This window comes from Oreochromis aureus, linkage group 5 (assembly GCF_013358895.1).
Source record: "Oreochromis aureus strain Israel breed Guangdong linkage group 5, ZZ_aureus, whole genome shotgun sequence".
NCBI lineage: Eukaryota > Metazoa > Chordata > Actinopteri > Cichliformes > Cichlidae > Oreochromis > Oreochromis aureus.
In genome coordinates this window covers 15,991,488-16,135,666 of record NC_052946.1, presented here as the reverse complement: position 1 = coordinate 16,135,666, position 144,179 = coordinate 15,991,488, and the positions used below count along the sequence as shown (strand labels likewise).

The 144,179-nt window shown below is 42.4% G+C and overlaps 1 protein-coding gene and 1 non-coding gene across 3 annotated transcripts; both read left to right on the top strand.

Moving 5' to 3' along the window:
* Nucleotides 1-15,201: 15,201 nt before the first annotated feature.
* trnai-uau lies at nucleotides 15,202-15,295 on the top strand. Its single transcript has 2 exons — nucleotides 15,202-15,239; nucleotides 15,260-15,295. It is a non-coding gene; the product is annotated as a tRNA-Ile (tRNA).
* Nucleotides 15,296-51,994: 36,699 nt separating this feature from the next.
* Nucleotides 51,995-143,966, top strand: foxp4 (forkhead box P4). Of its 2 annotated transcripts, none has more exons than XM_039612174.1 (18): nucleotides 51,995-52,816; nucleotides 85,560-85,739; nucleotides 101,380-101,469; nucleotides 111,957-112,079; nucleotides 116,229-116,354; nucleotides 119,907-120,042; nucleotides 122,636-122,837; nucleotides 123,332-123,430; nucleotides 124,816-124,914; nucleotides 128,377-128,464; nucleotides 129,635-129,718; nucleotides 131,743-131,968; nucleotides 132,267-132,343; nucleotides 132,428-132,529; nucleotides 135,565-135,686; nucleotides 136,263-136,329; nucleotides 137,370-137,542; nucleotides 138,173-143,966. In XM_039612174.1, exons 2-18 carry the CDS (start codon nucleotides 85,569-85,571, stop codon nucleotides 138,321-138,323), a joined length of 2,136 nt encoding a protein of 711 aa, XP_039468108.1. In that variant the 5' UTR covers nucleotides 51,995-52,816; nucleotides 85,560-85,568; the 3' UTR covers nucleotides 138,324-143,966. The 2 variants fall into 2 exon arrangements, with proteins under 2 accessions (XP_039468108.1, XP_039468107.1); XM_039612173.1 differs by having other exon boundaries at nucleotides 51,997-52,816; nucleotides 119,904-120,042.
* The last annotated feature ends 213 nt before the right edge of the window (nucleotides 143,967-144,179 follow it).

The window sequence follows — 144,179 nt, the reverse complement described above, 5'->3', positions numbered from 1 at the left end:
TACACAATACCACACAAAACTGTTGCAGAATAGGACCACAAAAAAAAAAAAAAAATGCGGGGAATAAATCACTTCATTACTTTCTGAACCAACAGTGGCGGAAAGTTTGATTCCTACATTTCAAATCAGGAAAATAAAAGGACACAAAAACAGACTGAAAATCAATCCTGACGAGGGTCACTGAGAGACTGTCAGTTGAAAAGTATTTTCAATTTACTTCGGACTTTTCACTCTTTATGAGTACGGCATCCTACCGACATATTCCAACTATAATTTAAAACACACTCGGCTGTTGGTGCTTTAATGTTTAGCTTGTTATCCAAGGATATCGAGCTAAATGTCTAGCTGTCTGCAGATCACAGTAAGAAAGTGTAGGGTTAACTCTGATAATCACCTGTATTGATGTGTGTGTGTTCGAGGGAAAACTGCTGGTTCCAGAGCAGCCGACCATGAATGGTTATTGATTCCATCATAAAGACCTGCTGTCTCCTGTGTGTATGGCTCTTTAGGCAATCACCGATGCCTGCTTTCTTTCCTTCTGACAGCTTTGCATCTTACACCTGTCCTCCTCATCAGTCTTTTACAGTACCCCGCTTTAAACTCATTGCACCTAAATTAGTATGCATTTATCTCCCATTTGCCGGCACTGAATCTAAGCCCTTTGTCCGCTGGTATCTCACATCTCATCCTTTCCCTTGCTTTATCCCTTCTCTTTTCTTGATCGGTTTCCCACCAGTGCAACCATACATCCGTTTGGAAACTTTATTCAAAGCTTCACTGCGCTAGTATAGACAGGGAAGCAAACAGACAGACAGGCGACAAACGAGAAAGCACACACTAATCAGGCTTATGATGCTGGTGGGCTAATAGAGCCTTGTGCCCTGCTTAGACTGCTGCTGTAAATGATTAGCCTGGCTCAGGCTGAGCTGTATTAGCTGGCCTGCCATTACTGATAGCTCCTGGCTCCCAACTTTATCGCAGTGATAAAGCCCCCGCTAGAGCTCACATTAGAAACAATCAACCAATCTCCTCTGGTCTCGTGTCTAGGTGGGAATGGTGGTGCAGATATGTCATTACACTGAGAACTGAAGGAGGACGCTCTCCCACGATGCTTGCCTCCGATAACCAGGACCAGATGTATGAAGAACTTAAGGAAGGTGAGAGATGCTTTCTGAAAGTCGTAGAAAACATTTACCAGTTAAAATGTAAGGAATAGGAAGTAATTTGGTTTTTTATGCACATACATTTCATCTCTTGGTTTGACTCGTGTGTCTCAAATCAAACCCTGATTTTCATCAATCATCATAACTTAATTTAATGGTCTTAAAAATGTGATAATACACAATAACAACTGAGTTGCCAGTGAGGCCACTTGGCTACCCAACAGCGCCCCTAATGGCTATTTGCTTAAGTAGTTTTTAATTATTTTGAGCGTTTGTCCACCTCAACACCAAAAGCTCCCTGCTTACACTTGGAAGCAAAGAACACAAACCAACACTTCACTTTTGGACTGCCGTGCAAACGGGAAGTGAGGCTGTATTTTTTTTCTGCTCAACATAAAGATGTGGGTGTGATGCTCTCTGTGTGCTAACATCGAAGCAAAAATGCAGGGAACACCCAATGGCTTAGACAAATAACACACATGCACACGCATACGCACTCCGAGCCTTCATACACAAGGTGCAGACACACACAAAGACACAGACAAATGAGACCTTAGTGAAATAGCTCGTGGGTTTTCTGCTGTGGTCATGATTTCCTTCAGGGCTGTGAAAACACTGTGCATATGGAGTCCATCTCCTCTATGGCTTAGCAATGAGGCAAACTTGCACAGAGCATCAACATGTGCACACTGCCACAAGGTATAAGATTTCTTTACTGGGCGTGCTAGTGTAAAGGTATGGTTTCTGGCTTGGTGCAGAAAACAGTGTTTTTGAAATAACGTTTTTTTTTAAATAGCCATGCAATTGTGCAAAAATGTATCCACCTAAAGGTGTAAATGTAAGGAAATACTGTAGGTAGTATTACAAGAAATCATATCATAAGCAGGAAATGCGTTAGATGATTAAAGTGAGTTGGCGCTGAAAAGTATTGTGGTGTGGCAGAAAAATCAATAAGCACAGCTGAGTTTTCTTCATCATAGTGCCTGTCTATTGAGTTACCGTAGCTCTGCTAACAGGTTATCAATTCAGGGCATTGTGTGTGCGGCTGCGTATGTATTCATTAACATCCTTATCTCAAAACAGGCACATGGAAACTCCACCCAGCTCTGTGTCTCTGTCTCACTCTCTTCTTTGACTTGGCCGGCGTGTTGAGGTATTGACCAGTTGTCAGGGGATAGGAGCTATTGATTGTGACTTATCCGGCTGTTTATATTTGAACCCTGGGTTTAACCTCCATCGATCAACATGCACCTTGAAGTCTGCAAGGTGTTCAACTCTGCCTTCTACTAATGGGGCTAAATGGTTGTGTGACTGTGTGTGCCTCTTTCTGTGTGTGTGTGTCACTTGTCCTTCAGGGAGCATGCCAAGTAAAAGGAAATAGGAAAGTGAATTTAAGTTGTTGTTCTGATTGCTTTTATTAGGTGATGTTCTGCATGCTTGTGTGTTGCACAAACAGCCACTCGTGCACTAAACAAACCACAAGTAAAACTCAGAGGTCTCTGAGGCCAGTGGCTTAATATGAATATTCAACTTGTATATGTAAAAATGCATCATAATTACATCTTTGTTATTCCATGCCCAATATTTAATAACTTCACCTTGATTTTCAAGATGGCACTCCGCCGTACGTAGCTGTACACATACAAGCTTACACACCGTACAATGAAGTCAGAGAACGTTTTGCACACTCCTTCTCCGCTATTTGTTAAACTGTCAAAAGATTCCTCTAAATGTCTTTCTTTTACAATCGGTTTTCCATTTCTTCCCATTTCGCTGTGCCAAAGCTCTCATTCCGGTGCCCCAGCCTTAGCTGGTTCAAATAAGCAATTATTATGTGTGAATATATGTGTGTTCATTTTTGTCAGGGACTCAATGTCATATTTTTAGAAGAGGACTAAAAAGAAAAAGTTTAATTTAGATGATGCCTTAGATGCCTTCTATGTGGGTGCGTGTTTGTGTGTGCGCGCATGCCTGCGTGTGTGCGTATGTGTGCACACATTCATATTGTATTGTCATCTATGTATGACTGTCTCCCTCCCTCTCCATTTGAAGAGTTGTAATGAGTCATCAGGGAGAGCTGATGTGAATTATTAATATTCAATCATGATGCTGCTCATGAATTAACTGGAGCTGGAGAAGGAGGGGTGGACAGGAGAGAGTGTGAAGGAGAGAGAGAAGGAAAGATGGTGAAGATTCCACTTGAAACAAACATGCAGGAAAAGAAAAAGTCAATCAGGAAGGTGTGCAGCAAAAATACAAGGAGAATTATAGAAAACAAAGAACAAAAACACAGAATCTTATTACTGTCCGATATATATTATATTTGTGGGTGATGAGAAATACAGCCGCAGTAAAAACCACCAAGACGACACATGACAGAGTCGTCATCATCTAAGCAAAGACGACGGCTTGTACCCATATGTGGTGCCGTGTGTTCATTAAGTGTTCATTTTTGTAATTATCTTGATAAAGACACATCCTGGAGTGACATAAAGCTCCATTGATTTTCTGCTCTAAAAACCTCAAATTTTATGAACTGCCGAGTGCTTTGAGATACCAATTTGAAATTTCTGGGATTGTTACCTGCTAAAGCGAATTGTGCTTATCCCTCTAAGATGCACAAACAAAGGGTTATATATTCTCATTGGCTGCCTCGACATAATGACACTGCCAATGTCTAAAATTAAAAAATAAATAAATAAATAAAATTGATTTGATCACCATGACTACTGCAAACGAATCACGTTTAAGCACACAAGCTCCACCCAGGTTTGCTTATATTGTGTGATTTCCTGCAGACACAAAAATTTAAACCTAAATTAATTCATACTGGCAAAGCTAATACTAATTCTGGGGAAAAAATGAATGGGGAAAAGCCTTATGTTTGTTAAGTGATACAAAAGCAGCACAGAACTGTTTGCAACTCAAACTCAGCATATAAATCAGTGAGTCTATTAGCTGGATTGCAGATGACCATTTTCCGGTATGTTTTATAAATTCCCAGATAACAGGACATTCACTCTATTCTCTTTTTTTTGTACTAGTCTCCAAAACTGCGAAAGGCGAGATTTACAAGATAAATATATGTAGTGAGACCTGCTGTGGTGTATGGTTTGAAGACAGTGGCACTAACAAAAAGAAAAGTGAGTTGAAGATATTAAGATTTTCATTGGGGTTGACCAGGATGCAAAAATTACAGATGTGTGTGTTAGAGGGACAGCTCAGGTTGAGCAGTTTGGAGACAGAGAGGCAAGGCTGGTTTGGACATGTGCAGAGGAGGGATAGTGGATATGCTGGACAAATGATGCTGAAGATGGAGCTGCCAGGCAGGAGGAAAAGAGGAAGACCACAGAGAAGATTTATGATTGCAGTGAAGGAGCACATTCAGAGGGTTGGTGTGACAGAGGAGGATATAGGAGAGGGTGAGATAAAGGCAAATGATCCACGACCCTTAAAGGGAGCAGCTGCAAGTAGAAGAAGAAGAGGACTTGTCTCCATAATTTTCCATATAACTGCCTGCTCATACTGAGGCTGCTCAGCTGTGGCTGGCTCTGAGGTAACTTTAGCTTTAGTCACGCCTATGTTAACTTCTTTAAAATGTCCATGTTTAGTGAGGTGATTGTTGTCACGAATGCTTTTGTGGTTGTTTACTTGTGTTTCACTTACAGTGAGGAGGTTCCACTCTAATGATAGGTTAACATTTGGCTGTGCATGTGTTGTGCATGCATGAAACGGAGCGGTCAGGGAAAACGCTACACCTGTCCTGACTGATCAGTGCATCTCTACTTCTTATATCAGTCTTGTGCTCCACAAAAAGCCTGCAGCAAGACATTGTGTGTAATGTCTGTGTATGAGAGATGAGGTCACGAGTGATTAGTCCATAGCTTCATTTTGTTCTTTTGCACTTCATTGGTAACAATGAAGTCAAAACTTTTGATAGAAGATCTTTAGGAGTCGTCTTGAAGTCTGAAGACAACGCTCTGTGAATTTATGTATTCCTGGTGCTGCTTTGGGTTATGGTAATAGTAAGCCTTGAAACCCATCTGTAATACATATAGCTATGTTTGGTTTTGTATGAAACTGTGCTGTCACTGCAGAGCTGGACTGAGTTTGCAGGTTACAGGTTATCAGATGCTCAGAGACAAAACACACACATACACACATTTATATGAACATACACACACACTTTGTGCTTTTAAACCTGACCTGACAGTTCTATCTGCACGAGCAGACTCTGGCTTTCGTTCTTTCTTCTCTCTTGTTCTCCCCTTTGTACTTCAGAATTTGTGCGTGCATTTGCGCAGTTTGATATAAACGGTTGCACCACTGCCATCCTGTCGATCTTCATTCGATTGTAAGCCGTTTTCACACACGGACCTTGGACAGTTTCAGGAAAATCAGGTCAGGAGATTTTAAACACTTCTCCTTTTGCAGATGTAGCAGGGAGCAGGAAATAGTCCTTCTACACTGTCAATGTTACCTGGTTTTGACTCACTGACTCAGTATGAAATGCCACATTCTCACAGGCACCTCTGAATGGTGATGTCTAAAAAGGTTCAGGGCTGCAGCGTCTGTGTGAAGACAGCTTTATTGAGCACAACATAGGCTTTACAAGTTTCGTTCATCCTCTCCTTTCCCCTCCACAGGAATAAATAACAGTTTGATGAGTTTAAATGAAACTTTTTCATGATTTGAAGACAAACTGATGAAGATTGTTATTATATGCTTAAATTTCATGTCTCTATTATGCAAAGCGAAAAGAAAAAATAATGTAGTCTCAGTTCTAATGGATGCAATATCTATTCATTTCATACAAACTTCCTGAAATGCAAATGATTTTTGTCATCAAAGCTCCACTGTGAGATGACGACCTCAGGAAAAATTGGAGGGAATTTCTCTTTACAGCTGCGACTAGGATTCTCTGGGACTTAAGAATGATATGATTGGAGTTATGTGGTCAAAGGTAAATGTCTCTGTGGCCTTTTACTACATATGAGTCTGGACCGATGCTGGATTTACACTACAATTTCAATGTTTGGCAGAAGCACACAACTGTGGGGGCGGTAATTCCAGTTTCTTATAGTTGCATGGAAAAGTTCAAGCTCCCTGTTGCATCATTTTATAACCTGACTGTGTTTGACATATTTGGTATCTTTGGAAAGTCGTACTGTTGGCTAGAATTTAAATTAAACTTCTTTGACTTTAAACAAAGCTCAGCTGCACAACATGCATCTGTAATGATGGACCCAGGGAAATGCCTGTAAAGTGCAGAGGTTAATAATTTTTTATGAGAGATCTATGATTCTGGAACATATGCAGTGTCTCTGGTTTGCTGGTCTCGACAGGACTGAAACACAAACTTCAGCCTTTTATTTAGGCCTTATAGCCTGCCTAATGTTAGCAACTCTGGAGAGAGGCTGACCCAAAGACTGATCTGTGTATAAACAAAAGTCTGGTACATCTGGATTTGCATTTATATAAAATTATGTTTGTGTCAAAAGTAGCACGCAAGATAAAAGATAATCAACTAATTCAGTTTTACCGGGGTCTCGAGGCTTGTGATGTCATGCACACATTGCTGAAGAGTTGTCCACCAAATCAGACATGACAACAACCGTTTGCTAGGAGAAAAATATGTATTCTCTGACTGCTTGGCAGTGACTCCTGGAGGCTGCTAGCTGTCTCTGGGAAGGTGCTACACCTAAAAACTCTCTGTGATTGCTTTGGTTGCTAGCAGATTTCCACAGTTGGCTGTAGTTTTCCACATTTGTCTGCAAATAATCACTAACTACTAGCCCAAAGGTAGTAAAGCATGTGCTCAAAACCAGAAATATAGAAGGTTACTCTGCTTTCAGAATAAAAGTTGTGCCTCACTGCTGCAGTCCACATGTTTCAAAAGGTGCTACTTTTACTTTGAAGGTAAACTGTCTCCATTTAGCTGGACAAGATTTGTTGACAAATCTTCTACTTCCTAAAACTGCAGCAATATGCTAGCAACCATAGCAATCACAACAAAGCTTCTGTCAACAAGTCAGGGAATTCACATTTTTGCCTCATGACCGTGATTTCCAGGAGGCTGCAGACCAGTCTCTAAGCCTGTGTAACATGGGGCCTTATTCACTTCCAGATCCCAGATTGTCACCATAATTGTCACATGTCCAAAACCATGGACAAGTTAACATCCCTTAGCTTGTGGTCATGTGTCTGCAAAACCTCAGTTCATTGCCACTCATGCAGTTAAACTCCTCACGTGTCAATTCAACAACCTGCAGGAGCACACAAAGAAGCCGTCACTCACGTGAGAGTCTGTACTTGGCGTGTCCCGCAGCAGATTCACACTCTCGCAGGGAGCTCTGCTCTCAAAACTGAATTCTGCTAACGTAAATCAGTCTAACTTTTGACAGTTTAGCGGGCAGAGCTCAAAGAAAGAACAACATTAATGTGACTGGTCACTTTCAAAGCAGTGATGCCACAACTTCTCTGACTGATGTGTAGTTTATGGTCCTGCAAATGTATCCATCCACGTACGCGGTAGTGTTTGAACAGCAAACAGAGAAGTGTTGTCATCCGTCGCAAACATGCTCCTGTGCAGTCCCCCCAAATCTCAACTGCAGGTCACTGGACATAAATTACCCAGGCATTGGTTTACTGTTGATTGGTTGATGAAGGGCTGGATTAAGAAAAGGAGCGACAGAAGAAGAACGGGAGAAGAGCAAAAAAATCCTGAAACATTACAGACAGTGGCTCCAGTGGGCCCTTATTGTTTTTAACACTCTGTTTCACTTCAGCTCTTTATGTGTTGTAACGTCGCTCTTCTCTGCAGCTGGCTGATGGACCAACAGCACAAACAAGAGTGGCCCACAAACAGGTTGTATCACATGTTTTTGACACTGCCCCTATTGACAACAAACACTCTGCAGTCCTGCCAGAGGGCTGCCTTCGCCTACGCACAAAAGAGGCATGACAGGTTCAGTTTACCACGTTAAACAGAGTTGCACCATGGCAGTGACATAAGTGACATTTTTCTCTGTAATAGTTTACAATTTGTAAAATGAAGTTTGGTGAATTAACAATCAACTGTGTGTGTGGTTTTTTTGTTATTTTTTTGTTTTTTGTCGCGTAGCAGTAGAAGCATTTTAAACTATCTTTGAAAAAATGGAGAAGTCAAAGGCAAGTTTTGAAGCCTTCGCACTCCTGTCACATTACTCTGTTGTACAGTATCACATACCTTATTATGATTAAAAAAAGAAAAAACATAACGAGGATTGGGAAAGAAAGTGAGAACCAGGATCTTGCAATTATAACTTTAAAGGTCGGTGTCCTTCATAGGAATTTAATTCCGCAAGTGGCAATGAATACCTGCACCTGTGAAATGAAATTATTTGCTCATGAATACGTTTCATCTTGTATGCTCTTCGGCACCTCTGATGCATCGGGGCATTTCATTGCTACTTTACTCCTAATATGGCATTCGCGTTCTTTTTGTGAATAAAGTTCTGCTAATTTATTTATTCTTTATTTTTATTTGCTTTCTGGAGAAGCCGGAGAGTCTAACGCTGGGTGTCAGTTTTACACCGACTCCACTCCTGAGAGTGTAATGTCGGTGTATATGTTTAAAATCTTTCATCAGTCTTTATTGTATCCCCACCCCCCCACCCCCCACGCTATATTTTAAAACATTTTTCAGCATATGTTGACAAGTTCTTTCTCTAAATAAATGCATGTATTCGGCAAAACAAAATCAAAAGGCTTGTGCTTTGTAATATTATGTGTAATTAACTATTAGGATAGTTCAGGTGCTAGAGCAGGGTACCTACCATGTGGAAGGTCGATGGACTACACCAGTCCACATACCAAAGTGTCCTTGGGCAGGTCCTGAACTCTGAGTTGCCCCAATTTATCCATGTAGCATGAGTGTGTGTGTGTGTGTGTGTGTGTGTGTGTGTGTGTGTGTGTGTGTGTGTGTGTGTGTGTGTGTGTGAATGTTCCAAAGTGCTGATGTGTAGTTAAAAGTACTGTATGAATGTGTGTATTATTGAGTGAATGAGACTTGTAGTAAGAAAGCGCACTGAGTGCTCCACTGAGTAGAAAGGTGCTAAATAAGCACCAGTCCAAAGTAACACAGCACACTCTGGATTGAACCGTGTGCTCATGGAGTCTGCAGACCTGTATATGTACAGTATGTGCTGGGTTTGCATTTGTGACAAAGTATGTGTGTATATGCATGAATATAAGTAAGTGTGTGTGTCAAGAAGTGAGACAGGCCAGTGGTAGAATGGTAGAATACAGTATTCAGCACAGATTAAATGAGGGTTTTGTTCAGTTTGCTCCAGATGTTGAGTCTGTGTGTTTTATTTTTACATTCTTGGCCTGCAGCCCATATATATTTTGGAATGGGCAAGGAGTAATAATATCAGTGGAAAATGCTGCGGTCTGGTACCTTTTAAATAACATTTCCTCCTTTTTCTGCTGCTGTCCTGTTTTTCTTTCCATGTTGTCTTTTATTTGGGAATGAGCTTTGAGAGGTGATGTTTAGAAAAGCGCTGAAATGAAACTGGCTGCGGGGTTCAGGGAATCACTGGAGATCTCTCCATGAACGCACACACACATGCACAGAACATGCGGAAACCACACACACACACACACACCCACACATACTGTTGGTGCTGCTAAATTCAAGGAGCGGGGAAGGAGGAAGAAGTTTAGTTCCTAAATGAGAAAGGTCAGACGGGCGGTCTTTCGTCTTGTGGTGGGCCCTCTTTAGGCTGTGTGTAGTGGGAGATGCAGTTGTACTAATATTTAGCTCCGTCCCCTTGGTCGGCAGAAGAAATTATACCAAAATGTGCTCGGGGATCATTTTGGACTTACCTTTCCTCTATTTCTGATTTATTTCTGAACAAATCTGGGCCGAAGCCGCCTAAAATCTGCACTGGAGCAGTTAATGGAGTTGTAAAGTTGGGGTAGGCTCCAGGGAAATATAACCACAAGGTTTAAAAAGTTCTCTCCGTCTGTCAGTCTGTATGCATGTATCTCTTTCTGTCCTGCGGTGGGGCCACCCCTGTTTGAAAATCCTCAGCTCATAGTCAAAGAAGAAAGTTTGTCCTGCATTTGTGTGCAAAGTACAGTATGTTTGTGTTGAACCAAAAAGATCAGCTGAGGTTATCATAGCACAAGTCTGTTTCTCAGTATTTGACATTCAAAGAATTGCTCTTTACATTATTTTCTACAGTGACTTGCTTGTTATGTAATGTTTGTTTATTTTTTGGCCTTGAAATTTGCTTTGTGCATCTGTGTCGTATCAAGTGCAAAGAGCACCGAGCACAAACTGTTTCCTGTACAATATCATTCTGCAGCACGAAGGATTAAATGAGTCACCTCCAAGTCGGTAGATGTGTTTAAAGTGAAATTAAAGAAAAAAAAAAAGCAGAACTATCAGGAAATCAGTGTGTCAAGTGATTTTTGTCTGTTGTCTATGGCAACTTTGCATGAAAAATCATTTGAAGACAGCAGGAGACATACGTTGATTTGGAAACGTGTTCACCATGACTTCATAGTCCACCATGTTAACTGTACTGACAACAGCCTCTTATGATGTAACTCTAATCAGTGGTACTACATACACAAACAACTGTAGCAGTAATTCTAGCCAGAAAATCCCAGGCCACTTTGTACACACAAATCACCAGATTGCTAGTTTTATGAGTTAACCCTGTGTTTTACCTTAATCTGTCCCAGACTAGTTTTTTACAGTGAAATATATCCAGATTATCAAACATTTTGGAGTGACCAAAAAGCCTAATTTCCGAGACTGACCATAGGTTCACCTGCAAAACGGATTAGCTCAAATCTTTAAATGGTTTGTTTATATTTAGGCATCAAACTAGTGTTTTCATGCTTTCACTAAAACTCAGCTAAAACAATGTAAAAAGACTAATGCCACAGTCACACACACTAGTGGTTGGAGACCACTGCACCTTCTTTAGTCTGTCTTACAGTGATTGCAATCACTCCAAGTGTGACCGACATTGTTTGGAGACAGGTTGCCTCCCACCTGTGCAGTGCCTAGCAATCAAAAGTGGTCAACCAGAGGTTGAGGGTGGTGCATGCTCAACCTCTGGCCGACCAGTTGGTTGCTGTAGCTCCTTGCAATCAGTTGCAGAATGCAAACGAATTCAATTCCAATAATTCCTAGTCACAAAGAGGGTGTTGTTCTACTTTTATTCCAACATGATTGAACCATAAATATGTGTGTCCCTTGTGTTCAATAACTTATGTTTAAGCAATTTGTTGTGTTTCTCTTTTATATCTGTCTCCACCTGCTCCACTGGTGTTTTCTTCTGACACTACATCTTACTGGATGACGAGTCTGAATGTTGTCTTTAGTTAAGCAGGTAGATGTTGCGAGCGCAGACCTTTGTGCACCTTCTGTGCCCAAGCACTCTAGACATGGCAGCAAGAGATGTCCCAGTGCTCTGCCCAGCCTACACACATTGGAAACAAGTACTGTTACTCTGTACTCTGTTCTTTATGTGTGAGATACAGTGGAAAACATGGTGAAATTATTATTCACTACACCTGCTTATTTATAGTCAAATACAGCAAATGAGCCAAAATAGCTAAAATAGCAGGGTCCCTTGTGACCTGTAATGATTTGCACTACCATATGCAATTTTTAAAATACTGACCAAAATACTTAATAGTGTTTGATGGAAGACAGGAGGACAAAACGGTTGTGACAGACTGATTACTCTTAGCTGGGAATATTCTCACGTTCAATGTCCTGCTTTCTTTTCCAGTGGTTTCATAAGGACAACTAAGTTATCAAAATTGTGCAGCGGTTAAGCAACGACCAGCCCCTAAAAGAGAAGAGTGTATTGAAGGGAGAAGAAGAGCATCTCTCAACTTTCATGGTGTGGAGGGAATTGAATGAGTGTTATTGAATGAGAAAGGGGAGAGGTGTTGCTGCACTCATAGTCTCCCTGTGACAGAGAGGGTGGGAGGGTTGGTGGGGCAAAGGTCAGCAAAGAGGAGTAGGGGTGGGGGTGGGGGTGGGGATGGTGGTGGGTAGTGAAGGATGAGGGAGTGAGAAAGAGACAGCATCTGGAACCAGAGCCTTTCCCAGCCAAGTTACGTTTGTTTAGTCTAAAAGATGAGTGTAGGGGAGCAGCAGAAAAAAGTAAGGCCAAGAGAATTAAAGCATTCAGTAACAGAGAGAGGAAGGGGAGAGCAGGTATGAAAGTCTGCATGTGTTTGTGTCTTTTATGCCGCACATACTTTTGCGAGCATGGAGAGTTTCATTTCAACAGCTCGAGCTTTGCCTTTTGTTGTGATTTGTGTTCCCGATTTTAATGCCAACTGAAAAGTAGTGACCACTCTGCGAAACACTTTAAAGATGAAGTTAGCAGCTGCAAGCAAAATGTTTCATCAGACAGATGTAAAATTCCCCAATTATGATGCCATTATCCAAAAACTAATTGGGACGCTACGAGTGAAGATGATGACGCCCAGATGGACAGAATGGCTAATTACTTTATGAAGTGAATTTCCAGAACAGAGGTTTTGGATAAAGCGTGGGAAACACTTACTGCTGTACTCGCAGTCACCTTGTACTGACGCTGGCATAAACCACAGAAATAAGATCCAAAGTTTAAAAAAAATGGAGATATTGTTTTAAGGTGTATGCGTATGCTTGTTTAGTGTGTCCAGTGCTCTCACCTCTCCCCTCCCCCTTTGCACCATATTAAGGCTTCAAGGGAGGTCAGCTCCTCTTGACCTCTGCGTTCCACAGCAAGGCACCGTAGCCGGGCCACACACACATATGCACCCAAACACTTCACACACAAAGACACTATACACACATGCACACATATGCAGCGTCTCACCTCATAAACGCCTGACTAAAAACACTAAAAGCGTTGCCATAAGCAGACACCTAAAAGAAGAAGAAAAAAAAAGAAAAAGAAGGGAAAAAAGAGACAAGAGCTGGTTTAATTTTGAAACAAAAGTGTGCCAAGACATATGTCATAAGTAAAAAGCGCAGTAGAGAAAAAGAGAAGATCATCCATCTGAAGTCATCCAGGCAGAGGTCAGCGTTTTCACCTATCAGGGTGTCCCGAAGCCTTCATTTTGTAGAATGTACAAACACAGCTTTGTTTGGCTGGAATTTGGTTGTGTGCTCCACGAGCATTCCCCGGCCCCTCACTCAATGACCTTTGGCCTCTAGATACACACAAACACATGCGCACACAGTGATATATGGGGATTTCTAGGTTATAGAGTGCACAACAACAACAGGCACAGCCAGACAAGACATGAGTTGAAACTGAGCTGGAAATGATCTCAATGCCAGCTTTTATTCCCTAATAACCTACTTATGGGTTTGTCCATGCATACAGTGGCACTGTGTCTGAGCTCTGATACTTCTATTAGTACAGTACACTCTAATGTGGTACACTATGTGCTGTGCTTACTTGTGTAGAGTGGAATTTTAACAGGGATTGTCTCAACTCAAACATGGCTAACTCTCTCCTTGCCACATAATATAATGGTAACCTTGTACTGTGATCATCTTGTGAGACAATCACAAAAGATACCTCAACCTATTTTAAGTCAGTACCTGGAAAAAAAACCCAACATTTGAACAAACTGCTGCTAGCAGAAGTATAACAGACAAAAGCTCTGACAGAGTGACTTCCACAGTCAACTTTCTAAAAGTTACGAGTGCAGAATCCAGGTGGTTGTCGTGCCTTTCATGCAGTCATACAAGCAAAAGCATTCATATCAAAGCATACAATCAGAGGCATGGCTTGTGTGTGCTTTCCTTTCTCTACAGTATATATACATGTGCATATGTTTTAGAGAAGTTTTGTGTAGATTACAGTTTCTTTGAAGGCTGATATGGTAAGTGACAACAATTTATAGAAAATTTCAGCTGGGGACCTATTGAGCAGAGTAAAGTGAGTTTTTTGTATGTTTTTTGATGTCAATCTATGTGGCTCCATGACCTGTGGCCCAGAGTCTTGTCTGTGACCTCATCAAAGAGAGACGAGAAAACAAGCATCCCTCTTGAGGACAACGGTCATTCATCTTTCCATCTTTGTTCCTTTTTAGAGCCTCCTGCCCGTCATGAGGCGAAATCAATGTCTTAAAAGGATAGAGAGAGACACAAAGATGCAGACACAAAGACCACACTCTCTCTCACACATACACATGAAGCACAAAGAGGGAGAATCTGCGCGCGCCGCTACTTTATGAGTTTTCTGTGAGGCCGAAGCCATTGTTTGTACTCAAAGCACTTGACCTTGTAAAGAAAGGAATGAAACAATTTTGCAGCACTGCATTTAGAACCTCAAAAATGGACTGGTCTCATTGTCCCCTCTGAAAGTTGTTTGTGACATGAGAATGTTCTTTGAATTTTTTGTGTACATATTAGGTAAAATGACTGCAATTTTAGACCTTGGTTATAATACACAGGTTTATCTCCTGCATTGGGTTTTGCACAGCCCGATTGTTACTGTATCTAGTAATAGGTAAGGAAGCTATAACTGGACTAAGCTGTTTTTTCACACAATTAAGCCAAAAATTCTTATTTATGGTAATTATTTGACTTACTAAGTTTACATATACAGTAACTTGGTTTTTCTTTGCACTAAGGAAGATATCTTATATGTTCATCCACCAAATATTTGGTATTGGATATAGAGGTATATTTTGAAATTTGTGAAGTCTTCAACATGCTAAGCAATGTTTTCTCTGAGTGTTTGATCACAGAACCGGTTTCTGCTGATGTCATCTTGATTGCAAAAAAAAGAAAAGAAAAGTAACAATAACGTGACAAAGACTGGCACTTCTGCATTGGCTTTTCTGCATTGGTTGTGAGTTCAAGCCTCACCTGGAGTGTTCTTGATGTTCTCTATGCTTTGGGGTCTAAAAACTGAAGCCAATGGTGAAATCTCTTTAACAGCCAGCACGGAGCGACTCCTTTTGTTGCAAAAAGAAGTCACTATGTCTTGACTGGACTGACCCTTCACCAACGCAAGCTCCAGTGGCGCAATCGGTAAGCGCGCGGTACTTATAAGACAGTGCGTTTGAGAGCAATGCCGAGGTTGTGAGTTCAAGCCTCACCTGGAGCATCCGTGTTCTCTTTATGGTTTACCTGAACTTAAATCACTATGGTCCAGCTCTATGTAACCGAGCATTTAGCCATGAACTGCTGCTCTTGACATTGTGGTTGCAAAAAAGCACTGATGTGATAAGCATGAGCACTTCTGCGTTAGCTTTTCCAACCTGGAAGCTAGGTTCATTACTCTCAATGTTTTGGGGTTTAAAAACTGTTACAAACAGTGTAATCTCTGTAACAGCCAGCACAGCGCAACTCTTTGGTTGCAAAAAAGTAGTGATATCATGACTTGACCTAAACACCTTGAGCACAAGCTCCAGTGGTGCAATAGAGTACCACGCTATACTTATAAGACGGTACACTGCAGAGCAACGCTGAGGTTGTAAGTTCAAGCCTCACCTGGAGCACCTGTGTTCTCTTGACAGTGCTGTTTTAAATGAACATAAATAAAGTTCCACTTGGTGCAGCCAGGTTATCCTTTACCCCTTTTTTTTGCAAATTCTGCCCCTCTTTTTCTCTTTTTCTTACTGTTTACCTACATTTAAAAAAGGAAAGAAGAAAAAGAAAAACTGAAATGGGATTGGTTGATAGAACTTGGACAAACAAGTGGAAAACCTGAAATGAAAAATCACACACTTACTTTAGATTCTGCAAATTCATGTGTAGATTTCTGCTAATAGTGATTAATGAGGAAATTACCCTGCTTTGCACTTGATTTATTACCTCAATAAACATTTTTCTATTGAGTTTGTTGTTTTCGTCATTGTTAAATGTGTTCATTTTAAAAGTCATGATTCCATTCAGAGTAAAATAAATGATAAAGCAGGCTATATTTACCTGTAATGGACACGTTATAACTGTTTCAGTGTGCTGTGTCATTCGGCGTTCTGTCAGAGTCAGCTCCTGACAGAACACCAAAGTACTATTGATTTGACTTGGAGGGATTACCTGTTAGGGATTAAAACGCTAACATGAGATGTTAGCACAAAAAGCAAAAGTGTATGTAGTAGATACTTTCATCTACTACATACGAAAAAGTCTTTCTTTTTTTTTTATATTTGTCACACTTAAGTACGTTCCAGATCATCAAAACGATTTTTCATTTTAGACTAAGAAAATCTGGGAAAAAGATGAGCCTCCTAGTAGATGTATGAGCATTGACAGCTCATACAGGAGGTCACAAAAGAACCAAGAACAACATCTAAAGAACTGCAGGTTTGTCTTAGTTAAAGTCAGTGTTCATTATAGAATAGAATAGAATAGAATGCAACTTTATTGTCATTGCACATGTCACAGGGCAACGAAATGCAGTTTGCATCCATCCAGAAGTGCTTTAGCCATGATATAGATATATTACAATATATATTAGCAATAATATAGATATGTAAGTATATTACAGAAATGGGTCTATTATGGTATGTTATAATGTACACGGTATGAAGTATGTTATGAATATTCTATAACTATAAGTATGTACAGGCTGTATTGAGCTATAAGAAGGAGAGTGGGTAAAAATAGCATCCCTGGAAGAGTTCCAACACAAACACCACTGCTGACCTAAGGCTCACATTTGCCAAAATAAAAAATCTTTTTCAGTGATAGTGTGATTTTCTGTGGTTGCTTTCCCGCTTCAGGACCTGAATGAACAATCGATGAAAGCATGAATTCTGCTCTCTACCAAAAATCCTGAAGGGGAAGTTCAGGCCATCACTTTATGCCCTAAAGTTCAAGCACACTTGCAGGTTATCAAGGACAGTAATCCAAAATACACAATCAAGTCCACCTCTGAATGGGTAAAAAAAATAAAAAATAAAAAAAATAAAAAGAACGTTTTGGAGTGGCCTAGTCAAACACTTCATTCATGCTCAAAACCCTTGAAAATATGTCTGAATTTAAATATTTTGCAAAGCTGAGTGGGCCCAAATTCCTCCACAGGAATGTGAAAGACTCATTGCTAGTTATTGTTATAGTCATACTGCTTGATTATACAGTAGTTCTTGCTGCAAAGGGTGGCACAAGCAGGTATTGGGTCTAGAGGGCAATTGCTTTTTCACATAGAGCCAGGTAGGTTGGGACAACTTTTTTCCCTTAATAAATGAAATCATCATTTAAAAACTGAATTTTAAATTTTAATTTTTTTTGTGAAAACGGAAAGAAAGAAATCAGGAAGGCAAATTTTCCCTGACACTACTCAATCCTCTACTGATTGCCAACAGCCTTCTGAAACCACACTGAATACCTAAAAACAGTTATTTACATTAAAGAATCCTTTAGCCTGGTCAAACAGAAGGATCCAGTGAATGAATGGCTTTCCAGTTAATGATAAATTTAATAAATAAAATTCTTGATACAGTAAATTTATAAAAACATTTTAGACACTTTGAAGCTTTCTCTCTTATGTTCTGACACATTTTTAAATTAATTTATTTTTTCATGAATTTGGACATAGTAATGCACAGTGAGAATGCCAAAAACCAGCTCTTTGGATGTGTTAATTTCCACCCAAGCCCTGGTACCCTCTTTATATCAGCTGTTTCTGAGATCTGGAGTCCACCTGTCCCTTATTCATCGCACATTATTAAAAATAATCACACCAGTCTTCTTTCACTCTTACATTAGACATTTAACTGGTCTTTACGTCATCTTTAAATTTTATCTTATCAGCCAATCATATGTATGCCCTGCTGAGCATTAGCATAGGAAAGAAAGGCAATTTTAATAACTTTAAGTGTTGCATGGTTGTTGGTGCTTTACAGAAATCAGCCGGGATTTTCTCGCACAACCATCTCTAGGGTTTATAGAAAATGCTCCACATAAGAGAGAATATTCAGGGGGCGGCAGTTCTCTGTGGGAAAATACCTTGTTGATCCCAGAAGTCTGAGGAAAATAGCCAGACTGCTTCCAGCTGATAGAAAGATAACAAATAACCACTTATTATAACCAAGGAATGCAGAAGAGCGTCTCTGAACACGCAACATGTCAAACTTTGGAGCAAATCGTCTACAGAAGCAGACAACCACAATGGCTGCCACTTTCATCTGCCACAAACACAAAATTGGGGCTACAGTTGACATGGGCTCACCAAAATGGGACAATGGAAGATCAGAAAAATGTTGCCTGTTCTGACAGTGTACCCATCTTCTGATTTCTCCTTCCATCAGGATGATGTGCCGTGTCACAAAGCTCAAACGGTCTCATCTCTGATTTCTTTAACATACTGAAATGACCTCCACAGTCATGAGACCTCAACTGAACCGAGCACCTTTGAGATGTGGTGGAATGAGAAATTCACATCAGGGATGTGCAGCTAACAAATCTGCAACAACTGTGTGATGCTATCATGCCAATATGGACCAAAATCTCAAAAGAATGTGAGCAGCACCTTGTTGAATCTGTGCCATGAAGAATTAAGGCAATTCTGAAGAGAAAAATGCCAGACAAAAGCCAATCCTTACTCAAAGGCACATTCCAGAGTTTGCCAAAAGGCACCTAAATAAGTCTCACACCATGAGAGGTAAAATTCAGTTCATCAGTAACATGCAGGGGCTCGGTAGCTGTATCACAGTTTGAGAGAAATGACACAAAAAGCAAAATATGCAGCAAAACCATGTAAAATGACTTGGCATGTCATTCATATTCCATTTCTTGTTACCAAGCTGTTTGTCTTTTCATTTTGGTATATTGTTCTTGAAATCCAAACTGTCAGTTGAAAATTACTCATCATTTCGGGATAAGAATAGCATCCCAAGATCGCAGTGGTCCTTGTGTCCCAACAATATCTAAGACAAGTACAAAAAATGTAATGCTTGTTTGCAAGATGAAGAAAACCACTGCCACAGGTACACAAATTCAGGCATTAATTGTGTTGTAGGGACATGAATCTGCTTTGTCGCATCTCAGAGTGTGTTTACCTTATAGAAACAATAAATCCCTCTAACATAAAACACTTTTAAGGGTAAGTGTTAGTGTGAAAGTAAAGGGTAAAGCAAATAGGTGTTATGAATTAGGTAAGTCTCCAAGAAATGAATGGAAGTCAATGTAATGTCCCAGATACATGACTGTGCGTGTGAGTGTGTGTGTGTGTGTGTGTGTGTGTGTGTGTGTGTGTGTGTGTGTGTGTGTGTGTGTGTGTGTGTGGCACTCTGTAATGGATCAGTATGAATGCCTCGTTAGCAAGCGCCACTAAAACCCTGTCGGCCCTTCAGAATATGAGTACCATTTTAGAGAGCAGCTTTTGCTGTAGCATTCTAACTACCACTTACACATTATGTTCTGCTCTCTCTCTCTCTTTCTATGACACACACACACACACACACACACACACACACACACACACACACACACACACACACACACACACACACACATTAGCCCACGCACATACACTCAACAAGCACTTGCATGTGTGGGCAGCTGACTGAATTGATGAAACAGTATTCTGCATCCTCCGGGGAGCAGAAACACACCACTCTATTTAGCATCAGAAAGGCTACATTCACTCTTTTCATCTGAGAGGTGAACTGAGGAATGCCCTCAAGGTGTGGACAGAGGAATAAAGATGGTTACAGGGGTCTGGTGTAGGGTTTAGGTGGCCAGCTGACTCCACCATTGGTTTCTTGATCATTCCATTCATTTTTCTCTTTTACAGTAAATCTTGCCTTCCACTCTCAACACCTCACATCAGGCAGAGAACAGAGGTTATAACTGTAAACAGTAGCAGATCTTTTCATATCAGCAGCTTCATACCTCGCTGTGTTTGCTGTGTACTTGTTTTATCCTCATTTTTGGTCATGTTTCTCTTCTCTAGTCTGTACAGGCCATTTCCTTATGAAAAATAATCCACTACAGGGAGCACACACACACACACACACAGGTAGCAAAGTTTCTACTGGAGTTTTCATAGCAAAACATGAAACGAAGCAAACGCAAAAGAGTGACGGTAGTGAGGAGGAGGAGGAGGAGAGACGAGAAGGGAAGCGATTTTCTCTGGTTTTTGAGGCCGTACCGCATGTACTTCTGACAGGTGGGAGGGGAGATGAAGCGTGCATTGTGTTCGCTTGCTAATTAGCATCGTTAGCGGGGCCCATCCACTGTGAATGGAAGAGATAGTATTAGTGAGGTTTATGCACAGTGAGTGGTAGAGATAGGAAGAAAAGAGTGTGGTACAGCCAAAAGCTGTATATGCTAACGCTACATTAAGTTTGATAAACTTGCAGGTCCTTTAATGGACTCAGAACAGGAGGGAGGGAAAGACGAGCGGGGAGAGCGAGGAAGTGTAAAGAAGTGTACACCAGGCTGCTTCAGGCTTTCCTTTCAATACCCTGAATGCAACTACTATGGTGCTCATAAAACCATGGTGACACATGCATAGAATAATGAGCTATTGTGCGTGTACGCATGTGACTGTGTGTGTGTGTCTTTATAGAGGTTTAGGTGTAGTGACTTTTTAGATCAGACTTCTCTCCTTTATCTTAGCTTTTGTTAGGTTACACATTGGGTGTAGGTTACAAGCCATTGGCTCTATGAGTAGCCCTGTTTGCATAGGATTCATATTACAAACACACTTATAACTCTTTTGAGCGAAGGGATATTTCCTCCTAGTAAGTGTTTCGGTTTATATGTAATGCTTTTATGTGTATTAGAGCAATAATAAGAGTGTATGAGTGTGCATTCATTTTTGTGTTTGCCAAGCTGACCCAAGAGGTAACATAAAACTGTCAGCATCATCCAGTCGCTCAGTTTTTTTTCATGCTGCCCTTTACCCCTCCCTTTACTTGGTTCAGCTCTCTTTCTTTCAGTCTCTTCATTTTATCCCCTCCAGTGTCAAGAAAAGGCCCTTGAAGCTGTTTTGCTCTCCCTTTCTAGGTACAGACAAGCACGCGCGCGCGGCACGCACACACTCTCGCTAAAGAGCCGAATGTAGAGGACCATCGCAGAAGTTTGAAGAGAATGCGAGGAGGCTGTTGTTTGTGGTGGAGTTTTCAAAGATGAACATCTAGCTAAACAAAGCTGTCTACCAGAAATTATTATGCTTATATACAAGGAAAATGTATTAGCAAACTGGTTATTTAAGAATAGTGATCGTGGCTGTTATTGGGAACAGGTAGTATTATTATTTGAGCGCATGCATTTGTCAAAACAATTAGGGTTTCAGAAGGTGGCAAAAGATTTTTTTCTGGTTGAATATAGAAAATGTTCACTGCGAATCCAGATGCAACATTTTTCTATTTAGATCTGATATTTCCAAAGACTTCTCTTATATAAACTGAACTAGATTCACTACATCATAGTATAATTCATGGATAAGACTGTTTATAAGAGTCACACACATAAACAGTTTGCATTTTTTATATAATATGGTCTTATATTGTACACATGAATTTTGGATTTATGAAATTTAAAATGTAACTATACAGTCATGGTAATAAAAAAAACATACACCCGCAGTTTGCAAGTCTGGGGCAAAGAAAAAAGATCAGCAATGGTCTTAAAGAAGCAACTGTTGGTATCAGTCAACTTTGGAACAGACAGTTTGAAGTCCACCAAAAGTGCAACAATCAAAACAGGTACCAGTTTTCCCATGAGTGGACATCCCAGAAAATTAACCCCAAGATCAGACCATGCAATACTCTGAGAAACTGGGAAAAATGAAGAACTGCATCTGAGATTTTACAGGCATCAGTTAGTACATTAAATGTTAAAGTTTATGGCAGTATAATTAGAACAAGACTGAACAAGTACAGCTTGTTTGGGAAAGTCTTCTCTTTATAAAGAACACGACAGCACAGCTTAGGTTTGAATTTGGACAAAAAAACTTCTGGAACAATATTATTGGGACAGAAGAGACAAAAGTGGAGATGCTTAGCTACAATGCACAGCACCATATTTGCTGAAAACTAGCATAAACACCTCAAACCAAGTGTGAGCACAGTGGTGGAGGAGTGATGATTTGGGCTTTATCAACAAATAACTTAAAGAATCAAATATAAAGATTAGTTTCATGTTAATTTTGCCAGTTTATGGCTACCTTTAAAATGCAGTCCTTTTGTGATTTGGGATGTGGAAGTGCATAATATATGATAAACAACGTACAGCTTCACAAGATTCTACTCTCCCCCCTGATCATCAACATAATTCTGGCCACATGCATGATAAAGAAAAGAGAACAAAAGCTTGTAACGTCTGTGTTTAAAAGTTTTTAACTTTTTTAAATTTAAAATTAAAACTGTTACTGTAGCAATATGCTAGCAACCACGGCAATTCTATGGAGGTTTTTGACAACAAGTTGTGGAAGACCCCTTTTTTCTTTAGTGATCGGTGGTTGCCATAGGAGGCTGTGCAGACCAATTTGGGGTTATGTATAAGTGGGCCTTTAGCATGCAATTCCCAGTGACTACCATCAGCTTCCCGCAAGTACAACTGGTGGGTGAATACCTACATCACAATCAGTGGTTGGTTGTAGACCAGTCCCAGGACTTTATTCACTTGATCCTACTTGTCACCGTGATTGTCACAGGTCCACAATGGCAGGTTAACGTCACATAAATATGGTCATGCATCTTCAAAACCTCAATAGAAATCAATATAATGTGCTGCACTTACTATGTACACCCGCCTAGTTGCATAGCAACATGTATTGTTTACATGCTATAAGATGAGCTAAAGCTACCCAGATGTCATTGACAGATAAACATATAGGGGACTGTAGTTCGATAACAGTTGCATAATAGCTGCAGCTCTGAATAGGTTGTAGATGTGATGTTGGCAGAGCAGGGCAACATATATCGCTGGTTGGAGGCTAAAGAGAGTCCAGAGTCCACGTTGCAGAGGACTAGTCCAAGTCAATAAAGAGTCAGCAGATGAAACTTAACAACTTAACTTCTTCAAGAAATGACTTTTTTGCCATTGTTGCTGTTGTTGCAGGACAGAATCAAAATGACCTTCCCTCACAGTTCTGGTGTTAAATTGTCATTTAGCTGCATTAACAAATGAAAATGTACAATAAACATCAATGAGACAACCAATAACCCTCCAAACCATCTATATAAACTAAACTTTCCATTCAGCTGTTTAACCCTCAGTGACAATTTAACGATTATTTCTTATTTAAAAGAAGACTGTTTATACCCACACATGCAATTAAAGATGACAAAGATACGCTGTGGTTTATGTCCGGGTAAACAGCAAAATGAGCAGCACATTTTGATTGAGAAATCAAAGGAAGTACATAAAGAAACCGCTTTATAGTAATGCTGCATGTATGGGATTACAGTTTACAATTGCTTTTTAGCTCTGATGAACACTTCCCTCATTATCCCCAACTTCAGTGCATTACAAATCCCTTCTGATAACAGCATCTTGCAGGCCTCTATCCTCCTTATACAGTACAGCACAAGAGCTTTTCATTACACTGTCACCCGTCATAATCCGCCGACCAGCGTGGCCCTCACGGAGCATCAAACAGATGACTCTGGAACAGAGGAGAGGAGGAGGGCGCGAGAGCTGGAGGCGAGGACGGGGGTGGTGTAATGCGGTGTGTTTGTAAATAATCTCTCTGTCACGGTGGTAAATAGCAGTTTATTTAACAAGCATCACATCACAGGAGCGCTTTCACCCTCCGCCACCCCGTCCCTTCTTCTTCCTGCCTTCATCCCTTTCTCCTTTCCTCCTCTCCTCCGCTCTCATCTTTGGCTCTGCGGTTACAGCAGAACATTAATAATAATAACAATGATAAACAGAGAGGAGAGATAACCACAGTAGTGTGTGTATAAGAGGCCCTCACGCTCAGCCAGCTTACAGCGCTTAGCCCCCATTAAAGATGGGATGCGGAGGGGTGGGGGTGGGGGTGGGGGGGTGCAGCAGGAAAATAAGAAGCTGTTATTTTGCATGATATTAACCACATGAAAGCATACGGCTGCCGAGGACAGTAAAAGTCGCTGAAGAAGACAGAGGGAGGGTGCAAGAGAGGGAGGCTTGGTGAGGGAATAATGTAAATAGTGACTGGCTGTGTTATTGGGCATAGCACTGTCAGACGTGTGTGCATGTGTGTGTGTACGTGTGTGTGCGTTATCATACGCAGCGCTGTCAGACGGTCCATTGTTTGGGAAACGATAAAAGGCAATTTCCCAGAGTCCCTTGTAGAACCACACGCTCGGCTTAATTTGAGGGCCATTTTCCGTGACAGTGTTGACAGTTTATACATCTCTCTCCCTCCTTCCCTCTCTTTTCCTATGTCTCTCTCTCTCTCTCTCTCTCTCTCTCTCTCTGTCCCTTTCCTGCATTTCCTTGCTTCCTCTGCTCATCCTGTGTGCATGCTCACTTTGTAGGAAAGAAGCTTGTATTCATGTCTGTGTTTATTAGTATCTCACCCCCATGTTTGGCATGTTCCCTTTGAAAAGCCAACAATACCCGATACTCTAATACCTGTCAGCACACACGCACAAATAACCACACACACACGTGCGCGCACACAGAGCCCTCCACGTCTGATGGGAATGTTTTTCCCTCTGCCCTGTCTTAATCTTGCCCTGACACAGAGCATTGTGAGCTTTGCTGCGCAGCCATCAGAGGAGAGCATGTCCTCTCATCATCCTGAGAGAGGGCCTATTAGGAAGCTGAGGATGATGGGAGGCAGAAAGGAGAGAGAGAGAAAAGAGAGGAGATCGCAGGTTCAGGGCAGGATAATTGACACGGAGGCTCCTGTTGCCTGCGGAGGAGGTTTATCTGTACAATGCCTTTAGTGAGAGAGCAAACAAGACACTGTGAACAAACACGCACACAGGCAAACACATGTATAGTACATTCTCACACACACACACACACACACACACACACACACACACACACACACACACACACACGATATCTGAGCAGCTTATTCCTGCTCTTGAGGTTGGTATGATCTGCACTGGTTGTTTAAGTTTAGGGCTTGGCACCTTAAGAAAAGCAGGTCAATGAGTTCAGTGAAGTGATTTTTTTTAAACGTTAAACCTTTTATTTGCTTTATAATGATTTATTTTTCTCCTTACAGGAAACAAGATTACCTGGCACAAAGTACTGTTAAAAAACTCAAAGTAATCATTCTATGATCAAGGTTTAGCTTCACTGATGCAAAATAAATTAGTCTTTGAGTTTTAAAGGAAGGATTTGTTGTTACTGTCCAACATAAATAGAAAGACTTTGAAAATACTTATGAAAGACTAAAGTTTTACACCCTTTCACATTTGAAGATTAGGTGTTATAATGCTGAGTTTTTAAGACATAAAATATAAGATTTTGTAAAAACTGGGGATCATGGAAAGTTGCTATGTACAAGAAGAAAAACTGTTGAACAATGGAAGGAAGAAGCTACCCATCTGAAAAGTCCCAAAACTAAGAAACAGATAGACGAGAAGAGAAGATTTATTTCAATTCAGAACTCACTATTGTGAGGTAAAGACAATATTACAGAGAAAATCCCCAGATGTTCCCCTCTAAGCATTTGCAACGGTGGGGAGGAAGAACCCATTTTAACAAGAGAAGACCTCGGGCAGAACCACTACTTAGGGAGGGACAGGGATCTACCGTGAGACAAGAGCAAAGGATTATAGAGAGACAAGGACAGAACTATGAGACAGAGAACACACAGTTAATGATTTGCAGTAATGGTACGCAAACACATCAGGAGTCCTGTTCAGCACACCGTAGTCTTTAGCAGCTGAACTCAGTGATAGCCTAGCGTCACCTGATCCAGTCCTAACTACAAGCTTTATCCCCCAAAAAGACATTTTTAAACTTAATCTTAAATTTTGACATGGCTCCTGAGCCCAGACTGGGAGCTGCCTCCTGTGGAATCAGGAAAAGAACTATGAGGTCTTTAAATTATTGTATAAAGTTATGACATTGGTTGAGAGAATGGAGGGAGCTTCTGTGACTATGTTGACACAAAAAGTTTAATATCTGCATGAGCCAAAATCTTAAAGGTGTTTCATTTTGTCAAAAGGGACGATAATATGACCACCTTACATGAAGATGGCTGTAAAATATGCCACAACGTTAGCTAAACTGACACGATTTCGTTTGTCGGTGGCGCTGAAATAACTTCTAAAAGGCTACAGTAAAAATTAAGTATGGATTTAATGAGAATATAGATAGAAAGAAGAAGAAATAAAGATGGTGGTAGTGGATGGAGATAATGGTGACAGATTGGTATTAAGCTGCAGTCTCACATGTTTAAGTCTGATGTTTTACTTACCTGTCCATTCTCCCCAGCATCCTCCCTAGCTAATATCACTGTCGCCACACTTGCTGCTCTAGTCACATTATACATATGTTTTGGGGGGAAATAACTGTTGCTGTGGTACTTCTTGAGAGGACAGTCTCTCCTAATCATTTCACTCTTATACATTATAATGTGCATCCAAGCTTTAATAGAGAATTTGCGACATATATCACCTCAGCAGCATAGGTGTAACACTATTTGCTGCACCTATATTAAAAGTGCAGTATCTCTGCATAGCATCCAAATCTGGACAGAGGTAGGCTGAGACTCTGCAGGAGTTGTTGCATTTCTTCTTCTAAGCCTCTAAGTCAAGTAGCAACGGAGTAGCTCAGACAAAGATAAAGCTGTGCGGGTATCTGCTTACCATAATCTATAACCTACAAAAAAAAGATGAAAAGGTTCCTGGCCATTCTATTCTTCAGCTGTGTTATCATTTTTCAAAGCTGAGCTCTCTTGCTTTCTTTCTTACTGTGAGGCTGTTTTATTGTATTGTCATGAAAAAGTATTCTTATTGTATGTATTTTTTTATTATTATACTTCATTGTCTGTGGAGAATTCCCCATACCGGCAGTCTGGTGAGCAAAGCCAATGGCAGGTGTTTGATAAAGGCACATTTTGAGTTTGATGGGGCACTATCTGCCCTTTCTGAGTGATAAGTCACTCCTCAATGAAAAGTGGATTTAAAAAACTGTATATGCCACAATCTATTCAGTCTCACAAAGTTGCAGACAGCAGAATAAAGGCCAAATACCATAAAGACTTTATAAAAGTAACACAAAAGGTTTTGCTTATTATCTGGAGCCCACAAGCTTTAATGTAACAGACTTTGGTAGAAAGACTCAATACATTCTCTGTTGTTTGGAGGGACCGTCCTGTGTATAGACTCCTCTCCTCGCTACATCACGCTTCCTCTCTGTTACAAATTGCTCCACATAGGAAATAAGAGTATTGTTTCAGATTTAATAATGTTATAGGACTCCATCAAGACAACACTGCTCTATCAAACTCCTGCTATCTCCAGAGATAATTTAATCACTAAATGCCAAACTGCCACACCACATTTAGGTGTAATTTTCATCCATGCAAAGGTAATTTGTTTCAGTATTATGAATTAATTAAAGCCTAACGAAGATGGAGAAGGCTGTAGAATGTCTAATCAACAGGCCCTTGAAGACTGATTGATTGCCTCTCCTGCACACTGTGGCCTATCCTGCTTTCTCGTTCTTGTTGTCCCATCTTGTGCGCCTTCTTTTCTGTCATCCCTCACTTTTTGCCTTTTCATGGCTGCATATGTCTTTATGTGACTTTGTCTCTGTGAGTATGGTGATGTAGACATCACCAAAGAGCTGAAGTCTAGCCTTATCAAGTCGTAATATGGTTCTGGTTTATTAGACTGATTGTTTTCACAAGAAGAATGGCACCATTAGTCCTTTCAGCAAACACCCAGCAAATCATGTGACAAAAAAATTACATTTTCTTTCAGTTCTAAAGGTTTTTTATATCAGGAAATATTAAAAAATGTCATCTGATCCTCTTAAATCAAGTCAAAATAAAGACGTAGTATGGAATAAAATAAGTACGAGGGCAAGGCGCCCAAATCCTGTAGCTGCAAAATAAGCCCAAATCATCACGCCTCCACCATCGTCCTGGACAGCTAGTGGTGTTTTCTCTGATGTGCTCTATTTGTACTATAGTACTATGCATTATAACCAATCATCTCCTCTTTGTTCCTGTCTCTACAAAGACATTGTTCTAGAAGACTGTGGTTGATTCGGAGGCGACTTTACAAACCATGCTCCCATATTCTTTATTATATGCAACCTTTCCAAACAAGCCATATTTGTTCAGTCTTGTTCTAATTGTGCTGTAATGAATTTTAACATTTAATATTCTACTGATAATATCCTGTAGAGTCTGAGATGTTTTTAACATCCTGAGCAATCCAAGCAGTCCATTTACCATATTGGAAAGTAAAGACTCTACAATAGTAAAAAGAGACCCCAACAATTACACAACCCCCTATGAGTAAGCACTTGGCGACAACAGGAAGGAAAAACTTCCTTTTAACAGGATAAAGCCTCCGGCAGAACCAGGAACAGGCAGGGGCAGCCATCTGCCGTGATAGGTTGGTGGTGAGAGGAAAGAAGAAAGCAGAAAGAGAGGACTTATTTACCCTATAGCAGCTCTGCATTAGTCGCACATAAAACTAAATAAAATAGTGTCTAATGCAACTTATGGTAACTGTCTGTTACCATGTGGGGGCAAAGTCAAACGCTTGCTCATATTTGTGCTATTTTTGGTCCTTTGACTTAGCTAAGCCACAGGGAAGACAGAATTAATAGTAACAAAAACCTTCTTGGTGGTGAAGTGAAAGCAGTTAAACCAGTTAAACACTCCGTAAAAGCCCTTTCAGCTCTGCCTTAGAGTAGAAAAGAACTTCATAAGGACCGGTCCATTTACCAAAACAAAACTGCTCGCTGCAGTCATAACTTGTGCTTCTTGTCTGCCCTTCTTTGATCTTTGTAGCCTCTGTTTTGGTTGAATTCCTGTACGTCCTCGCTCTGTGTAGCCTGAGATTTATTCAAATGGAGACCTGGCAGAACTGTAAATCAAGCTTTCGCTCACTGTTACCACCGATAACTTTCCCAAATATCAAACAGGTTTCGAGAACAGACAGAATAACAAAGAATAAATAAATAAATAGCTTAGCCGGATTGTTTATGCTCAGTATCCTCACTGAAACAGCACTAACAAGCCATTTGGTCTGATAATCAATACAATGCAGACATTTTATTATTATTATGCTATTTGCGACTTCCGACTCTTCAACATTACTCTTTATAAGCAGAACAGCCTTGTCTTTTAGTATTATCGTGATCAGTAATCTCATCTCAGGCTGAAATTTGTTAACTAAAAAAATCCTTTTGGAAGTGCTTGTTTTTGGCCAGTGTAGCATAATGTTAAGTAGAGCAGTGGAAATATTTCAGTCAGATTGAGCACGAGTTGATTGGCGGAGGTGCTCTACTTAGATAAAAACGCTGCAAAGCAAAAGTTCAGTGCAGTCCATATCTGAGGGATTGGCTCCCAGGTCCACTTTAACTATACGTTCTCTTTTCACTACATCATAATTCCCTGCGTCTTTTCTTGATCAAATGCTATTTGATATTTGCTGATGTTTAATGGATGCATTCCTTTTTCCCATATCTTTCCTGTATATGCCAGAGTGAAATGCACCAGGGTGGAGCCGTGTGTCACTCAATCATTCTTGCAGCTGCTCGTCCCAGGGGCCCGGGACTTTGTTTTCACATACATGTACAAGCCGCAGGGTACCTGAAAGCGTCCTTTTCACCCCTAAACGCTCGCTCACAGCATAAAGCAGCGCAAAAAACCACACTACACCATAAATCACGATTTTCAGACAAGCCTCTCTCACGCACACGCCACACATCAGGTGTTATCTGTACTTCTGATCTTCAGGCATGTGCACTTTGTATAGTCGCTCTGAACTACACACAACACACAGACATTCACATAAAAATGCGCACGCCCAGAAACATGCAGTAAATACAACAAATGTTTTCTCATCTACCAATAACAGCATTCCTCACATCCAGACCTTAATAAAGTAAATATTTACACTGCAAGCTTGAGATATTCAATACAAGCTACGTGGTTGAGACAAAAGTTTCCAAGACCGACACAGCACAGTCAGTCCAGGTTAACAATGGATGAATGAAACCTGCAAAAACTCTGCTGTTGCAAACACAACAAACATGATCTGAGATTACAGAAAATGCTGAGGAGAGACTTTGTTAACTTTCAGCCGCTGAGTTATCCTGTAAAAATAGTTTTGACATTCTTGTCTCTTGGTGAAAGCAAACTGTCAGACTTCTACAACAGCTGGCAGCTGAAATTATGTTCAAGGACCAGATGCAGCCAGAGTGGCAGGGTGACAGTACAGGCTGAAACACTCACAAAATTGTAGGCTTTTGAGTGCACCCCTGAATCACAGCGCACTGTGTATTTCCTGAATTTTGAAACAGGATGAAATCGCTGTTGAAATGTTGCAAACTGATCACTGTTCAGGTTTGTGATATGAAAGGTGTGTGTGTGTGTTTGTGAGTCTGCATTGCTTATTTACTTTAGAAAAGATTGATGATATCTGGTTTTAGAAAAGAAAAACAGCCAAATTCAAGCGTTGAAGCTTCAAAACTGTTGTCCGCGGCAGACGTAATAGTGATGTCACAGTGGCTTTTGTCATCTTTTATATACAGTCTGTGGTGGTTCACACATGCCTTTATTGGTTTCACTTTCAAATTGTTTCCTAATTAACTCTGTGTTTTATAGTCTGGCCTCTCTTTCTTTGAATTTGTAGCTCTTCTACTCTTTGTTTGTGGCTCAGTGGACAAGCCTAAATCTTGGGTCAGAACTCTTAAGGTAAAGAGGAAGAAGGACCTAACAGTTTTGCACGCTACCGCATGCTTTAAATCCAATGTCTGCATAGAAGTTTGTCAGTGTGAGGTGCTGCTCACTTTTGTCACAGAAGCAAAAAAAAATTCCTGCGAATTTTTTTTTTCTAAACACAGTGGGAATCGTGTTGATGTGGACATACAGCTGTAGGTGTAGTCCTTTAAAAAGAAAGGCAGAAGTGGAAAAATCGAGTGGGAGACCAAGGTAATCAGCAACTCAGGTCAGAGTGAAACTGGTTGAGCTCACTCTGTAAAACAAACAAAACAAGCATTGTTTAGTGACAGGCACCAGGGTGTGTTTATTTGTGGGTGTTTATTTAGACTCTATGCACCACCATGGGAAATGCAATAGGGAGTGTCACCAGACAAACAAAATAGCGTAACCTAGCTCTCAGGCAGCTATTTAAAGGCTTAGTTCACCAAATTCCAACTGAATAGTTTCCTAATTGTGTTAAGCCATGTGGGCTATTTTGCGACACTACGCCAAGCTTTTGAGATCATTTCTGCTGTGCGGCAATCCGAGGGAAATTAAAAAAATTTTAGGCCGTTACTCTGAATAGTCCAAAGACCTTCATGTCACAAGCTTTCAAAGTGTTCAAAACAGTTTGCGGTGAGGTGTGTTTATAGTGTCGTTTTTTCCTCCTGCTGCCTGAAACTCCATCTGACAGCTCACCAACAGCGTTGTTGTTTTGTAGACATTCATGTTTTACCAGTCTTTGCTCTAACATTATCCTTTTTAATTGCTTTTTAATTGGATTTTTTTAAATTGTTCACTTGTGAGACGCTGCGCGGGAGCTTTATTTAAAAAAGGGAAATAGGAATATTCCTCTATTTTTAAGCTTGGTTCGACTACAGCCATGGCAGGCATGGATGTTGATGATACTCAATTGATATCAATGCATTTTCTGATTTTTTTTATATGTTATTGCTTAGAATTATTAGTATCTGGTCAATTTTTTTTTTAGTTGGAAAAAGATGGACCTTTCCATTCAAAGTATACACACTAAATGTCCACTAGTATTTGGACAATGACACATTTTGTAATTTGACCTTTGTGCAGCAGAATCAAACATTCAAGATGTGATGGAAGTGTTCATTTCCATTGATACCTCTGTGGATATCATATTGAGAAGTCCAATGTTAAGATGCAAGTTTCAAGCGCCGCATATATCAAAGTTTATCATTAGGCATGAACTCCAGATCTTTTATATGTTTTGTTTTTTCATGCAATCATGAGGGAAACAACCTCTCCTCCTGCTTGTCAGCCAAGTGTCCAATTAGTTTTGAGCTGCTGAAAATTGGGGACTGTGTATATAAATGGCTGTAATTCCTAAACAGTTAATGTCAGAAAATGTCAGCTATAAATGGCAATAAAGTGGGCGGGACTTCACAAAGTCCTTAAAGATTATAGCCTCATTGACCTAAAAAAAAGCCTTTTCTTTTAACATTTCGGAACCTTTCACTTCCATTTATCCCAGCTTGCTCTGTGCATGTGTGTTTATATTGTCATGCACATATAGTTAAATTGAGCTCCTGCAGTTCATCTTGCTATGGTGACAGGAAGCAGATGACCAATTTAAAATTCTTGGGCAAACATCCAATCACAATTGAGCTCTTTGAGTCTTCCACTCTGAAGTCTGCCGCTGCTTTTTCACAGCTCTTCCCTTATTCTGTTCTTTCCATCACACTGAGCGACAGGGGTCTTTTCACCGCTCGTGGACACACATTCGAGGAACACGTGCACACACGCACACATAGATGCAATACACCTTATTACTCTTTATTAATCTGCTGGGCGTTAATTGAAACCCCCCTGAGTTTGAGCCATACCTGCAATTCCTCTCTCATTATCAGTGAAGGTGCCTTTGGGGGGGGGGGAGAAGGGGGAGGGGTGGTGGAAGGAGAGGACTCCCGAGTCTCCTGTGACAGGCCACTTGTGCATCCACAGTTCAGACTGAATTAAACTGCCAACTGCCACTCGGTGTCTGCTTCCCCTTTCCACCGTAGTGCTGGACATTTTACTGGTGCCCTCCCACTCAGGAGTCACTCATAACAAACTTACCCAACATATGTGCATGCAGGCAGATCAGGATCACAAGGATTCATTGAACTATGTGATTAGATCTATTATATATATTCATCAGCAGCAGTTTTTTTAATTAGCTGCTCCCTTATTAAGAGATTTTTTTCCTTCTCCTCACTCCATGAGTCTGGTTCCACCACAGGTTTCTTCCTGTTAAAACGAAGTTTTTCCTTCCCACCATCGCCAAGTGCTTGCTCATAGGGAGCCATGTGATTGTTGGGGTTTCTTTCTATAATGCAGTTCCCTTACAATATAAATCACCATGAGGCAACTGCTGTTGTGATTTGGTGCTATAGAAATAAAATGCAATTAAATTAAATTACTTTTCCATCAAATCTTCTCTATCACTCACAGCACATGGGTGATTGCTGCTAATTCAGTTTTTTTTTCCAAGCTGAATAACATTGTATGAATATCGTATGCTAGTTGTGCCAGCTTTAATCTTACGCACAGTGTGAAGAACTATTAATAATTACAAACTCAAGAAAGAGTTCACAGAATTTCTACTTGGCTTTTCATTTAAGCATTCAAGCAGCGGTTTAAATTTTGCAGTAGCAATGGTCCACCTCTACACAGGTAAGGATTGCGTCTATGCTGGCACTGCTGCGAGTGTATACACACTGCTGAAGAGAGGAAAGTGTGTATGAGTAAACTCTGTGTGTGTATGTGTGCATGCGTTTACGCCAGGAGAGAAGAGGATCCGATTAGTACTACTCTGAAAGTAATTACCTTAATTAAAGCAGTAATGTGTGGAGACAGAGGGGAGGGGGGGAGAGGGGAGGCAGGGGAGAACCTGCCATCTTTTATGGGACAGTTTAGAGACTGTGTGATTTAAGGGGCGCACTCGACAGAGAGAGAAGGGGTGGGGACAGAGGGATGGAGAGCCCGTTGGGGATGAAATAAAATTGTTGCAGATTGAGGATGACAGTCGGGTTCTGTTATTTTTGTTGGAGGAAAATAAAAACATGTGAGGATGAATGAAGAAGACAGGGATCGGGGAGCGAAGGAGCGATCTGGCCAAATTAATTTTCTCATGACTTTCCTGTCTCCTGTGTGTTTGTTTTCACTTAATCTCTAACTATGCTCGCCCCACTGGCAGATTTAGAAAAATGTACATGAAAATTTACAAATATCCACAAAAACACTTTAAAACTATATATTGTGTCATTATCTGTTTTAAGAAAACAGAGACAAGATAGTTTTTTTCCAAGCTTTGAAGTAGAAAAACTTTGCTCACACCCTGCAATACTCACTAGCAAAACAATAGCAATCGTGCAGAGGCGAAAAGTATTTTAAGTTATAAAAGGTGCTCCCCACACACACGTAAGCTTTGTCAAATGAAACCCAAGAACACGCATGGAAAACAATAGAGAAAAGCTTTGATTAGACACTGTTTAACCTCATGTTGCAAATACCAACACTGTGCTGGCCCTTATCTGGCCGGGCATATTTCTCAACCCTCCTAAAGCAGACAAACTTCCTCTGCAATCTTTATATACAATACCACACACAAAATCATACACAGTATATCAGCAAGTGTCAGCAAAGTGATCTGTTCAGATATTGTACACTGTGTTACACAACCATGCATTTGCTGTTTTGTGCGAGCAGTAGGCAAACCTCTACAGGCCTTTATTCAGGTGAAGCCTTTGGCACATCACTGTAGGAAGGTCACAGTGGAGGCTAAACACACACAGACATCATTACATTTAACTGTGAGTGTGTGATGTTGGGGCGGTGCCACTGTCCCACTACTCAGTCACCTCATATCTGCATGTTTTTATACTTTCCAAGGTCCCGCTCTGTGTGAAGTCTGTGGTTTGACTTGGCCTTGCATGTCTGTACATACCTGTATTAGAAAGTGTTTGCGTGTGATCCCGTATCTGTGCGTTTGTGTGTACATCTTTGGTTTTGCATAACCAGACAAAGGGATGGAGAGCAGCTCACACATTTGCATGAGCTGGAGGTCTCACTAATGGTTTCTAATGGAAATCAAATAACAACTTGCGGAAGTAGCGTGTCCTTGCACCGCACACAGCCTACAGGTGTGGGTGTGTGTGCGAGCGTGTTGTGTGTCAGCATTTGAATCGCAAGTGAAAAAGTATCTTTTTGATAGAGTGATAATGAAAATAATAACATCCCTGACAAAATATTCATAAAGGTAATGATGAACGCCATATTTCTGGGAAAGATACATCAGAGGCGTCTTGGTTAAAAGAAAACAGTGGCCGGCGTCTCCCACACCCTCAAATTATCTGCTGCTTTCACATTTCACTGATAGCATAGATGAGAGCTGAGGAAAATGGACACACAATTATGCTCACTTGTCGTATATTAATACTGCTTCTTGACATCTTCCATGGACCCTGAGCTGTCATCTCTTTGTCTGCTTTAATTGAAAATTAATGGTTAGTGCGTTGCCAAGGCAACAGCAGCAGTGGTGGTGGGTAGTGAGCCACATTCAGACAGACACCAGTGGCATTGTTTGTCCTGTCTGACCTTGGAAGTCATAGGGAAAAAAAAGAAAGAAGAAAGGCAGAGGAGGACAAAAAACACATTAAAAAGAGAATGGAGAGGTAAGGGTTGAATGTTGTCCATTGGAGCGAGGGAGAAAAATAAAATGAAGTTATTGTGGCCGTGTTTTGGCCAGGTAGAGAGAAAGAAAACTGTGGTAGGGTGACTGAAGAGAGGACTGAAGATATGATGTCAAAATGCCAAATGGGGGAGAATTATGTTTGAGTAAGAAAGCAGAAAAAGGCCTGGTGATTCTTCTCTGAAGTGACAGGATTACCTTTGTGCTGATGGAGTCAGAGGGCACCTCATGGCCCCGTAATCATCTGGACACAGGTGTGAGAGTGAGCGATTGCCAAAGAGAGAAATTGTATGTGTGTGTGTAGAGGTACGCGTGGACATGTTGGTCCTACTGTTTACAAATCCATCAGTGTGGACACAGTGCCAAATGGACACTGACTTCAAGGCCAGGCATCCGTAGATTGACAGAGAAGCTTATGGACGACATACAATTTACTTCATTGTAAAGCTCTCTAGGACAAGATGAGGAGAGAAGCAAGGGGTTACAGTAGGCATGATAAAAATCATTTATAAATGTATAGAATTCATTTATAACTCTGATTTACTCTTGACAGATGTCAACAGCTATGCTGCTTCTCATCATTAGCTGATTTAGAAAAGGTGCTGTGGTGAAAATAGACAAGAACATAAAAAGTACCATTTTTGCAGATACGTCTAAAATAATAATCGATGGCATTTCCTTTATTTTCTTTCTAGAACAGAAAACAACTTTTAAAAGTTGTAGTTTAATTTATGGGGCATGTAACATCACTTGTTCATGTTATTTATTTATTTTTTGAGATGAAGGCTCAATAATGGACCTTCATAAGCTCCAGTCACACAGCCCTAGGGAATGGTTAGCAACCATCTGGCAACCACCAGTCATAAGGTACATGTGTTTTCCCCAATCAGAGGTGAGTGGTTGCAAGGGCTTGCTGGTATCCACAGTGACATGCACTGCTAAAACCCCATTTAGTCCCATCCTCGAAACCGATCAGTAAACCCCAAGAAACGATTGCTAGGGAAGAGTGTATATTCAGCAACTGATGGGAGGGTGGTTTCTGGAGGTCGCTGCTTGGTAATGTGAAACTGATTTCAAAGAGGTGTGAGGTACTGCACTGAAAACCTCCTTGTGATTGCTTTGGCTGGTGGTAGATGAATGGCTGGAACTGGTAAACTACTTGACTTCAACGGTATGGCACAACTTTTACGCTAAAGGCAAACATTTCCTGTTTCTGGATTGGCATCACACTTTTTCAGGTTGTACTCCAGCACAGAGGGTAAATTGGCAAGTGTTTGCAGGCAAGTGAGCATCTTTAATGCAAACTACAGGTGATTCCACCAATCAGCTTGTGATCAAAGCAATCATAAGGAGGTGTTTGTGATCGATTTTATCCTGTGTCAGCCAGTAACCTTTCATAAAAGGGCAGAAACTATGCATTTTTTGACGGACTTACACAATCAAAGCAACAGCATGTAAATGGATATCCTAACCAACTGCATTTGCCATAAGAGAAACTTGCTATTGTGTTCCTCAAAAATGGCTATCATTAAAAATAAATGCTTAATACAGTTATACGCTGACTTTAACGTATTAAAATCCATGTCTTGTCTCTTCTCTCAATCCTGCTAGGTGGATGCTGTGGTAAGGTTTTCAGATTATAGTAATCAACAACCAAATCTTAGTGGACTCTTTGGTGAATGCTTATTTGTTTCCGCACGTTTTACAACCTTATAATTTAATTCCCCTCGGGGCACAGAGGCTTTAGAGAAACAACATCTGGATGTTGCGTTACATCCAGATGAACAGAATCAACTTTTTGGCATTTCCTTATCTGGATGATTGAGCATGCATCAAAAAACATCATCTAAAATTGCTCTGCACTCACTGCCGTACCTGTATGTGAACAAAGCTTGTGTATTTTTAAGCGATTGCTTGATCACAGCCCAAATACACCCACCAGCCTCACAGCAGCTGTGAAGAGATGTGTTGGAATGAATCACCGTGATGTACAATATATCTACAAAAAACATTTACCTCACAAGCATGCTCTCTATACTGCATACACAAAAATGCCTTTCTTAAGGTTACAGGCTCCCAAATGTAGACTTGTATCAAATCTAACACAATCTAACACAGTCTGCGCGTGTACGGACATAGATGTCAGCTGAGCATAGTTCAGTGTGCATATTTGTGTGTTGCCCATCACTGTGGCCAAGATTGAAAAACTCTCCAAGGGCTGGAAGGTCATGGCACATTTATTGATTGCAACTTTCTTATGCAGACGTTCTGTGAAGGTTGAGTGCCTTTTCATTCCCACTGTGCATTCTGTTACAAATGTGACAAAACAGTGCATTTGACAGGTCACATAACATTTTATTCTTTAGCAAACTCCTTCAGAAAAGGTGTTTTTTGGCCACATTCACACAGCGTTTCCTCATTGTCATCACCCAGAGCAGACCAATCAGTGAGTCACACTTTATGAAAACCAGTGTCCAAACATTCTACACGCTAAAGAAGACCGGCATGTTCTGCTAATGGGACAGTCACAGTAGGGAAAACAGAGGTCAGAGACTGCGATTCACTCCAGTTGATTGCAATGTGTTGGCAATCTGTCTTCGTTTATAAACGCGTTATTTGCAATCCTTTGCTTATTTGTCTGAGAGTGATTTCAGGGGATTGCGATTGTTTGGAGACAGGTTGCCTCCCACCAGGCAATCACCTTGTGGTAAAAGTGGTCACACGGAGGTTGAGGGTATTGATCAGCTGCTTGTAATCATTCACTAAATATTAAAAAAATGTTTTAATGCAGTCACCGACATACTGCTGACTTTTTTCCTAGTTGGACGGCAGTTCCTGTCCTATCTTTACTCTGATGCGATTGTGGCCCAAACCATACTGACACTTAGGCATCACTTTTCCAAATAAAAATAAATATATAAAATCATCATATCGCATTATACATCGAGAATATTTTTAGGTATCTATCATTTGCTTTGCTCATTTGTTCATTTTCTGTGTGTGACCCACCTCATCTGAACTGGATTTGACCTTAGAAACCTTTGACTATCGCATAATGCTGTTTTATTTAGAAGTCTATGAGATCTTATGTGTTAGACAAGTAATATTATGAAACCTGCCCCAAACTATAGTGCATTGTATTATATTTGAATATTAAAATTGTGATGATGATGAGACAAAGGTCAAATAAACACTGGTGAGGTACGAATCATCCTTAGTGGAAGAATTGGACATATTTAAGAGGGGACACTGTAACAAATCAACATCCTTAGGCTGTCAGGTTTTTCATCAGCATGGGTATTGCTTGGAAGCTGTCTGCAAATACATCCTTATATTATTATATAATCCCAAAAGATCATATTTGAGAAGTAGTTAGTCATGTAAAACTATCGACTATACAGTATTAAGACTGACAGGCATGACAGGAGAGTCTGCAACTACTTTAAATAACTTCAGATCAATTCAGCTTTTAACGCAGCGTCAACTCACAACAAGAAGACTTTTTAATGTAAGCTAAAAACCCTACGATAACTGTCAGGCAGGTGTTAAGAAAAAAAAAAACTTCAAGCATTAGAAATAAAATCACCTTGATTATTTATCTTGATTAATTGATTAAAATTAGATGTACAAAGCTCAGAGATAAATAAGTGTCCCATGGAGTGAGTGAAGATTCATTTTCTAACATCTAAGAAACATCAAATGAATCTTTTCAAACTACCAGAATAATTGATTTTATCAATAAGGTCTAATAAGGGTGAGGAAGGATTTTCAAACAGCGTTGGGACTGTTTAAAGAAGTGTGTCAAGAATTACCTGCAAAAGTAATACATTACATAATTAGCCTTTGTAGAAAGTAATTCCTTACACTACTTTCCCACTCACCAACAAAAATCCCAGCTCTAACGAGGACACATAAGGAATGTTTCTTTTAATGTTTAAGTTTAAATAGAAGGATGACAAAGCAAAGCAAAATTGAAAAACAGCAAAAACAGACTTCACAGAGATTCTGCTGTAGAAACATGTACAGATGGAAATGGAGGTTGAAGTTCTGCAAGCCTGACTGATCATCACTGCCTTTGCTACCTCTAGAAGTTTTGGCTCTGGCTGCTGGACTGGGGGTCAACATACATTCAGCTTTAATCTCACTCTGCCCTCGGCACAAAGATGGTGAATCCTGCAGATGCTTGCAAAGAGTTGATGTTTTGTTAGTACAGTTGTGTCTGTCCTGGATGCAGTTTGTGCTTTACCACTCTCGTCCTTTTGTGCAATAAAATAAAGTCCCCCATTTACCTCCTTTCTGCACACTAATTGAAATCAGCTGATTGTATTGCAACTGCACAGCAAAAAGGTTTTTCTTTTCTTTCTGTCTTCCCACTGTGCAGATAATTGAAGCACATTTGTAGCAAAGTAATAGAATTATTATAATTGTAATCTGATTACTGAATTTAGTACAGCAATGCATTTCATTATTGTGTCACTAAAAATGTAATGTGATTACAGTAACATATTACAGCCAACACTGCTGCATAAATCCCACTGAGTGATTCTTTTATTAACTGCTTGTGATTGTTTAATAATACGAGCAAATATAAAATATTACACCACATGTGCAAAGTTATTTTTTAGATGTCTGCTCCAATTTGCATTTACAACGTTGATAAAAATACAGGCCGGTATGTTTTTGATTAGGAATGAGCATTCCCGCCGATATGATAACACTGGCAGGTTACTCGAAAGGCTGTGCACACATAAATTAAATGTACATCCAAGCATGAGAAATCATGTTTACATTTTTCTTTTATAACGTGTGTGCAAGTTTGCTTTTGGTTAACTGATGGCAGTAGCAATTATAAAATAAATTAAAATGCATAGCAATTACTAGCGCACAGGCCGGCACCAGTGTGTTTATAAAGTCACCTCTATTTCAGCCAGTGCACAGAAAATTCCAGTGTACTGTAGTCTGTGCATCTCATAGCACAGATTTTTGATTTATGTGTGACTGTGAAGTGTTGTCGCAGTCTTGCAACACTAACAACCTGTTGGATTGTATTTTTGAAAATGGGGATGGATGGTCTGGCTGCTACACACTGGAAACTATGTAGATTTCTACTTTGTTATTATAGTTGCAGCAATTTTGCCTCTGCAGTTTTAAAGTACTTAAACTACAAAACAGTTCAAAGATGAGTCATCTTCACTTGAGTACTGCTATTCAACTGATTCAAGTGAAATTGCTGATTACTGATTCCAGATATATAATACTTCTGTAATACTGTATATGGTTCACATATTGTTATAGGTCAAAATAAGAACATTTATCTTTAAAAAATTGTGCTTCGTAATCAAATCTTGTACTGAATACATACTTAATTTGTGCGTAATGAATACTATTGGTGTTTTTTTTACTTTCTGCTTACTTTATGAATTTCTTTCATTACATGGTACAAAATGAGCCATCCTGTCTGTCACACCAACCCAAGATACATAGTAAACATCTGAAACAATCAGCTCAAACATTTGTTTTGGTATAGAGACCATGTAGGTTGCTTGCAATGAATCTATTTACCACAGCGAAAACGAGATGTCACAGATGTTCATGGAGGTTTGTTATTAAACTAAACTATAACTAAATGTGGACATCATGATTTTGCCATAGGAGAGTAGAAGTGTGAAGTCACAAATCAAACAAAGGGGTGCATTTACTGCAAATAGTTGCAGCACTGTGGTGAACAGGTATCATGCCACCGAAATACAGTGAAAATAACATGCAAATTAGGAAACAGAGGGAAATGAGGGTAACAAGGTAGAGAGTTAAACGCAGCTTAAATTTGAGGTGACCAACTGAAGCGACTTCCAAAGAAAGCAGGGGCTGCAGTTAGCCCCATAATGAACATATTTGGACAATGACACAATTCTTGTAATCTTTCCCTCACCACAGTGCATTTTAAATCAAACCATCAATATGTGATCAAAGTTCAGACTTTCAGATCTAATTCAAGGGATTTAGCAAAAAACATTACATTAACTGTTTAGGAATTACTGTCATTGTTATACAAAGTGACCCATTTTCACAGGCTCACAAGCTACTAGACAAACATACTCAAAATCATCTTACTGAAAATCTCTGCCCGTTTGTATGTTTGCGCACAAAGTACTCAGACAAAATCAGTTAAGCAACCAAATCTGGCACACATGTACATCGTAGGTACCAAAGGTTCTTATCTATGTCAGATATTAGGACATCTTTCATGTTGCAGTAAGCACCTAAAAATGTTATAAAGGCCTCACAAAGTACATCAGTTTGTCAACAGCACAAACAAACCAACCAATGCTGTGGCATGGGGATGTGGATGGAGGTCAAGGTGCATCCAATTATTGTTTTTAATACTTGAATAAAAATCTTTTGCAGTCAATGAAAGGTCTAGAAGGTCTAGAGGTAAACGTCATATTTCCTGCCTTGAGATGCTCTGCATCCACTTTTACCGCAGCCACTTGCTTGTTTGTGGGTCTTTCTGCCTTCAGTTTTGTGTTGTTCTATTGTGTTGAGTTCTGATCTGGCCACTGAAGAATATTGTTATCCATTTCACTGTAAAGCACTGGCTGATCAGTCATTCAGCACTTGGCTGATTCTGAGCAGAGAGTTCATGCTTCAGGATTCATCTTGGTACTTCTGTTAGCAGTCATATCATCTAAACACTAGAGACTCAGTTCCGCTGGCAGCCTTACACGCCCATGTCTCCACCATATGTAGCAGACGGTGTCAAACATGGTGGAGGCAATTGGATCATGAGCTGTTCTTTTCCTTCTCCATGCTTTTATCTCGCCATGATTCTGGTAAAAGTTAACCTTGGTTTCAAGTGTCAATTTTTTTTTTAGAACTATGCAAGCTCTCTGTGAGAACTTTTATAGTAAATTTTGAAATTCCTAAGCACTATTTAATCCTTTGAAGCCAAAAGTGACGTTGCGATTGACACATTCACTTTGCAAGTGAAAGGTTTGTTTCCAGCCAGTGACACAAATGAGCATGCATCATAAAACTTGGCCAAACATGTGGAGTCACACGCTCAAGCAAAATTACAAACACTGTTTCATCAACCAGATTTGTACCTAAAATCAGCGTCGATAAATTGTAAAAACAATATAGTCTGTTCAGATGATATTGAGCAACTAACAGTAGTAACACTACTGTAATAACACTCATGCTCAGTTGTGACAGTGATAGTCACTATATGACTATCACTGTGACATGTGAGCATGAGTTGCCACGGTGATAGTCATCTAGTGAACACAAACCGGGCATTGTGACAATGAAAACACATCCCTGTACAACTACTTCACCAGTTCTCTTTAGTGACATTTACAAATGACAAAAAAAGTTATCGTCTGATTCAGTGTGTTCACTGATAAACACACAGACCGCAGGTGCTGATGGATCCCTCTTTACGGGCAAATTTTAATACATTTGAAAAAATATATATATCATATTTTTAAAGTAAAGGTGAAAATAAGCTGCATCTATTAGGTGTTCTCTAATGAATCAGAGAAAAGCATTTAGCTGTGCAACAAAAACAAATCTGAAAAAAAAAACAGATGCATGTAAAAATGTGCAAAAGGAGATTTTCAAAGTAAAAATATAGTTGCTTGATATGTTCTCCAGCTGTTATCAAAACAAGGAGGACGTAAAATAGAACGATGTAGCGCAGGGTTTGCTATCAACTTATAAATATCAAAGCCTGTAGATGCCTAAACAGAGGGAGTCTGAGGGAGGGAGGAGGAAGCGACGTGAGTGATGGGCGACTGGAAAAAGCAGTTGCTTTTATGCGAAGGTAAGGAACCGGGATCGGCGAGAAGGGGGGAAGACAATGGAGAAGAAGAAAAAAAGCGAGATGGATCACTTTCCCATATTGCATGTGTAGCAGAATCCATCATCTCGGGGAGCCAGATGTGCGTCATTCACATCAAACTTTCCAAATTAAAAGGCCACCTCACCCTTCCACTCCCCTCCATAATCCAGGCTCCATCTCCCTCTCTCGTACCATTAAGCCTCTTTCTGCTTTTACACACACACATGCTGGCAAACTGAAACACATACTGAAACGCACACGTGCTGTACATTGAAACTCACTAACTTTTTCTTCTTATTTTTCCAAGGGAAGTTGCTGAGAGGCCTCATTTCTGATGTTTTTGCAACAGCGACATAGCCTTAGGATGCAAAACATCTCTGAGCTGCCAGACGGCGCATTGTGGGTTATCTTATCTGATGTGAAAAGGGGTGGTGAATGTTATTTGCATGCTGCATTGATGCTCAAATAGCAGTTTGAATACTTCCTCAGCAGAGGAGGACTGTGATTGTACATTTGGCAAGCAAACAAGTGTATCAGATGATATCAGCCTTGGCCTAGTTAACTGTCCTGGGTGAGACACAAGAGTCTGTACCATAAAAACTTCCTTCATCTCATATGTGCATCTTTCTCCAACTCCAACTGTCCTCAAACTTACATACATATGCGTGGTTTCTGTGTGTTCAAGTTTCCTGACCCTTTGTCTGTTGCACTTTATGACAGCGTTCTGTTAAAACCCCCACATTACAGCCATTAAAAAATACTAAGTAATAGAAAAGCTCTGTAAGTTGCTGGATGCAGTTTAAAGCTGTGGAGACAATGCTGCCCTTTAGCCTGATACACAGACGCACACTGGACTCGTTGCGCTGCCGAAGCCCTGTCTGTATTTCACGCGCACGGGAAGTGACAAAAGCAAGAGAAGACAGACGAGAGAGGATGGGAGACAAGTACTTTTGGACAGGAGAGGAACAGAAACAAGAAGGGAGATGAAAGGAAAAGGTGGGAGAAAGACAGTAATAAGGAGTTGAAAGTGAGCGAATTGTAAATGAGTAGACGACATTCTGACAGCTGAGCAGCCGGACACATGATGGAACTTTCATCCTTCACCGTACTGTGTCATTGCCCTAATAAATGGAGAGTGAGAGATATACTTTTTTCCCCATTTTCCCTGGGATAGGTGGGCACGTGATAAGTGAAAAAGCAGAGAAACACCCTCACCCGAGAGTCTTTTGCTCTCTTTCTGTCATTCTTACACACAGACACACACACAACCACGGTAAGGAGACCAACTTTTCCTTTCTTTGAGGGACTACTCTTTAGCTGCGCTGCCAGATGAGGTCTGATACCTGCGATTCCACAGTTAATCCTGGTTAGAATTCAAATAGCGGGGAAATTACGGTCTTTCTCTTACTTTCCTTCCCTGCTTCCATTTTCGCTGCGCCGTCTCCCCTCTTTCAATCTCACTCGCTCTCTTTTCTCCGGGGCTGGGCGCAGAAAAAGCCTGACCTCTGCGTTTTCTCCCGTCCTTAAGATTGGTTTTAAATACTCAGCAGATTAAAGCACAGGCATGAAAGCTCACATTAGCCATATATTTAAAAATCCCCCTGGCCGATAATCCATGTATTTGTCAGAATCAAACACAGGGGAATAGAAAAGGGACCAATGACATGATGAGTAGCCTGAGCCAGACGTATTGTGAAGGGGAATTAGAAGGAGAGAGATACATTTAGTAGAATGTGGCCCAAGAAGAAAAGTCCTTCAAGATGATTATTGAAATTCACTGAAGACTGGCTCACGTGAGCGTTTGACAGGACAAAAAGCACTGTTGCAATTTGACGACCTCTGATGGCCTTCACTGTCTTTCTATTTCTCTCTGCAGTGCACACACACACACACATACGCACACGTATTGAGTGACCTGTTATGATGAAGGTCTGATCTAATGTGTATTTCCTGCACCCTGCACGATGCTTAAAGGCAGTTCCTATTCTTGAAATATTAACATTCACTGTTTTTCTATAAAAAAGGCAATTTTTGTAAACCAGAGGAGAATGAATTTTACAGCCAAAATGTGCTCTGTATTTTTATTAATATTCCCAGAAACCTAATATTTGGACATTGTTAAACAGTGACATAAACCTACAGTAAAAATACATTAATTTTTTAAATTATTAAGTTCAATCTTCAATTTCAGACTCACCACCACCGTCTTATCTGATGCAGCCAGACCACAATTTGCAAATATTAATTTAGGCACTGTTTGGATATTACACTTTAAATACAAGCAGAAATAGGATGAATAAATTATTGTGGCATGTATTTGTTTGATGTTCTTGTTTTACAGAAATTTGCAAGAATAGTTTTACCTTATATATATATGTGTGTGTGTGTGTGTGTGTGTGTGTGTGTGTGTGTGTGTGTGTGTGTGTGTGTGTGTGTGTGTGTGTGTTTATATATGTGTGTATACATAATACAGTGAGTAATATTCATAAACAGTTGTTAGCTAAACTACTAATATTAAGCTGCCAAGAGAAGTTAAAGACGAGCAGATGAATAGTCTGGGGAACTTAGATGTGTAGGTCAAAAGAAATGTGAAAGAGCCTTTCACAACCACAGCACATATACACAAACAGACCCAGCAAATGTCAATAACCAGATACATTGAATTGGAGATCAAAACTTATATTTAAAAAGCGTGTTGCATTCAATGGCATAAAACATCCAAGGTTGCAACAAAAAAAAAAGAAAAAGAAAATACAAGACATTAATTTTTATTAATTAATTATTTTTTTATCCGATTCATCTCCAATGAGTGAACTTTATTAAAGAGAGCATTTAATGACACAAGGGGACAAAAAATGCATTCTTGAATGATTGTGACAGGAGAGTGGGCTTGTTTGCAATAAATGAAGGCTATGTATTTTCAATGTCAACAACATCATAGTGATTTAATTAAATGTGGTTTTTTTTGTGCGTTTCCGTTGTCGGTCCTTTGAAGTGTGGGTCAAAGGGCAAGGAGTTCTGCAGCCAGAGTGTGAATGTGCTTGCTTCATTGGCTAGGTGTTGCTTATAATTAGCTTTTTTCACTTAATTCTTTACATTTTTTTTATTATTTCTATCCCCCTTTGGTGATTCATGTCCTTTACATGCTGATAAATTCTGATGTTTTGCATAAAAATGTACAGCTCTCAATCACAAAATTCAGATTTGACTTTCACCTCATTTTCTTTTAATATTTGATGCATGATGAATATTCATTTCTGTTTTATTCCTGTAAAACAAGCATTTTTTTTCTGACACCTTTCAACTTATCCAGTCTAGTTTGTTGTTTTGAGGTTGCCGTATTTGTCATCTTAATAGTGACAACCACCCTAATGTGGCAGAGCTCGCTGGGCTAAATCTTCAATACAGTATAGAAAAGCCACACACCACATCTTCAGAAACACACGCGCACATCAAAAAGGTTGCCCAAGAAAGCCAGTTCTATCCTATCCTTTCTCTCCATCTCTCTATAGCCTCTTTCTCTCTCTCTCGCTCTCATTTCTTAAACCAGTCGCTGACAGCACACAATGCAGAGGTAAAAATCATAGAGGCTTCCACATCTTTCCGAGTGTGTGTGCATGTGTGTGTGTGTGTGTGCGTGCGTGCGATGCTTTCAGAGACAAAGACCCCTGCTGTAGGGAGTCCTGTGGGAAAGGCGTGCGGCCGGAAGATGTGAGCGCACTGGCGAGTGATAATGTCAGCTAGAGAGATACGGCGTGTCATTTTACACAACCACACATCAAAAAAGACAGTGGGGGGAGAGAGAGGAGAAGACAGCATGTCATTTGTTTGCTTTGATACAAGATCGCACCGAGGGAGGGAATGGAAGGCTCTGCAAATGCGTGTCTGTGTGTGTGCGCGTCTTTTTTGACAGTGTGTTTGTATGTCCAGCACGTGAGCAGATGAAGGGATAATATTTCAGGGGTATTTACTAAATGTCTTGTATTGAGTTACACTTAAATAGACACACATGAAGACTGGCACAGTCCGGTTAGGCATTTCTTCTGTACGCAGCATCGTGAAGGCCCCAGTCGAACACCCTGACACTCTGAAGATTTGTGTTTAGATTGACATTTTCCTCTACTTTTAGCCAGTATCAAGGGATTGCTTTGACCTGTGAGGATTATAAATTGATGTTATTCACTCAATCTAACATAAAGTTGTCTTAATACATTGCTCGGTACATAAAAGTGACATTTTGCTGCCACAGATCAACTGTTGTAAAACCAGCATGTATACAAAATGCATACCTGTGGTCAGTGAGGATTTGTGTGTCTGAGGGAATGACACTCCGCTAGTGTACTGGAGTAAAATACTCTATTACAGATACACACCCTGCACTTGAAATGTGTCAAAGTAAAGGCACTCATAATACAGTAAAATGGCACTGATGTACTATTAAATATAATGTTACATTATTAATTGCTGATTAATGTGCAATTCTCATTTGAATCTAGCTGCCAGGGGCAACCAGTAACTACAGCTGTAATACAGATTTATTGGAGAAAAGAAGTGGAGTTCCTTTTAAACTGAAATGGGGTAAAACTGTAAAGGGCTATAAAAATGTAAAAGCTTTGAGAAGTTTTACAACAGTATCAAGAACACTTCTGTTTAATTCAGTTCAAATGTATTTATGCAGGACCAAATCACAACAGCAGTCACCTCAAGGCGCTTTATGTTGGAAGATAAAGACCTTATAATAATACAGAGAAAACCCCAACAATCAAACAATTCCCTTTGAGCAAGCACTTGGCGACAGCGGGAAGGAAAAACTCCCCTTTAACAGGAAGAAAGCTCCAGCAGGACCAGGCTCAGGGAGGGGCGGCCATCTGACATGAGCAGGTGTGGGGTGATGTTTGACTGTGACACCTGCACCTTAACACAGCTTCATCCCCATATTGGTATTAAAGGTGAGGTAGGAATACGTGCCTATATGAGTGCTTACTCATGTGTGAAAATATCCACACAGAGATGCGGTGGCATTATAGTGCAGACGTACACTGCTGCACATTTTCAGGCTGTGGGGCCATCTGATCTTACGCTTCAAACTTGAACTTTAAATGTGTTTGAGAAAAGAAAATGTATAAACTGTTATAAAATCAAAATGAATCCTGGTGCTTAATAGTCAAAATGCCAAGATTTTAACTTTCCCTAAGAAAGTTCAAATAAATGATAATTAAAATCCTTCTCCATCTTTGATTCAGCAGCTACTTGGACGGTTAATCCTTCACCCTTGAAAGACAATTCTTTTTCTTAAAGTGTGTATTTTTTATGCTGAAAACTTTGCTTCAAAGAAAACGATGTTTTTGCTGGTTGAGGGCATGGGCTTTCTCGGACGTATTCTTTAGCTCTTTTCGCGGACAGCCTCAGTTTTTCTTGTGTTTTTTTGTCGGTGTGAGTTTGTACCTGTCGGATTTCCACACCAGCTTGGCGGGAACTCATTCCCTTGAATCGACTGCTCAGCCGCAAGTGCTTTAAAGTAAAGTGAGTCCTTGAGTTTCAGTCTCTCTGGCCATCTCTGCGTTTTGGAAGAAGTGTGCGAGTGTGTGTTAAAGCAGCTTGTTAACACGTACGCCACTGCCTTGGCCGAGCCTCCCTAATTATTCCCTTCCAACGAAGGGCCGAGACAAGGAGAGAGTGGTGATAAACACATTTTCTTAGCACGTCTTTCCCCTTTCCGTTTGCTTCACTAAGTGTGCGCCTGGGTGTGGGTGTGTGTGTGTGTCTGGTTGTGTGATGCGGAGCAGCTGTGACAGTAAACAAGTTAATGAGTGGCTAATAGAAAGCAGGTGGTGATTGGTTGTGATCCTCCCAGCAATCAGTGTATATTCAGAGATTTATACAGATGCCACTGTCTGCACCAAGGTCACATAGGCACAATCACCCTGTCTCCACAGTTTCTGTACTAGAACAGATGAAGAGATGCTCTGTAAAGATTCACCCAGTCATTTATTATTCTTGTATTCCCAGCTGTGAGATAGCATTGGTGCATTTGATCAACTGTCTGCTGTTGTCTTTGCATAACCACAGAGGCGGCGTGTGTGTTAGTGTGTGTATGTGTGTGTGTGTGCATGCTGCCTCCCTACTTTGTCTTTATTTGTAAACATGCACACTCACATGTGTAGGAAAGTGGGTGTATGCACATATGAGCGTGTTTGCGAATGTTTGGATAATTTGCTCTCTGTGCACTGCGTTCCCTCTCTGTTTATTTGTATACGCCTGTTTGTTTGAGGCGCCTCTCCGGGTTCGACTTTCAAGACATTGTGGGGGATTTTGTAGGAGTTGTTTGTAAACATCAACAGCAGTAAGTTTTATTTTATTGTAGCTTTATTTTATGACATTATTCCCAGATGGCTGACTAAAGCCTGCAGTTTAGTTTTTTTGCTAATGCGTCTACCACACATCCTGCAGTCCTTTAACTCGTCCTCGCCACCACGCAGATGTTTTCTTTTTCTTTTAGATGCAAACAACTCGGTCTTTCCTCTTTTTTTCTCTCTCCTCCTCTTACAGTATACACCCAGGACCAGAATCCCCTCCTCTTTTCTATAAATCCCAAATCCTGCGTTGAATGGATCAGGACTTATTCAAGTTGGAGGCAGGAGCTTTTTTTTCCTCATTTTTACCAGCTCTGTGACACTGTGGGTGAGCGCTCCCATATTTCTCTTTAATTAAGCCAGGGAAAACCTTGTAGTACAGCCAACCCAGCTCATGTAGCCACTTATGTTTTAATTTAATTACCTGTCCACTTTGATAATTATTCCCCCTGATTAACAGGGAGAGAAGGGTTCCTAAATGGGATGGAAGATGGGTTAGAGGTCCAAACATCGTTTTCCTCCTTTCACCAAGAACAAGAATGAGGGTACTGAATTTAGATGTCCAGGTCAGCTTGGACTGGCTCGACTTTATTCAGGCGGTGCAGAGCACCGAGTCCATCTCATTTCCCTGTTTTATATTTAATCACGCGATTTTATGCAGCTATAACCCCAAAACAGACAACAACACACAACTCATCATTCTGCAGGCAGGCGGGGGTGATTGAAATCTTTAGTCAAAATGTCAGCGGTTACACAACAACAAGCACAAGAATGATTCAGCCTCTTTGCTCTCTGCTGTGCTTCGCACATAGTTTTCAGATGCAGGATGCAGGTTGATATTAACTAAGCATGTGCACCCCTGCTGGGATTGGGTTAGAAACTTTCTTTAAGAGCGCTTGTGTGGGTTTTTCCAGATCCAACTTTAAAAAAAAAAAATGAAAAAAGGTGCACCTTCCTAATCACATCCACTTAGAAAAGCATCACTCATCACCATCCAGTCGCTCACATTAGCGCCCGTCAATTCTCGGGAGATTTATTTCAGACATATGACAAAGTGTTCCTGGCAAAATCCGTCAGGCTCAGAGGAGTAAGTAAAGGAATATATGGGTGCTCATATACACTGTCACACGCAAACACACACCCAAACATTTGCACGCCGCCACACACACATGTGGAGACACACATATTTTTAGTGCTATTGATCGTGTTAATGAATGTGTTGTGATTTACTGCAGTGGTGGCCGATTGTTAGGTGGTGCCGTGATGGACTGCCATCATTTTCCAAAGGTAAAAGCATAGATAGAGGAAAGGCAGGAGGGCAGAATCCCATTTAATGGCCAAAGCAAAATTATTCCTTGATCTTTCTTTGAGTTATAGCTTCGTTTTTTCCTCCACCTCCCTCCCCCACCTTTTTTTTTCTCCAGCGACAGGTATGATGTAATTTCCAAATTTCATCAGAGACAGTAATCTCAACACTGATTATTCTGTCAATTAGTAAATGAATGTGGTGGCAAGGGGGGGGGAAGCTGGTAATAACTCTGCAAAAAGGAGTTGTCAAGCTTCCAAAATACATAAAGGACACAGTGAGGTAGGCAGACAGTAAAATTTATCTAATCACAATATAACTGTCTATTCTGAAGGGAAGTGCATAACAAGAGTGAACCTACTAAAACGGATTTTATACCTGTTTTTATTTTAGGAATACAGCATTTTTTATTATTATTTTTTTAGGATGGCATAAATCTTTCTGACATAAATCCATATAGGATATTATTCGTCATAAAAACCTCTTTTTTAATGAAATTACATTCACAAAAGTCAAGAGGAACAAGCATCTAAGAGACAATAAAGAAGCTATATGGAGAATTTTGCCATTTTTTTAAGTTTGCAAGGTTTTTTTAATTCTTTTTACGATTTACTTTTTTTATTTACAGATACATTTGTAACTCTGCTATGCAAACACGTAGAGAAAGCGAGCATTTCATGGCAGATTTGTCCTGTTTTAAACGATCGTTCTTTGTTACTGTGGGGTTTTTTTTTTGGAGCTCAAACTTTGCGCAGGCTAACATCTGTTCCTCTCTGCCGCCACAATAGCGCAACTCAACCAGGATGCAAAAGCGAGGTCAAAAGATCAGTGCCTTCCCCTCATCCGTGCGCATGCACGCCCACACACGCGCGCACACTTCTCCGGGGAGCGACGGAGAGATGCCTCTCACTGGCTGCTGTTTTATTATGCGCCGGGGCTTTGCATGGATAGGACGAAAACGCGCACCTGCTTTAGAGGCATTACGGTAGCACAGCAAACTGTCCTCCCGCAACACACACTCCGCACTCGTACACACACTCGTACACACATACAGCTCCAGTGATTCAACCCTGATTTCCAGCGAACGAGCAAGCAACAGACGGGATGGCAAAAAAGTGAAGACCGTTGGAGAGGTTATACGCGCTGAGTGAGCCTGCTGAGGAGAGAGCTGGGGCTTGGGGGGAGAGGAGAAAAAAGCGGAGGCAACTAAACAACAAACAGAAACGAGAAGCTGCGTTGTTTCTCCGCGGCAACTTGCGCTCAGTGCCAGAGTTTTAGCGGCAGTATTGTTCTGACTTCACTCCAGAGGGGCCACTCCGAGGAGAGAGGACGCACACAAAAGGGGAAAGGAAAGGACTAACGAGCACGTTTTTTTTTTTTTTTTTTTGGTCGTTTAAAGTAATGGTCCTGCCGTCTTAGATCCTAGATTTCTCTGTCTCTCTCTGCTCTCTGTTTCTTTCCATTTTTATTTTTATTTTTTTTTTAATTTTACGTCCCGTCGGTTTGTGTCCCCCCCCTTTTGTCGCCGCGAGAGAGTGGACGCGCCGGGGTTTGAGGAGCAGAAGCGGGGCTGCCCACATGGTCCAACCACTGGCGTGAAAGTTGACTTCTTCAGAAACCAAGAGAACAGGTTGATGCATTATCTACACGTTTCCCCTTCTTCTTATCTTCCTCACTTTCCCCCTCACTCTGTGCTCCCATTGAAACTCTCCGACACACACGCTGCTAGACGCTTTTAAAGCGACGCACTTCAACTTTTCATGGCACGTTGTGAAACTCCTCCAGGTCTGCCTAATAATGTGATAGAGTATTAAAGTAGGTACGATCCAGCGGCCACACTAGGGAGGTTTTTGTTTTTCTCCTTTTCTTTCTCCCTCCTCTGGACTTTTTCTGTTTCATTCTAACTCTGACTTTTTCCTGGCATGAAACTTTTTTATTTTTATTTTCATACTTTCTGTTCTAAAAAGAAAACCTATTTAAAGCAGCTGTTTTCGTCCTTTCAGTTTTCTCAGTAGAAGGAAAAATCGAAGTTTCTTTCTACCTCATCACTAGTTTCACGCCAACTTATAGCCACAGAGTTCAAATCCAGCCTCCTTTTAATCGTCGTTTATTTAACTGGATATTACGGTGTAGTTTGTAAATTCACTAGAGCCTACTTTGGATGACTCGGACGGATACCATTTTTTGCGTAATGTGTCATTGTCCGAGGTTTTCGCTTATGAGACCAGAGAAAGGGGGAAAAAAAGTTTATTTCTCGCAGGTTTAGGACGAGCTAAGATTTCGGGAGTGGACTCAAACGTAGGGAATAAACTTGTTGATATCGCTCGTTATATTTGATCATACGCGTGGACGTGGCTTATGTGGTGGTAATTTTACACGAACGGTCACAGGCAGCCGTGTGAGAACCACTTGCTTTGCCATCGCTTCATACCTGTCTACCTCACAGCTGGGTTTAGTGTCTTTTATTATTGAACTTTAGTTTCCTACAATTAAACATTAACGTTTAAAAATAAAAAAGAAAGGCAGTGAAACTTTTTACTTAAGACAAAAAATCCCAGAACAAAAGAAGCAAAAGAACAAACAACTTTCTTGTTGACACGTTTAGAAGGTCTGATTACATTAGTGCCTTTAGGATTTAGGACTTTTCTCTGACCACTGAGGTTTGAGGTGTCCGTTGTGGTTTCCTTATTTGAGCTGAATGAAATATCCTAAATGATATCCTAAATAATAGCAGCTCTGTTAGTTAGAGAGGGACGTTTTACCAGCTGAACGTGGAGGAAAACTTCTCCCTGCGTTGTAAAACTTCCAGTTCCAGTTTCAACGTGAATTTTTGAACGCTTTATATACATAAGCAGGATTATGGACAGTGATTTTACGTACATTATAACCCTGACGCGTTTTAGGGTTTTTTTCAGAATCTGTAATTTAGAGTGATTTAATCAAAAAGAATGCACGTTATTTACTTTCTAGAATATAATATAATAAATCTACTGACATAGAAGATATTATATATTTTTTTAAAGAAATTGAGCAGAACCTCTGTGTGACACATGTTTTTCCCTTCTTCTCGCGCTCATAAACCGACTAAAAGTAGGCCTGCACCACAAAGGAAAATATTTCTTTTTTCTTCCCGCGAACTATTTACTGCGACTTGTTTTAAAAATAAGAAAAGAAGTATTCTGTAGAGATAAACACGTGAGATAAACACGTTTAATGTGGATTTTCTTGTGTGCACGGCGTGTAGCACAAAAGCAACTTTGGGGCCGTTGAAGCAAAGTTGCTGATCTTTTTGTCTTTTGAGGGTTTTTGATTTTCTTCACTTTTCGTGAAATAAAATTGCCGTTATCAAATATGGGATATCAGGCTGGACACACAGAGACTCGCGATTGAAACCTTTAGATCAAGAAAAAAAAGAGGGAGAAATGAAATGACAATTCGTTGCTGTTAGTTGTCTGTCACCGAGAGAAAAGCGTACAGGCCGTGTGGGTGCTCACCCTGACACGGGCATTATTGCCCCGTGATTGATGGGCGCCGGGGCATTTGGCATAATTAATTTTATTTACTGTGTCCTCTCTCTCTCTTTCTCTCCCTCTCTCTCCCTCTATCTCGCTCGCTCTCTCCTGTTGTGCCCCCCCACCCTCCCACCCTCCTCTGTGGTGGCATTTCCGCGACGTGATGACATACTTTTAATTGCACTTTAATAGAAGATCCAGCGGGAATGAAAAAGCTCTTAATCACGTTTTATGACCTTGTCACAGTTCTGGTGTCAGACAGGAAAGCAGGTATTTTGTGGTGGCTCACAGCCCGTGCTGTAAAGTGTATACCGATTTTCTTTCTTTCGTTTTTTTTTTTTTTTTTAAAGATTATTTCATCTTCATCTATCACGCCACAAGCTGTGGAAAACGCACCTTAAAATAGTTAATGCACAGTGGCCTTCATGCAGATACAAACCCTGTTGCTGTTCATTTTAACCATCTATCCTGGAAGGGAATTTAAACTGTGTGTGTTGATTGGTAAATGTAGTAGAAGAGGCTGACTGCATGTTTTATAAGATGTTTTATAAGCATATTTTTTAAAATCCTGAATAACTGGACCAAACCACGCTGGCAGTAACTCAGTACCATCAGATAAACCTTTTTTTACAGGCTTAACCATTTTGCCAAATATGGTAAAATGTTTCCTAAAATTATGGAAAATGTAAATCTTATATTTGTGAAGGTTATTAATATTTTTAAATTAAGTATTTCACAAGTGCCTGATCTTTCAGCTGCTTAAGTTCTTTTTGTTGCAGTAAAAGCACAGCAGCTGTGTTGACTCAGTTTAAGAATGATCTTTGGAGTTGGAGCTATGACTTCTCAGCACCCATGCCAGGTTGCTACACAGTTTTAGCTGTTTTTAAGTTTCTGTTTAAAGTGACTGCGTTTCGAGGAAGAAGCCTCATGGAGCTCAGGTAGAAGTGTGAAACACTGCTGAAGAATAGAGAAGAGGATTGTTTTTATTCCTTCTTTAAAAAAAAACCATTTGCCTACCATATAAAGCCTGAAAAAAAAATCAGTGTAAAGTTATCATTTCCGTGTAATGCTTATCATTGATAGGCTATCACATTAGTGACAGGCTTTTCATGAAAACACAATAAGAGACAGTGAAACAAAAGAGTGTTTGAGAGGCAGAAGTAGTTATTTAGTGGGTTTTTTTGTTGTAAAAAGAGTGTACGTGTGCAGGAAGCCAGAGGTGTCAAAGGCAGATTGACTCTCTGCTCTTTGTCGGCTATTGTTTGCCTGTGTCTGTGTGTTTGCTTGAGCATTGCCACCTTTTTTTCATCTGACTTGCATCAACACTTTTTCCCGTCTTTGGTGGGTTTTTTTCCTTCTTTTTTCTCTCCTCCCTCCCAGCAGCTGTGTCTTTTCCATGTCCTGTTTTGCTTCGGTGTTTGTCCACTGCCACTCACGTACTGCTGATTTTTAATCGCTTTCAGACGCACAGTTGTCTCTGTTATGCTTTCTGACACCTTTCTTAAATGATGATATTTTTTTTTCAGCTTGGTCCCAAGTATGTGATCGTGTGCCGGGTGTGACTGGAAGAGTCATGTACGAGACCGTCTAGAGACGGGCAGTAATGGCTTTGAATCTCGTGCGCTTTAAAACCCCTTCAGCAGGATTAAAAGCCACCAACATGATTGTGTTAGTCCATAAACTCGCTCAGAGAGTCCTTACCTCCAACATGAGCGCATGGGAATGTATGTGTGAAAAGAGTGTATATATCAGAGTGCGGGAGTGTGTGTATACGAGAGTGCTTTTTTCTCAATTCACCTGTCCTGCTCGAGTGAAAATGGACATTATTTCAAGTTTTAAATGTCCTGTGCGTCGGTAGCATTGATGGCTCGCCTGTCCGTCTCTTCATCTCTCGTGCTCTCTTCATTAAAACCCTCCTGCTATCCCAAACCCACAAGTCTGAGTGGGCTTTTGGCTCCAAAGTGATGTTGAAGAGCACCCGTATACGACACTGCTATACATGTAGGGTTTGACCTGTGATAGATATTCACAGATTTACTTCTATTGCAGCACTTAGTGCTTTACCTGCTTAAAAAAAAGCTGAAATGGTTAAATTTTCGATATCCTTTATTTGAGAAAAGCAAAAAAAAAAAAAAAAAGATAGCACAAAAAGGAAGAAAACCCGTGCTGGGAGAGAGAGCCTGTTTTTAGATGGGCTTATTCCAAGTGTTGGTCCTGAAGCTGACATTATTGCAGGGCTGCATGCATTTGAGGTGAACATGCGTCGGGCTTTAAGCGCGGAAAAGACAAGGATATGGGATATTCTGCTGATTGTAGCAATTCTGTAAATGTTTGTTAAAATTTCAATTTGAATTAGGTGTATCAGAGATTTTCATAGAATTGTTTTTTCCCCCTTTTGATATTTTTCAGTGATTTAAAAAGAAATAAAGTGTAATTACAATTTGGCATTACAGTATAAATTATTTTACATTGTTAAAAAAATTCTTGAAATTTTATGAACAAATGTGTGTGTTGGGTGTATGTGTTATTGTATGTGGACAGCTCAGAAGGTGGGTTAATGTTCTGGTTGTGAATTAAAGTGGGTGAGTGCACAGTGAAACTGCCGGCACATTGCTTTAGACTGAGGCCTGATTATACATGTGGTTCTAATTGAACCTGTTATTTAGCAGAAGTTAAGGGCTGAATACTTTCTATGAAAGCGTGAACATCTGTGTGTGTGTGTGTGTGTGTGTGTGTGTGTGTGTGTGTGTGTGTGTGTGTGTGTGTGTGTGTGTGTGTGTGTGTGTGTGTGTTTTGGGGGGGGGTTTGACGGGTCAGAAGATGGTGTTGTACAGTGAAGTTTTAGGAAAAGTAAAAAGAAAAGAAGGAAGATGCTTTAGTAAGTTGAGCATCTGTGCAAGAGAGATGATGTTGTTTGCTTGCTTTTTCCTTTGCCTTTTGTGGCTTTTGAAAGAGCTGTCACTGCTTATGTGGTGACAGCCGACCCGGATTCCTCTCTAAAATTTAGGCGCTCTTTTCCCCGCGGTGAATGATAAGGTAATCATTTTGTCTGACACGGTGGTTTAGCCTGTGGTCATTAACATGTCAGTGCATTTACGATGAGACGTTTCATACGTTTTTCTATTTGTGTTTGGGATGACTAGGATGCAGGCTGGCTCCGGAGATGTTCCTAAAGCTCCACAGAGCGCCGGCCCATTAACAGCTGATTGATGTGGGAAGGAGTGACCCGAAATCTCAGAGAGGAAGCGACTGTTTCCTATGGGCGGGGAGTGAGGGTGGTGGGGTGTGGAGAGAGAGATAGAAAATATGAGAGAAAGCCTGTGCGAAGTGAAGGAAACAGCGGCGCGAGGGTTATAGGCATGGGTTATTATAGCTGAGGAAGCATTAGATCAGCCTCTCCAGAGTGCGCTTGGCACCTGAGGCCATGTGGAGCAGAGAGTTGGAGCTGAAGGAAAGGGCCGTGGCTGTGGAGCTCGGAGGACTGAAAGCAGATCGTGAAGTAAGGCAGTTGTGGCGCTCTCAGGTTTGATTTCAGAGACAGAGAGAGGGAGGATCTCAGAAGATCGTGGGGTCAGTGGCACTGATCAGGTGGAGCACTTGAGATGGTCAGTGTAAGCAGAAAAAAATTACCCTCAGAGAACGCTATTGTGTTCATGCGGAGCATCTTCATAAAGAGAAAAAAAAATCAGTGGTTGCGTCCCCCGCTAACTCTGCATTGCTTCTGACAGCTGTATTTGTGTTATGGATTTTCCTTCACTCTATCCCGTCTCCCTTTTCCTTTTCCCCTGCCTCCCTCTCTCAGTAGTCGGCTCCCCTCCTCTCCATCGCCTCCACCCTATGACCTTTTGTAAGCACTTCATCAGAGAGCCGTTGGTGTTTTCTAAAGCACTGCGACAAACTGACAGGGCAGCCGTCAATCGAGCGGGTAACCGAGGGAGCGGAGCAGTGGAAAGCTTCACTCAGAGCAACAATGTGACTAAACTTTCTGCAGCACTGCTTTAATGTGTATTGAAAGGATGGCTGTGAAGGGTAGGTGACAGCTGTGAAGCACAAGACTCAGGATCATATAGATGCACGCACACACATTTTTGCACATTTCATAAACGCTCTGACTGTAGAGAAGCATTAAACAGCACTCGAGTGCTCGTTTGTCCGTGGTGCTGTGGCGGTATAATCTGCCAAGCGGATGAGTGAACGCTCTGCTGAAACGCTGAGATTCACACCAGAGTAGCGCGCAGTCCATAAAGTATTACCTATATAAAAAAAAAAGCTCCTAAAATCTTTGCTTATTAGTTATTTTCAACATTATAATTTCTTTTTTTTCACATCTAGAGCTAATGTAATGCATTTTAGCTTTTTTTTTTTATTAGCTTTTGTGGTTTGCATCAGATTCTTTGAATTACCTCAACAATAACGACTGTGGATTAACACACGATGATAGGAAATAAGCACTGCAGCAGTTTTCCCTTGTCCCTGTTGCTTTCCATCCTGGTCCAGGGAGGTAATAACCATTCAAACGCGTCTCATTATATTTCAAATCCGTAAAGTATCGGGATGTTGGCTAACCCAGGCGAAAGTAAGGCTGGATCGCTGGCATGCACTCCTCTTTTATGGTATTAGTATTTGTGGTATTAGTTCCGGGGGACATGGGATGCCTACTTAAGCTATTAGCATGTGAGGCGCCGTGGGATGATCCATCCCCTGACAGGACGAGCTGTTAACCAGTGTTAAACCAAATCACAATAGGCTGCCTGGGTTGACGGATTGACAGCGCCTCTCACCACTTGACTGGGCCGCCCCTTCCTTCCCTTTTCTAAACTTCACACACAGATTTGATTTTACTTCCTTAAAACCTCTGAAAGAGCGTTAAAAAAAATGTAAAAAAGGAAAAAAATGACTATTTGGCCAACAAATGCCAACTCTCTCTTAACTTCTCGTTTCACTCTGCTTACTTTTTGCTTTGGTCTGAAGGTGAAGAAGACTATGCAGGCTTTGCACAGTGGGGTGCGGACTCTGGCTTTTGTGGTGGGCTTTCAGATAGTGAGAGGCAGAGGAGGGGATGACAGCTACTGCTAGAGGTTCGCTACATGGGGGATTGCTTATAGATGCAAAGGACACAGTTGTGGTCCGCATGTGCGTACCCTTATTTTCTCTGCGTGTAAGCGTGCACATCCAACTGCAATTAACTGTCAGTCAGTGGGTGACCCTCCACCCCGTTCTCTCTCCCCTTCTCTCGCTCTCTCCCAGAATTCATCAAGTTTCGGGCTTTGTTTTTCAGACAGCTCGCGGAAAGCAAAGCAAACAGGTCGTTTCTTTTCCGATGTGTGTTTTTTCAAAACGTGTTTAACCGATAATGATGCTACCTCTCGTTATTTTTATAAGCTGTTTCATCTGCACTTAAGACCGATTTAAAATTAAGGAAAAAAACAAAAAAAACTTTTCCGGGCAGATTGCGCGAGCTGTGTGCTTGAGTAGCTTCTGGTGCTTCACTAGTGGCCGTTTTTTTTTTTTTTTTTTCTTCCACCCTTTGGCTGCTTGCTGAGCATTGAAACTCTGCTAGTGCGCATACACATGCAAGCCTGTGTGTGGTGGGCATTGTTGACCGAGAGACATCTGCCACTAGATTATTCCCAGCTGTTATCTGAATAATTGTGTAATCCCCCCACCTCCGCCGCCACCCCCACCCATCCTCGCTGCCTCCGTATTTTACTCCCTCCTTCGATCCCCTGGCTCACTCCTCCTTCTTCTCCTTCTTTGCTCCCTTCTTGCCCCCACATCTCATCTTCCTCAGACTGATGAGACGGAGAGTGATGAGTCTCTTTTCTGGGTGTCACACTGGGCCTTCTCAGGAGTGTTTATGAATGTGTGAGTTTGAGTGTGTGCACATGTGTGTGTGTGTGTGTGTGTGTGTGTGTGTGTGTGTGTGTGTGTGTGTGTGTGTGTGTGTGTGTGTGTCTGTGGCTCCTGGTCACCGGTCATTGTCTGACATTTGTAGGAGGATTTGAGCACACCCCACACATGCACACTCACCTCCCTCCACCTCTCCTTCCCTCCTCCCCGTAGCTCTCGGGGAAATAAAAGTAGCCTAATCCTGCCAGATCAAGGCTGCTGTCCACCACAGCTTTACCAGCCTGTGAATTAGAGCCCGCTCTCATGTTCCTGAGGAGAGGGAACGAAGAGCATGTAGGTGGGTGTGTTTGCGTTGTGAGCCGCTGGCCTGTGAAGCAGCGTTAACTGTCTGGAGGGGGGGAGGAAGACAGCAAAGAGCGATGAGAAAAAAACAAGGCGAAAACACAAGTGGAAAAGCAGGAAACGTGATATTGGTTGGAAGAAGTTGGGTCTTTTTGTTTTAACAAAATGCACCTACACTTTAAAAAAAAATGCATTTACATGTGCCGTAGTTTTTTTCTTCTTCAAGTTCAGTACATCGACTTCAGATTTAAAATGAAAAACAGAGAGAAGCTTTAGTTTAGGCTTTAAAAAATTAATTAAAATCATATTTTCCTGGATTAAAAGAAGAATACATCATTCGAATACACTTCTGTCACATTCTCACTGTTTCGCTGTATCTACAAAGGGACAACACAATGTTTAAACACAGACACTTTTTCCGCCTTCACAGACAGTTTCGGTTGACTTTTAATGAGACACACGTGTGTCTCTCATTAAAAAAAAGAAGAACATTTAATCAGGTCTTTTTAAAAAATATAGAGAGATTGCAGTAAACAGTCAATTTCTTCTGCTCTGCTTTTGTGTGTGTGTGTGTGTGTGTGTGTTTTTTTTTTTTTAAACAGGCTGTTATACAAATCTATCAGGTTTGCTTCACTCAGAAGGGCACTCACGTATACTCAGCATGCGTGCCTGCATTTGCTAGGGCTGCCTTCTCTTCGGGTCCATGGTTGGTCGAAAAGTGTTCTTTTCCCTGTTGGAGCTCCAATAGTCGCTCAGTGTGAAGGACTCAACACTTGCTGTCTCTCTTCTCTCCTTCTTGCCTCTTATTGTGTTGCACTTTCTCCTGTTCATGTGGGTTTTTTTAATTTTTTTTATTTAAATCTCCCACCCTCCTCATCCACACTCTCCCTCTCCGGTCCTCTCCTCCTCTCCTTGTCAAGCCCGGTGTCTAATTATCACAGCTCTGTGTTCCCTCAGCCTCTTCATTACATCCAAGATGTCATCACAGTTTAACTCCAACATTTGCTACCTCTGCTCGGGCCCCTTTTCAATAGCTATAATTTATTCCAGATTACTGAAATGACAAGCGTGCGAGTGAGAATTTTTCAAAATGACTAAAATGCTTTTACAAGAAATTTAAAACATTACAGAAACAGCTATAATAACTCTTTTTTTTTTTTACATCTATTTTTTTAAAAGAAACATTTTATGGAAGTTTATGCAAGAAAGGCAGGCAACTATTACTTTATATTTTTAAGAAAACAGCGCACATCATTTTTAGCTGCAAATCTATTCAACTGTGCTTCTATTCTTTGGATGGATTACGTCGGTTTGTTGAAATACATCTGAAAATTTTATTCAGTCCATTTTGGGATTGTTAAAAAATATTGTAGTGTTTTGTCAGCCCACCTACTTGTCCCTGGACAAAAGGTTGTCCCTCGCACTGTAAAAATACACAGACCTTAGACATGATTCTCTGACAAAAACAACATAGAGGGGAAAAAAATAGATTTCCGCTTTGTGTTTTGCCTTTATTATTCCCAGAATGATGTGTTTTTTTATTAAGAACCGGAGTGAACACTAGAATATTTTTTTTTCATCCAAGATTAAGAGCTTGAATAGTAGCCGTAGGATTGTGAGATAAGCAGATGCCACAAGGCCGATTTTTCCCGCTGAAGGTCAGTGCTGCCGTATGCAACCTGTAGCCCTAATCGGTAACTTCTGCTGCTGCAGGTTTCCATTGTCTAAAGGTCAGTCAGGAACAGCGCATTAGCCTCGGAAAGTAGTTAGCATAAACGAGGGAGGGGACTGAGGGAGGAACGAAGGACTAAAGTACAAAAACGAGGACAGGAGGGAGGGTGAGTGGCAATGAAACCCTGGCATGCTTTGTGGTGTCAGGCAGGCGTACGGCTTCTGGGGGCTTTGTGAAAAGTTTGCCTGCGAAACTTTGCTGAAGGCTGGGTTTGGTTTGAGCAGCTCCCCCAGGGGTTCGCTCAGAGAGAGAGAGAGAGAGGGTGGAGGTGGAAGAGGAGGAGGAGGAGGAGGAGGTGGGAAGGGATGCGAAAATGCAAAGACAAGGAGAGGGGAGCAGAGCACAGAGAGCGGGCATGCCATCACAGTTGTCCGTTGTTATGGGGCACAGGCCCTTAGTCGCTGATCTAAGAAACACAACCACTGACTCACGCCCCCTCCTAATCCCTCCCCATTTTTTCCTCTTTCCTTTTCACCCTCCCCTCTCTTTCCTTATATTCTCTTTCTTCCTACTCCGCCTGACTTCCATCTATCTTTTCCCTTATTTTTGTCTTATTTACTCTGTTTTTTGACAGATCTGCACTGTGGATTGGGCACTGGTTATTAACATACACTCTGATTTATTAGAGCACTGGCTGGGACTATTTACTGGTAATGAGGATAGGGTTCCTGTGCTGTTAGTAACTTGTTTGACCTCCAGTCGCGGGGTCAAGTTCATCCCGAGGAGGGGCAGATCTCTAGTTTCTCAGCCCAATCACGTGACTGCACCATCAGGGGGTGTCGAGGTGTGTGTGTGTGTGTGTTGAGGGGGAACATAGTGGGAGGAGGTCCTCTTCATCCCAAATTTGAATTTTTCATCCCCTTCTCTTCCCTCTCCTTCCTCTCCTTTGTCCCCTCTCTTCCCACAGGGTTAATTGAAGGGGAAATTGATAGTTCTGTGCGGTAATTGTGGCTTTGAGAATTCTGCGTCTCCCACAGAGAAAGATGAGGGCAGCTGTACCAAAGACAGTGTAATGTGTTGTAACAGGGGAAAAAAGAGAGAAAAATATGGTCAGAGAGGCAGATGGAAAAAAGAAGAGGAAGAAAAAAGAACACCCACATCTCTACCATTTCCCCCCTGGGTGGGGGTTTGATTGGTTGATGAGGGAGCTGGTTGATTGGCTGATTGGCTGATGAACTGAGTTTTTTTGTTTTTTTTTTGGCGCAACTTTACTTGCCAGGCTCTAATAATCATTCAATTCATCATCCAATCAGAGAGACTCACCATACTGCTCCGTATCCTCACTGATTCTCCTTTTAATTCTCCTTTTGACCACCCCTCACCCCCTCCACCCCTCCACCCTTCTCCAACCCTCCCATACCTCCCCAAGGAGTCTGGGATGGACAGATGAGAGGAGCCCGCTGTATCTGTTCCGTTCTGCTCTGCTGCTTTCTGAAGTAGAGAGAGACAAACTTATATTCCACCGATGCCAGCCCTGAATGGACTCTCTCTCCTCTCTCGCTCTCTCCTTCAAGAGGGGCTTTTCTTTCCCAGGGGCAGAGCTTCATAATTAGTCTTCTTCTGGAAATAGAAAACTAGTTTTCTGAAGTGACGTCAACCGCCGATGTGTATTTTTTAAGCTGCACATCTGAATTAAAAAAAAAAACTGAAGTGAAATCTGTTCTAGGTATCACTAAATCATTTTTTTTACTACCATTCACTTTGTAGCATTTTCTTCTTCTTCTTTTTTTTTTTATCTGTCTTACAAAAATGTCAAAACTGACACTTGGATTTCTCAAATTTATTGACTTAAAGCGAGCATGGTTGGATAGAGGTTTTCTTTTTTTCTCCTTTAGGAAAAGCAGGTGTTGTTTTAGCTCCTGCCTTAGTTGTTTAGTCTCAGCTCAGGCCACCTCAAGGCTGTCACCCAGGCAACATTTCATTGTTGTCTTTACACTATTTAATTTTCATCAGTGTGCACTAAAAATCTGTCAGTGTATTCATTTCTCTCTTTGACTTTATCTCTGCTATTGATTTAGATTTTTCTGCCCTGTTTTTCTCACCTCTTTTTTTTTTCTCTATCCCCCGCTCCTCACCCGCCTTCAGCATCCACACCCACCCGCCCGCTCCCCTCTGTCTCTCCCCGGCACTCTCCTTTTCTCTTCCCCTCCCCTTTTCCTTTCGCTTTCTCTGTCCGTTAATGAGAATGTGTTAACGAGAAAGAAAGATCTATTGGGTATAGCACAATTTATCAGAAAGGCAGAGGTTTGGTAGGGGAAAAAAAAAAGGCGGCGGGCCCTTCAAAGAAGTCCTATTCTTGTGGTTGTGAATGTTTGATGAGACAGTGAAAAGTTCCCCCTCTAACGTCATGGTGTCTGAACAGAAGAGAACAGAACCGTTCTAATCATGCCGCACAGAAAAAATGACTTCCAACCCGATTTAATTAACTGATAAGAAACGGCTTCAAATTAATTTTTCAAGGATGTTAGATTTTGATTAAGAAACTCCTAAAAGAAATAGACGAATAATCAATTTTTTAATCAACTTACCCAAATGGTAACTGGTTAATATGATAATTCTAGCAATTAGGGCAAATATTGTCGAGCAGCAGTTTCTATGCATCCTGTTAAAGGAATTATAATATCTTTACATCTAATTATCATGGTTATTTAATTTTTTTGTATGGCTACCTCTCAATTTTACCATTCAATTTTTTTTTCATCTGCCATTATAGGGATAATGAAAAGAGAGTTGGAAAGTGTAATAAGATGAAACTTTTATAAGGGCCAACCTGAATGGGGCTTTTCACGCGCCCTGATTGGATAGATATTTAGGAAAAGGAAAGGCGAGTTGTTCAGAATGACATTATTTCAGCTCGTTTTACATGTAAAGCTGAGATGGATCTTTAGATGTGGGATTCTTTTATTTCGTCAGCAGATTAAAGTAGCTAATAGCTCCTGGCTTCACCGTGTGTAGCCTCTCTTATTCATAGGCAGGCAGGTAGGCGCGCCCATGAATATGCACACCATGCCTAATCCGCAAAGTTTGAAATCATCCATTTAATTTGGAGAGAGACGGGAAAAAAACAGATGCAGCTTTTTCAAGTGAAGGAAAGGTTACGCTGTTCACCTGCTAGTGGCCATAAAGTGTTTGTGTGTATGCATTTGTGTGCACGGGTATGTGTGTGTGTTTCCCTAATTGGACAGGTATTGTAGCAGAGGTGAAGAGGGGCCAGTTAAAGAAAGGGAGGTGGCTGGGGGGGAGCACAGAGATAGAGCTGGCAGGGGGTCTGGGGCTTTGGGAGAGCATCAGAGAGACAGAGTTCTTTACTTCAAAGACGGCTTACAGCTTGGACAAACGCAAACCGTGCTCACATGCCACTGCAGCACACACACACACACACACACACTCCACATTCAGTGGCTCTTTTGCCTCTCATGAGATGAATATCCATCCCCTCTCGCACTCCTCTCTCTGCGTCTCTGCTATACCCCTCGCTCCCTGCATGCTGAACATCAGTGGAGTCATGCGTTCAGAGGGAAATATTGACAAAGCGTTTGGAGAGATGGAATGGTTCCTTTAATTATATGCTGCTCTTATGATGCATGGTGTTTCTGTCTGGCTGCTTACGCACCCACACATCCAGACACACACAGAGGCACGAGCGTGCTGATCAGCTGAATAGGTATTCCTGGCACAAGCCCCTGTATTGAGCGTACATATTCAATTAGCAAAACTCATTAGCAAAACTTGGCATTTGTTGTTGTTTTTTTTCCCCCCGCCTTGCTCAGAATTAATGGTTTTGATATGCTAATTAGCGGGTAATTTAATTTCAAAAGGCCTCAATTAACAGCAGCGTTGTGGACACGAGGAAGTTAAGCAGCATAATCTAATTTGCATTAGTAACGAGCAGGGAGTAATTAGTCTCTAATTAGCCACTTCAGACAGCACTTGTGTTTACTTTCCTAATGAAGTGGAGGGCCTTTCTTTTTTCATGCAGAGAAGCCCACGTGTGTACATGCAAGTGTGTTTATGAGGGGGCAAGCGTGTGTGTGTGTGTGCGCTCCTTGTCTGTGTTCTTGTGCATGACTGGTAAGGGGGTGGGGTGGGGTGGGACCAAAGCCAGAGTGGCATATGGCTTACAGTTTGGCTCCAGTTACACACAGCCCCCCACCACCCTCCACCCCTCACACACATAAATACATACTCGCACACAAACAAACACTCAGGCACACTCAAACATAGAGGTTAGGCCTCGCTGTCTTACGTAACTGGACATGCACGTACAGTAGCGTTCGCTCCACTGAAACATCTCTGTGAGCTCACTTACACGTGCCACAAGACACTGGTTGAGTGTGTTTGAGTGGATTTGCCTCGATAGTATTTCCCCTGGTGTCATTTTTTGTGTTTGTGTTGCAATAGTTTGCAGTGTTTTCCTCTTTTAAATACATATAGTCACATACTGTGTTTTCTAATGGCTCTTTTTATATTGCGGTGTGTGTTGTTACAAACCCTGGTTGCCAGTTTGTCTAATGCAGGGTTTATTTCTGGTACATGGTTGCCTGTTGTTGACAATGTACAAAAAGCAGAAAGGAAAAGGGCAAGGAGCGGCTCCGCAGATGGATAAACAAACAGGCCACGTGGCTGTTTTTATTCTTTGCGTCGCTGAGTTTTAAAGGCTCTGGAAGCTTGTGCTGAGTAACGATACAGGAAAATATTGGACAAAATAAAATACAGATTTTTTTTTGGGTGTGTGTGTGTGTGTGTGTGTGTGTGTGTGTGTGTGTGTGTGTGTGTGTGTGAACAGTTTGAACTTTTCCATTCATAGTTGTGTCAAAAACAAGTTGAAAACAACAGGCTTCCTCCTGGGCTTTTGTTGGGAATCGAGACGGTGTGGAAGGGTTTCAAGGGGAGTAACATAGTGGGGTTTTAGGGAAGGGGGGACAAGCAGCTGCCCTCTAAGCCCAAATCTGTTGTTCAGAGGAGGTGGGAGGAGGGTGGAGAAACACCACAAGATTCCCACAAAGAAAAACGCACACTTTGTTCAATTTGTGTGCAGACAGGGCTATAGTCTCAGATTATGCTACATATGTTTATCCCTAGATATTATTCTCTCATAATCTTAATTTTTACCCATAATCCAGTGCATAGGACATCAGAATACTTTAATAATCCCTAAGGAAATTATGTAAATTGGTGAACACCTAGAGCTCATCCAGGACGTTAGAAACAATGCCAATAACTGGTAGCCACTCTGATGGAAGGTGTTTCTTCTGAAGGCTTTTCTCCAACCTTCCCTGGGAACAATAAACACAGAGGTCACAAAGTTCGGTGACTTTCTGAAAAGTGCAGGGTCAGAGCGCCGGTTGGCAGAAGTAGTCAGCACTCAGTGGACAGGACTTGGAAGCCATATAAACACGCGCGTGCACACACACACACACACACAGTGAATGCACAGCAACCCGTAGTGTTGAACTTGTATGATTTACACGCGCCAAGAGCAGAAGCTGGAAAGAATTCAATAAATATAATGAATGAAGGCGCTGCAGTGATTATGAGCCTGTTTCCAAAGCTGACCTCTACCACAACACACACACTCGCAGATTTATAGGCACAAACATCCACAGATATACACGGAAACACTAACACATACACATCCATAAATAGGCAACTGATTTACAAATGAGCTGACCTGTGTGTTGGCCTTGCTCTCAGATAGGCTCGCATCCCTGCCAGGATGCATAAATCACTATGGACATGCATATGCATGAGCATCTGAGGAGGTGGGATAAGTGTGTGTCCGCATGCGTGTGTACATGTGTGTGTGGAAAAACCAGGCAGCAGCAGTGTTTGTATCGATCATTGAGGCTTAGTTAAGTGCCTTTTATTTCACTGAGTTAAAGTCAAGGACCATGGACAGGCCTCTCTCCAGAGCGCGTTGGTTTTGAATGGAGAGAAAGAAAGAAAAAGGAAGAGAACGAACTCTTAACTGTTCTTTTTCCCTCTTTTTCTTTCTTCTTCTTCTTTTTTTCTTTAGTGGCATCTAGGGATAGCACATCACATTAATGGAACAGAGATGACGTTTCACATCTCGTCTCTCTCTGGAAGAAGTGGTTTTTGGGGTTGGACCTTTGCCTGATGTATATGTGTGTGTGTGTGTGTGTGTGTGTGTGTGTGTGTGTGTGTGTGTGTGTGTGTGTGTGTGATGTGAGCTGCTTTAACCTCCTCTTGTTTTATGGACTTATACATGGCTCTGGATCTCACTGCCGCTAGATTAATTTACACACCACTCACACACGCTTGCCAAATCTCCCTCTGTCTCTCTCTCTCTCTCTCTCGCTTCCTCCATCCATCCAAAGACAGAGCAGAAATTGCCTAGTGAGGTAAATAAATTACTTCCATCGATTGCTGTAGTTGTGGAGTGACTTTATCGCAGTTTGACTTGTCCAGATACAGATCAGCATGTGACAGCATGTTTTTATAATGTGCCACTACGTCTGCGCGTGTGCGATTTAGTTTACACTCGTGTGTGTGTGTGTGTGTGTGTGTGAGGGCATGTGTCGGCTGCAGAAATCACTGTAGGATCTAATTGATGGGTATCTCGGCATATTAAAAGTTACTCTTAGTGGTGCAGCATTTTCCACAAGCCGTGTGCGTGTGTGAGAGAGAGAGTATGTGTGTCTAACTGAAACAGGCCTCCATATGCTGTGCATATTGAAACGCAGAAGAATTAGGTTGGTGCTTTTAGAGAGGGGTTTGCAGCCCACATTATGGCCACATAAGTTGTTGTCTGATTGCGTTTATTGCTCCTTTGTTATCCATCAGCACTAAACTGATAGCAGCTGCAGATGGATGATATCTTAATATTGCTCACGCTGATACCCACCTCTGATAAGCTTTATCTCATAGCTGTTGCATGTGTGGACATTGCAGTATGTGTGTAATAAGCCTTTAGGCATACCCTAACCTCCATGCTCCAGATTTCACCTAATTGAAAGAGGTTAAAAGTTCACCCCAAAAAAGTGCAGAGGCCTCGCGCCCGTGCATGTATAGCAGTCTGGGCCACATGCTGTTTTAATAGTCGCTGCGCTAACGTTACTGCCAAGGCCAAGAAGCCACCGTTAAAAAGACAGGGCTCTGGAAAAAGAGTGAGAAAAGGCCTCATCTGTTTGCGTTAAACAGTGGAAGAACTGACCAGTGAGGGAGCAAATGAGCGGCAGACTGCTAAAAGATATCTGCCGCAGCTTTTCTTCACTCGTTCCGCTCAACCTTGATTGCTCAGTAAGCAGCTTCTTTTATTCTACAGCTCTTCTTTTATCTCACTAATTTAACACTTTTTTTGCCTCGTTGAGGTAATGGTATTTGCTTTTGTCTGACAGCATTTTTTCTATTCTAAAATAAAGACACTTTAACGGGCCTAAAAGAAAAGTAGCACGTGAACGCAGTTCAAATGACAAGGAATAAAACGGTTAAGCCTGAGAGCTCGCAGCTTTTTAAAACTATATATATATATATATATATATATATATATATATATATGCATTTTATTTACTCTTAAACATTAATACTCATGTTTTATTCTGACCGGCCTGTCTGTCATCTACCCTATCAGGTTATTTTCTGAATCAGATGCTCCTGATTTGGGAATTAATTAGGCAGTGCGGTGGCGTCAGGGTTGAGATGTTGGGCTTGTTCGCTCGCTATTTTAGTAGCTAATTACTGAGGGGGAGAGTGTTAATTGGAATTCTCTTAGATAATGTGAACTCCTCTTTCCCTTTTCTCCACCACCTCCATTAGAGTTTAATACAAAACTGCAGAAATAACAGACTCTCTCTCTCTGTCTCTTTTTATTCTTTAATTATTTGTTTATTTCCTTGATGTTTCTGACAGAAGCTCAGCTGATGCACTTGGACAGGTCATGCTGGTTCTGTGCACACGTGTAGCGTACCCTGTGGATTCGTGTTGTACTGAACTGACATATAGAGCAGTAATCCACTCAGACTTCAACGGGATATAGACTCCTTTGCCCTCACTGACTAGCAGCCTGTTAGCTTTAACGTGGCACAAAAGGTACAGAGACGCAGTGGCATAGAGTCATATCACGCCGGCAAAGAACAGAACTGTTTTGGTAAAACCGGGCTCGATTAAGACCCTCATTTAAAGTTTCATTTCATTTAAAGTTATGTAAAAAGTGTAATTTTGACAAAAACCTTCTGTGAGGACTTGATCGTTTTATTTATTTAGTGAGTTTTTGCTGAACTTAATGAGCAAAACTGGTTTAATGTGCATTTTGAGTTTTCACTTTTTTCATGGGGGGGTGTTAAAATGCTAATTCTGTGGTGTGTACGTAGGAGGATAAAACAAAAACCAAAAAAGATTTCAATTTTAACGACTGAAATGAAACAATAGTTGCATTTGGATGTTGTTATAATTGGAGCGAATGGCTGACTAGATAAACAGACTTCTATTGCTGGTGCAGGAGCACCCACTTGGGGGTCTTTTTCATATCTGTGCTCTGTTTAAAAATTTAACTCCTAGCCAGCGTTAAGCAGAGAGGGTAAAAATTAATATACAGCGAAAGAAGACTAATCAGAGATCTGTGGTTTCATTAGAATTCCTCTGTCGTGCTAAACTGTGACAAAAACATTATTTAACATCTTTACCTCCACTTCAGCCACTCAGAAAGGCTCAGCACACACACACACACACACACACACAGAAGGCCGTACAGTATTTTAATATCACTGCTTGTATATTCTAATCCTGACACCACTTGAAATATAATTCTTTCCCCTATTTTAAATCATGGATGTGAAATTGCATTAAGGCAAGAGTGTGTGGGCATGAAAGCAGGGATGTTAAATGGACATATGAATGCAGGGGTGAATCCTAACCTATTAAGTACTTTCCTTATTATTTCTGAAAGTGGAGCGTGATAATTAGTTTGGTTGAAATCCTATAGTGGGGTGGAGGTATGGGTCTCAATAGTTGAGCCAAATTAATTTCTTCTGTCACCTTGAGCATACGTTCCTCTTAATAGGTTTAATTTATTTCACGGTGATTATCTTCTTTTTTTTTCTTCTTTTTTTTAAAACCACTTGACTGTGATGTTCATATTCACAGCAAAATCCGCTTCAACCTTCTGCACATGAATGGTATATTCATACCTAAATATGATATATCTGTACAGCGTCATTACTGCCTGGCTGCTGAGTCTGTGCGATCTGAGAGATGGCACTGCGCCGTTTTCCCAGGGGTCCCTGCTGCCGCTGCTATTGCTGCCGCGGCCCAGTTGTCATGTGATCCATGTGTCTGGCTAAGAGCTCAGTTTTTCTCAGGAGTCACTCCAAGTCTTTTTAGTCCTAAAAGTTAACAATCATTCTTGATGTTAAATCCATCAGAAACCTCCATGTGCCACGAGGTCGCTTTAATAATCTCCCCTGTGTGTGTATGTGTGTGTGTGTGTGTGTGTGTGTGTGTGTGTGTGTGTGTGTGTGTGTGTGTGTGTGGAGGTTAGGGTGGGCCATGGGAAAGTGGCATACCTGAGCGGATTACAACGATCCCAAGGACAGCTTTCCGTGGGACAGATTGAAATACTAATTTCTTGCAAATCCGAGCACAGTGCCATTTTGTAACATCTCACACACCCCGGACCCTTTTCTATCCAAAAGAACATGAGTCACTGCGAGATGAGCATACCTTGAGGGTATGCTTGTGTGTGTGTGTGTGCATTGCGCCCCACCCTGGTATGTATGGATTGTTTTTGATCCACCAAGGATCACTCTAGTTGCCCTCTCTGGTTTCAACTTACACTGGTAAATTACACCCAGTCACTGAATTTACATCCTATTTGCTCTCTCTCTCTCTGTGCATGTGTGTGCATGTGTGTGTTTGTCTTGATTGTTGACGTCATCTCGCAGAGCTGTTCTCGATGTCAGGTTTGATTAAACTGAATGAAGTCCAACTGTTTTTGTGTTTTCGTCATTTAGGGGAAGTAAAATGGAAATGCAGCTGTTGTGTTGTGCGCGCACGCGTGTGTGCGTATGTGTGTGTGTTGGAGAAAACTGGTTTGTGGTGTGCGGCGGCGAGTGCGTAAGACTGGTTGTCAGCTGGTGAGCAGCAGAGACGCGGTGCATATAGAGAAACCGGTGTGCAAGTCTCAGTTTTCATTTGAGCTGCTGCAGTACGGGAAGTCTGATGGGTTAAAACTCAGATGGAGAAGCTGCAGTCTGCCAATTAGTGCACCAGATGTCAGTTATTGTTGGACTAAGATTATGGCAATAACTACAACAGGCCAACGGTTATGAGCATGTGTGTGTGTGTCTCTGTGTGTAAGTGAGCTAACTCCAGCGTGATAGATTTTAAACAATCTTCGTTTGGGACTTGCTCCTATTTTATTACTCTTCTGGCACCTGTAGTGTTTTTCAGAATTCCATCTCTCTTCTTTCTCTCTTTCTGTGTAGTTTTTCTGCATTTTGGAAATGTAAACACTTACAAAATACATCCAGATGTTACCAGCTGTGCTCCGCCACCACAAACACTGGGCAGGCAGCGTGTGTGCGTGTGCGCCTCAAAGGCTCCTTTCTCAACTCTTCACTCTCAGACAGACAAAATGATTGTGTTGTATACCTCTGCTTCTTTGTCTGAGCGCGAGCAGGTTTTCAACTATGGTGTAAAACAGTGTGTTTTGACTATTGAACTATTACAGTTGTTCAAAGCTGCTGAATTAAAGGCTCGAAAAAGTCCGAAAAAGAACGATTTCATGAAAACATCTTCTGCTCCTCTCTCTCCCGGGCATGAGCACGTGCACCGACACGCAGCCTCATCTCTTGCAGGACTACCCTTTTTATGGCTCCATGCAGATTTGCCATCACGAGAGATTGGACCGAGTTCAACTACTCTGCGTAGGCGACGGTGATAAGGGTCTAATTGCGAGGTGAATGGTGTTAACGTTTGTTTACAAAATGCCCTTTACGGCGTGCACACATGCATATACGCAGCCTCACACACAATTACCTGTTCGGCGGCGTTCTAATTAGCAGATGTCCTTACCTTCGGTAATGATACGATGCTATTACTGGTGTTTTTCTCTCGCTCAGTCTCACAAATGCTCCTATACCCAACAGGTGAACATATTTAAATGTCAGCCACATGCTGTTTCAGATGTTTCAGCATGCTGTATATTTGGATGATGTGTGTGTGAGTGTATGAGTGTGCATTTGTTGATGCGCTATGGTCATTGCTGAATCCTTGCTCCTTGGGGAGTAATTACAGAGGAGATCTTCTGGCCGCTTTCTCTCATTAGTGTGAATATGGAAAGAAATTGTAGGACCTCAGTTTGCATGAGTAACACACAAAACACACACAGAGGTCTGTATTTGTGTGTGCGCGCGGTACCGAGGCTAATGCCATGACTTCACCCTGGAAGCACATGGTGCACTTCTTTTGCCGCATGTCTATTTCAGCCATCGCCTCTGTGTGCGTTTGCATCTGTTTGTGTGTGTTTCTCCTATTCCGCAGCATCTGGCCTGAGCCCTGCTCGGTCCTTCAATTCAAACTGCAGGTTGTTTGTTTGGGTTTGCCCTTACAAACACACCATTAGCCCTGTCCTCTGCTCTCAGGACTATTCCTGGCTCTGGCCTCAGTTTAGCTCAGGCCTGCTGCCTGGCTCACTTGGAGGTCCCTGCAGGCAAACCTCAGTCCTACCAGAATCCAGGAAGATCCGAACCACAGCGCACCGCCTAGCCACCACAGGGAAACTCTAGCTGCTTCGACCAGGCTAACCCCACAGCAAGGCTTAAAAGTCAGCTGGAGGGCTTTAATGTGTGTTTTCTAAAGCACATCCTTTCTGTTTGATAGTCAACCAGTCATGATGCAACAAGTCCACCTTTTTCTGCAAACAAACAGGAACAGGCAAGATACAGGCCCCAGCCTTTGTGACTAACACTCGGGTGAAAAAACAAAAAGGATTTGGGAATGAGAGATGAAAAGTGAAGGAGCCAAAGAGAGAGTGAGAGGCAGCAGAGACAGAAAGAAAACAACAAAGGTGGTCAGGACAAAAGCAGTATTGTATCACTGGAATGACTTGTGAGTTGAAAGCCTTAAAAGTCCTCCCTAGAGCCAGGTCATAAAGCCCAGAGACGGGCTTGGCAGCCGAGGCCAGAGCCAGACAGCCCTGGCAGTCGAGCCCAGAGAGCTTCCAGTAACAGGAGATGTAAAAGTCAATTTGCCGTGAAAAAGGTAAACAATCGGAAATGACAAATATGCAGGTTCTTTCCATCGCTCTTTTTTTTCATCTCTTGCTATTTTCAGTGTTATTACAGAAGACAAATGCAGGAGAGTGACTAGTCGGGAGTCATGTAGCGAGGGATCCCAGAAACATTCAAGGGGGAGAGTGGGAGAGAGGGATTTTTTTCCCTCCCCCTTCTTTTTCACTTCCTGAAACAGTCATGCTTGACTTTTCCTCTCAGCAATTGAAATACATAGACTCCACATTTGAGTGCGAACACACAGTTTCGCAGAAGGACAAGTAAGGGGTCCTGATTAAAGAGGTGTAGGTCAATACAACCATGCGGATGGAGAAATGATTGAGGGATTTGGAGATGACAGGAGGGAGAGAAGGGGGGGATGAATCCCTGGGGGCCTGTTTAGTGGTTAGGGGCCCTTGGGGGCCCCGGCGGAGAGCTCCATTAGTGGAACGATCTGAGCATGGGGGGAGCTGGTCCTGTGGCGGGCCTTTCGAGGCAGGGGCCGATCTGTTTAGCAGCAGTTTGTCTGCATTGCTCATAACATTGATCCTGTGTTGAACTGCAGCCGTAGGAAAGCTCTTTGCTGCTGAATAGACTGAGCAGCGGAGTATTGATGAAGCAGAGTGGACCAGCGGAGAGCCCTGCATCCCGTTGGTCATCGGTTAAGACAGACAGATCTTGGTCAATACATACACCCTACGGCTGCCTTATGGCACGTTAAATCGGTCCGCATACGTGCATGTGTGAGCAACATTTAATGTCTTATTGAATCTAATCCTCTTTGCTTTCTCCACTCGTCCTTCTCAGATTAACAGATCTGCCATGACCAGCTGGAGGGAAAAAAATGAAAGAGGGGGGGGAAAGAACAAGTGAAAAAAACAAACATGTTTCCAGGCCCCAATTAGCCCACTTTTATTGACCCTAGATGTACCCCCTCCTCTTTACTCCATGAAGTCTTTCTAGCCATAGCGCACCGCAAATTGGCTCCTCTTTTTTTTTTCTTTTTTTAAAAAAATCTGCACATTTCCAGAGTGAGACACATTGATGGGAGCTGTGTATACGTGTGTTTTTATATGCGAGTCTTTGCCACCGTCTCCTCGCGTCCCCGTGTGTCTGCGCTGTAGGATACGTGTGTTTTGCGGTTGTTGTGTTTGTACAACATCAGTCGCTGAACGCTCACAAACAAAACAGTAGAATCCTCCGCACAGAAGCCCTCAATTCTTAATGAGATAATGACATGCTAACATACTCACAGCAGCAGCTCTGTTTACAGATGAAGACAAACCACAAACAAGACACAGACATGCTGAGCCCTTTAGCTTTTTTTTTTCCTACACGCTTTCGTTTTTTTTCTTCCTTTTACTCTTTTCCCCTCTTCCCGAGCTATGACTTTGTGTGTTCGCCAAGACATTGTGAGAATAACAGGTGGGGAACATCTTGATGGTGTGTGTTTCTGTGTGTGCGCGCCCAGTGAGTGCGTCTGATAGAAATGCTCATAGGCAGTAATGAGACAAGCGCTATAATGTGGCTGCAGACCAGATTCCCTAATAAGAGAAGAATGCTGTCCGTGGCATCCAGAGTTTTCCACTGGAATCACACATTCATCCAGCCTGTTTCCTGCCCCGGGGTCTTCCTCTCGGCATGAGCAGATGAGGAGAGGGAACCCTCTGTCTCCCTGTCCTGCTCCCTGCTCTTCCCATTGTCCCTATCCCCTCCCTTGCCACATCCTTCTTCTCATCCATTTCATCACCCCCCCCCCCCCCCCTCCTCCCCCTCCCCTCCCTCATCAGTCGGGGTCAGTTAATGTGGGCTATCGCAGCTCTGACTTTCTTTCTCTCTGTCGGATCGTGCTACTCTGCTTCTGGAGTGAAAAAAAGCACATGACTCACAAAGTGAGTCAGACCAATTCTGGCTTATTGCTGAGGAAATGGTGGTGGATTAGGAGGGAAGGTGTCTTTCTCGGGCTGTTACAGGAAACACACACATACCCACGCACCCAACACACACTTACGCGCACATACAGCTGAGTAACAAAAAAACCCAAAGTCTCCGAATTAATGGAATTCTTAGTCTAGCTTTAGAGCAACTTTAAACAAACCAAGACAGAAGTTTAAAAATTCACATTCAAACACTTTAACCTTGAAATCTCCCCTGCCAAGGCACTAGCTCCCTCTTTTTTTTTCATCTGTTAAATGTTTGAGTGTTTGATAGTTTGAGGTCTATAGCAGAACCCGCCCGGGAATTAATGTCATTCATATGCCCTGCGGAAATTACTTTTGAAATGCATATAATCTAAAACATGCAAATGAGGCTGACTTTGTGCACCCTGTTTAATATGAATTATCATTTTGTGAATACCTATTATTACTGCGTACATTTCTCCAATTATATTGTTCTTTTTTTTGTCACTTTTGCATACGAACGCACACGTGCACATCAGGAGCGCCAGAAACGAGCGTGCACGTGTGTATGCTCGATCACGGCGGCGTGCGGGCGCACACATAGGCCCGCACGCGCAACACACACACACACTCAGAAGAATGTCTTTGTGATGGGTGTATTTTAATGAGGAGTAATAAGGATGGTAATGACCCAGTCGACTTCGCTCACTCTCAGTCTTTGTTACTCCCTCCCTCTATTTCCCTGTGTCTCAGTCTTGCCCACTGCCTGGCATACAGCTGTTAGTTTACATAAAGCCAATGAGAAGAGTTCATTTAAAGAAAAAAAAAGGGGGGGGGGGGCAATTAAATGCATGTAGATGCCTTTTGCAGATTCTGCACAACTCCAAAAGTCCTTAAACAGCAAATGAAAATAACAAGGCAGCAAATACAAGTGTTGCTCATCCAATTTTCATCAGCTGACTGAAATATTGATGCGTTTTAAAAGTGAACTGTGCGTGTTTAGTTTTGTCTCTTCCTTTTCTGTTCTGGTGATAGAGCACAGCTATTAATGTCCTTGTCCAAGAGGCAGACTTTTTTTTTTTTTTTTGCTCTTTTCTCCTAAATTGAATTGAAGGCATCCCCTTTTCAAACGAATTACTCTATTAATTTATTTATACTGTGCCATAAATTATTCTATTAATATTAGCATGTACCAAATTAGTATGACTTCTCTCAGTGTTCCTTCTACTTCTATTAATTAGCATGCTTGTCACTATAACAAAGATTTTTCTTTCTCTGATAAATTATAAAGGAGACATTTTTTAATACAATGAGAACTGCCTGAGAAATGATTAATATTTTAGTTGTGGCCTGTAAGACAAAAGTGAGGAGAAAAGAGCGAGAAGAACAGAAAAACTAACAATAACATGGAATACATTACAGACTTTCATTGGTTTGCAGCACTGTTGATTTTTATTTTTATTTTCTAAAAGAGGCGGTGGAGGGAGGGGGCACAAGAAGTTGTGTGAGTGTGTGCACACCCATACTGAATGCTCAGGGATATCATCTTGTTTTAGCACTTTTGGATAGAATGTGAGTTAATTTAGTCTGTAACAGCTTGGACCAAGTTCAAAAGTACTAAAATCCAATTAATTTGAAAACTGGACATGCTATCATTTTCTCTGCATGTCTCCTTTAAAGTCTGGCCTGTTTTTACTGTGGACTTATTCAATTATATTTGATTAAACTCGTTCTGATCCAATCTATTAATTAACTAGGAAATGCAAAGTGCCCGACTTGAAAGCCGATGTACAAAATTATATCATGTCCACTTTGATATTTATTTATTTATATTTTATACACCACTATTTTTTTTTTTCTTCGAATAATCCGTCATAACCCTTTATTATTGTAGGTTGCTCTTCCCCCATTTTACGCTAATATTAAATCTTTTCACTTTATCTTCCTTTCAATGCAAATTTTTGATCGTAAATGAAATTTCGCCTCACCAAAAGGCTACTACGACACACGTATGCGTCACGCTTCCTCTTTCTGTTTCCTCCACAATTTTGCCTTTTCACGCCATAAAACATAAAACGTCCCATTTGATTAAAATTAGGTACTTGGTAATTTATTCAGTGAAAGTGAAGGATATCGGTGTCAGGTTTTCTACATATTAAGCGAATGAAATTCCACTTTTTACACACACACACATGAATGTACGGGCATATTTGTCTTATCAAATTTGAAAAGACTGAAGACTGAAATTGTGTTCTAATGTGTGCATTTGAATTCTAACATTAAGGGTTGCATATTAGGTCACACTGACCACATCGCATATTGTTTGCGTGTCACTTCTGTGGCCCAAATATGTAAATCTCTATGTACTTAAGTCTCAGTTTACTCATCTGTTTCACCTTCATGTCATGTGACTGTGTCCCAGCTGACACCGTTCATCTGTATTCCTCAAAAAAATTTCTCTGCCTCTCTCTTTCTTTGTCCCTCTCTGCACCCCTCACCCCTCCCTCCCCCTTCACAGTGAAGGTCATTCTAATAAAGAGCTCTCGTAGGACAGAGCTGCTAATTGCTCCGCGGCGCTCTAGCTGGTTTCAGATCCAAATAAAGGCACATCGCCTTTTTCAAAAAAGCTCCTTTCCTTGCCCTGCATTCCTCCACCGCCCTCTTCACCTCTGTTCCACCATGTTAAGTACAATCTGAGTAATATTTGTGTGAACCGTATTAGCCTGACCCTCAGCCTCCATTACCTCTCAGGACAGAGGGAAGAGATGAAGGTAAAATCTGGGATTTTGTACCTTCATGATCACGGGGTGATTTTCAACTGGCACATGAACATGCACGTGCACAAGTTTTACCCCTTTAGGAATGTACAACCCGTGATCTTAGGCTGAGATAAATGAGGTGTGCATGAAGTCCATGCTTTCTACAAATATTTGTGTGTGTGGTGCATGTATGTATGTGTGTATCTTTGTTTCCAGTATTGTGAACAGACAGCAGTCTCCAAGCTGGTAAATCACTTACTGCACTCTAAAAGAAGGGTCGAGGTGAAGGCAGGAGTGTATGTTTGCCCCGGTCATACACACATGCGGAGCGATCTCATCGGTGCGGAATGTGCTGTGTGTTTACCTATGGCTCCAGAACCCACCTGACCGAGGGAGGCTAATCTTTATGGGCTCTGTAAACAGGGACTTTGTCTTCTGAGAACTGCAGGAGGGCAAGAAGACACACAATTCACACAGCATGCAAACATAGACGTGCACATTAGATAGAAGGGGCAAAAAGCATACTGCAAGTTAGCATACATACTCTACAACAGTACACAGAAAGGCACACGTGCATGCGCAGAGACACATGCACACGCAAAAGCGCTATTAAATTCTCACCCAAACTAAACACCATATGGCAGACAGTCCTGCAGAAGTATAGAAAAACTCCTCGTGTTTACATAGTGAAGGATTTTCTTATCATCTGCACTCTGAGCCCCCTCTCTTCTTCTCTCCACTCCCTAACAAAAGCACCGGCTTCTTCATTAGCCAGCTGCACAGCACAGTGGAGGTCAGACTACAGGCCAGTGCTGCTAGCTCCTCTTTCTGGGTTGATGATGCTCTTTGAAGCCAGTCAGTCAGCCAGCCAGCCGGTAGTAGATATTGGCCCACATCTGACTGACTATCTGTCTGGGATAATGGAGTTCACCTGTTAGCACTGGAGCAGGGCCAGGGCAGCCGCAGACATCTAGCATTAGCCCCTTTGCTGTTAGCCAACCTGTTAGCGCTGGCTGACAGCCAAAGTAGCCTGGAGCAGTGCTGTTAGCAGCTGCTAGCTTTAGCTCTCTGCTGAAGTCTACCTGGCTGGTATATGTCTGGTTTATGCGCACAAGTTTTTTGTTTTTCTTTTGTGCCTGTGTGTGAATGTAGTGTGTTATCTTCCTTCTTACTTCACCTTTGACCTCATTCTTTTTTTTATTGAAACTAATACACGTCAGCTCAGAAATGCCACACAGATATCCCTCCAATTCCTGTTCCTCTTCCTCTCATGATCTCCTTTTGCTTTCCTCTCAAGGATAGAGGGCAGAGAAGACAGCTTAAGATCTCTGAAACATCCACAGAGGCTAGATGTTAGCTGTACTTTATGTGGACTGGATCAAAAGATTTTAACATTGAATATTTTTGGATTAAACTGAATGCAACAAAGCAATTCGGTGTCTTGACAGAGAACTGGTAACATTTTGTTAATAAGCAGTGAAATAAGGCAAATATAGTTAGCACTATGAATATGCTTCACAACAATGCATGCTCTGTTGACAGTAATTAGTTTAACTGACTTTAGAGTGACTGTTCTTAACAAGTCTGCTAAGCATGTGCTGACACGCACACGGTAGCCTCATTGGTTAAATAGTCATTTGCTTGTGTGAAAAGGTAAAGCATTAGGTGCTTTGATAGCAGGTTGTTGTAGAACTCCTCCAATAGTCACTGCTTTATTTCTTAAAGCAAATATATCTACTTATTGCTTTTCATTTCTTTCTATTGTTTTACACCCAACGCCAGAGTATGTCACTGTAGCAGATAAGTACAATTTGCTCAGTGTTTTGGATTGCGTTTCTCACTCATTAACCAACAAATGGATTTATGAAGACATAAGTGGCCAGATCTGATAGTTGGATTTGTTCTGGCGTTTGGGGTTAAATCAGATTCCCTCGGGGATAGTGTCACAGTTTATTTAGCAGCGGAGTCTGACAGCTTGTTGGGTGAGAGTGTGAGAATATGGGCGTGCAAGTGTTTACTAAATCATGATCTGTCTTTGCATGACAGTGTTCCTGTCCTTGTCAAAGCGCAAATATAGAGCAGCTTAGGCTCTTTATAATGTTTTCAAGAGACAAATCCTTTAGCTTTCCCCAGTGACAGTAAATAGGACGTTCTCTGGACAGAGTGACAATAACGACTGCGATTCCCTTTCCTTCCTCCGAGACTGTCATTTGTAATGAAGTAAAGTCGTCGCAGTTGTTACAGTTAACCAGATATTTTGTGAATCCACAGAGCCGCTCTTTGTCAACTCTGAATTGCGATTCCTGATTACAAAACAGGTTAGAGCTGTGGCTCCTCAGATACTGTCTTCAGAAGACGGTCTCACTTGCTCACAAATATTGATTGAACTATCAGAGATCATAGACATAACCTATGTGGGTTCTATTTCAGGGTGAAAACTTTAATGTTTTCCAGGGTTGAACCTGCCACTAGTTGCCAGGCATAACCAGAGGGAGAAAGACGGCATGAAGAGAGCAGCAGAGATAATTCAAGAGTCAGATGAAAGTAGATAGATGATGGAGTGTAGATACTGGTACAGACATTTTTTTTCCCCTTACCCCCTCCCTCCTCCACTCACTCTCCCTCCCACTCTTATTCCCTCAGTTCTTTGCCTAATAAGCAGCGTTCCTGTGAGCTGATGCAAGGCGGAGGAAACAGAACAGGCGTTCTGGGAGTGCAGGAAATATTCCCACATGAGGCATAACATGATAAAGACTTATTATCTCACTAAGCTGCTGTAAACACAGATGCACACATAAATGCACGCCGTACACAAATCTCTCCCCCGTCTCGCACAAACACACATGCATTCGCAGAAAGTGAAACCGGTCCGGCTTTACAAAGTTCCTGATGAGCAGTGACCAGGAGGAATCTGACAGAGCAAATACCTCGGACAAAGCCTGGGAGTCAGCCGCGGTGAGCCAGCTTACTGGGCATTTGGCTCGGCTTGTTTGAACTTCACACACCCAGAGCAATGGGAAGAAACGGAGTGAGAGTTTTTTGTTCTGATCATTATTATTAATGCTGTGTTTTTGGGAACATCTGAACAAGCTACAGTACGTGTTGCAACAAGACTCATCCCAACGCCTCTCGGCTCATCAATCTCACCAGACGCACACATAAACACATGCACCAAGCGTTCGCAGTGAGCTAATCCATTACAGTACAAAGGTAGGTGTCAGCCTCTTAGACAAACACACACAAACACTCACGTATACGCCAGAGTCATCAGAAACATGTTGAGTCCCATTTCCCTCCTTCTCTTCTCCATCCCAATTAAAAGGCAAAAGAGGCCTTTTATTTCCCTCTCTTCCAAACACATTCTTTATCTCTCTGATCTGCACTCCGCCCTCCCTTGCTCAGTCCCCTCGGGGTAGTGGGAATGTCTCTCCCCACACACTCTCAGGTCAGGGGTTCAGCAAGAGAGGGTCTGAGCATGTAGCGAGATTGAGAGAGCAAGAAAGAGGCGCAGATTGAGAGCGGGGTAGCGGGCTGAGGCAGGCCTTTGCACGGGCAGCTCCTCTTCGCTGCCAGAAACACTTAAATGTAAAAATCGTGTGTGTGTGTGTGTATCATAACCCTAATCAAAGACTTCAGGGTAGATTTATGCCCCTGCCTTTTTCCCGACCTCCATTACACCAACTTATATACACCCATTACAGGATATGACAGAGTACACACCCTTTAGATGGGCATGCCACCACACTGGCCTGTGTGTGTGTGTGTATAAAAGACAAGGCTTTGCTCTCAGCTTTAAACACTTCCCACTTTCCCATTAGGTCCTTGTCCACCTGCAAGCTCCATCTCTCTGTCTGTCTTTATCTCTCTTCCCCTCATTGCTAATAAGGTCAATGAGAAAGAGTAAAAAGCAGATGGGTGTACAGTACATTACGGCATGGCACAATATAGTGTGGGATAGATAGCAGACCGGTGATTCATGCTTAGTGAAATGTGTGATGATGTGAGGAGTTTTCTACCGCAGTGCAAAGTCAGTGGACTGTGCGACGAGATCTGTTGATCACTCAGCACTATGCCTTGCTTCATAATATTACCTCAGGGAGTAGTTTGACCTAGCAGGGATCTGGATGAAGGCGGGAGGAGACGAGGGGTTGGGGTTGGGGTGGGACAATGAAAAAGACAGAGAGAGAGAGCGCACTGAGGAGAGGAGTGAGGTTGGAGATTAAGTGACTAGCTTTAAATGTCACAATAACGCTCTACTTCTCACTCTTAACTTCACAGGCGGATGGGTGCCAGGAGGGAGACAGGGGAGAGTTAATGGGGAGGAAAAATACTGCAGTGTGATTTGTGGCTCTCGAATGGCGCTGCTTGTTAGGGAAGAGTCTCGAACTGGTGAAATATGTCAGTAAGCACCTTGTACTTTTAAAGGTTTAGCTCGCAATAATTTAAAAAATAATAATCCGTATGGCAAAAAATGGTCTCGCCACAGTGGCCAAACAGTAGCTCGTCTGGGACTGAAACCGGAGAGCCCGGTTTTCATATAAATGAAGACATTCGGAATCCTTCTCATAGAATTCCTCGATGATCCACGTTCGCCCAGTGCACTTAAGTGGCACTGATAGCTTGCATGGATTTATTTCCATGTTCTCAGGCCTTGAGATGCTTGCCTCGAATACTTTTGCTTCTATCCCAAAAAAACAGTGACATAGAGTGGAACTGACACAAAAGAGCGGAAAATTTATATCCGGGTTTTGCAAAACCTTTAAAAGTGGAACCAGACTATCAGCAGGGCTGGAGACCTCATCAATGAGAAAACCTGTTTTTTGGGGGGGGGGGGTTGTGAGTATGATTTGAGAGAACTGACCATTTAACAAGCACATCCAGCCCATCCACCTGCACACACTTGTAACCCCCCCTACATACACACAAACATGCTAAGGTCCCTGTCCCTCAGCAAGCATTTGGCAGCATTCCATTAACAAAGCCACCAGCAAACGCTCACCCTCACCTGCTGTCAGAGAGAGAAAAAAAATATGCACACACACACTCATGTTCACCTGCTCTTGCCTCAGAGGAAAAGAAAAGTTAGATTCTCCCATGAAATAGCTTTTATTGTTTCCCCAGAAGGCATGGGTTGTACGCCTCTGAAACAACACACACATGCGTTCCACACGCGCGCACACACAGACGCAGACGGCGGGTAGAATGCCTCGATGGCGTTTTGTGTACCCACTCCGGGCTGCTGAAGTAACAGCAAAGAGAACTTTCCCCTTTTAAAGTGTGCACTTGTATGTTTGTGTGTGTGCGTGTGTGTCTGTGTGTGTTAATTTCTAAAACTGGATGAGGCAGAAAGACGAGATTGAGCTTGTCATTAGGAGTTCACAGCCTGCGTGCTTGTGTGAAGGTTTGTTTTGTTTTGTATTAGCTGAGCTTGTGTGTGTTCGGCGCGCGCAGAGTGTGTGTCTCTGTGTCTCCTCTCTCCCACGCTCGAGCTCCTAACGATGGCAAATGCGCCTGTGTGTTTGCGAGGCGTTGTTTCTCAAAAACAACAACACATCCAGGAACGGCTCGTTTTGCCGGGTTTTGTGGAAGGAACACGCTCTAATTAGAGAGGCCCTCTGAAGGTGCATCAAACAGATCTTTCTCAAAGAGCAACCAGCTCATGTCTCACACACAGCGCACACATGCCACCTCTGATTATTGGAGAAATGTGTGTGTTATTTAACTATATAGCAGAGTATTAACAGACTTGTCAGTTTAGATTTGCTGCACATCTGATCCTAATCCATTGTGTATGCTCTGAGACACACACATTTACATGGAGACAAAAAAAAAAAAGTGTCTGCTTTAGGTGTTGGTTTGTGGCCTCTTGGGCAGGTTTGTGCATGACCGCGAGCCCTTTTTAGAAAGTGTACATGCACATAAATGCACACTGTTCTCTCTCTCTCCTTCAGCTTAACTTTAGTTTTCCAACTTGATCTGTTCTATCAGATAAGAGCTGAAACTGCCCAGGTCAGTTTTGTTCAACCTGTGACACGCCCTTCTGTCCTCAGGTGCCAGTGATGATGGTGGAATCAGCCTCTGAGACCATTCGTACGACGCCGTCCAACCAGAACGGAGTCAGCAGCCTCAGTAGCCAGTCGGATGGAGGGGGCGGTAGAGAGGGTGGGTCCAATGGAGACACCAATGGAGAGATCAGCCCAGTAGACTTACTCCACCTGCAACAGCAACAGGTGTGTGCATTAGTGTTGCATATGTGTTCGCATGCTGTTTTTTGGCCTTTGTGGGGTCTCCCTATGGGTGTAATGCATGCTTTTTGCATTGTGTTTCCACTTGTCTATATGTGCTCATGAGACTTGTTTTGCAACCCTTGTGCAACTTGTGATTGTATATATGGCACACTGTATGGAGCAGCACGCACACGTGAGGTCGTTGCATAACGTACAGATGTGACAACACTCGAGTGGCCACACAGTAATAGTGTGCGTGTGCGAGCAGTGAAAAGCTCTGACAGGTTGGCTGGTCGTTGCTTTAATTAGCCACTCTTCGTAATGTGCCAAATAATTCCACTGGGACACAGTTCCCCGCATTAATTCCTACTCGTGAGATTCCCAGTGATGGATTTTTACACAGTCCTCACAATCCTGAAGAAGAAAACAGGGAAGAATAAGCTATTGTAGGTAAGCTCTGTGTGTGTGTGTGTACATTTCAGATTCTTATTTTTATGACACACTCCATATAACACTCGAACGTGTGTCCATGACGTGTGTTTGACACGTCAACATGTAACGTCTGGAGTTATGCTATTCTTCTTCTGTCTCTCTCGCTCTCTCTCTCACACAGACACACACAAACACACACAAACACACACACACACTGGCCACTGCGTCAAATGGAATTTCCAAACTTTTCCCGGAACTTCTTGGATGAAAATTTTATTTCTCATTCCCCTCAGAATCCACATAACTCTCTACTGATTACTGTCTGAAGGACCCTGGACCTTTACACGTACTACAAACTTACAAACACACACACACACACACACACACAGAATTTCACAACTTTTTTTTTCATATAAAGGTCTCTACACTAGTCATTTGTCCGTAAATGCACAAAAATGTCCGCCATGTTGTCGTCTAATGATCTAATGGTGGAAACTTAGTGAGTCACGTTTTTCAGTAAATGACGAGGCGTTTTCTTTATTGAATAGATTAATAGATAGAACATATTTTTGTCCTCCTGTTTATTTTTTTATGCATGTTTTCTATGTTTGCCCGTCACAGAGGGTCAGTGTGGGTTTCTGGGTTCTTTCTAGTGAGGAAACCCAGGGGGGGGGGGGAAATCAGGGTTTCCTCCCTGCTGCTAAAATTATTCCCCCCTAATTATAATGATGGAGCCTTAGGTGAATGAAGAACACTCGAAGCCCTTCACTCCTGTCCTGCCCTCCCTCCTCCTTCCCATGACTGCATCCTCACCCTGCTTCCTCAGCAACCTTCAGCCGAGGACACACACACACAGACACACACCGCCGCGCACAAATGCACACATTTAAACACCAAACCTGTAGCTCATACAAAGCAGGTCTTTATTCTCTCGGACGTGTCTATGCTCTCTATGTTTTTGCACCTGTGTGTGTGTATATAGGTGTGTGTATGTGTGCGTGAACCCTGGTATTTCCTCTCTCGAGCGGGTTACCAACCACAAACATAGCTCCCTCTCTCTTTCCATCTTTTTCTCTTCCTCTCTTTTGCTGTACTAGCCCCCCGCCCCCCCGCCCCAGCCACTATGGACCATGAAAGACAAGCACAACCTTTCCTCCAGATCCCAACGCTCACCTCACAAAAATGTTACATGCACATATGTGGCTGTAAATTTGCATAGGTTTTTTTGTGTTAGTTCTTTATGAACATCTTTTTTTTAGTTTTACTCAATTCTCACAAAGTTGACTTGTTAAGAGTTAAAGGTGTGGTCTTCCTGTGCTATACATGTTTTTTTTTGTCTGGAGCCATTGTGTTCTTTTTTTACTTGATTTATGGGTGTTTCACAGCAATGCATTTTGGATTGTGACACATAGTTTTTGCATACATGCAATTATGATGAGGACTCTTAAACATGTGTCTGCTTAAAATGGTATCACCTGTACCGTGTGTTTTCACTGTCTTAAGATTCATACATTTACATTTACATACATTTAAAAGCTTGCGTGCCACCTTCAGCCCTTCAAAATATCACAAGCCTTTGTTTCCCGTCATGCACCTCCCAAACTCTCAGCTCTCCTCGCCTCACTCCCTGGATAAGTTTAAAGCACCTTGGAGTGTTTATTTCTTTGATAGGAGCTGATTTTTTTTAAAGTTTATCTGTTTTATTTTTTAGACTTTGTTATTATTAATAATTTATCCATGTTTAAATGAAAGATCTTAGAAGATATTAAAATATACTATATGTAGTTTAAATGCAGCGGGAGTAAAGATGTTATTTTTGTTGTTGTATCCTAACTTTTATTCAGAGTGAATTTTGTTATTTAAAAGAGAACATTATACTTATTTTAAGACATTTTCATACGACTTTAGTAAGTTTTATTAGATTTATTTATTTCATAGTCGGTCTTTAAAAACTAGAAGGAAAATGTGAAAATGTCTTAGAAATCCTAAATTGAAATCTAAAGCTAACTTTTTGGTCTGTATTGGTCTTTTGATTTTCTTTATTCACACTTTATTGTAAAATAATGATATATATATATATATGTATATATATATGTATATGTATATATATATATATATATATATATATATATATATATATATATACACACATTTTTTTTAAACTCAAGACACCACCTAAATCTCTTGGACATACCTCCTGCTCCCTTTCCTCCTTTTATCTCCACGCTTGAGTCTCTCACCTGAAGCTATGGTGTAGACCAGTGTTGCCAATGCGCACTGGAGCAGAAAAGATATACACACTGACATACTGGAATCCTGACAGCTCAGTGTTGTCAGAACACAAAGCCATCTTTTCCTTGGGCCTCTTGGGAACCTGAGAGAAATCACAGCCATCTCCAGCCATCAACCCTCTAAACTGGCCTCTGTCTTTGGAGTCTATTTTATTTTTTTTGTCTGTCATAGGTAGATAAAATCAGATAGATAGAAAAGTAAATGATGAGGGATAAACAGAGAAGAGAAATTAGAAGATGGGGACTACCAGACAGCAGGAATGAAGGTAAAAGGACGGGTGAAGAGGCAGCACTGGGATGGAGAAGAGGGGGTGGAGTGGGGGGGCATTTGTGGGCTGGAAAGAAGAAATAGAGGGATGAGGGAGGGGTGTAATGCTGAGACGTGTCAGAAAAGGGCGCCTGGGCCTCCCTGTGGAATGTGGCCTGTCTGCCTCCCCAGAAAGAACAGAGCAGGAAAGAGGGAAGAAAGTGAAGAGGGGGTGAAGACCAGTTTTGCCCCATCATCGTGGAGAGAGATGAAGGGAGGGCAAGGAGGGAAAACAATGAGCCGAGTTACAGAGCGAGAGGAGAGTGAGGTGGAAAAGTGAGAGTGCGGTGGAGAGTGTATGGCAGTTTGTTGAGGTGCCGGGTGTGGACGTGAAATGATGCATAGCAGAAGAGAAATGTAAGCAGGATAAATCCTAACAAACCTCAAAGTGTGTGTGTATGTGTGGCTGGGTGGAGGGTTCACTGACGAGAACCAGGTGTCTCCTATTCTCTCCTTCCCTTTAAGTCTCTCATACCACCTTGTCCTTCTTTTTGGCAGATTTTAAGTCTATGCTGTACGTTGCTGCCACCCCCCTCTCTCTCTTCTCACCCATTTCTGTCTCTTCTTTTTTTCCCCCCCTTTGCTGTCAATTAATCGCTTCTGGTGATGAGAGGAAGAGAGGAGAAGAAAGTAGGAAACAGAGGAAAGAGAGTGAGATGGTGACAAAAAGGTGCCGTTTCCTCTTGGCAGGGCTACTCATCAGTTGCCTAAACCAGCCAGACAGGAGTTTTTCCCCTCTCTCTTGTGCTTAACTCACTGTTACGCACAAATAGAAAGTGAGAAGCAGACTGTAGCAGTGGTCTCCATTCCCCAAGGGTTTAAAAGGAACATTGGTTGAGAAAAAGGCAGTTTTAGAAATTGGTTTGGAGCTTCGATCCCCACTCCCATTTGTCATGTTCTATTTTTTCCTCAGTGCTTCCCTCGTTTTGTTCACATGTGTGCACGCTCGCACACACTCGGATACTTGCGATCTTTGTCGCGCTCGCTTTCTCGTATGCACTCACACAGACACATATAGGAAGTTACACACGTGCACAGAGCTGATGTGAGTTAATGAAGGGTGTAATTAAGGAGCCGCAGTGATGACTGGAGATCAGGGGGAACCGATACAGATCTCAGATATACACAAACACTGATGAAAGATAGCTGTTTTGTGTGTGTGTGCATTGTGTGTGTGTGCACGTTCAAGAGTGAACATTTGGGTTTGATGCTGGGAGTGCTTTGCGGACAGATGTATGAGAATGCTGTGTGTGTGTGAGCATGTTAACAGATGATGAGAGATGCTGGATGATTCATATAACGTATGGCTTCCTGTTAGATTGGCTAGACTCAGTAATTATGGCCCGTATGAATGGAGGTGGGGAGGTTTTGAGCCATATGGGATTCGCTAGCTTTGGCTGAAAAGGCTTTGCTGAATTATGGAAGGTGAATGTTGGTCACTGGGACAGTTGTGTCTTGTTTGACCTCCAGCACTCAACAGAGTTCAATTTCAGGTCAGGAGTGCAAAGAAGATTGAGGTGAAGGGGTGACTTGAAAAGAGAAGGTGGAAGGAAAAAGATCATTTCAGTTACTGTTTCTGGATTATTAGGAATAATTAAATTCAGCTCCTTTTTAGTGCATCTGCACAACAGTTTATATACCAATGCATTTTTCTTGCCTGTCTGCATGCATGCATGCATAAACCCATAACTGTTTGTCTGTCATGTGTTCTGGTCACTAAATCAGTCCCAGTCCTCTCCCTGAGTGCTGTCACCCCCTAAAAGCTTTCCCTCGGTCTTGCCCAGGCCTTCGTCTTTATGTCGGAGGTCAGTATGGTTCACAGGTCACCAGAGGTCATGCTGAGACAGAGGAGGGGCAAATAGGGTTGCCTACCATCACAGAACACCCACTGCTATTACTGCATTGATACAAAGAGACCTATAGAGCAACAACTTCCTCTAGGAGTCTTAAAAGCAATAGCAGTACCCTTTTTGTGTCTTCCTTGAGTTTGACTTCTTTACTTTTTCTTTCCCCGTTGGGATCTCGGCAAATCGATCTGTTTGTATTAACCAGACCTTCATACTTAATAATCAGGATGATTTAAGACATGAACACACAACAAATATAATTGGCTACCCTGACTATCTTTTGAGATCCCGATATCTGGAAGTACTCTACTGCAAATCATCAAAGCTTCTGGGTGCTTGCTTACTAACTTACCAACTTAAAACACCAAAATCTACCTAAAGAACAAATATTCATCAATACCCAAAATATAGCTTTAGTGTTCAATGGCGTTCGATTGACTCCCCCTCCTCAAATTTCTTTTTCTTTTTTCACATACCTAATTCTAATAGTATTTTTTTGTGTCAATAAAAGACTTTTTAATGCTTTTTCCTGCCAAGCTATTGAATGGCGGGGTTTTTTTTTTTTTGTTCGCACTTTTGTTCTCTCAGTTCTTTTGCTTTTGCATTTCTCCCCCCGTGACCTCCTCATAATACATGCTCATTCTCTAGCTAGAGAGGAAAAATCCGCCATAGTTTAGCACATTTCTGAAATTATAGCAGAAATATTCACCATAGTTTTCACATCAACTTGAGCAGAACTGTAAAAGTGTAAACTCCTTAATACGGTCTTCCACATAAGTATGCTACAGGACTATAGCAAGAGACGAAGAGTAGACATGGTTCAGCAGACCAGATCAGCTAGCATGGACATAGTCATGGTTGATTGATCCAACCGGCCAAGGGACCCAGAGATGAAAATAGACAGCACGAACACTAAAAAAAAATATGTGTGTTTGTGTGTATGTGTGTGTTTGTCCTGTCTCTGTTGTGGAGACAGTGTTATACTCACACATACCTGGGCACCTGTAGGGGTTAGGTTGGGTTTGGTTGCCATGGGAGTGTTTGAAAGCACTCACACTGGGTAGGCCTGGCGGTGTTGTCAGGTAAATAACACACACATGCACACAAGACACGCTCAGGAATGGGCTGCAGCAGACACCGTTCAAGGTGAATTTTCAGTTTATGGAGGTTAAAAAGTTGAGGGAACTAGGACTTCCACTCCTCAACCTGTCACCATGGTGACTGAAGGCTTTTATAAGGTCACAGGTCACAAAACAAAGCTGAAAGACCTCATTATTAATGCTAGTTGGTGACAGCTTGTGTGTGTGTGTGTGTGTGTGTGTGTGTGTGTGTGTGTGTGTGTGTGTGTGTGTGTAGGGATGCTTCTCCAGACATAATTGGTTTTAACTGACATGAGATCAGGTGCCCTGTTTCAGAGTTCATCTGGAATAAGGCACCAAGACAGGACAACTTTAGTCTGCAACCATGCACTCCAAGCATTTGCCAAACAAGGAAATGTGTAAGTTAAATATGTTGTCGCACAGGTGGACGCGAATGTTTCACGTGTGTGGCGGCAGACAAATCTACTTAGTATCATAGAAATAATGTAGCAAAGTGTATTGTTTTTCTTGGGTTACTGTATCCATAACCTGGCTTAGCATGGCATTTTGTACAAGCACTTTGGTGGGATGATCCCAAAATACTGATGCTTACACACTCTGGTTTGAGCCGCAAATGAATCTGCACGATCATAAAAGTTCTTGCCTGCATGTGTAGAAGGGTAATTGGTAAAGAAAGCAGCTTTTTAACCGTTTTAGTCGTGCAAATTCACAAAATGTTTTTGCTCCAGTTTTATCAAATTTGACTGCTGATGCTATGCAAGCAGTCATTAAAATGTTAACTCTTGCCCCGTGTCTTTAGTTGCAGGATTGGTCTTGTTAGCTAAAAATAATCTATCCAGATGTGTGCCTAAGTGTGAGACTTGCTTCTAGGAGAACTTCTTGTGTTATAAGGTCCTCCTATCCCGGTCCAAGTGTCCGGTCTGTGCTGCTACTTCTTGCTACTTAAATCTACAGAACTAGATGGACACTGAGAGGGGAACAAGAGGAAAGTAAAGACAAAATGTGCAACGCTTGCAAGGCTACCGGGCAAGCAGTTACCCTGGAAACAGTTGAGAGCCCAGGATGCACACAATGAACACACACATATACACACTACACACACAAAAGCCGCAGAGGCCTAAAGTGTTGCTAATTAGCTAGTCTGTGCTGGTCCTTTGTGTGAGCCATTTTAAAGGAGAGATTAGAGTCAACAGGGAGGACGAGAGGAATGTAGCTCTTCTCTTTCCCTTTTTTTGCCTTCTTCTTGAGCTCTGGAACCGTGCACGGCACCCTCCTTTCACCTGATAGAAAGAATGCCTTTGTTGTCTTGCTAGTTAAGTTTTCCATAACTGAAACACATGACAAATAGCCATAATTGTAAGTGTTGCAAGTGAAAAGTATAAAAATTGTGTAATCTAGTAAAAAGTAATATGTTAAGCAGGGAAATGGATTAAAGCAGATGTTTTGTGAATGATGAAGACTAAAGAAAGCCATAAAAACTGCCATGAGCAGACTTTTCATGCTGAAATTTCCTTTTCTTTCTGGCTTGCTGGCTTCTGGTTTTGTATTATTTTAACCTAAAAATGTGCCTCACTACATCTCTTACTAAATCACACAGTCTAGCGTGCACACATAGTTCCCCATTTCCCCTTTTTTAAGAGCACACCCCAACCCTGCTCCTCATTTGGGGAAGTTAAAGATTTTGTGCTTGTTTAGTTAAACTTATTGTACAGCAGCCAGCCTTTGTTGTACTGCCCACTTCCGCTGTTTGTGTGTGTGTGTGTGTGTGTGTGTGTGTGTGTGTGTGTGTGTGTGTGTGTGTGTGTGTGTGTGTGTGTGTGTGTGTGTGTGTGTGCGTGTGTGGTAAGGGTGGGTGTTAGGGTGTGTCTATCTCCATCTCTACAGCCACAACCAGGTGTAAAAACCCTCTGAACCAAAAACATGAAAGAGTTTTATTTCCATCGAAGCGGGCAGGCGGGCTAATGCTTTTACAGGCCACTGACTAGGACTGCGCTTTTCTGTTTAACCAATAGACTTCTGAGTGTGCGCGTTTCTCTTTGTGTGTACGTGTTTGTGCATGCATGTGCACATGGCAGACAGTCTCTGTTTGTGTATGTATGTATGTGTTTTTCCTCTGTCTCCCGCGCTGGGTCTTGGCAGTGTCTTGCATGTGTTATTAGTTTGCTTTTTTTTCCCCCACGTTTTTTTTTTTTTTTTTTTTGTTATTAATAATAAGAGTTAAACGGTTTCCATATGTGAGGCCTGGTTGCCAGGCTAGTTCTATCCTCATCATGGTTTGGGCAAGAGAAATGGCTGAAACGTCACCCAGCTAAGACCTGCACCTATGTGGCCTTATCTTCCCAGGAGCATGACCCGACTACTAAACTGTCCTACCTTATACGAGATGAGTGCTAAATATTATAAGTGTGTGTGTGTTTAGGTGTGTGTGTGTTTTCCTCTATGGGTTGGGTCTGTCTGGAGAGAGACCTTCCTCTCCTGCCAAACGAGCTGTGTTGAAAACCGCAGGGAAACTGCATATGTGTATATAATATATGACGTGTATTTGTGTGTGAGTGTGCGTGTGTGTGTGTGTGTGTAAGGAAACTGCTGTAGAGCTATTTGCCATCAATTAGCCGCCTGGACTGAGCTGAGGCCTACAGTACAGAGGGAGCTGCTTTTATATTCCCTAGGAAGGGAGTTCCTCTTTCTTTCTGTCCCTCCTCACCTCATCATTATCTTTAATTGTCTATTTCTCCGTGCCCTTTTCCCTTCACTTAACAGAAAATAGCCGAAAAGCTCTCGTGTTGGATTTAAGATGTGTGTATATGATGATGAATTGTGTCATGATATAAAACAGTTCTGGGTATTCATTCAGCTCTTTTTTTATGACCGTGGGTATACCCCCGTGAATCAATAGAAACATTAGATGAGTGTCGGGACATAGTTGAAGGGGAGAGGTTTTCTCGTTTCACAAAACAGTTCTGAACTGAAGAGAACCATCTGGAAGTCGGCAGGGTCCCCGGAGTTTAGAACAGGTCCCTTCTGTGAAAAATAGTATGTGAAAAAAAAAAAAAAAACTAAAATCAGCCAGGGTTTTCAAACACTACGGTGCATTTTGAAGTTCTTTTGGAGTTTGTGAGTTTTTATAGCATTGGCTCTTGAACATGGTCTTTCCTCTCTTTAATGGTCAGTCTGGGGCCCAGAGAAGCTTGCTTCAGCCATTTTAAAAACCTCAGCACTCAAACGGTGCCTTTATATTGCGGAAACATTACATTAAATAGCTGAACGGGCCTGCCGCTGGCCGGTGGTTCCGAAGGTGTCCCAGATAGTTCAGACTGAGGCATTCGGTGTTGCTTAAGCTCCGCTAAATTGGTGGACAACTGGTCTGAAGTCCACGTTTGAGGGAGCGAAAACAAATGACAGGAAAGCTGGTGAAGGGGAGGGCGGAAAGACCTGATTAATACCAGAAAAAGAGAAGGCGTGCACGATGAGGAGTCGGAGGAAAGGGGTGAAGGCTTGGCAGAGGGTAGTTTATTTGTAACCCACCGTGAAATTGACAGGCTTTAGAAGGCTTTGGTTCAAGCTGCAAATTCCTTCTGCATATATGTTTACCCCGTGGAAACCCCTGATCTGTCTTAAATATACTCGCCGTTCCCTGTTTCCTTTGTCGCATTGTTGTATGTACGCTAAATCAATAAGGTCATGACTTGCATGCTGAATAACACTAGCAAAAACTCCTTTATTTTCTCCGCGATTTTTCCTTCCGTACTCATCGCCATCGCAGTGGCTCAGCAGACTTTTTTCCTCCTTTCTGTGCTACAGAGGAGCCTATATTTGTGTCCTAGCAAAATCCTGCAAAATTCCCATTAAATTTAATGTCTGCTGGAAAAAATGAGCATCAGTGAAATCAGCTGCTGTAATGTTTGGTTGGAATAAAAACTTCCTGACTGCAGCCTTGATGACGACAGCTCCATAAAAGCTCTTTACCAATATAAAACTGTGTGAGATGGTTAATACATATCTGTTACAACAACTTTTAAATACACGAGAATGCCGTTCATTCAGTCGTCACTATAGCCGTCTTTTGTCTGTCAGTCAAAGGCAGAAGGCGAGGGTCCCCTCTTAAGCCCAACAGCTGCATTCACAAGACTTTGCTTCCATTGGAAGACCCGGACGATCTATTTTAGGCCTGGGCCTAACCCGTATCTGCTGTCAGAATTTGCCGTTGTGAAGAAGGGTATGGGTAACAGATTTCTAGAGACGAGAGGCCGGGGGTTCAGAAAGACAGAATACTTGGAGGACTGCCAAGCAAACATTTGTGAGGTATGCATTATATGGAGAGGTAGAGTGAAGGTGGGAGACAGATCAGGTGATGTAGACGGAGAGAAATAAAGTGATCTGGGAAAGCAATCCGGTTTATGTGGTGACTGACAGTGATGCATTTGATACATGAGATTTCACTGTGGCTGTAACCAAGCCCTCACTCATATATGCCCCAAAGTCATAGAGCAATCTCACTAACTGTCACCTCTTCAGTAATCTCACTTTGTGTACAGTGTGTGTGTGTGTGTGTGTGTGTGTATGCGCGCGTGTGTAAATACTGGGCCTATCTCTGTAGGCAGGTGAGCTGATACTATACTGTGTATCATCATCCTTTTAACAAATTTACATGCTTTGTAGATTGTATTACATCTGTTCAGTCTTGTTTCATCTTCTCTCTGATCATGATTCCCTCTGAGTAGCAAGAGAAAGAGAAGGAATCAAAGATAAGGGAGATTAGAGCCAGGAAAACTAGTGGAGTAGCACAGAACGAGCCAAAAAAAAAAGAGGGAGTAAATTAAAGTCGAGGGGGGATTTTGGTGGAGTTTGAGGGTGTTTTTGGTGCCAAAGTGAGGAGAAGCAGCGCACATGGATACAAGGGATCACTGGGATGACCCAGGAGGATGGCAGCATCCACACAGCTTTAGCTTGGCTTTCAGCTTCAATAACAGCCCTCCAGAAAGGAGATAGTGAGAGAGAGGGAAGAGTTGAGGGGGGGGATCCACTTCTTTCTGAACCCAGCCTCTCCCGCTGATCCAAAAATCAGAAGGCATGCAGACCTTAGAGAAGCAGCAGGGTGTGACATGCTCTTTTCTGCATCTTCACCCTGAATCTATCTGCCCGTGTCTCCATCTATTGCTCTTTCCCGGAGAAGGGAGCGGATAGAGCACTGGAGACGAGGTGCATTACGAGCCACCGTTCCCAGGCTGTTGAGCTAGTAGGGGCGGACTGGGGATATTTGTTTGGTGTTGAAGTTATCTACTGCCTCAGACGCTGCACAGACATGTGAATCACCAGTCGCTAGAGCCTAGTTTAGCTCCCTTGTCACTAAATGCAACAATAAGCTTTTCCCTCGCGCTCACTTGTGCTCCTTTTCTTTGTACACTCTTCTTCTTGGTCTAAGAGCAACGAAATCTGATACCACCTGCCTCCCCCTTGCCCTTCCTAACTCCCTCGCCTCCTCCTCCTTCTCCTCCTCCTCCTTCTCCCCCAAGGACAGCCCACTGTCTGCCCCGGGGGCTGTTTATCTATGGGGGGATACGGGGAGGAGAGGGTAAAAGGGGGACGATTTTGTTTCGTTTCGGCCGTCAACAATGGACCTCAGTCAGTGCTGACGGATTACTCCAACATATGGTACCCACCTGTCTCTTTCTCTCTCGCCCTCCCCTGCGTCTGCCCCCCCCCCACCCTTTTTCCTTCACTGTGTCTCTCTGTTTAGATTTCTTTGCTTATTCCTGCGTTCTCTTTCTCTCTGTCACCCAAACACACTGGGCGGATTAGAGGCCAGATTCATCACACACACACACACAGACCTGTTTGCTTTAGCAACCTGAGCCAGGCACGGGTGCGCACACACAGACACACACAGGTCTAGTTTAGGAGGCTCGGTTTTGCTACATGTTTGCTGAGACCTTCTAGTTCGCATCTAACATTTAATTCGTGACAGCCCAGCTGTTGTAGGTGAAGAAGAAGCTATTTTCAGACATACAGATGTGCACGTGTTCATAAAGACACTGCAGTAAAGATACCTGCTGCAAAAAAATGACATTTCTCGTTTCTTTTCTTCTCGTCGGAATTTTCAGATTTCAATTAAACGCGTAGTTGTCGGGCATTTTTCGGAAACCTGAGCGAAAGTAGCCGTGTGTGTGTGTGTGTGTGTGTGTGACCCTGCTGAATTAAAAAATGCACTGTTATTAAAGGCTGTGTCAGAGGCGATGATTTACAGAGGGGAGCGATGACAAGTCATAAGAACTCACACACCAAACTGACATACACACTTGCGCACTCAGTGTGCTCTCGAGCCTCCAAGCTGAGCAGTGACCTCCTCACCCCTCCTTCCCCTTCCTCCTCCTCCCTCCCTCTCTCACTCTAATAAAACCTGTCTGACACCACTGATGTGTGTATATGTGTGTGTGCGCGTGTGCGTTTGTGTGTGTGTGTGTGAGTGCTCAGCGGCAGCACAAAGACTCTGTTGTTGGGCCTCCCTCTTAGGCCTCCCTCATATTTTCTTTAAAGGTGCAGTGCGCCCCCAAGAATGCCACAGGGGGAGCGGGGGGAGTCTTAGAGGAGCTGGTGTAAGTGTGTGGGTGGGTTAAGGGGGCAGGAGGCATGCTTTGTAATGCTACAGCTCGCCCAGGTCACACAGAGAAAAAGGCAAGGAGTGAGCATAAAGAGTAGAAATGAAAGAGAAGGGTCAGAGAAGAGAAGTGCTTCTTGACAAAGTAGACCTGAGAGGCTTTGGCTGCGGTTGCTGGTGGCATTTGTGTGCGTGCGCACTAAGCCTGCGGCCCTCTTTCTAGTGTTGTTCAAAGTTGAAAGTTCAAGGTTCCGTTTATTCATCCACAAGGTAATGGGAATTACAGTGTGAGTAAAACCTCACAATATAAGCCGTACATGTGGTGGAAGCAAGGAGTGACAATTGAATATGGTGCCAGTAGTCCTAAGCACAAGCTTCCAAGTGACAATACACAACAAGAGGAGGAGTTTTGTTTTTTTTTAACTTACTAAAGCCATTATTTTCTAAATCGGAACATCTCGATTTGTGTTGTCACTCTTAAACCGCAATCTTTGTAACGGAAGAATGAAGTAATGTTTACATAATCAGCTACTTTTTGAGCTTCCTATCCAAACTTATGGTTAGTTGCTGTACCGAGCAACATGAGGAAAAATACAGGAAATTTATGATTGACTGCCTTTTAGTGAGTTCAGGTACCCGAGGGAGAGGAAACAATTTAATAATATTGTTCAGTGAGTTTCAGTGGAATAGCAGCATGGTATTATGGTCATCTTTTGTTATGGTTTAAGTTTAAATAAATGTTACCAAGATTATTGTAATTAAAAACAGACAGCTTTAGAGATTAGGGAAGGCTGAAAGGTTTTGTGGGATGTTGACGATATAGAATAGATTCTGTAAATATCAATAATGAAAAAATACCCAACCCTAAGCTGCTTCGTATTAACATCTATTCTAGTCGGTAAACATTTTTTGTATTTATGGTGTATACAGATGCCCTAATGGTAGCTAGTTGGGAATGTTTTCCTCTTTGCTGTCCAGCAGAACTTGCAGATCGCTTATACGTTTATAAATATCTGCATTTTTTACTTATTTCTTGTGTCTCAGACACTCACACATGCATGGATGCAGGCACACGAGAGGAGACAGGCATCACCTCTGCTTGGTTGTAGCGTTTATGAAAGCCATAAATGGCTCTTTAATATAGTGGTAATCAGGGTGGTAATTTGGGTGGAATTGTCCCTTATTGTTGCCAGACATGCCTCCCCAGCTCCTGCCAACATACAGCCATATGCACACACACACACACGTACACACACAGACAAACACACACACTCACTCCTGGGCAGACAGGGTGTTCAAGGAGTAATTCACACCACATGCCAACAAACTGGGCGGTTGTGTTTTTTTTGGTGTGTCTATGTGTGTGTATGAGTGTGTGTGTCTGTGCTGCTTAAAAGCTGAGGTCAAACCAGTAAATGGGAGGGGGGTTCCCAAGATTTTTGTCAAAGTGTTAAAATTCATGTGTGTGTGTGTGTGTGTATACAGGCACGTCCTCAGCCGTGTCCGTGTGTGCGTTTTAATTGCGGTCTCAGCAAAAGTAGCAAGTGTGCTCGATACAGATGGTTTTCATCACTCTGACTGCACAGAGAACTTCTCTTTCTTTTCTGCCTCGGTTTAATCTCTCCTCTCTGCTTTTGTAATTAAATGTTGCTTAATGCACCCAAGCTTCTAATTCGACAATTCATTAAATAAGCACGAGTGTAAAGTAAGCGTGTGCTGCACCGTTTCACTGTACTGCGTGTTGTGAAATGATGCACTAGATTTCTTGTGCGCTGCAGTTGAGTAAGAGCTTCCAGGGTAAAGAACATCCCTCATTTTGGCCGTTAATTTGTGGCGCGCACACACTTGTGTGTACACACACACACACACACACACACACACACACACACACACATAGGGACTTTCATAAATCAATATTTACTAAGGAACCTTTCCCCTTTGAGTCAGAGGAAGCAAATGTGCATCCTGCTGTCTCCCCTCTCTAACTCTCTGTCATGAGGTTGAGCTCTTGTGCGTGGTTGCGTGTGTGTGTATGTGTGTGTGTGTGTGGGTCTGTGCGCTTACGGTAAGTGCAAGGCGGCTCTGTTTTGAGATGGGTGTTTTCTTGTTTTGTTTTCAGAGCAGTTCAAACATTCCAACAAAAATGCCTGTTTCCTCAGGGACTGATTTGTCTCGGTGATAGAGAGTTTCGCTCTTTAGCACTGCGACAAATAACACAACAAAGGAAAAAAAAACATTAAAAGAAGCAAAACAAAGATAATTAATACAGGTAAAGGCGATAAAAGACAATGAGAAAAGGTGCGTTATGTTTAGAGGGCAGGAGAGATGGCTGAGGCTTGCAGATTAATCAGTAAAACTCAAGCAGGGTGAAAGAATGGAAACAGCTAGTGAGCAATGGTGTCACTGGTTTAGATGGACAGCACTGGAGGGCAGACACGATAGAAATGGGAAGAGAAGGGAGAGTGAAGAGCTAGGTGGGGGTTAGTCACAGCTTTTCAGGGCATACCAAGCCAAACGGTTCCTTACATCACTCTGACACACACACACACAAAAAACACCCACCATTCAAAGGACACACATGAAGATGTTGCTGACACACTTCTGCCTCACAGGATGTGGAAAACCCGCTCTACACTTTCCCCTGAGGAGGAGAAAGAAAGTGAACAGAGGGGAAAAAGGAAGGACAGCAGTGAAAAAAAGGGAATGGGCAGAGGAGACGGTCGGAGATTTTTTTTAAGTCGAGAGGACGTTTTGAATGAGTTGAGAAAGAACTCTGACACACCAACAGATATAAAAACTCAAGCAGGCTGTCAGCCAGGTGCATACCTCAGATTGAGGAAATCAGATTTGGAGAAGAGAGCAGGTACTGAAAGTGTGCACGCTCAGATGTTATGGGTGCATGGTGATATGAAACTGCACACATTGGGCTCTTTTCTTTTCTTTTTTTTGTAAATGTTAAGCATAACTTTGAAAGTGCGTGACTTTTCCGAGTTGTTTAACACAGAAAATACTGCACTGTACGACTGTGCGTGCACGATAAACATCTGATCATCTCTAATTCTCTCTCGCAGGCCCTCCAGGCAGCCAGACAATTCCTCCTCCAGCAGGCCTCTGGACTCAACTCCCCTGGCAGCAACGAGGTCAAACAGAGCCCAGTGCAGGTCAGAGCACACACACGCACTCACACGCACTAGCACACACATAGTTGCTGCTTTGTCACAATCTGCATGATATTAAGCCTCTGTCAGCCGCAGCTTTGTTTTCACCAACTGCCACGTCACCTGCAGTCAATGATATAGGTGCATACTTTTGTTTCCCTTTTTCACTCTCTATCTGTGTGTACCTCTCTCTCGATTTCAGTGAGTGTGTGTGTGTGTGTGTGTGTGTGTGTGTGTGCATGATTGTTAGTGAGTGATTGAATGAGGCCTTTGTAGTGATTGGGTAGCGAGTCGGTGTTTTTTTTTTTTTTTTTTTTTTCCAGAGTTGAATTCAGCAGTGAGTGGAGAGAGCGGGGTTAGCTGGAGTGCAGGATCCCTGCTAAAAGACACTTGAGGAGGATATAGATACACACACAGAGTTACAACACATGCTTTATAGCTAGCAGTGTATGTTGATAGATATCACACAAGACATTCCTCTTGGTAATTCTTTTCGGTTATATAATATGCAGGCCGCATGCAAAAGTGTGATTTGTAGCTGTGTCGCATATCCATAAAGCGGGATCGTGGGTCTATTAGAGCAGCAAGCAGTCTGGTTATTGCACTGCTCTTCTCATTAGCATGCCACATTATAAACACACGGCCGGACCATCACAATATGGGAAACGCAGAAAAAGGGAAGAGAGAGAAAGACAGATGTGAGTCAGAAACGAGCATGAGGTAAGATTTACTGTGTGGTGTCTAAACCCGGTAAGGCACTTTTGGGGGGGGGAAATAGGACTTACTGATTTATAAAGCAAGGTAATAACACTCTGCATAAAGATCTGCAATTTTCATCTATAAATGCAGCAACATTCCTGTTAAAGCATTTTCATTTCAACTCCTAAATATATAGAAAATACATCTAAATATCAAAGCTTTTGAGCAGCAGCACAGGGATGTTCGGAGCTGTGTGTTTTACTGTGAATAGCACGATCCTCCGTGGCTGATCAGACACAGTAATAATAAGATCACATAAAGCATCATCAAGAGAAAGCCCAAAAGTAAAGAATTTGAACTGTCGGCCACACGGTTTAATTGCCAAGTGACCTCTGAGAAGTGCAAAAAATGCCACTGAATTAATGACTGCTTATTACTCAAGATGTCAAAAAAAAAGAAAAAAAAGAAAAAGGATTCCAAAAATGGGATTTTACAGCTTACACTTTAATCAAAACCTGAATCGCTATTTACTTTGGATAGAACCTGGCAGGTGTAGAAATGAGGTTTTATGACATAAGCAAATAAAATAAATACTGTTTTATACCATATCTGGGTTTTGAAACTCTTAGTTTCTCCTAGTATTTCGACTGTTCGTTGCTCGGTCTCTGGCTTGCCCTTTGTTAACCCTTTCAGAATGACCTCCGTGGCTTTAATCCAGGCTGGCGGTCAATCCGTGTCGGGCTCAAACTTTGCTTTGGCGAACAGGAGTTTACTTAAAGGATAGAAATTTAATTAAATGTTACATTACAACTCTTCACTTCCTGGCTGATCTTAAAAGAGAGCTAAAAGAGATAGGAGGAGGGGGTGGGGAGGGAGTAAGAGAACGTAAGCATGTAGGGGGAAGTGAAACTGGGAGTTAACACGCAGTGTAATTCTGATGTTAGCCATTGAAGAGTGACGAGAATGTTGACAAGCATTTTCACATGAATGGGATAAAGTGCAGGTCGAACGCGCGTTCACTTGACCTGCTTCAAATGCGCATCACTTATAAGAAAGAAGTGTAACCTTCCACTGCCTGCTCCTTCCTCTCTCTCCATGCCGCCCTGCTCCTCTCCTGACTCTCTCCATCTCTGTCTTGTTTGTCTTGTTTGTTGCTGTGTGGCCTGCCTAGCCTCTCTACTCTCTGGGGCATCAATGCTACATCTCTGTTGTCTGAGCTGTCAGCTCACATGGCCCCACACATCCTGCCAACACACACACACACACACACACACACACAGAGTTACACTTGGATTTACATTTGCGTGTGTGTGTGTTTGCTCCTGAGTCCTTCCAGACACAAACACAGTCGCAAACACAGCGACACAAAGTATACGCCGGTTGTTGTTCCTGTGTGTACCTGTGTGTCGCTTCAGCGCTGAACTTGTTTACAATAAATCAGGCTGGTAAGGGTGGCAGGTAGACATCTCTTGATTACTGTAATTTCCAGCTCTATGATCACCTTTAAATCTCGGCGACTGCGCTCGGTTTCTTTAATTGAAGCAATCATCCATTGGCCACAGAGAGGGTGACGTGAACGGTGGCGTGAGCGAAGGTAGACATTTAATCTGGTCATTTGTAAAGGTGGCAGAAAGCAACTGTGCAGTGGCACGGTGGCTCCACATCAGGCACAAAATGGCCGTCCTCAGGTTGGCTCCTGCTGGGCTCGCTCTCACACATGCAAATGAGCCTGAGCCAATAATGAGATCTTTAGGAGCTCGATAATTAGATTTTTCCCTTCTCTCCGAGGGAGAACCGCAGAGGCAGACAGGGTGAGCAGGAAGACTTCCTTTCGTGTCTTGACTTCTCTGGAGAAGCCTCGGTCTGCGCTTGACAAGCCACCCACCCCCTCTCCCGTACCCACCCACCATATCCTATGCCCCCACGCCTTCCCCATCATATTTCTATTCTTTTCTTTATTTATAATAGAGGGGAGGATCTGAGCAGAGAGCAAAAGAAACTCTCAGATTGTATCTGCCTTTTGATTGGTTGCTCAGAGATGGTCTCTGTGTTTGGCTGGATGTGCGAGATGGTATCAGTACACTTTGTGTGTGTGTGTGTGTGTGTGTGTGTGCGCTCGCATGTGTGTGTGTCACTGTCATGTCACGTTCAGGAAAAACCCGACAATAGCTCGAGTCTCGAGACAAGCAATTGAAGGAGAAATCGATTGTGTGCGACACAATTGCAGCGGCAGTGACTAAAAAGAAGAAAATATTTTAACAATTGATTATTTATTAGATAGCAGTGTATTAACAACTGGTTCAAGAAATGAACACAAGTGATACTTAATAACGATGGTTGGGAATCGTAGCTCTTTAGTCTGACAATTGGACAAATAGATCGGGGAAGTTGTGTTTCTGATCTTGCCACAAAGGCAGCTGGTTCATTTCACACTTTAAATGTGTGTTTGTAGTTGGCGTTGGACATAATTGACCACAGTTACCTTAATTGGGAGCAGCAGAAGTGCTACTGAGAGAATTGGTGGGCAAAGTTGGCAGACGGTGTCGCAATTGGCGGATTACCCAGCATGATATGATGCGTCCATGACCTGCCACACCTTCTCTACAATGGACTCACTTGGCAGACACTTACACTCCAGGGTGGGCACAGGCAGAAGCATATGCACCGTTTTGGCAGACACACGCCTGGCACACTTAGCAAACTGGTACTTGGCATGCACACATACAGATTAACGCACGTGCTTGGCTGTGGCCCATACGTATGTAATTGAATAGCGCGGTGTCCCGTTTTCATGTATTATTGAGGAGCTCGTTTAATTAGGAAAAAAATGAAAAGACTCATTAGAGATATGTTAATTAGCTTGGCTCTCTGCTCTCTGGAGAGGTCTGACACCAGCGCAGTGGGATGAGGAAGAGAAGGAGCCGCACAGGAGGCACACGAGGCGAAAACTGAGTCATGCCGCTCGTCACGTCGGGATTTTTTATGACTGCAGCTACGTTTTTAAAAAAAAATCAGTTTTAAAATATTAATCTGCCGTGTTTGTCTTTGTATTGCTAAATGATTTCCTCCACTTGCTTTTTTTTAAACTACCACGTATATATTGTTGAATTGTTGAAAACTAAACATAAGGATTGAGGGGTGGGGGGTGTTCGAAGTCTTTTAACTAATCAACAAAAGTACTTGGAAAGATGAGTGTTTTGCCCCCTAGAGTCTGCAGAATTGAAGCAGTTCCTTCTTTCATTCTCTTTTATTTCCTTTCAAAGTGTTTTTCCCAAAGCACTTCTTTTGTCCACTCAATGAAAGTGCTTAGTTGGCAGTTTCTCTTATTTGATGTGGAGGGAATTGTGGCTGTGTGTGCACGTATTTGTGTGCAGTTTAGCGTGTGTGTGTGTTTTGGGGGGTAGTATGGGATCCTGACAGTTTGCGAAGGGTGTATGAGAGGAGGCTGAGCAGCCAGTAGATTGGGCTTGGCTCTGGTCAGAGGGGTGGACAGACAGACGAGAAGGATGGAAAGGAAAGGTTTGGGTCTGGCCACTGAAGTGTGAAACTCTTATTTTGTGATTTGAAACATGAGTGAAATCAGTAATGAAATATGGTCGATAACGGCCTCTCACACTTCCCAATGAAGGGCCCGGAGTGTGTGTGCGTGTGTGTCTGTGTGTGTGCTTCTGGAAATGTGTTGTCATTTTTATTCTGGAGCACTGGGGCGTTAGATGGAGGGAGGCAGCGGAGGAGGAGAGGAGGAGAGCTTGGTGGAAGGGGGGGGTTATCCACTTGAACTTACTGGTCTTTCACTGTCCTCTCTCAAGTTTTCTTTTTTTCTCTCTTTTTCATTTGTCTAGCCCCTGTCAGAGAAAGCTATGTTTTATACGCCTCCACATACAGTACATACTGTTTGTATATGAGTATAAGAGTCAAAGCGTGCATGGCCAGTGAGCACGGGACCAGCTTCAAGATCCTTTCAATTCTTCCCTTTTTTGCTCCAAAAGACCCGTTCTTAAACCTAAGGAATATATAAAGCTGTGAGTTACCTGAAATAATTATATTCATAGATTGATTTTACTTCACTTTTTGAACTAAAATATTTTATAGCGTTTTACAAGCATGTAAAACACTATTTATTATTTAGTTTAATCCAGAACATTTTGTCCCCAGTTAAAGTAATTTTACTGTTTCTTAACGAGCCGCTTAAACAAATATGTTCATTGTTCATTGAGACAGAGACAGAAACGTTACTCAGCAAAAAAAAAAGGTTTGAAATACGGAGCATGTCCATATCATCCCCGGCCTCACCTGGCTTCGCTCATCAGTTTCCTTCAGAATAATGTGGCCCCTAGCCCCACTGCAGATTAGCTGGAGGAGGGGTACTCAGCACACACAATGGGGCCCTTTTACTTTCAGCGAAGGCCCTGGCCCCGAGTTCCAAACAACACTCTCAGCACAGTAGGCACTCCTTCTACTTCTCTCTTCACTCAAATGCTTTTCTCTTCTGCTTCTCTCTTTTCCCCTCTTACCCCTGTAAATTCCCACCCACACACTCCCCCACCAACCCCGAGCTCTCCTCTCGGTCTTTGGCATGATGAGCACAGACAGGCTGTTTACCTGGAGGGGCTGAAAGATGGAGGGAGCGATAGAGATGATAGCTGGAGAATAAACAAATCCTAAACCAGCAAGAAACGAGAGCGCTCACCTTACACCGTTATAACCTTTACGCGTAAGGACGCTGCACGGTGCTGAAACGCACACAACCAAACGCAGTTGACCGGTGCCAAAAGAAGAAAAAAAAGACAACAATGCTTTGTCATGTGATTTGAAAACTTCTGTGCCACTTTGGAGTCAGGTGAGGCAGGCAAGCTCTAAAACGCATCATGGAAATATTAAAAAGAAGGCAAGGGGTGGTGTTTATGCAGACACAGACCTGTGTCCATGGAATAATGATTGAAAAACACTTTTTCAAGTAACTCAGAATAAAACATACTGAAACAAAAATAAATATCAACAGAAAAAAACAACTGTCCATAGGCCTATCTTTAAAGCTGGTCCGACAACAGCACGAGTATAAGAACAGAAATGGAATGCGGCCGATTACGGCTGGACGATGAGCGTTCCCTACAAATCCATTTTCAATCCTGATTACTCGCTAAATTTAGAAACATTCTGCATTCATAGAACTTTTTTAAATGTCACCTTTTAACAGTGAAAATCCTTGAACTGAAGGTGGTGGGTGACACAGTTAAAAGTTTGGCCCAGACTATAGGGTCCATGAAGCCCGTTTCGCAAGGACAGCCGCCGGTCCCTGAGGTGTGCTGATGCAGACTGAGCGTCTTGGGATATCTACGCCAAAGCCTCAGGGAGAGTGACACGAGGGAGAACGATGGAGAGGGGGACCAATGGAGGGTTTTTGCAGGTTCACCTGAAACTGCACGACTTTTACTTTCTCAAGAGAAACTTTCTCAACCAAAGTCACACTTTCCTTCAGCTTAGCACAAGCTAAACTATACAGAGATGTACTTCTTTCTTTTTTTAAAGGCGCTTAAAAGTCACAAAGGCCGCTGACAAACTCACCAGGTTGGTAACAATGGCTGCACAGTGTTGGAACCTCAAACAAAAAGTTTGGTTTCTGAAAATGATTTGCTATCTTTTTTTATTTGCTTCAGTGAGTTCTATTCTCTCTCATACTCATATTTCTCATATTTCTATTTGCTATTTATGAAGTTTTGTGTGGTTGCGGTGACACAAACCAGATTCCAAAAGCTTTACGCACCTGCGTCTGTGTGGGTGTGTGTGTATAAGTGTGTTTGTGTGTGCGCGTGTCACACAGACACACACACACACTTTGCAGGGTGAGGTGGTAATGCTCAGTGACAAGGATAAACAGCGCTGGGGTTTGCTCCCACCAACAGGCGGGGTGAAGAGGAGGAGGAGAGGAGGTCTGTGTCAGCCTCTCTCTCTTTTCCTCCTGCTCTCTCCTTGTCATTTTTTCAATTATCCCTCTCTCCTGTGTGTCCCCGTAGACCCAGAGGCAGGAGCTGCATCATTTAGAGCGAGAGCCTGTTTAGATTCTGATTATAGCCTCCTTTCTTCTCGCCACTCACTGCCATCACTCGCACACTTAGATACATGTTGTGGCTTCACATATTTGAGCCAGCATGAGGTGAAGAACTGCAGAAGTACTTTTATCTCACTGTGAAGCTCCAGGAGGGGGTGTTGTGCTGAGGGCACAGTCATGCCTTTATAAACTGTCAACATGATCTTTTGTTTCTCTGAATATAAGGAGTTGTGTCACGGCCCAGAAAGGCTGCTTTTGTGCATTTTAAAGGTGATCATTCTGGCGCGTAAACATACTTTAGAAATATATATGATGGCTAAGGAGGCTGTGCATTGAGCGTATTTATTGCAGTCAATGGTCTCAGCTGGGAACGTGAAGTCTGAAGTCCAAAGTTCACTTCCAAATTAGTGGCGATGCATTCGTTTACCTAGCATTCTTCTGTGTAAACACAATAGCGAGCTGCACAGAGCCTATTCCCTCTGGCTGCACGCTGGTTTAATATCAGATCGCCATCCTTCGCATCTTCCAAAGGTTTCATCATGGAAAGCGGTGAAAGGCTTTCCTCCTTGTTAGAATGAAAAGTCATCAAGGGAGGAGAGGAGAGAGGGATGGAGCCTCATTGAAATGCAAGTTACATTCCCCTATTTCTCTCTCTTCACTCCTTTGGGACTTTATGCCTTTCTCCCCGTTCTCCTTCCCATCTTTCAGGCGCTCCCTTGCTCCCTCTCTTCCTTTGTTAATCAGTTAAACTCCCTCTTCAAACAACCCCTCTAATTACTCCTCCACTCTCTGTAAACGACAGGGCTGTCTCCTGCTTCTCTCCTCTTCGCTCGATCCCCGTCTCCCCGGGCTCCCTCTATCCATGGCAAGGGTTGACCTCTGTCAGCCGCTGACCCTCTCGACAGTGTGCGTCTTGGTGCGTGCCCGCGCGCGTGTGCGTCTACTAATGACTGATTCTTACATGGAAATGATAGGAGAGACAGCTTAGATTTTTGAAATCGTGGCATTGTTCACGGTCAGACTTTTAAGTGTGTGCACGTGAGCACGTTCGTGCACGCGCGTCGTCGCTGCTTGAAGCTCGAGGCCACGCTTTCCTCTTTAAGCAAACCTCCCTGGTCGTGTTCCTTCCTCACACACATCTCTCATTTTTCCACCCATTATAATCCACTTCTTTTTTCATCCCTCCCTATCTTCTTCCCTTTCTTGCTTTTGTGGATGGTATCCTTCCTCCTCCACTTTCCCTTCGCGCCCCTCCGCTCACTTCCCCTCAGAATCACCTCTCGCCGACTAATCTGCCGCGCATCTCTCTCTTTTAAATTAACATGCAACATGAAAAAAAAATGGACGACAGCGGGGAAAAAAAATTAAATGCATTTAATAAATGGCTGACTTCAAATCGCCTGGCTTTTCAGACTCTCCCTATTCACAGTCCAATGAAAGGGGAGAAATCATTCACCAGGAGAGACAAAGCCGAATGAAAATATAATTCTGCATTGTGAGGCGCTTTTGTCCTGGCCCGTCAAATCGCTAATGGCGAGGCTTTTGTTTTGTGGCGGCGCTCTCAGGCTGGCGGTGTCGTATGGCGGTGGCAACGCATGCCCCATAATCACCACGCTTTGTGATATTAGATTATAGGGGCAATTAATGGCGTCAAACCTTAACTACTCAGCATTCAGCCTGCCACACACACGTTCAGCTTTAAACGCATGCACGTTTCGCACACACACATCTTCACCCACGTTCGCACGCACACATACAGTACAGTATATCTGCACTTGTACACAGGAACGCACATTCGGCTCTGGCGTCAGAACGTCAGCCAACACACAGAAAGGTGCTATATCTCCAGTAATTATTACGCCTGCGACTTGAAAATGTCGATGGCGGTGTGTATAAAATAGAGTGTATGAGTTGTCAGGAAGGAAGAATGGGATGCACAAGAGCAATTAATTACAGCTTTTCATTTGGCAGCTTAGAATGACAAGGCCCAGCGGCGGGGGCAAGCTGGCATGACGCCAAGCGGCACCCATCACCGCCCCCATCTTGCTCGCTGTTCCACCACCTCCCCCGTCTCCTTTGCCTATTCCTTTACCAACTGCCACAACACCACCATTTCCCTTGCTCATCCCCTTCTGACTCTGTCTTTTCATCTTCTTCTCCTCCCTTCCTCTCAGCTCACACACGCACCCGCCCTCACACAACAGCACATTTATATCGCAACACAATCCTCTTCTACTTCCGTAGCCCAGATTCACCTGTGCCCTGCCCTCTTCCTACCCATCCTCCATCCTTTCATCATTGTGTGTGGTTCAAAGTGTCCTTAATTAGGTAAGCCTGGTTTCATAAAGGGATAGACAAAGTCTGGGGACACTGAATAGAGGAAAAAGAGCCAGAGGACGGGTGGGACAGAAGTGTTGTTTTTTGGTTTGTTTTTTTCTGTATGGCCAATCTTGTTTACAAGGTCAAATCGGCTCTATACAAATTTCATTTACTGCTAACAGCTGACCTGCTGCCACCCTCCATACCTGCCCTTAGGTGGTGAGTAGATAGACCTAAGCGAGCTGGCATGGGGGTGGGGAGACACACACTTGCACACAAATGCACGCACACACATACAGTTGATCAAGAGATGGATGAATAATTTATATATCAAAAAGTGAAAATCGGAAAATGGGCAATTACTTCATTTTCCTGTGAAATAGCCATAATATGTGAGCAGAGATATTAAAACAGCTCAATACAAACTTTATTATTTATGTGGAGAGAAGGAAGAGGTTGTTATCACTCAGTCTATAACCAGAGAAAAAGATCTGTTCTCAAACACAACCGCCACCACCCCCACCCCACATAGCCCTCTTCCCACCTCCGTAAATATCTCTTAGTTTCTCATCTATTAGCTGCGCTAATTAACTGTAGTTGTTGCCACAGTGAATAAATGCAAAATTGCTTTGTCAGCAGGATTTTGCCAGAGTGGCTTTTCAGATGTTGTGTCTGCATTTATGCATGTGCATGTTTGTCTCAGTTTCTGATTTTATGTGGTAAGTTTGTCTTCACTTGTCATCAGATTAGTATCTCTGCACGTCCCTGTGTACAGTGCATGTGCATTAAGAGCTGCTTGCACAACACAATCTACAAAAAAATCACCATGCCGCTCTCCCTGTAACACCCCCCCCTCTCACTTTCACTTTCTTTAGCAGCCTGCAGCGCTATCTCGTGAGATATTCATCTCATCAGATATCCACTTTGTTTTTCCTTTCTTCTTAGCCGGGCTTGACTGTGAGGAAAAGAGAATCGCAGGCAGTCGTAATCATGTGTTTATAAAAGCAGATAAGATTTTTTTTTTTTTATAGGCCTATTGCATATCTGTCCTTTTATCTTGGGATTTTGCCACAGAAATAGTTTTTAATAGTGGCAGCTTTGTGTAGGAACTTGTCAACAATATGTTTTATAGCATGCCTATTTTTGTCTAACGTTGCCAGCATTTCTTAACAGTATCTGAAAGCAAAGAATAAGAGACAAGATAACTCTCCAGCTTACCCGTCTGCACCGTCATACTGTATAACCTCCTTTCAATGGGGCATTCAGGTGCAGGCACAGTCATGCTTAAAGCTTGCTGCGCCGGCTCTGCCTTTTAACACAAAGCTTAACTTAGCTTAAGTGGCTGACTTATCCTACTTTTGCTTGACAATATCTAGGTGTGTTAATAATTTATAATGTATGTGCTCCCCTGTCCTGTCTTTAGGTCCCGGTGTCTATGGCTATGATGAGTCCACAGATGATCACTCCACAGCAGATGCAACAGATCCTGTCCCCTCCTCAGCTTCAGGCCTTGCTGCAGCAACAGCAGGCTCTCATGCTACAGCAGGTAAGACGCGGATTCTCACACACACACAACACACACACACACGCTTTATCTGGACCCAGTCCCAGGCCGACATGTTCGGATGTGTCTGTTTTAGTAGCTGCTGACACACAATGGGTGCGATTGTATCTCATTCAACGCTCTGAGATCTTTGAAGATAAACACACGTCCACATTTCCACTCATACACACATTGTCATTTCAACTGACTCTTCTTTAGCATTGTTGTTAGGAGACAGGGCACGCTTCCGCCCGCGGGAACACAAGAACACACCTATGCACGCACACGCGCGTGCTTTTTGGCATCGGCCTGTGAATCACGGTGATTAAGGAGTGTGTTGATGCCCGGCAGGTGATAGAAGAGTTGCCATGTCGACACACAAACTAATAAACACTCTTCATCTGCAACACATTTGTCAAATGCTTAGCCACACCAACCCCCGTGACCTGCTACCTGCACAGGCAAACGCTCTTAAAGGCTGCGAACATGACCACTAACAGTGCGGGGACAGAGAAGTAATTGCTTAGTAGGGGATATCGAGAAAACACGGCACGGGCAAAGCCAGAGCAGACAGAAGATTTAATAAGAAGTGGTAGCTTTAGGCGTGTATAAATTGCAGCGGGAAGATCTGACAACATGTATCATAATGGAAATGTGAAATGTGGTGGCTTTCTATAAACAGACATGCAGATGGCTAAGAACCTCTTCACCAGCTCTTTTTTTTCTCTTTTTTTTTCTATAACGAGGAAAAAGGAGGCGGTGGGACGGGGGGTTGATAATGCACACTCACTCACAGCATCAATAATAAAACCACTGAGTTTAACATTGCTCTCCCACTTAATTAACCACAGTATGGACTACGCACTTAGTGTATATCTGCAAATCAGGCACTATTACACACACACACACACACACACACACACACACACACACACACACACACACACACACAGAACAGTCAACCAACATATCACTCACTGGAGCATTAAATTTCATATCCCCATGGCAATAGTACATTGTGTAAGAGTGTGTAAGTAAGTTTTACAGCCCACTGCTACACAGCAGTTGTGTGTTTGCACAGGCACTGATTTGTGGATCTTGCGTGTATGTTTATGTGTGTGTGTGTGTGTGTTTTAACCTTTAAGTTTCCTCCAACCTTTACTTTACTTATGCTACAGTTGTTCTGCTTTTCTTTAGTGTGTTCACTAAAGTCAAGGTCATGGTAATAGGCTGGAGAGGTGAGTGCCTCACTTACACATACACTTAATGCACAGAGCCACTGAATCAAATCATTAAAAAGACCTTAATTATCACTTAATTATTCCCTCAACTCACCACTCTCCAGCTAAGTGTGTGTGTGCGTGCGTGTGTGCGCTTGCATATGCATTTGTCTGTGTGATTATGAGGCGATCAGGGCTAGTGACGCGGAAAAGAGAGATTAAGTCCGCCTAAGGAGCGATAAAAGAGAAGAAAGACAGATGGAAAAGAAAGAAAGAGAGCAGCAAGAAGGAATGAGTCCCGCATTTAAAATAAATTAAGGACAAGAAGGAACATCGTGGTAGCAAGCACAGTAAATTATGCTAAAATGAAGCTACGTCTGGGATAAGATTGAAACTGGAAAATGTAAAACAGCTTTGCACAAAAGGAGCATTACATTTCATAGTGTGTGTGGTGAGGATGGGCAGTGGTGTGTAGTCTGTTCACTGCAGGGTCAGACGGATGAGAGACCGAAGCAACTGCTGTGCTGTGAAGTCATTCTCTGCTGAAAAGCCTCTTTGAACATTTGATGCACCATGAAACAAAGACAAACTGCAGACGGACACATGTACAAGCTGTTCTCAGGAGGATAACCCACACACAGACTAACAAAGACTCACACACACTGTGGCCAGTGTGAGTTTTCCTGTCAGCCTTGCTCTACTCTCAGCAAGATTATAATCTTAATGGAGCTTCCTGGGTAAATTAATGATTACAAACTCAAACAAACAGACAAGCTGTGGCCGGTCAGATCCTCTGTATATGTATGTGTGTGTGTGTGTGTGTGTGTGTGTGTGGGGGGGGGGGCTTAGTACTTTACAAAAAAGAATGAGACAAAAGAGTCAGAGTACATGGGAAGTATAGACAATGAAACGAGTAAAAGCAAATAAATAGGAGTGAAAAAGTATGAGCAAAAAGCTATCAAACATTTTTTAACGGCTTTCACAAAGAGAGGAGCTTTAAGAGGATCTGAACCTTTCCCAACAGAGGTGCGTTTGAGAACAGATACGTCCAAAGCAGTCGGATCAGACAGCTACAAAGTGAGTGCGATGTCTGATAGTGCCAGTGTGCGAACAGAGCAGGAAATAGTCCTGTGTCGTCCCTCCTGTACGCCCTGCTCAGGCAGCACCCTCACCTAAACCAAATGGAACAGTTCAAGCAAGAAGAGCATGCGATAAACAGACTATCTCCCGTTGTGTGCTACATTTGTCCAGAGTTAATGCATAAAAACAGCTTAACTGTGTCTGAGTTCAGTTGACAGAAAGTTCAGTGGTGTGGGGGCTCCAACAAGGGCTGCTGTTCTTTGGTGCAAATGCTGAATGGAGGTTTTGCTCATATCTCAGCAAAGTTCCATTCATCAAGCTGAGAACAGCTTGCATATGTACAAGCATGTAAACCTTTTTGTGTGCCAGCAATTTAAGAAATGACCCACTTTCAAAGATAATTTTAAGCTGACAGGACCTAGACTAAACAACCTTTTTTTAATAAAGCTGGCATCACAAATAAGAGTCCTAGCCCAGCCCATTTCATATTATTTTACAGAGGTTATCCCCAGTAGAGCTGATGGCATTTGGACGACTAAACAGAATAAAAAATATTAAATTTGAAGAAATTTCAGAACAAACGGGATTTCATATCAGAGAATCAATTAGTGAGGTTTGCTAGGCTCCTAGGACATGTGGGTTTGTTTTTTTTACCAGCTGTCTGTGTAGAAATGCTAATGCACATTATGACTTTGAGTAACCTTGCCAGGAGGCAGCATGCCTGTAGAAAAAAGAAGGGGGCAAAGAACGGAGCCTTGAGGGACTCCATAACTCAACGGGTCCGCTGAAGACGTTTAAGTTAGCCAGAGTGAAAGAAAAAGCTATGTTGTAGAGGTTTGAGGCTGGTAAGCTAAAAGTTGAGCCTTTGTTTCCTACCAAAGTCTGTAAGTGATGTAAGAGGATACTATGAGTGACTGTATCAAAGGCAGCACACTAAATCTAAAGGTATTAAAGGGGAGCAATCACTTAAATCTGCAGTATGAAGGAGACTGTTTGAAACCTCAGTAGCAATGGATGGACACATTTTAAATAACCACATGTATCCTAAGGGCCATACCTCCTATCTGCATGCGGTCTAAAAACAGGGGATGTAAGATTCAGTGACTCATAACCCTTAGCAGAACAGTGTAGGTATTCACACGAACTTAGCAGGTGTTTTATGACAGCACATCACCAAATACACTGAGTGCTGCCTCAAAGTATATTAAAGTATATCTACTTGTGCATTTTTTCTCTGCAGGTTTAAAACAGTCCTGTTCAGTCTTGCAGTGCTGGTGTGTGTGTGTCTTTGTGTGTGTGTAGTGTGTGCCAACCACCATTTCAGACCTTTAGATTTATTTCTGCACTGCAGTATAATGCATGTCTAGTGCATTATATTTACAGTATTCAGGTGTGTTTCTGTTCCATTGCTCTTGTATCTGGTTGCACGGTCACACAGTCAGATCTTTCTATAACCGAACATGAACCCTGCGAATAATCCAGCACCGGCGGTTAGATTTGACATATACAATTACCTCGCTACACAGCTTGACACACACTAACAGCTCAGTGCAATACTTCAGCGGGCTTTGTCGGGCCTGTGTTTGCTTGTTGCATGTGGTTTGTCAATAAACCATACACCACCACAACAATAAACTGCGGCCTTCGCTGCAAGGAGAGGAATCAAAGCAACTGCATTCCTTGCGACTGCCATTCACGTTAGTGCATTTTGGCGATATTGGGTCATTTCACTGTTGGAAACCTGTAGCATTGTTGAAGCTTTTACAAAGTGTGTTGTGACCGACTTGCTTCACATTTCTCTCCCCACCCACCCATCCACCCACCCCACCTCCCTTTCTGCGTCTGTCTCCAGTTACAGGAGTATTATAAGAAGCAGCAGGAGCAGTTACATCTCCAGCTTCTGACTCAGCAGCAACAGCAGCAGCAGCAGCAGCAGCAACAACAGCAACAGCAGGCCGGGAAGCAAGCAGCAAAAGAGGTGAACTTAACCAAGCGCACACTCACTCAGCTCAAGTACACTCTGAAGTACACAAGTACTCTTAAAAGCAGTAAAAGTGGGTGACATGGGAGAAAACCATAAGTGGAAGAAAAAAAGTCCCACAGAGGATCTGATGTATAGACTGTAGGACACATATAGCTCTCTCCTTCCTGTTTTCTTTCACTCTCCTTTTCATCCAGTTGTCAACTTCAGGGATGCGTGCACATATTTGTCTTTCTTAAGAATTAGTAAATATGGGTTTTCATTCTTTTTTCACATCCGCATGCTATGTTGAGGCAGTAAAGGAGTGCTGTGCTAAGCCAACTGCTACCCTGCCAAAGTATTCATTTGCATGCCTTCTGCTCTAAGACTGAGGGGAAATCTCTCTGTAGGAGGGGTCTGCCACACTTTAATTGTCAATTAACCCCACCAACACTAAGAGTCTGCCTTCATTTCACTCTCTTTCTCTCTCGCTCTCTCTCACACACAGAGATATGCACAAACACACACACTGTACCGGGTTTAACCACAGCTGTGTTACAGTAGGATAACAGAGGATCAACTGGGATCACATCACGGCAAAACAAAGAGAATCGGAATCGATGAGACACGATTACTGTCATAACCTATGGGTGTGCGTGCATGCCTATTTGTATTTGACTGTACTGTATGAATGATCGTTAGCCAAAAAGCTTCCAAAGATGCTCAGGACAATGCAGGAGGCAGACTTAAGGAGAAGAACCCCATGAGACTTTTCTGATAAACGCATGAGGAGACACATCCTAGATTTCTCCCCCTCTCCCAGCGGGTAGAGTCCAACCCACAAACTCCTCACCGACAGCGGTCAACCAACTCGACCGTGACCAAAGCAAACCAGTTGTGGTTGAGTCGCATGTTGCGAGGGTGTCTGAAACGCTTTCCCTTTCTCCCTCCGCTCTGCTGCTGTCCCAGTTTTCAGGTTTGTTGTCCTGTAACAACTAGACAAGTGCCAACACTGGTCATACAGCGACACAGACACGCAGAGAGAGAGAGGAAGACTTGATGTGTCACGGTTCAAAGCACAAACACGCGCACACACACCTGAGGGACTATGCCTCCCTACAGGGATGCATACAACTCATGTGACTTATAGGCCACTTGCGGCAGTCTGTGTTTTTCAGGTGCTTTAAGGCATCATTCTCAACCAAAACGCCAAGTCTTTTCCCCTCAATTGTCCTGTAAAATAAGTGCACAGTATTGAGACAGTCATTGTTTTCCATTGTGAGTATCATATTGTTTGGAAGTTTCCAGGTAGCCGTAACAGTTCATATTTCTTCCGGACATATAAAACTAGCTAGGCTGTAGATTTGAGCCGCCTATATATAGAGAAAGGAAGCTTGAAGTGTTTGTGGACTAGTGCATTTGACTGACTTTTTGCCCCTTTCCATCTCCTCTGCAATCCTCTTTTCAATTTCCTCACTGTGGAAATGATGCATTGAAAGACTGTGTACGTATGTGTAAAGCCAGTGTTTTGTACCGGCTGGAGTATTTGGGGACTGGTCAGGAGTCAGCTTAATGAAGTGACTCTGACCATCACTAGAGATGCATACTTTGTGTGTGTCCATCCACAGTGCTAGTGTGCATCTACTGAATGGCCTTTTTTTTGTGTGTGTGTGTGCGTGTTCATGTGTGTGCATGTCTGTGTGACTGGCAGGCTCAGACAGTGTGTGATGTGCTCATAAATCACATTGACAGCCTGTTACTGCGCTAGCTTTGGCCACTCAGCCACAGCTAATGTAAACAGAACGCAGGCGCACACACACGCACACACAATGTGTGTTTTAAAAAAACCATAGCCATATCTCAGGAGAGAATGAGAGACAGAGGAGGGACTGGAAGAAAAAAAATGGACAGACAAGTAGAAAAGGAGGGGCACTGGGGTCAAAAGAGAGCGAAAGAGAGGGAGGAGGCAGTTCAGTCAGGACACTCTGATCTTGATAAACCATTTATTGCAACTAATGAGAACTTGGCAATCCGCTTCAAAGAAAGAGACTATGAAAGTACGGCACAGGCTTTGTCGACACCATAACACCTCTTGTGTATGAGAAAGCTTAGATGGATGTTTCACAGTTACACTGCAGTTACAGTACAGTACAACAAACGAGTGCCATCTTTAACAAACTATACAATTATACTGTGAGGAAGGTGTAGCAGAAAATAAGGTGTAGGCAGCTGTGGTAACAAATACCTTGAACTACTTATATTTGTGTCTGTAGTTACCAAATAAACAGACTTAAACGCACACACACAAAAATCAGACACAATTAGCATCAATATGTTTCTCAGGTCTCCATTTGTTTTTTGATTGGGTATTTTTTGTTTTTCATAGATTTATTCCCTTAGAATGCAGTACTATGTACTTACATTAATTAGTTGGAATCAGTGGCGGATTTTGCTGAACATGCACACAGGGATTTGAAAGATGAAATAATTTCCCTTTCATGCTAAGTGACACATTTGAACACATGAGAACAGCAGCCATTTGTGAGATATGACACCATCTGTGTCTAAACGTCACTTACAAGTGGTGTTTGTCAAGCCGGGCCTCTGATGTTCACCACATCATATGATACAGTTTCATCGAGCATTACACTGAAAGAGGTATTTCCTCCTTTTTTTTTAAATCAATGTAATCAATGTCGGGGGTAATTGTAACTACTCCCCTATGCTCCCCTGGCCACACGCACACACATGCATATACTTCCCTGTCAGACTCCACACACCGCCAGCACACTACTTCTCCCCAGACACCAAGTCTGAAAGGAAATGACCTGTTTGCCCTTCCTGTGAGTTCTTCACTGTTCAAAGAGGTCCAGACTGCCACTCTTTTTCACACACACTTTCACACACATACATTCTCACACAATGAGGAGTTGTATTTATTTATTTTTTCTCCACTACTTATCTGTGGGAGATAAAGTCCATCTCTCTCAGGGGTTGCAACATAGGTCTGCTCCAAACTGGGAGAGGAGGTAAGGGGACATTTATCACCATAACACACACTAACATTATTGCTAAATGACATGCAGTCTCCTGCACTCTCCCCTCAAACATTTCACCTCTTCTCTATCCTCCGGGTCTTCACAGCTTGGCATCCCTTATGGGTTACTGGCTTCATGCTTTTATTTATTCTGTGTGGTGATTTTAAATATCTTATCTTACCTGAATGTTGGAATAGGATATGTATACCAAATGAACTCATTTAACTACATTTTTGGCTTTTCAGCATAGTTTAAAAACTCATTTTGAGAGTGATACCTTTACAAATTTGTATTTTTTTATGTAAATTATAGTTACAAGCAGATTTTTGTCTAGTAGAGCTCACAGTACATTTACAGTATGACAGTGTATAAGGCAATTTTGGCTGGCGTGACTTCTTTCCATATGGATCATAAAAAAACTGAGACAACATAAAATAAGAATGAATAAACTTCTTCACCAACTTAGTTACACTGAGCACCGAGTTTCCTAACTACTTTACCTTCTGCCTTTTTATCTTGTGGCTTACAGCAGTTAGGCAGTAAGCAGCTGGCCTTCCAGCAGCAGCTGATCCAGATGCAGCAGCTTCAGCAGCAGCACATCCTCAACCTCCAGAGACAGGGCCTGGTTCCACTGCAGCCCACCGCCGCCATGCAGACTCTGCAGCAAGGTATATGCACACGCACACACGTTCATGAAAATACTATAACCCTGTAGCACTCGGGTGACACGGACACATCTTAACAAGCGTGTGCGCACACATGGGCGTACACACAGGCGGGCCTGTACCCAGTGCTGCCTGTGAAGCCCGTTAAGTTAATCAGCCTATAAAAGATAAAAGGAAACGTGATTGGTGGGTTTGTGGAAAGTACTCATTTGGATAATAGGTAAAATATGCCACTAAGCCCCCCTGCTTAGAGAAATGTGTGCATGTGCTTGGGTGAATGTTTGCACGCATGTGTGTGTACTTGAGATTAGCCAGATACAAGAACATCATCGTTTTGCTATTGCTGTGCCCACTGGATCTTGTTTTTTTGTGTGTATTCTTACGTGTAACTTCTCCCACAGTCCCTTCATTTTGTCAGCAGAGTTTTAGAATGATAAATGTTGACTGGTGACTGGCCCGCCCTGAGTATATGTGTCCTGTGTGTGTGTATCTGTATCCATTTGTTTTCCGTGCTCTTAGCACAGCAGCCCTCGACACACACATACACACTATCTCACTCACGGAGAATGCTTTAGAGGCTCTAAAGTGGCCGTAACATTGCTAAAGCGCTGACTGAGTTGACCAAACAGACCGATTTCCTTCCCTCTGGCTGTCTGATCCCTGATCTCTCGTTTTCTCTCATGCACAGTCACATGCAGTCTCACACGCACACACTCACATACAACAAAGAAACTGTGTTTACCTAATCAAAAGTGAAATTCAAATCAATTTAATACTGGACAAATTGCTCAAAAAGCGTGTGTATACATGTGTGCTTTATGTGCTAGAGGACAGGGTGTTTGTTTGTGTGAGGTGAGGACAAATAGATATGCCAGTTTACACAGAGTGGAAAAAGCCAATGGATACTTACTAAGTGCAAATGAAAAAGACAGGGGCTACATTTCTGTTAGTAGTGTAATTTTTCAGACAGTTTCAAACATTTGGCTTTGGCATCTCCTTTTTTCTTTCTTTCTCCTTCCGTATCAGACTGGAATTTCCCTGCAGTGTGAAAGAGCTGGTCCATTGTGACGGCTCAGCCAGGCGTGAGCCAGAAGCATTCCTCTGACCAGCCATGCCACGCAAACACACAAACACTCGAGCATAAACACTCGCACCTTTACACACAAATGCACACACTATTGCCCCGCCTCAAAGGGCTGTTGTGTTCATTGTGTAGGTGGTGGCATTAGGGGTCCTGCTTTGGTTTCAGTTTATTTCTCTGACCGCAGTAGGATGGAGGTGCTGCGTAGACCTCTCGTAACTGCCTTATGACAAAGCCTAATAAGTTCATGCCAAAAAGGAAAAAAAAGAAGAAGAAGAAGAAAGAGCACTAAATAAATTTTAACTGCAAAAAGACAGATCAAACAGTACGGGTGTGCAGGGAACCGTTTCAACAGCCTTTGAAACTTTCAGACAAATCAGTTATTTTGAATTCGCCCAGTTTAATTTTAGAACTTCCCAGCATGTGTTTGTCCACGGTTATTAATGTGAAAGAAAAATGAACCTCATGACCAAATATGGGCACGCACGTTTGGCAGAAACTTTTAGCAGGAGCACTCTGATCTGCTCAAATATTTCGCATCTTTAAACTCTAGCTGGAGGAAATCACGACAGCAGTTTTCACCTCATTTCATGTTTGTTTTTTTTAACTTTCCTTTTTTCCCTGTCGCTCATCAATAAACTACAGACTTTTGCCAAGAAATCGCCTACATTTTCCTCTCAAATTCCGATTTTGTGACTGGATTGTGCTGTGAGCCGCTTTCTATAGCGGTCTTCACCTACCTCACACTTTCGCTCTGTGAGCACGTCCACGCTTTTTGTGTGGAGCTGTCCGGATAATACATATATGTGCGTACCCATACAAAGACATCGACGCACACGGCACCTCATTCTTCCAGAGTGAGAACTTTTGTTTTGGCGGGACCGCAGAAGAATGCAGACAAAGCAGACATAATATTTGGATTGCTGCAAAGTCTCCGTATGAGTTTGTGTCGATGTGTGTGTGTGTGTATCCGCGTGTGTGCATGCTACAAGATCCACTGGAGTGGGCTGTGGCGTTTTAGGCGTCTCTCTCGCTGTGAAATTGGAGCAGAAATAACAAAGCTATGACTCGAAAGCTCAAAGTGTGCACCCACCCATTTCACACAAATAGTGGTGGCAACGGGAGCAGTGGAGCTGCTGGACAGTAGCAGTTGCAACAAAGTTTAGCTACTTAATTAAGAATACTGGCTTTCTGGGGGGACAATAAAAAGGTCCGTTTTTAAGATGTTCTGTTTTCCACTCTGAACCGCTCTTAAACACAGGGACGGTTAAAGTAGCACGTGTGTGTTTTATGTCTGCTATAATTTAAGATTAGTTTCAGCTATCGCTGCTTCTCTGTGTGTCTCTGCATGTCGGTACAATTATCTGGTTTATAGTTAACCGTATTTCTTCTTCTATTTATTAGAATCAGCTTATCTTAAATATCCTATCATCACATTTGTGCATGAACATGTGAAGTTGATGGACGGGTTAAGTGAGACCAGTTGCTAAGTTAAATCTGTGTCCTTGCCTGCAGCGATGTGTCCGTCAGACCTACAGCAACTGTGGAAGGATGTGTCGGGGGTGCCGAGCAGCGAGGAGGCCCTAAAACAGGCCGAGGGCCTCGACTTGAGCACCAACAGCTCCAATTCTACCTCAGCCTTCCCCAAAGCTGCCAGTGCTCACCTTCCACTGCACAGCCTCCCCAATGGACAGAGCCACACCCCAAAGAGAGACAGGTACAGTGATGTGGAAACAAGTATGACTTCCTGATGATAGCCACAGGTAATGTGGCCATCACAGTCTGTTCTCTGTGTGACTCTCTTCTGGTCTCTCTTAATTAGTTGTTTTCACGGTGTCATTTTTTTTTCTTAAATTTGAACCTTCTTTTGGACACGCAGAAAACACAGGTACAAAACATGCACATTCAGCATATCACACATCAGCGTGGCGTAAACATCGCTCAGCTCATTTGATAGGAGGTGTGTCAGCCACATGTCAGTATGGTGCGGACGCAAAGTTAGGAAAGAAGACGAGACGATAGTGGATTCGGGAGAGGGGTAGTAGCAGGAAGTAGCGGACAGGCAAATTTACTCCATAGATAAATTCCGCAGTCGGGCGCGATCATTTCCAGGGATGCATGTGCTGGGGGGATGCACTAACACACACTGTGTAAGGGCTGTGTTGTCCCATGGCTGTGTTGGCTGCTCATGGGCTTGTCTCCGTCTTTAAGAGCCAGACTGTTTGAGTGGATATCCTCCTTCACCAAGGCAGACAGCGGAGATGACCATGTCCCTCTTTACTCCAAAGGCAGCCAACCCCCCAGCAGCCAGTGAGTAGCACATACACGTACACACACGTACACACACAGACACAAGTGGGCAAGTCTAAGACAAGAAGATACACTAGAGGAGGGTGGTTTGAAGTGTCCTTCAGCACTGATTTACTGCTTGTACCAGTGGCATTGTTGATCCTGACTTCTGACCTCATTTCACAGGGGGGTCAGGGTGGCTGGACAAGTGTTAATTAAGAGAGGTTCTATTAGTTAATCAAATATATCACACATGGTCATGCTGAAACTACAGTGTGCTGGCAGTACTCCGACAGAGTTGGCTTAGAAGATCACAAAGGGGATAGCATTAGCCTGCTAAGCTAATGCATGGCTGATGTGGAGGAGAATGCGGTTGCCAGCAGTTTGTCATGTCTGCTGTCTGAGCTGCTTCTGAGTTGACTCAACCACAGCCAACACACATACACACAACATACACTCCAACCTCAGCCTGCACATATGATCAGGAAGAGGTGAAAAGCAAAGAGAGGGAGAGAGACATGTTTCCATCTGCAAGACAAATGGTTTTTGTTAGACAACCTTATGATGTTGATTTGGGAGAATCCCCATTCCAGTCCACGCACACACACACGTACACACTCGCACGCACTCGCACATGCACACGCACACACTCATACAAACACGCACATACACAGTCATGTAAATATATGTGGAGACAGCAGTCGCCGGCAGAGGTCCAAATCTGAACCACATCTGCTACTGGACCTGCCACACACACATGCACGGATACAGTTATTTTACCCTGGGTCCAAACCAAACCTGGCCTAGTCTTTCATCATCACACACACATATAAATACACACACGGTCATAAATATGAAGAGATACGCACTCAAAAAACACACACATAGACTCACCACAAAAGAACAACCAGCACATGACGGCAACCGCCACCAATCAGTCATGGCTGGTTGGTCCCGTGCCGGCTCTGTGTCAGCTCCTGAAACATTAGAACATACACCAAAACCAACACACACATGCAAAGCACACGCCAGGAACAGAAAGACAGGTCACGGACTCCAGAATGTGAGGTTGCTGGACCAATTCCCCTGTTTGCCTGGCTTCTGTGACTGACCCCACTCTGCTCTATTCCTCCTGTCTCTGCACTTGGCTTCATGAACTGTACTAATGACTGCTAACCAAACTCAGATGGCTGTATTGCTGCTGCTGTTGCTGCTACACAGTTTTTGTTTTCTTTGTTTTTGCTTCTTTTTTTTTTTGCATGTGTATGTATGTGAAAGTGTGACATGTTAATGCTTTTTTTCTTAATATTCTAAGCACTTACTTTGACTTTATCTACGGTTTCATGTGGATAACAAATATATAATGTCACTGTTGTCTCTGTTTGTGTGTGTCTTTCTCTCCACAGTCATGAGGAGCACACTGGCTCCCATCCCCTCTATGGCCATGGAGAGTGTAAGTGGCCTGGCTGTGAAGCACTGTGTGAGGACATGGGACAGTTCATCAAGTAAGTCACCAGCCAGTGAAAAAATAAGCACTCAGAAAAATGAATAAAGATATTTGCGCTACATTAGGGGTTTCAAACAGAAGGCCTGGGGGCCAGAATTGGCCCAGCAAAGATTCAAATTGGGCTCAATGAATGACTTTAGAACAAGTGAAGGAGGGCAGGAAATTTGGAATTTTAACTGTATCTTCATAAGTTTTAAAGATTTTCTTACTTATTAGGACCTCCCTCATGGCCAGTCATACTACACCAAAGCAAATAAGTAACTGACAAAAGATTAAATGACAGAAAACTTCTAAAGAAATATATGGCGCGGTGGTGGGGGGTGTTCCACTGAGAATGCAATAGAAAAATATCAAATTTCTTTTGAGACACACTTTTAAAAGTAGTTATTTTTCTTTTATTAAGGGATCTCAGGGATTAAATGTTTACTTTAACTTCTTTACACTGACAGAAAGTGGAGTCTGGCCAATTTAAGATCAAATTGGGCTTAGTGGCCCACAGCGTAAAATCAGACAACCCTACACTACATTTGATTGACGTATCTGTCTGGTTTTTGTTTTTTTTAAATTAAGGTAATCTGAGCTGTACTATGATTGCCACTTACATCACATGCCTAGTATATATTTAATAGTGCAACTAGAAGAAAAGTCAAAGTGGAAAAGGTTCTGTTTTGACCCCACTTCTGTTATTGTTCATTTTCCATTTCTATCCCCTTTACAGCTGTTAAAGAGTTTGTTATAGGGACATGCATATATTTCCCTTGAAGAGGTCATAATTGTAATATTTCTAGATGGGTTCAAATTCTCTGTTAAAAAGAAATCACACAGTTAAAGATAATCAAAGTCTGTTCAATAATTAATTTGCATTATTTACAGTTTCAAATGGCAATGAGACTGTAAAACTGTAAATGTTCAATATTTCTGCAATCCTCGACCAAAATTCAGGTTTGATTCAAACATTAAAACTTCTTTCTTTTTTTTAGCACCGGGACAAAACAACCCTTTTTTTTTTAAATGAAGTTCATGACCATTTAAGCCAATAAAGACTCACAATGTCTGATTTAGATTACCTGTATGAACTAAAGGTGAGGCAAAACAAAGAAAAGCTAATAATGTAAATACCAGTCGTACACATCACTTCACTTTTGCGTTTCCTGACTAATCTATTGGTTGCAATACGTTAGCATCACATTAGCTCCCAGGCACATGCATGCATACGTGTACAAACACACGTTGGTACACAGATTCACTGATTCACTTTGGTTTTCTCTGAGTCTTTGTCTTCATTGAAGAACAGAATCCTCCATCTCCATAATTCCATGTTTGCACATGCATTTTTATACATCGCATTGTTGCTTGAGTAGAGGCAGACAACTGGTCTAGCTATGTAGAATTATCACTGATGCTTTAAAAATATTGGTCTCTAAGCCATTCTTTAATTTGGTAGGCTTTTATGATTTTTGGTCTCTGTGAGAGCAAGAAACCTCTCTCTCTCTTCTTTTGCTCTGCGTCCTTCTACTTAACTTTCACTCCTCCCTCTATTATTTACCAGTTTGGATTCACTGTGCGATGCTGATGCAGTATCCGGCCTTGACATTCTCCTACCACCTCCTGTCGCGCATAGCACCGTGGACTTCCCCATGGCACCGTGGCTGATAATGAAGGCTTCACAAGCCTCTAATGAAGCCTTAAACAAACTCACACTCATTATCTATGTGGAACTCTTAGCTATTTGGACAGTGGAGATATTAATAAGCCTGGGTGATGAAATACGTATTCGTACACACACGCACACACACCATCACAGAACTGTGAATAGTGATTGTGATGGCATCGGACAGTCAGATCAAAGCTTGCAGGCAGGCTGGGAAAGTTTGGAGAGGAAAGCTGTTGTTTGGTGTCTCATTTCACGTAGCCCCAGGGCAGATGGAAGGAGAGTGAAAGAGAGTGTTTGTGTGTGTATGTAAGAGAGAGAGCGAGAGAGAGGAAGATGAAAAAATAGAGGCAGCGACACACAGTGCCATCAGTCTAACCGTGCGCTCCCTTCCAGCGAGCCTTAGTCATCGCCCCAGGAGGGAAAAGGGTAGAGCAGAAGAACAGAGGAAGGAGACACTTCACTATTTCAAGTCTTTCTTCTCTCCTCTTGTCTCTGCCCACCTTCCCTCCCTCCCTCCTCCTCCCTGTCCTCTGGTATAATACTCTGGCTGTGGCTGGTGGAGCTGGGTGTAATGTGGGTTAAAGCCTTGTCTGCCTGCACTCAGAGGAGTAAACAGAGCCTCATTGTCGGGACACATCGAGAAAAAAAAAAAAACCCGCTACTGTTTATGGCCCAGCTATAGAGAGAGGGGAGGGTTTGGGGGGCAGATTTGGTTGGAATGAGTGTGAATCATAGGCATTTGGGGAGTTGCGGGGGAAGAGGAGTGGGAAGGGGAGAGTCGACAAAAGTATAAGTGACGGAGAGGGAGAGAGAGAGCGAGTGAGAGGGGTGAGATCATGTTTTTGTTATTATTATCGTGCACTTGTGTTGAGCCATCTATCTGCCTAGATTAGCCCCGCCATGACATCATTGTTTTTCTTTCATTTCTAGTCTTCGCCTGATGTTGCCCAACTTTCTACTTTCTGCTAGACTCGCACACGCACAATGCCGTACGTGCCGTGCAAACGCGCATTTCCGCACTTTTCCGCACTTTCACAACAAGCAAGTGACTTGATGAACATTAAAAGTTAACACAGCAGGACATCTAATGAGTCAGCCTGGCTTAACTACCCTCACACGACGACATATATATGACTGCGCAATCTCATGCACACACAGCAGCAACCTGTGAATAACCTTGGCGATGACAGTGCAAAGACAGAGAGAGAGAAAGGGAAGGTGGAAGGGAGACAGGGAGGGGTGATCTGGGAAAGATCAGAAGGTCCCAGGTCCTCCCACATTTGAGGAAACAAATAGCGCCACCATTCCGACACACACACACACACACCACACAGATGCACACCAGCGTTAATAAGTGGAGAGGAGTTTAACAGAAAGTCTTAAGATAAGGCTTTGTGCAATAACACATGAGCTCATATCCAGGTGGTTGTCTTGGATCATGGTTCACTAAGCACCAATGAAGTATACACGCGCACACACACACACACACACACACACAAAATACAGCTGCCGCGTCCTTCAGTAGACAAAATAAACTTCCAAGATTGTGATTTATTTTTCTAGCACTGAAGCAGCTTAGATCTCAGTTTAAATAAATGTAAAAGAGCCGAGTTTTGTTACTTCATCATCCAGGACCTGCGAGCTGATTCAACAATAATCCTATTGACTTAAAAATCTTAATTGAGTGGGGACTAGCAGCTCTTTCATCTTGGAGCTTTTTTAAAATATTTTTTTTTATTTGCAAGCAGATATCAAATCACTTCCCAGAAAATGAGTAAAGTACTGATACTCTCTCATCCCCTCTAGGCACTTGAACAACGAGCATGCCCTAGATGACCGCAGCACTGCTCAGTGCCGAGTCCAGATGCAGGTGGTTCAGCAGCTGGAGATACAGGTGGGTCTCACGCACACGAGCAAGCACACCTCATTTTCATTTGCTCACAAACAAAGTCATGGAGACTGTTTCAGCCTGTCAATGGCCGCAACTCGTCTGAGGCAGGGCAGAGTTTATGGAGAGCAGTGGAGCTTGTAATTTAAAAGGAGCAGTCAGCAGGGAAGCTGCCATTGCTGCTCCAATTATAAAGCTTCTCTGGTCACCAGCAAGAGAGAGTGAGGCTGAGAGGAGGGGAGGAGGGAGGGAAGAGAAAAGAAAAAGGAAAAGAAAAGAGAGAGTGAGACAGAAGCTAGAGAGTGGAGGGCCAGGCTGCAAGGAGTCTCTTGTTCTCAGAGTGGTTCATGCACGCAAACCCTCTTGAAACATCTGAATGGTCCGGCAGAAGCAAAATAACGAGAAGTGAAATGCTGTTCTTAAACGGCGCCGAATGTGAGAAAGTTCCAAACAAAGTTCAAATACAAAGACGAGTCTTTTGGCGCGCATCGGGACATTCGGTTTACTGAACACAGCGGCCACGTCCCTGTGCGTGTTTGTGTGTGTCCAGTGGGGGTAGGTAGGGTGGGGGGGTCCAGAATTAGGGTTAGCTTTTGTGTTTGGCAGTAGTGGTAAACAGCGTTTAGCTCAGCCCCTGAAGCCACCACCAGGGAACACAAAGTGACAGAGAGGCAGCTGGTGTCACATCACATCAGGACAGCCGTCTCTCTCTCCTTTGACATGTCACTTCATCGGCATCCCACCGCTCTGCCCCTCGCGTGCACACACGCGCACACGGCACACACACATGCGGGAAGCGTGTTTTAAATTTCTCATATTTGCACTCGGACACACATCGCCGCATTCGCCTTAGCGTGGATCCGTTTTTTTTGTTTTTCTAGAGGCGACACTTGTGTACGCTGCTACTCCTGCGCAAACACACACACACAGGATTCAGCTCAGGCTGTAACATCACCCTTTAAACAGCGGTTATCAAAGTCAAATGAGGACAGTTGTGTCTGCAGACTCGTGTGAGCGTCTGAGAGGGTGCCTGGTCCTGAGGTGGCCCACGCTCATGTTCTTCTTGGTGCCTGACCTGTTTTGTAATTGTAGGATGTGCCAGTACGACACTATAAATGAAAGGTGATGAAATTAAATGTATATCAAAGTAATCCTGTCCACGCTCGTGTCTTTCAGCTGGCGAAAGAGAGCGAGCGACTCCAGGCCATGATGACCCACCTGCATATGCGCCCCTCAGAGCCAAAGCCTTTTAACCAACCTGTGAGTACACACCCAAAGTCCAGTGACATGACATCTGACCCCAAACCTAACGCTCTTCCTTCTTATTCAACCACAATCTTCTTTTAATAGCTCACTTTCTTTATTTCTACCCTTCTGGGTACAGTAACCTTCCTCTGTTACTGTTCAGTTTGGTATCGACGCCCCCTATTGACCAATGAGCGTTAATGTGTTTTTCATGAATCATAAAGGCCTGCTTTTTACTTTTCCTTATATTTTGCTACACATTTCCACACTTTTTTTCATCACTCCATGCTTTCCTCACTCTCCTTTTCTCTGTCTTTAACTTGCAATGATACAGTGCATCGAATTTCCCAGAAGAGCAGGCTTTCACAATGTTTTAATTCCACATGCAAAGTTAGAGATTGCAACAAATCCCCACATTCAAACTGTGTCAGAGTTTACTTTCATTTTTCTAAACAAATCCTGCATTCGAGAATTAAGATTTCCCAGCCTGTCTGTGAGAGAGAGCAGTTAAAACAGCCTCTCACAATATTGTCAGTGTGTGCCAACAACACAGGATAGAAATTTGACATGGCGCGTGCGTCTGTGTGTGTCCACACTGGTTGGCGAGGTTGTTATTAGGTATCTAATGAATATTTCATTATTCAGATTGACGAGGAGTCTTATTAAAATATGAAGATGTTGAAATTAATTGTCAATTAGAGGTAGAGTGTCTTAATTTGAGGATATAAATGGGTGCAGCCGAGTGGCAATGTGTGTGCGCGTGTGCTCGCGCGTACTTGTGCGCCTGCCTGGATGATGTGTTGATCGCAGGGGGATCAGCTGCCATTTTCATCTAATGGGAAATCAGGAAGAGGCGTGTTCTGTCACCACTGGAGAAGAGCCTCAGGGTCAGGGATTGGAGAAGGAGGGGCAGAGGAGGAGCATCAGGAATGGAAACAAAGCTTGGCCTCAATTAACAGTGTTCGACTGTTGCCGTGGTGATGGGGCAGGGTTGCAGCTTTAATGAAGTACCTGTTAAACAGCCCCGCCCTCTCCAGTCAGCTTAAATGGTACAGAGAGGGGGCAGAGTAAAGAGGAGGCGATTCAACACATTTTGCATACATCTAGACAACACACACACGCACACACACTTAGTGGTTTTAATTAGTCCTAAACTAGCAGCCTTACAACAGCTCTCCCAGAGAGACTGGATGTAGTGGTTCTGTGTGTGTGTGTGTATGCGTTCAAGTGTGTATCTGTGCAAGGCTCTGCCTAATTGGGCCGAATTGGTCCGTGAAGACTTCGCCACCGCAAAGCGCATGTGTGTGTTCCCTTCTTAAAAACATGCTGTCGTGTGGTTTTGTTTTTGTAAGCTCAGGGTTAATTGCAGCCAGTGCAGTGTGTGTATAAGCATGTGTATGTGTGTGGAGCGCTCAAGTGTGTATGAGTGTGTGTGGTTCTGCACAAATGATAGGGCCACATTTTCACAGGGAGTGTTGAAGGCCTTTTTTTTCATGTGAGTTAACATTAGTAGTGCCTCCTGAATAAAGCAGCCTATTATGATAGGTTAAATAATGTCAAATTAATGGTTGGTACAATTTTCAGTCATCAGGAAGGAAGTGGGCCTGCCGATGTGTGTTTGCATTCCTGTCCTCTATGTACAGCATAGCAGGGGAACTTAATGATGGAGTATTCCGCTTCTGAGCTGAAACATTATGAATTTTCTGGGTGAAATGCCTGAGGTGAGGTGTCTTTTCACCTCCTCCTCCTTGCCGTGATTTTATCTAGATAATTTTTCTTTGTAAACAGCTGCAGACCTTAACAGATGACAAAGGGTTAAGGTAAACATAAGGTCCGCCTTAATTAAATAGAAAACCTATTTGATGTTCCAGAACTAAAAAGTTCAACACACTAAGTACATAAACAATAAAGTTAGACAATGAAGTTTTATAAGCCCAACCTAAACAACAGTCTTCATGGAAAGGACATTACAATGAGATCTTTTTCTCTTTTTTTGTGCTTTGAAACAATTTGCCCATTCTGTGTGTATCGTTTTCTAGCTGAACCTGGCTTCCAGCGGCTCTCTCTTAAAGCGGGACAGCGAGGCCTACCCAGAGGGTCTTCCCCACCCCCCCACTTCGGCTGCCACCCCCATCACCCCACTGCGCCAGGGGCCTTCAGTCATCAGCTCCTCCAGCCTGCACACACACTCCCACTCACACACGCACGCTGTTGGGCCCATACGCAGGCGCAACTCCGACAAGTACTGCACCCCGATCGCCTCAGGTAGACTGAAATATCCATCTCCACCATTGCCTGATGCTCACAGTACTTTACTGAGAATACCATTACTTGTTAGTGATGCAACATAGTCTTTCTGGAGTCCAGAAAGACCTGAGGTGTTGACTGCTGCTTTACATTTTTATATTTTTGCATTTTATTTTACCAAAGCTGAAAAAAGAGGGCATTTCCTAGCATCTCATTAATTTCTTGTACCTGAAAAATATTATAGTGTTAGTCTTATTAGTTCAGAGACTCTGCATAAGCTCACATGGGCTCATTTGAAATGTCTTCTGTCTTTCAGAGCTCGCCCAGAACTGTGAGTTCTACAAGAATGCTGATGTCAGGCCTCCCTTTACCTACGCCTCTCTTATACGTCATGTGAGTTTCTCTAATGATTCTTATCAGCATCTCTCCGTCTGTGTCCTCCTCTAACCTTTTTGTTCCATTTGTCCTTTCTTTTAGGCCATTTTGGAGTCCCCAGACAGACAGTTGACTCTCAACGAGATTTACAATTGGTTTACACGAAAGTTTGCCTATTTCAGGAGAAACACAGCCACGTGGAAGGTAAAGGCACACCGCATGCGTCTTTGCACTGCTTCACACTCTCCCTTTTGCATGGCTTTTGAATCCCCTCCGTATTCCAGTCATACTAATCTCTGGTTTTGGTACAACACGGTATTCAGTGAATCTAAAATAAATGAGAGCAGTAAAATGGGCCAATTAACAAAGTAGTTTGGAGCTGTTTAGATGATAGAGCAAAACAAGCTGGGCCATATCTAGAAAATGAAAGTCTGGAATTCAGCATAATATTTTGGCTAAAACAACAACTGGGCTGGGTTTAAAGCTGATTATTGCACACATAAATTTGGTCTGTGCTCTCTGCTGGAGCCCCTAACCCAAGCAGATGCAAACTTATTAGATGTATTTGAAACACTGAAAAAAATGACTGTACTTTGCAGACAACTGTGTCAGTTTAAAGGCCTAACCTGAACACTTACGTAGTGATACGAGTACAATAACAGTCACAGTCTGAGCACCCCTGCATACGCAGATTCTTAGGCTGACTTTGCTCAGCACCCACCGATATCACTGATTTGACAGTTATTGGCTGTTTCTGTCCTTTGTGAGACACTTTTCCTCTGCTCTCCTTCTTTCACGCTTTCCATTCCTCTTTCTTTATCTCTCCCTCTCTCTCCTTCTTAGGACTAAACAATTTTCTCACCTGCAACGCGGCACATGGAGTGTCGACCCCACTTAGTCAAGCAAAGACACTTCTAGCCGTTATGCAGCCTCATTACAGAGAAACACATACAGAGCTAACACACACTGCTCATGATCGCACACTGTATTGCCCATTTCTCCCTCTTCATCCTTCTCTCTAATACACACACACAGACACACCTGGCCTGATCTCACCATTGTAGGTGACCCATTTTTACTGAAACCTCACACTAATTTGGGTGTCAGAAAGAGGGAAAGTGAGGGAAAGAGCGAAAGAGTGAGAAGGGGGCGACCACGGCCTTCTTCTAATAGCCCAAACCAAGGAAGGAAGGATGAGATGACGACAGAGGAAGAGTTGTGCAGATGGTTAACACGGGCTAGCCAGGAATATCTTTACCTCCTCATCTGACTTTTATGAATTTTAACTATTAATGTCTGGCGTCTGCTTCCTGTGCCGCTGGCCTAGAAGACCTTTAAATATAGCTCGGCATGGCCTTATGTATTTATATAGCAGCCCAGTGAGTCAAATGGGGCCGTAGAGATATATGTCCTTTAATAAGCCGTTATATTTCATGAGCAGAGCAGCGGTGTCAGGGAGTGGAAGTCATTGATCAGAGAAAGAGAGGGGCAGAAAATGAAGAAGAGATGGGAGAGAGAAAGAAAAAGATGATTGAGAGAAGAGAGGAAATGAGTGCTAAGTGTTATTTCAAGGTGCTGCAAGATGGGCTCGGGTCTGTTATTTTTTTAATGTAGATTCTCATAGTAATAATCTTCTTTTTTTGTAGGTGATTTTCTTTAATCATTAAAGGAGAATTTAAAAAATGAAATTTATGTTGAAGAAATGCAATCAGGGCCAAATTAGAGGCTCTACTGGCACTTGCTTGTTTGTTCACTACATCTATTTATATGTAGCATCACATGCAGGTAGCTGGCCCTGAATGCATCAAGTCAGAAACATCAAAGTGTTCAAATATTAGCAATATAATAGCAATAGGACTCAGATTAACATCTGTGAACCTGAAATGCTTATTTTATTTCATTTGTGGTGTACACAATTGGATCTTTCTTCCAAAATTTCAACCTCCCCTACACACACACACACACTTCTCCCAGCCGAAGGGAGTGGAGATGAGTGGCACATGTGCTGTGACCCACTGTAAATGACTGCTAATGTTTTAACTGGGAGAATTAGGCTTTCATCACGGAGACGAATGCAAATCGCACTGCAATAGCACTGGCGTCTGGCGTGTGTCTGTGTGCTTGTGTGTGTGTTTGCGCTGTCAGGGTGGCGGGCAGAGATTGGGGTCAGACTCATTTACAAAACTTAGCATCACGGCTCGGGGGTTGAGGGGATGCGGGGGAGAGAAAGGGTTCCTCCACTGATTATGGCTTGTGTAATTACGTGTCTGTGTGTTTGTATGTGTGTGAGTGTGCGCGCGCATGTGTGTATCTGCGTGTGTAATTACGGCAAGGAGTGATGCATGCCTGGCCTGTCCCTCCCTCTCGGCTTAGAACAGCGTGTCAGAGAGAATATGCAGGATTTAATTATAGACGAATTAAAATTGGTAATGAAATTGGGCATGAACAAACTACAAATAGCAGATGAAAAGGGAGGCCTGTCCCTGGGGGGTTGAGACGAAGATAGCGGTGTGCCCGCCTGCTTGGCTGTCTGAGAGCTTGTGGATGTGTGTGTTTCTGTGAGAGTGTGTGTGCTGATGATGACTGATTAGAAGCATTCTGTGATAAAATAACAGTACTAGAGAACCACTGCCTTGTGTTAGCGCTGCACAGGGAGTTACATTGAGGTGCAACGCGATGGCTGAAGAAGTTGCGGCTGCTATCCTTAAAGTCGCATTACTTATTAACTTGTGATGGAAAGCTCGTGTTCTTGCCTCCAACTGGGTGACAGACTTGGTGTAAGGGTAGAAAAGTGTGGTTACACTTTGCACTTCCTGTTACAACTTTTGCATTACACTTTAGGTAAAACCGAAGACCGTGGATGAAATTTTATGAAATTAACAGCAGTCATCAGGAAACATTAGTACTACTAAACCAGTAGTAGTACTTATTAAATTCATCACTTTGCGGGATAAGTTGAGAAAGTGTTTTACAGTTATTTCAATAAGCCTGTGCATTAATGCAAAATGAGGTTCTTCATCCGTTTTGGAACATTTATGAGGCAAGAAAGGAGGCCGACTAATTTTAATGCTAAATTAAAAAAAATGAATAATCTTTTCTGCAAAGAGTCCAAGGAAAGTTAAAGCAAAATGAAACCTGAAATCTCAGCATCAAGTTAAATATTAAACAATGAAAATGCAATAGTAGCTGATTGATCCTCGGTGACTCTTTTTGGCTCTTTTCACTCTTCGTCTCCTCAGAATGCCGTGCGCCACAACCTGAGTCTGCACAAGTGTTTTGTTCGTGTTGAGAATGTGAAGGGGGCCGTGTGGACTGTGGATGAAGTTGAATACCAAAAGAGGAGACCACCAAAGATGACCGGGTAAGCACCACACACATACACAGAGTCAAGTGAACACGCTGTCACATGCGCACGCACGTTTGCTTTCTTGACGCACGGTTGAGGCTGATGTGAGTGTGAGCTTATCGGTGCTGGCACTATGATTGCTTAAATGGACCCACTATTATTACCGAGAGGCCAACTCGGGAATCAAGTAAAAACAAAGTAGGGGCTGCCGGCCATTAATGTACGTACTGTTTGTGCGTGTGTGTGCGTGTGTGAGTTTTTCCCTGTTTGTCGACTCCATTAGTAAGCAGCTGTGTGAGATGCAAGACAGGAAAAAACCTTGTTAGCGCGTGTAAACAGATGTTCTTTCCAACCACCAGAGAATCCAGGGATAATTATGCACGCACACCTGCACACCAGATATCAGACACTTTCATGTGCACGTTTTTAGCATCTGTTTACAGTCTGTGGATATTTCAGTAACAAACATATTTGCGGAATCTGTTGCAACGCTTTGGGTGAGGTGACATCTTTCTCACATGTGTGTGCAATCTGTGATCCTCAACCTCCTTTTTCTCCTTGTTTGTGTGTGTGTGTGTGCTTTATTTGTAGAAGTCCCACTCTGGTGAAAAACATGATTTCAGGACTCGGCTTTGGATCCCTAAATGCCAGCTACCAGGTAAGGCTGCTTCCCCCTACCACCCCACTTCTCTCAATCTCTTTTTCTGTCTCCACCTTTCACTCTCTCTTTCACACACACACACACCTAGCAGCCAGTCATAATCAAGGACACTAATATCAATTCCCTCTTATAATTAGCCAATTCCCTAATGACGTTCACACCACCTCCCCTCCTCTTCCTCCCACATTAACACACAGTCTCACCTCCCACCTCGCTTTTTCACACACGCGCCACCTTCATCACCGCGTGCGCGCCACAAGTATGCAAGCACACACCGGACCCACCTCTTCTCCTTGTTTTAGTGCAGATGTACAAATCAAAAATGCACACACACACACACACATATGCGCATGTGCAGTTTTGGAGATGATTTATAGCAGCAAGTAGTTGTCAATTAAGGTTACTGCATAAAATTATCGCCTGCCCTAGAAAACCCACCTCTGAGCCACTGAGAATTCCTTTTGTCTTTTTTGTCCCCTTCTTCTGGTGAGAGGGGAAGGTGGGGTAAGTATACCAAGCAGGGCCCCAACCTGTGTCTTCAAACATCTGGATTTAGAATAGCGGCCGAGGCAGCTCTCGTTAGTTCTATTCTCTCTCCTGCAGATGTGGAAGCTGCGCGGTGTGTGTTTAGATTGAGGTTGTAGCTCAGTCTCTCTTAACAACACTGCTGAGACTTTTGTGTCAACACACACGCACTTATGACAGGGACTTAAATGTAAAAGCACAGACCTTGATATGGAAAGCACTGTATGTAAGTGCCCCCTAGTGGTTTGTCGTGCTCACTGGCACTCTGTATGAAAGCGCTCTAAGAGGTACAGAAAGGAAAATCTTCCTTACATCCAATTACATATTTTAGGCAGACCTCCACGTCAGCTCGGTTTATAAAAACACTCTAATGTCATTGAAGATTAAATATATGAATAGAGATGTTTCTATTTGTCACATTTCTTCTATAACTCCACATATATACCATTTTTTTTTCTCCAAACATGATAACTTGTATATTTAAAGTGACTACACAGCTCGCTTGTTTCCAGGCGGCTCTGGCAGAAAGCAGTCTGTCCCTGCTGAACAGCCCACCCCTGGTGACCCCTCAGTCTGCGCCCAGCCTCAACATGCTGCATGTGGGCCACGATGATGTCAGCTCCACTGTGGAGCAGGTCAACAGCAATGGCAGTTGCAGCCCCACGCTCAGCCCTCAACAGTACAGGTATGTGGTGCATAAATGCGCACGTGTAAACTCCCACCTGCAGAACATGCAGGTGCAGTCAGGCAAAACAGGATGCCCATAATACTATGTCCATATGCTAAGCGTATCGACACAGATATATTTTTGGCTGGTTTAGTGTAGAAGAGCTTTATGTAGATGCCTAAATTTTAAAATTATACATTTTTTTTATAAAGTGGTAATATTAAAGGGAACCTTGTCCCCTGGGTTTAAGTAAAAAATAGATTTTAAGTAAAGGTACAGGTGTCACTGGAGAGTTTAAGTTCTATTATAATTTAAGCAAATTTCCCGAGGCCTCGATCACAGAAGTAACTAATCTACTGGTTACATTTTACAGGATACATCAGCCAGCAGACCCAAGCTTGGAAAAACACAAAATATACCATTTCCTGGTGTTAATGTGTGCAAGTTTTTGTATCAGGAATATTGCAGCTCATTAAATAAAATTGTATAAATGCAACCATAAACTATCATAAACCATGGCAAGACTTCTGGAAACAGAAATCCTTGTGGCATATTTAAAGATTTGTTTTTCTTCTTTTCAGCATTACAAAAACGTAAAAAGTGTGAAAGACAGAACCTGATCATTTGTTCTTCCGCTCTCTCTTCCAGCCACCCAGTGCATGTGAAGGAAGAGCCCACTGAAGTGGTGGAGGAGGACAGCCGGCCAGTATCGCTCCTGGCTGGTGTCACACACAGCCTGCCATTGCCAAGCGATGAGCGCGACCTGGAGGAGGATCTTCCCACAGAGGAGCTGGAGTAGGACAGATCTCAGACAAGCCGGAGGGACGGGACTTTTTTGAGACCAATCCCCGAGCCCTTCTCGCCTGTGTGAAGAGGAAAAAAAATACCAACAGTACACTTATGAGAAAACAGATAAGAGAGAAAAATAAGAGAATGTTCTTTTGTTTTTAAGAAAATTCAACTAAGGACGACATTGAGTAACTCCAAAAAAAACAAAAAACCCCAACAGGGTTAGATGACCTTCGTTACTTTCAGATACAAAAATAAGACTGTGGAGCACTGCTTTACCTCCATGTGTTGCTTTCTCAACACTTGGCTCAGAGGTATAACACCACTTAATGCATACACACTCACACAAACACGCACACACACTCATTCACTTGTCACACCATGTCTTGTCATTCTCCCTGGAAAAATTGCCCTCTATGTAGAGAACCTCTAGAGGAGTGGACATAGACACACACACACACACACACACACACACACACACTCTCTCTCCTCCTCGGCCCACCACCCTGCATACACCCTCCTCTCTGTTGTCTCGGGCTGCCTGGCTAGCCATTTTATCTCTACGTCAGTTGAGAGGACACCTAGATGTGTGTGTTAGAAAGAACACACACATACACACACACACGCAGAGGATCATGTGTATATAGATGGGAGCGGTCATCAGGGGCTGTGCAGTATACCTCTCCTTCTTCGCCCTCTTTGAGTCCAATCACTTGCTTTTTCCATTTCCTTTGATCCGATTAGACTAAAACTGTTGGGCTTCTCGATGAGGAGGAAGGAAGAATACTTACAAAGATTACCTCCAACAGTACTCCAACACTTCTGCAGAGCAGGCACCCGCGTCCACATCTGCGTGTGAGCGGCCCTGGTCCCTGCCCAAACTTCTGCCAGCAGCAAGACACTTAGTGAGGGACTTCTTTAAAACTCTTTGATTCTATGTGGGGGAAAAAAAAGAACACACGTCCCTGCCCCCTCCTACATCCTCTCCCATTCCACATCCCCACCCCCAGAAGACTGCAGGAATAGGACCGTTTGGTGCTGTTCTTCTTCTCTCTTCCATCTGCAGTTGGAGTGATGAGCACGGAACACATTTGAGAAAGTGAGGAAAAAAGTGGGGAATCCGTAAGAAACGATGGAGAAAGTGTCTACCGGAATATTGTGACTAAAAAAAAATGAAACTGTTCATGATTATGGAATATAACAAGAAAAAAAAAATGTGTGGTAGCTTTTTGTCATTTCCTTTTTTTTTAAAAATTTGTTGTTGTTATCATTGTTTATTTTTGAGGATCAATATTTCCAAGGTGGCGTTCTGTTTTGACGTACCTTTTCTATGGATGCTGTTTATGTTTTTTGTATTGTAAGTTGTTTAGTTTACTCTGGTTGTTCACACCATTCCAAATGAGTATTGGCAAAAAACAAAAAACACACAAAAAAAAGCTCAGTATTGTCCCACTTTACCTGATCCTTTAATCCCGCCCCTTTCCCTTTCTGTCCCCAGCGTAGCAGGCAAGAAATTGGGAGAGCACTTAAAGTTGCCGTTGTCCAGACAGATTATTTAACAGCTGAATCTTTTTTTTCTTCTTCTAATTATCTCTCACTCGCTTGTTTTTGGTTGTGTATTTAGTTGGGAAATATCCATGATGCTTTAAAACTATATATAGATATATTATTATTGCAGTCAGAGAATACCTCATCCCACAGAGGTTCTGCCTGGAACTGTGTCCAAATCGTTAAAGAAATAAGGGGGGATTCTTTCTGTGGGACACCAAATGTGGCAACTCTGCTCAGCTTCGATTCAAAGCTCTGTGGTTGTAATAGTTACTGTGTAGAAGCTAGCTGCAATTCACTGTGTGAGTTTATGTTAAAGGAATAGCACGTGAGATTTCTTTGTTTCCATTAGCAGAAAAGCATTACTGTTCTCTACAGTGCCATACCAAATTTAACATTTATTTTTAATCTATTATCTGCCTATTCCCGTTTTTATTTTTGTTACAGGTAACCAAAGAAATATGTAGAAAACCAAAAACCCTGTAGTTCATTTTTCCCTTTGTTTTTTTTTTATTCTTTTATTTAATTTTTTTTAAGAACTGGCCAAAAGTCAACAAACCAGGAGTTTGAATTCTTATTGTTGTATTCATATAACTATTGTGTTGAAAAATTATACCTGACTTACAGTGCTGACCATTCCAAAAACCAAAGTGTGTAAAGCAAACTACAATTTGGAGACAGTTAGGAATGACCCACATTACTTATGAGGCCAAAAACTAGTATTAACAAACCTCGCACAGTTCCTCAGACACACAGAAGAAAGAGAAAAGCACTTAGAGATGAAGCCCCGTCTCTCTCTCTCTCTCTCTCTCATACTCAGGCTCAATTGTGTTCCAAACACAATCCTGGGAGTGGCCCGACTACAGTGTGAGCAGGCCTAAAAATACAAAATAAAATAAACACTCACGAGGCATTTGAACACAACCGTTACCTTTCTGTCTGAGATTTAAAACAAAAGGTGAAATGGAAAAAAATCTTTGAAACACCTGCTGTTATATAGGTACTTTATATTGATACTGTTGAAGTTTTAAATCTATAAGAGAAAGCTCTTTACACATAAATGTTCAACATTCACAGGAAGAAGTTGTGTACTGTAATCTGCTTTAAAAAAAAAAGTGATATCTTTGGGCAGGGAGGAGTTATTCCAAATATGTATTGATTATACAATAAAGAGGGAACAAAAAACAGCAAAAATATACCAATGTAAGAGGAAAACAACCAAGGGACGTTAAGTAATTTTAAAGACTGGTTCCTATTTTAATGTTTTGTTTTTATTATTATTATTTTGTCAAACTATCTCTTGCACTTCAGATGGGTTTTGTTATTTAACGGAAAAAAAAAACACATTTCCGACGAGTTTGCGTTCACACAGGACTGTTTCCTGTTACATTAGAGACTGATTTCTTACAAAGTACAAAGTGGCAGACAGAAATCTTGAAGTGAGATTAAAAACCAAAAATAACACTACCTCCTTTTCAAAACAGTTCAACACATAGCCAACGGGAGACTGAAATCTCTTAAATATTGTTTTCTCCATTCTTCCTCAATGATGACTTAAAAAAAAAGAAGCCAAAATTGTTTTAACGCTTACTTTAAAAGTGGCAACAAAAAAAAAGTATTTGGTGATCTGGACTCCCTAATACATCTGCTTGAGCCCAAAAAAAATAAAAAAATAAAACATCGAGACGTTTCACTTTCCATAGATTTAAAAATGACTACCTCTCCTTAAACCACATCTGAAGCACTCTCTACGTCTCCAAATGTGCTGTAAAGTGCTCATTATCTATGAACAGTTTTCTATCAGCTGTTTCAAACTGACCATACTCCTGTACCCGATTAGCATCGAGCTATGTGAGCAGCCTCTCAACAGTGTGCTTTGACTGTACGTGTGCATATTCATGATCAGGCACAGCTCTCGGCCAATGAGAAGCTGGTCATTAATGGCTGCGTGTTGTTGCAGGGAGCTGGCTGTCAGATGTAGTGATGGGCTGAATATATTAGTGCCACACACACAGATAGACACACACATGCACACACACAGGGGTATAATAGAAGTGTAGAAACAGGGCTAGGGGTTAGTGCAAACGGAGGCTCTGACCATCCAGATATCCAAAGACCCACAACACTGCAGCACCCCCTTTCACCAAAACACTCACAGAGACACTGAGAGGACTAACACATCACTACTAGTAATATCCAAACTAAGAGGAACTGCTGCATACAGTACATAGATGATCTCTGACTTGTGCTTTAAGGTACACCTGTAAACAAAGCTGTTTTATAAAGATGTAGATTGTTCACAGGTCACCATGTAACACTTCTGTTCTTTCTCCACCTTGGCATAACATGATGTATTCTTGTATATTGATGCTTGGCTTATCTCTCCAGGGCATTCTTTCCCATTTTGTCCTTTGATTTTTCTCTGTTGGGATTTCTTTCTTTTCCTTTTTTTTTCTTTTCCTGAACCTGTTTAGCTATTGTAAAGCTTTCAGCTCTGATTCCTATACTGTACTGCTAATGCAGAAGTATATGTATTTATCATATTAAGTGCTGCAGGTATCTTGGTTTAATAGTTTTGGTTTTTTTCCAATGTTTTTTTTTTGGTTTGTTTGTTTTCGGTTCTTCATAAAACGTCTGGGACGCTGATTTTTTTAAAATGTATTATCTCTTTGAAAAAAAGAAAAAAATGAAAAGAACTAAAGTTAGATCAGTGGTTTAGGTAACACCTGTTTGTATATTTATCTTAGCTAGGTCTATTTTGATACTTTTTTGTCTCTGTACTGCATTTATGCATTTTTAAGGAAAGAAAAAAAACAACAAATGGAAAACAAACTAAAAAGTTTCTTCATTATGTATTGATACCTCAGAAGGACTTTTTTTTCCGCAAAGACAGGACCAAAACCTCTGAAAAGAAAAAGAGAAAGAGGAAAAAAATGTAAGAATATGTAGCCCCTCTCTTGCTTTAAAAACTGCGGAGCTCTAGAAAGGTATTGCTGTTGGTCCTTTCAGGTGCCAATATGTGTCCCTGCTCCCCTTGACCCCCTCCCTCTGACCCCTGACCCCTGTCATTCCTGTGTTGAACTCCGACCCGCAGAGCTGTCAATCATCTGCAGGTGCCGTGGGGGTGTCACTGAGTCAAACACCTGGCAGGTGGTGACCAGCCAGAAACCTCATCTCCCAGTCCCACAGAGGCAGATCAAAGACTGACACTGTTGCATTTTTGATACTCGTCCTCTTGCGCAGTCTCAATACCAAAATGTGGAATGACTCTCAGAGATGCAGCTCATCCTCTGACTACCAAAGGCATTGCAAGCAAAACATTGCTTAGTCCAAACTCTTGAACTCTAACCAAACTGTAACCAAACCAATGCCACAACTTTAACCAAACAAAGACCAAGCTACTTCCAAAACTCTCCATCGACTTCACTGATCACCTTTACTGATAGCTGTTATCTCGCATACATCCACGTAATGGTGTTGTAGGAGCAGCCCACATCCGGTTTACTGGTGACTAGCTCAAAGGACATGGGGAGATCAAATCGTAATGTGTGATTGGACAGTTCTGAGGTGTCATACGAAGGGGAAGGGACTTTCAAAGTGGAGCATTTGCCTGACGGTATTATCAAGTAGACAGCCAGAATCTGACGGAACTACCACTTCAGCTCTCCTCTGGTTAAACCTTAGGAATGTGTGTACATTTTCAGCAGTGACTCTTTGTATTGTTTCTTAGTTCAGTTTACCTGTTTACCTCTCTTTATCCTTTGTTTTTGTTTTGGGTTTTTTTTTGTTTTTTATGTTTCTTGTTATTTGAAAGTGTGACCCGAGGAAGAGGTGGGAACAGGGACTGGATGGTGGCTTTAGACAGACAGTGGAGCCCAGACCTCTGACCCTCCACCCCGGGTAGCCATGTAATGCCAGTCACTGCCCTTTCCTTCATGCTGTATAAAAACACACACATATATCTGTGTATTTGTAACCTGAATCTTCTTGTGTCTGTCCATGCAGACAATAAAAAACTGTACAGTAGGTCTAGTTGCATGTAATCTGTACTAATTATTGACAATGGCATTATAAAATGCAATAAAATACTTATTACAATGTCCTATTCTGCATCCTTGTTTCTTCTCTAGTGCTGTTGGATATGCGCAGGCTTCCACACATGCATAAATGTTTAGAGTGGAATGAAATAAAGGCCGGTGACCACTTAACAACTGCAGAACTTGGGTTATCTTAGAATATTGATGGGCTGGACAGTATGGATGATGATTTAAATCGGAAATGTTATGGGTTAGTTGAGCACCTCTTCAGTCTCTCAGGG

Excerpts from the sequence above, each read along its gene's own strand:
- foxp4 (XM_039612173.1), top strand. The coding sequence starts at position 85,569 with ATGATGGTGGAATCAGCCTCTGAGACCATTCGTACGACGCCGTCCAAC. Across the intron at positions 85,740-101,379 it reads TCCACCTGCAACAGCAACAG|GCCCTCCAGGCAGCCAGACA; the intron begins GTGTGTGCATTA and ends TCTCTCTCGCAG. Across the intron at positions 128,465-129,634 it reads TTCAGCAGCTGGAGATACAG|CTGGCGAAAGAGAGCGAGCG; the intron begins GTGGGTCTCACG and ends CGTGTCTTTCAG.